This window comes from Mustela lutreola, chromosome 9, assembly GCF_030435805.1.
Source record: "Mustela lutreola isolate mMusLut2 chromosome 9, mMusLut2.pri, whole genome shotgun sequence".
NCBI lineage: Eukaryota > Metazoa > Chordata > Mammalia > Carnivora > Mustelidae > Mustela > Mustela lutreola.
Window position 1 is genome coordinate 59,384,252 of NC_081298.1, and position 143,189 is coordinate 59,527,440.

Consider the following 143,189-nt stretch of genomic DNA (forward strand, 5'->3'; position numbering starts at 1 on the left):
GAGGATCTGTTTCTTTCTTCCTTCCTTGGCCTCTGTCCTTTGCTGACCTCCTCTTCCTTACTTAGCAGACCCTGGTTCTCTGGGAGTTCACCCTGGAGTGGGGGCAGGGAGGAGTGACCTACCCACTGTTTTTCTTGATCCTTGGCAGCTTTGCCTAAGTGGGCAGATCATAGGATGGACTGATTGGAAGTCTGAACTGCTCTGATTTCTCTCCCGTTGGTTGCTAACACAAGTGCAATGCCAAATATACCACCATAAAGCTGAGAACAAGAAAAGAACGGAGGACCACCTTTTCTCTCCAAAACTATTCATGGATTAATGGTGATTTGCATTTTTTTTTTTTTTTTTTACATAGACTTTCACACTATAAGGCCAATGTAAGTCTGGGCAATCCCAATAAATTGGGAAAATAAACATGAACAACAACAACAAAAAAAAGGTAGAAACTTAAAGGGAGCACAGAATCGCTAAATCTTTTCTTATTCTCCAAGTCCCAGGGGATTCAGAATAAGAGATTCTTGAAGAAAAATGTGGATCTCTCCCTAAGGAAAGCATAGTACCTTTCTTTCCTACTGTTAACTATAACCCCTCGCTTCAGATTGAAATTGTCTTTTTGATGTTTCTATATAAAAGAAAGATAACACTCCAAATTTGGAATACCTATAGGAAGGCTGGAATCAATTTATCTTCTTATACTTAGATATATTTGTATCTAAGAAATTTTCACAGCATTAGTTAAAATTGGAGATTTGCAGGAACACATCTTAGTGGAGAGTTTATTGATTTGCGATGTAATCTTGTCCTGACAACGCACACACACCTTAGACACAATAGGGGACACAGGAAGCCATGGTTGATGTTAATATTCTGTCTAGACATAATTTGATTGTGTCTAATGCAGGAACCAGGCACAATATGGAGGATACGGAAATTTACAAACAAGCTTTTAATATCCAATTGTGACTCATTGTCCAAACAAAGACAAGTTACTACTAAAACTTCAGAAGGCCTTAGCAAATAGTAAGGGTCTAATTTCAATCTATAGGAACTATACCAAGATGTAACTATATTTTCTCCTGAGCTAAATCATCTTATGAGACAATTTAGGTAAGAAATATATTTCTTTTTTTTTTTTAGATTTTATTTATTTATTTATTTATTTGACACAGAGAGAGAGAGAGAGAGAGCACAAGTAGGCAGAGAGGCAGGCAGAGAGGGAGGGGGGAAGCAGGCTCTCTGCCGAGCAGAGAGTCCATGTGGGGCTCGATCCCAGGACCCTGAGATCATGACCAGAGCTGAAGGCAGAGGCTTAACCCACTGAGCCACCCAGGCACCCCAAGAAATATATTTATTTAATTCAAAATCACTTAAATTAATACCCCTCAATAAACAGTCTGATGGATTTCCTATATATTTTGGGCAGTTTATCTAATGGAATTCCTAACACAAAATGTGTCAAGTTAAAACAGTTGTTGCCTTATGGAATTGCTTTCCTTTATTCTGTATTACGAAGAGGTTGGTTAATTGGTTGGTTGGTTAATTCTAAGCAAATCTTCAGAAGTCAGTGAAAACACTGTGAAGCATCATGCTTTCCTGCAACAGACATTTAATTACAACAATGAATATATACAGTATCTTTCCTTAAGTAGGTTTCAGTTAATTGTGTGAGTGAACCAGAAAAATGCATGCACACAAAGATGAACATGGTGAGTATTCAGGGGGAGGGAGACAGAAGAAGTAGTACTGCTTGGATATATGATGCTAGCAAGAGATTAATGTTAATATTTTAGGTGTACTGGTAATAATGTAGTGATTTCTAAAGATCTTTACCTTTTAGAGATATTCTGAAATGTTCATAAATGAAATGATACCATATCTGAATTTGCTTTTAAGTGTCTCAGGATGGATAGAGTGGGTGGGATACAAATGAGAAAAAAAATCAGCCATGGGATGATAATTGCTGAAGGTGTTGAGGAACATTTTGCATATGTTTGAAATTTCAACAGTAAAGAGCATTTTTTTTTTTTTAAGTAGGCTCCACACCCAGAGTGTGTGGCACTCTGTGATAGCACACCACTCTGGGTGTGGAGCCCAGCTTGGGGTTTAAACTCACCATCCTGAGATCAACCCTGAGCTGGGATCGAGAGTCAGATGCTTAACCCACTGAGCCACACTAACAATAAAAAGTTGTTTTGTTTTGTTTTTTAAGTCAAAATGGGTGTCTGGGTGGCTCAGTGGGTTAAGCACCTGCCTTCAGCTCTCATGATCCTAGGGTACTGGGATTGAGCCCCAGATGGAGCTTCCCGCTCAGTGGGGAGTCTGCTTCTCCCTCTCCCTCTGCCTCTGTCCCTCTCAGGCTCTCATTCTCTCTCCCTCTCTTGCTATCTCTTTCAAAAAAAATACGTAAAATCTTCAAAAAATTATTTTAAAAAAGCTTAGGAAAATTCAAAATGAAATTAAGAATACAATTCCATTTATAATAACATAAAAAAGAATAACAACCTTAGCAATAAATTTTTTAAAAGAAGTGCCAAACTTACAGCACCCTGAAAACTAAAACCAATTAAGGAAGATCTGAACAGTTGGGAAACCATTCCTTGTTCATGGATCGAAAGACTTGTTGTTAAGATGGCAATATTCCCCAAACTGATAAGCAGATACATGCAAGGCTCATAAAAATCCCAGCTGACTTGTTTGCAGAAATCAATAAGCTGATTCCAAAATTCCCATGGCATGGCCAGGGATACAGAATAGTCAAAATAATCTTCAAAAAGGAGAATGAAAGGGGAAGATTCACACTCCTCAATTTTAAAACCTACTGCAAAGCAACAGGACTTGAACTAGTATGGTTCTGGTACAAGGAGAGACACATATATCGATGGAGTAGAATTGAGAGTCCAGGAATCTGTGGTCCATTCATTTTTGACTAGGTACCAAGACCATCATCCAATGGTGGGAAAGAACAGTATTTCAACAAAAGGTGCTGGGACACCTGGGTAGCTACATGAGAAAGAATGAACCATATACCAACATTATGTCAAAATGGATCAAAGACCTAAATGTAAGAGCTAACACTACAAAACTCTTTTTAGAGAAAATATGGGCATAAACATCATCATCATGGATTTAGCAAAAGATTCTTAGATATGACACCCAGAACACAAGAACAAAAGGAAAAAAAGAGATAAATTAGATTTCATCAAAATTTAAACTTTTATGTCTCAAAGGATATCATTAAAAAAGCAAAAACATAACTAATGGAATGGAAGAAAAATATTTGAAAATCATGTGTCTGATAAGGAACATATATCCAGAATATATACATTAAAAAACCCTTACAACCCAATAATTTTTAAAAACTCAATTAATAAATGGGCAAAGGATCTGAATTGATATTTTTTCAAGGAAGATGTAGAAATGGCCAATAAGTACATAAAAAAATGCACAACATCATTGGTCATCAGAGAACTGCGCATCTAAACGACAATGTGCTACCACTTTGCACCCACTTGGATGGCTAGAATCAAAAAGGGAGTTGATAAATGTTGGCAAGGATGTGAGGAAATTGGAACCCTCATACACTGCTGGTGGACATAAAATGGTATAGCAACTCTGGAAAAGTTTGACATCTCCTCAAAGGATTAAAACATCAAGTTACCATTTGACTCAAAATTCCATTTGTAGGTATATATTCTTAGGTCTGTTCCTTTAAGAAATGCTTGCAGCAGTGTTACAGTAGCCAAAAGGTAGAAACTGCCAAACAGCCATCAACTGACAAATGGATACACAAAACCTGGTATGGCCACATAGTAGAATATTCTCCAACATAACTACAACATGGACAAACCTTGAGAAACATTATGCTAGTCTCAAAAGACTACATAGTGTATTATTTCATTCATATAAAATGTCCATAACAGGGAAATCTACAGAGACGGAAAGTAGATTAGTGCTTGCCTAGGGCTGGGGGGAGGGAAATCGGGGGATGATAGCAAAAGGGTATGTATGAGGCTTCTTTGGGGGGTGATGAAATGTTCTAAAAATTGACTGTGGTGACAGTTGCACGTGTCTATGAATATACTAAAGTCATTGAATGATACACTTTAAGTATATCAATTTATAGTGTACAAATTATAGCTCAATAAAGTTGTTTTTTAAAAGATCATCTGAGGGACGTCTGGGTGGCTCAGTTGGTTAAGCAGCTGCCTTCGGCTCAGGTCATGATCCCAGCCTCCTGGGATCGAGTCCCATATCAGGCTCCTTGCTCCACAGAGAGCCTGCTTCTCCCTCTGACTCTGCCTGCCACTCTGTCTGCCTGTGCTCGCTCTTGCTCTCTCTCTCTCTCTCTGACAAATAAATAAATAAAATCTTTTTTAAAAAAATAAAAGATCATCAGAACACACACACACACACACACACACACACACACACACACACACATTTGGGACAGAGCTGAGAACAGGGCAATGGCATAGTGGAATAATTTTCAGATCTTCCCAAATTGAAAAATTGAAACAAGAAATCTATAGAAAACAACTGCAACAGAACTATGGGACAAGGTATTTTTATGAGCCCCCAAAATGCAAAGGAGTAGGAACAAACCATCGACAGCCAGAAAACATGCTTGGGAGTGTCAGCCTGTGTGCAGAAGAAAGCAGAGAGAAACCCACTGAGCATGCACTTCAGATTCCTCCAGGGAGGTGATGACTTCCTGACTCCAACTGTTTCAAAGTTTTTGATTAAAAGTCTAAAATTATTTGCCTTTGTCCTTACCCTTTAGAATTGCAGGGTATTTTTTAAACAATGATCCTAGGAAAAATAAAACCAACATAGCCCCCACCTCTGCACAACTTTGTGTCACATTCTAATGGTGACTCCACTTTCTTCCATTTATTCTTTTAGCCAGATCATGTCCTGTCATTTTTAAAATTCCAAATCAAACCTCATCTCCTGAAGAAAGATTTTTAGGATTGATCCTTCCAGATTAACTGCTTTTCCAGGATGACTCAGGATGACCCCCTCCGGTTCTCAAACACCTCATTTCCACTGGATTAATTTCCTCTCATTGAGGTTTTGTGCCTTTTCCAATTGAGCCTGTCCAATAAGATGAGGCATTCCTGTAGAGGAGGCTGTTTTGTCTACACCCCCCACTGTGTCTTGGATATTAAGTAGCAAACAACTGCAAAGCAGTTCTAATACCAGTTCCTGAATGATTGTGGGCAACTGGGGACCCTTCATGCAGCACTTTGAACAGCTCACCAACAAATGCATGATTTCTGCTTGCTCATCAAAGTGCTATACTTTGCTTTAAAATGATGAGCTATCTTAAAGAAAATGGCAGTGACCTTCCTAAATAATCCTGAGGAAAATGTTGAAAATATTGCACTATGCACAGTAAAGCTCCCAACAGCTTTTCTGTTTTCTAAAACAGAGCTTTAACTGTTTTTAATTTAAAAAACAAAGTTGTTTCTAGGTGAACCTCAGTTAAGTGCTGAAACACATTTTTGGTAGCCCAGTCTGAACATAATTTGCATTTGGCTAAAGGAAAGAAGAGAGGGGGGTATTATGCAAAGCCACTCGATGCAGCATATTTTAGAAGGCTGTCCTCCCACATGAAGGGTGATAGATAATACTGATTTGTAATTTACACGCCGATTAAAGCAGCTATGTAAGAGACCATCTTTTCCAAACAGTTATAAAGCCTTCCTTTCCATCTCAAACAGGTTTTGCCTCCCTCCTGGGAAAGGAAGAACCAAAGATGGGCTATTAACACTGTTTTTGCAACCTTTTGCATCTGCATTCTTAAAACGGTCTGGTATCACCATGCAACTGTGTAATTAAAGTGCTTAAAATTAATTGGACTTTTAATAATGGACAGATTCATAGTTGATGAAGGTGACCATTTAAAAGGCAAGGAGTCTGCCATTAAACTTGGTAGCAACCATTTTCAAAAAGCAGATTTTGTGAATCGTGTTATTGTGTATCTGACCGCGGCTTTTTTTTCTCCACTGATGGGAAGTTAATTACTCAACACACTCCAGAGAAATCATGTTCTTTAATGGCTAATGCAAACTTCACAAAATAACAAACTGAAAACGTAATTTGCCTGTCTAATGCTCTTCCCATGAGTAGGCTGGTCAATAAGCATTCACTGAGCATTCAGGACCACGGGTGGCCACGCCCTTGAACCACCAGAATCTATTGCAGGCTCATTAGAAACCTCACCCTAGCAGAGACACAATGTTACCAGTCAGATATACAAATGACAGTTCAGCCTTCCCCCATGTAAAATGACAAAGGAGGGAAAGCCTGAAGGAATTAGTGGAGGAAGCTGCTTCTTTCTTTCTACTCCATTCCTCACAAAGAGTTCAGCACCTGAGTCTTTGTATTTTCTTCTTGTAGATCTTCCAAGTTCTACAGAAGCTTGGAATTAAGTACTTCAAAAATTACCAGCCATATCAGAATGATCTTCTTCTGAACTTGGACTTAGCCGACTGCCAGTGAAATCCTCTGTTCTGATGCTCCGTGGCATGCCAGTGAGGGGGGACGAAGGAGGTGAAAAGCTCTTGGTTGCCTTGGAGCCTTGAAGGTCCTTGGCTCCTTCCTGGGTCCCACTCTGTCCACATCCTCCAATGACTTTGCTTGCCTCATAGAAGCAAACCTCAAACACTAGCAGAGAATAGATGCAAGCACCCCAGAACTGGACCCTGGACCCTGTAACACACATACTTAAGGGGCTGGCTGTCTTGGCTGTGTTACCAGCTTCCCACTTACTCCCTGTGGTTGTGACCATCCCTGGATTCCTTGTGCAGCCTCTGGGTGCCCCAGCTATGCCCACTCTCTGCCCCACTCAGTCCCTCAGATATTTTGTACGGCCTCATTGCCTTGAGGGAAAGAGACGGCATCACAGCCAACACTGACTCCTGGAAGCTTCATCCCAGCGCCCAGCATGCCCCTTCAGTAAGGGACATGTAGGCATCAGAGGAGAAGTGGAGTGTGACTGTACCCCTTGAATTGTCACCTCTGTTCTCCAAAGATAATGTACTGATTGTTCACTCCTCCAAAGGCAAGACCACGGTGAGATGATGCTAGGGCAGGACCCATGAATGCCAGGTCCACAAGTGGCCAGATGGGAGTGGCACAGAGAGTCAAGAAGTGGTCCCCCAGGTCCCAGCTTCACTTCTCAGACATTCAACCCCAGCCAGGCCTCTGCTCAGTGGGAAAAGGACCTGGGAAAGAGAGGCAAAATCTCCTCTTCTTTGCTCTTTGGTTTTTTGTTTTCCCTCCAGTTCCTCCTGCAGACATCTGTTGGGAGGCTACCTAGAGGAGGTGATAACGCAGGCATTTAGCTTACTTGTTGATTGTTACAAACCTGACCATTTCCCCATCCTCCCTGAAAACTGTAGCTCAAAGGCGTGGGGCCATTACCCTCAAGAGCAAGACTGCTGCTCAGAGGGCAGCCACAGGCAATGCTGACTCGGAAGGCAAAAATTGGGTGTGGGTGTCCATTCTTTGGGGTTTTTGTTTGTTTGTTTGTTTTGTTTTGTTTTGTTTTTTGAGGCCACGTTGTATGTGGGTCTGATGAAGCAAGATTTCTATTCAAAACCGAGAAAACACTTATTGCCACCTGCTAGGAGCCGGGGCCGTGATCAATGCTTTCAATATCGACCCACAATCTTTTGTTTTGTAGACAACTTGAGTATGGAGGCTTTGATCAGTGTGAATGCAGATTTGATCAAATGTTCACTTGTAATCCTCAATGTACTTAGCTCTAATACATGTTATGAAATATATTTGACAATACATGAATGTAGAAATATTAATTTTTCCATTCTCTTATTTCTTTAGTTTTATTCAAACACTTTATGCAGTGTTGACATAAGTATCTCTCATTACCAGAGCCAATTTGGAGGCTCGAAAACAAGGCTCTAAAGAACACAACTTTTAGTTCTTGACCAAGTTGAGATCTAGAACTTGAGATTTATTGAATTATTTATTTACTTATTCTAGAGCAGTGGAAAGGGAGACAGAGTCACAAGCCAACTCCCTGCTGAGCGTGAGCCTGATGCAGGGCTCCAGCCCACAACTCCGAGATCAGGACCTGAGCCAAAACCAAGAGTCAACCTCTCAACCAACTGTACCACCAAGGTGTCCCAGAGATACAGAACTCTTTGAACAGTGTATTGTGTTTCCAGTGGAAAATTCCACTCCCATCACAAATATCCATTCTCATAATTAACTGAGTGCATGGTATGTGCCGAAGGCTGGTTTGTGCAAGCATACCCTGAATGCCCTGGTAATCGCTATCTTGAGAATGTACAGATCCTATCCTCCCTCTCTCTGTCCGTCAGGCAGAATATGTAGAAGAATGTGTTGTTCAGCATTCAAGGTCAGGGGCTCAGGATGTGACCAACCCAGAGTGTCTCCTCTGTAACAAAGAATGTCTGGGGGGCAGGCCTTGATCTCCTTGGAACACGGCTGTGCAAGGAGGGAAAGGCTACATACAGATAGTTGCGAGGTTAGCTGCTACACAATAAAAGCCTGCTGAATGCACATTCCAGGATTAGAGTCCATCTACTGGGGTCCACCTACACGCTAAGATAGTTGAGTTTTTCATGCATCATGTACATGCTCTCCATAACTTGAATAATCACTCTATTCCTTTCTCAATTGATCTTTTCCTTTTTTTTTTTTTTAAGATTTTATTTATCCATTTGAGAGAGAGAGAGTCAGAGACAGCATGACAGGGGAGAAGGTCAGAGGGAGAAGTGGACTCCCCGTGGAGTTGGGAGCCCAATGCAGGACTCGATCCTGGGACTTGGGGATCATGACCTGAACCAAAGGCAGTCGATTAACCTACTGAGCCACCCAGGTGCCCTCAATTGATCTTTATAAAGCCTGTGTGCTAGGACACTCAATAGTTGAAAGTTAAGGCCATATGCTCAGGCTAATTCTTAAACCTGTGTCAAATGTCTTCCTTTTCTTTTTTTAACAAGTAATTCCTTAGGTGACCTTGCTACAGATATCCCAAACTAGCATTTTTTAAGTTGCCCCTCTCTTTTTTTAAGATTTAATTTATTTGAGAGAGAGAGTTTCCACTGCTCTAGAATAAGTAAATAAATAATTCAATTATTACTTACTCAATCTGGGCTGCTGTACTAAAGTACCATAGCCTGGGTGACTTATGAATGATAGAAATTTCTGTCTCACAGTTCTGGAGACTGGAAGTCCAAGGTCAGGGTGCCACCATGACTCTATTCTGATGAGAGCCCTCTTCTGGGCTGTAGGCTGCCATGTTCTCATTGCATTGTCTCAAGGTGGGTTGGGGGGGAGGGGCAGAACTTCAGCCTCTTCAACCCTTCAGAAGGACACTAGTCCCATCTGCCAGGGCTCCACCCTCATGACTTCATTGCCTCCCAAGGGCCCCATCTCCTAATACCACCACATTAGGGATTAGGCTGCAACATATACATTTGGCGGGGGCGGGGGCAGTAATTTTTTGCCCCTTGCCGAATGCCGCAGTGCTTTACCATCCCAGCTGTCACCAACGTGATAAATTCCCTGTCTAACACAGGCTTTAAAATATCTTGAGTAGTTGTTTTTCTAGTCAGATCCTGACTGAACCAAGTGATCATTTTGGAGGGAAAAAAAAAAATCTCATGGGGTCTTTAAGAACAGGAGGACTGCATGAGAGTGTGGTTTCAAAATAACTCTATCGGTACAGACTTCATGCTTTGAATCCAACCTCTTCTGATGCTTCTTGTCTGACTTAGGTACCAGCCCACGTTGCAGACCACAGTTTCTGCCTTTCTACTCACTTTTCTCTGGGTTTCTGCAATTCAGTTCCCTGCTCTCTCTACTCCTTTCTGTCACTAGCCTTCCATTTTTTCCCCTGTAGTGTGTCTCCCAGAACAAATTACTGTGGGTCGTTGGTTTTGACATCACTCAGTTAAGTTCTTCTGAGCCCTAGGTATAAATGTTGATCATTCTCCTGGACATCTAGCTGGTACACATCTCAACGTGTTCAAAATAAAATCTGTTCTTTCTTCCCAGCCAAACTGTTTATCCCTATTTTTCAACTAGTCTTGGTTGTCCATCTATAACCAGAAAACTCTGTATTTGCATGTTAGAAATGTCTTCATTTCACCTCCCCTCTTGAATGAGAGTTTAAATGTGTACAGACATCACAGTTGACATTACTTTTCCCTTTGTACTTTGAACGTGTCCCATTGTCCTTTAGGTTTTATTTTTGGTAGTTGAGATGTTTACTCATAATGTAATTATTATTCTTTTAAAGTTGATACATCTATTCCCTTTGGTAACTTCTAGAAGTTTCTCTCTGCATTTAATGTTTTGTAGTTTCTCTGGTGGGAGTGCCTTGGTATGGATTTGTTCATTTGTTAATACATGAGGGCTCATTATTTCTTTCCATTCAGAAAAGTTTTAAGGCACGATTTCTTCAAGTACTGCTTCTACCCCTTTCTCTCTATTCCCTTGTTTTGGACTCTTAGTCCTATGTTGGATCTCTTATTCATGATTCCATGTGTTTTATCTCCTATCTGGTATTTTCCATACCTCCATGTTATATTCTTCCTGGTGTCAAACTCTATCTCTCAACAGATCAAAATTCAATGAGCTTTTTAAAAAATTGCAATGTCTAAAATTTTCTTATTTCTAAAATATATGTGTTGGGAAGTGGGCTGTCATGACATCGACACCACTTTCAATGTGGTCCTAGTCTGCTTTTCCATGCCTTTTCAACTAATATACTCCTTTTCAGATCACCCAGCGACAATTTTCCCCAAAGTTTTCTCCTCCTTTTTCATGCCACCCTGTAGTTATACTCAGGTGCTGTGCCCCATCCCTCTGGCTTCAGGGACTGGCCTGTGGTCCAGGCCAATCCACTCATTGATTCTAATCCTGTTGGCCACAGTCATTGGTTCCGGCATAGGATCATGAAGAGAGCTTGGCTAATTCTTCACTTTTCTCAGGGGAATGAGTATTAAAAATTACCTATCTTCTTGGGCAAGTGTTGGCAGGCTTATTTAAAGAACCAGCTAGCAAATATTTTAGACTTTGCAGAACAAGAGGCAAAATAAGGATATGGTGTAGGTACCTCGATGGCAAGAGAGAAAACACATTTCTACAAGAATTTGGTGGACAAAAACTCAAAAAATAATAACTGAGCACTATTTTTCATAATAGAAGTCTATTAATAAGAATAAAAAACTCCTTCTTGTGAGATACCATCTTGCTAATGTGGTGTTCGATGTAGAATTCTTATTAAAATCAATTGCAAATGGGCGCCTAGGTGGCTCAGTGGGTTAAGCCTCTGTTTTCAGCTCAGGTCATGATCTCAGGGTCCTGAGATCAAGCCCCCCCACATCATCTGCTCAGCAGGGAGCCTGCTTTCCCCTCTCTCTCTTCCTGCCTCTCTGCCTACTTATGATCTCTCTTTCTCTGTCAAATAAATAAATAAAATCTCTAAAAAAATAAAATCAATTGCAAATGTTCACATGCTAATGCTGAGACAGCATGTATTTCATTACTGAAAATGTCTTTCCATGCAGAAAAGTGCTGTCAAATACTGATATAAATCTGTGATTTTATTGAGAATATTCATGCCTTGGAAAGCAGTGCTACAATTCTATGATTCTTGTGATACTTGCATTTAGCATGCCATTGCATTTAAAATGAACCCCATTCCAGTGGAAGGTTGGGGAAGCTCAATTGCATAGTTCAATAGATTCTGCAATATGGAAATTTGGTTTTCGCTTGCAACAAGATTTGACAAACACTGCTAGAACTGCGGGTTGAGCTAAATCTATTTCTATATCTATATCTATCTATCATCTATCTATATCTTCTGCAAATTTGTGTGGGAATGGAGATAACATTTCTTAACTTTTGACAGCATGAGAAGTATATAAAGCTGCTTGACACTATGTGTGATTTAAACCTTAGTTGTTGCTGAAATGGTTTTACCACAGTTTAAGTTTTGGCATGTAAGTGTTGTTTTGCCTTCTAGTTTTTGGATGAATTCATTAAGAAACATTATCAAGTCTGTAGCAGAAGTGAAATTCTAAAGCTATTTGGTGTGTGTGAAGGGAGTAAATGCCGTACTTTTTGCTCAGAAATTCCACCTAAGCCCTGGGCTGAAACAAGTGCAGCACAACTTGGCCACTGCCAAGCCCTTGAATGCCGCGTGGCCAGACCATATTCAGCTTCCACCTGACATAACATTCATGAAACTGACACTGGCGAAGCCCATTAGCGTAAATAGAGTCCACTGTTGATGCTCTTTATTCAATAGCATATGAGATCTTTAAATATTTTCCACCAAGTACCTACTGATGAATCCTACAAGTAGCTATAGGCTTTAAATTTGTACATTTATAAATTTGTCCAACTACACCCTTCTTCTACTTCACACGTTTTGATCACCATCAGAGTAATACTTCTTAGTAGATTTCACTTCAAGTTGTACTGAAGTAGTGTTTTCTCAGTCTCTTTGGAAATATTCTTACCTACAGCTCTTACCTATAGTCTTTCTACAGGCTATAGGAACCAATTTTTTGGTTACTTCCAGCCATTCATTTCTTAAATAAACAACAGCTGAGCAATATTTGGTCAAGAGCAAAGGAAAGCCACTTGAAATCACTTTTATTTTTTGAGAGAGAGAGAGTGGAGGGAGAAGGAAAGAATCTTAAGCAGGTTCCATGCTCAGTCGACTTGGGGCTCAATCCCATGACCCTGAGATCATGACCTGAGTCAAAAATCAAGAGTCAGATGCTTAACCAACTGAGCCACCGAGGTACTCCCAAATTACTTATCTTTTTTTTAAAAAAGTCTTCAACTCAGCAAGGACCTGTTTCTCACCAAATGGCAATAGATTTAGATAGGTTTATGTTCTCTGAACTCATTTCCTGGCTAGTGCTGTAAAATATGGTTTAATTAAATCACCACTGGGGGCTCCTGTGTGGCTTAGTCATTAAGCATCTGCCTTGGGCTCAGGTCATGATCTCAGGGTCCTGGGTGGGATCTAGCCCCACATCAGACTGTCTACTTAACAGTGAGTCTGCTTCTCCCTCTCTGTATTTTTTCTCTCTCAAACAAATAAATAAAACCTTAAAAAAAATTAATTCACTGTTGGTAAACAGTTGTCCTTGCTTAGTAAATAATGTCCTTGTCCATTAGGAAATTTACTTTGCAGCTTTACTTTCATGTTTCACTTTTGTGCAGGAATTCTGCTTGATGAGACTTTCTTTTTCAAATGTTCTAATTTTTCTGACTGCCACTTTCCTGTGAATTGGGTGCTAAGTCTGGTAATGCCAACCTAGGTCATATTCACTTAGCACACTGCAGTGTTATCATGTGATAAAAAAAAATGCTTTGCCATTTAATCTAGTAAAGTCATCTGCATTCTCCCATGCCTTAAAAGGAGACATTCAAAGCCCATTTTTCTCTTCCTTTTTGTATTTTAGCATCATGCACTGGTAATAAAACTTAAGATGCTGGGATCTACTGGGATCCATGGCAATTGAATGCTATCTATTCGCAACCAAGTCACAGTTGTGTGTGGCATGCTGGGCAATGTTTTAAGTGACAGGTGTCACAGAAGGTCTCTGTCCTGACTATTCCACTCTGTCCTGGCGGTGCTGGTGCAATCAGTGAGTGTGTTTATGCTCCCACAGAACTTGATAGACAGGGAAATGTACATTTCCTATCATTTTTCAGAAAATAGTATTCTCTTTCTGATCGCTTTTAACCATTTGACTTATAAAACCATTCTTGACCTGTAGGCTATACAGAAGCAGGTCAGCAGGCTGTAGCTCGTTGACCCTGTATAGTAATCTTAGGACTCCCTGGGACCATGTTTCCTTTCTTTAGGGGCAATGCTATCCAGTATAAGAGAATCTGAGGGTGTGTACCTACGTGTGGGTGCCCGTGTGAGTGTGGTAGATAACTATCTACCACATAGCTCCATAACTATCGAGCTCCTAATTCGAGGCCCAAAGGCCCTAGTTTTTCTTGTCCTCCCTTAATTTTGTAATTATTCCAGGCTTCCTCTTTTGAGGACATACAAGGTTAAATTTTGTCATTTGCAACTGTAACTATTCTAACAGTACTACTCAGTTTATCAATTGCCAGCAACCTTGGACTGGGTGAATACATTAGCTTTTCAAATACTAAGAGAGACACTGCTGTAAGAGTAATAACACCATGCCTGCAGGCTCCCCTATCCTAATCAGATGAAGAACTGCTTCTGGGATGAGGAGGGTTAGTGGGACCCTTCTCTTGGTGACCAACTCCCTTGTGGCACCTATTGTTAAGTCACGACCTGCATTCTTGCAACATCTGCTGTGTGCGATCATCTTTATAAGGTGATATAACACATGTAAAAATAGATATTTCCTTTTTCCTCCCTTAGTGAAGGCAATTGTCAGCATGCCCTCAGGCCACATTTTCCGCATGCCATTTCTGTTCCTGAGAATGTGAAACATAGGAGGAAATGATCAGAAAAGTTGAAAGCGTTAACAAGTCCAGATGTGAAGGATTTTATTGAAATCAACCAATAATTCTACTGTTAATTAGTGATGCTCTCCATCTGGCATTAGCTTGAAAGTTTGGGGAAGCACACTTCTTGCCAATGCATATTTAGTGTTGTAAGGGACAGCTCTTCTCAGCAAACACTCTAAAACAGACAGCACTGAGAGAAGCGAGACTGACTGGTGTTAATGGAGTGTCTTCTCCATGACAGGCACTGTGTGGTCTTACCCATAATATCTCCAACCCTCCCAGCAACCCTGAAATATACATACCGGTCAACACATTTTACAGATGGAAGTGAAGTACCGTGTCCAGAGCCACATCAGCTGTGGGGTCAGAACTGGAATCTTTCATATTTAAAGTCAAATCCTTTTGGATTTGGATTTTTGGAATCCTTTTGGAAAAAGGATTTGGATTTGGATCCTTTTGGAAAAATCCTTTTGGATTTTTAAAGTCAAAAGGATTTGACTTTAAATATGAAATACCATACCCTCTTGTATGGGTGTAGAGTGGTGGCTGCCAGAAACTGAGGCAGAGGAGAACGGGGAGTCCTATTTAATGGGTCATTAGGACAGATGAACTGTCCTAAAGTCAAATCAATTTGACTTTATAGATGAAATACCATACCCTCTTGTCCTCACCCACGGTGTGTTTGCTAGCCATCCTTTGGGAGGGTTACAGGAAACGTTAGTCTAAATTGTTAAAGAAGACTTATCGCGCATTCTCATGCATTCTCTCTTCTCAGCAGAAGGGGACATAAGAGTATGGGCATCGGAAAAATCCTTCAGGGCTCCAAGCTGTCACCAATGTCTATGACTCATTTTATTTTGGGACAATATGCACAAGTCATATAATAATACAATAATACAATACAATAATACAATACAATAATACAATAATACAATAATACATCCTATCCAACTCTCCCCCACCCTTTTCCCCCAAGAAAGGATGTTGCCATGAGGATAAAGAAGGGTCAGATGCTAACTGGTTCACAACAGCACCCACAATGTAATCAGACACACATACTTTAAGTTCTATAAAGCTTCAGGAAGCTTCTCAAGCCAACGAAATGGAACTTCTAAGAAAAAGCTCACACCAATTGTGTATGGAATGTTATAGGCCACTCTACAAGGCCTATGCTTCTCTGTGGTTATGACATGGCTTTAATTTCAGCAAATCACAAAGTAAATAACCACCTCTATTTGACAGAATAATTCAGAAGGATTTCCTTAAGGAGATTTTTACAGACATTTTTGAGAAGGCTCTGATGGGTATTTTAGTGTTTTTTTTTTTTTTTTTAATAGTAAGAATACATTTATTGTACCAGGTAAAAATAACCAAACCAGAAAAGCCACATTTTTGTTACATAATCACAAGGTCATGACATCAAGATTCTTATCACCAGTGAGGATAGAAAGTGGAGTGTTCCTTGGGGTGCCTGGGTGGCTCAGTGGGTTAAGCCTCTGTCTTTGGCTCGGGTCACGATCTCAGGGTCCTGGGATGGAGTCCCTGCATCGGGCTCTCTGCTCAGTGGGGAGCCTGCTTCCTCCTCTCTCTCTGCTTCCTGGTGATCTCTCTCTCTGTCAAATAAGTTAAAAAAAAAAAAATAAAGTAGGAGTGATCCTCTTTTTTTGTTGTTATGGTAAAATATACATAACATGAAATTTACCCTTTTAGCCATTTTTAAGCATATAGTTTGGAGTCATTAAGGGGTTTCCTATTGTGTGACCACTGTCAACATCCGTTCTCGGAACTTTTCATCTGTCCTAATGACCCGTTAAATAGGACTCCCCATTCTTCTCTGCCTCAGTTTCTGGCAGCCACCACTCTACTTTCTGTCTCTATGACTATGTTGCCTCTAGGTTCCTCGTTCTATTGGAATCGCACAGTGTTTGTCCTCCTGTGACTGGCGTATTTCACTTAGCACAATGTCCTCAAACTTCCTCTAAGTTGTAGCCTGTGTCAGGATTTCCTCCCTGGTCAGGGCTGAATAATGTTCCACAGCATGCATACCTTATTTTGTTTATCCATTCATTCACTATGAATATCTGGGTAGTGTCACTTAATTTTTCTTTTATTTAGCAATTCACCTAGGGATATCTCTTTTGAAGTTCTTTTCCAGGGAACATCTCCCTTAACATCTCCCTTAAGCATTTGGGACCCTCGTATATGAAGACAGGAAGGCCTCTTGGCAAGTTCTTGAGCTGCTATGTTATCCCTGCTTAATGCTTCACCTTGAACCGGTATATGAAACAAGGCTTACCTACCTTTTAAACAAAATACATGGACACCTACTTGTACTGAATCTTCTGCCTGCTCTCCCTCCTTGCTCTGGGTTTTATTCTGCCAAAACACTTTCGTTCCATTAACACTGAAAAATTCCCCGTCTCAACCTGGAGCTCTGACACTACCTTATGATGGAGATCTGCTACCCCCACGAGGTCTCTGCCTTTCCTTGCTGTTGGTAACTGAAAAGCAATCCGACAGCTGCACATGAAGTACGACATAAGGTTAACCGATCTTTTTTTAAACATGTCTCAATGTGTTGTCTTTCAAAATTATCACTTCTTCAAAATGTCTGTAGAACCATCCTCACACCTATGGTATGAGTTCTATTACTTTACCATCACTGGGTGTTATCATGGCCATTTACCTTGTCCCCTACATGACTTAATTCTGTCCCATCCCAACTTCCCGCGCTGCTGTCATTGACTAGGGGGCTAGTCAGTGAAGTACAAGTGGAGAATGTGAGATGCAGACTATTTCATGTATGTTTGTTCATGCATTAGATGATTGCCTGCTTGGAGAGCTTTACTAAGTGATAATTAGTTGTGCACCAGAAAACCCAATCAGAGCAGTCTAACTCCATGGCTTCATATGCTTACAAGGAAGCCATTCTCTTTTTTAAGATTTTATTTATTTATTTGTTTGGGGAGGGGAAGAAAGGAGAGGAGCAGAGGGAGACTTTGCGCTGAGCATAGAGCCCAACACAGGGCTCAATCCCATGACCTTGACATCATGAGTTGGTCATTCAACCAGCTGAGCCACCCAGGCCCCCTGGGAAGTCACCATTTTCTTACTGTCTTCTCCCCTTCTTTCTTGTTGTGTCAGTATATCTCACCCCACTCCTGGCCATATATATCACATACAGTTGTGCAGGTGGTGCACTGATTAAGCTCACAATGTCACAGACAACACAGATTTATATATTTACTGTGACAACTTCCTGCCAGATAGAAGTCAGGTATTTTGGGAAAGAAAAGCCTTTTCCTGCTCCCTATGAGAATGCCATATTTTGCATTCTCTGCTTCTGAAGATCTCATGCCGGTGCTTCCTTACACACATGCACACATATGTACATACACAAACACAATTTTCTTTCCTGACCATTATTTGTGCCTCAAATTCTGATTTTAATCTTTCTTCCCTAATACATAAAGTATCATAAAGTCTGAAAAGCATGGTTTAGTAGCTGATACCCAATCCACTGAAGTAACTGATTAGTTCATGCTGCCTTATAGGACAGTGCTCTAACCAAAGTCCCAGGTCAGTTTTCAGGAATTCTTTATTACTATGCTATCTTCCAGCTCAGTTATCTGAGTTTGGAATAGAAGACTGCTTTACACCAGACAAGGAAGGATGCTGCCTGCAGAACACTATACGAAGCCTTGGCTCAAAATGATCTCCTCCAGTGGTAGTTTTTATTACTTATAATTTGCCAAAAAGTCCCTGAACTAGAAGGAAACTTGCAGATAGAACCAGGACAACCCAAAGAGCCCTGCCCCACTCTTCCCCAGCCACACAGGCAGCACTAACATCACAGCACATCTCCCGCAGGAGGGAGGGACGCAGGAGCCCTTCCTACCTCCTGCTTCAGGCAACCCCTACATTGCTCCTGCAGTTGGCATGCATTTGAAACCTCCTTGCAAATTCTGAATTCTAGACCAGCAGTCTCATTAAAATGCAAACACCTACCAGGAAAAATACTTTCAGGCTTCACCCTAGCATATGACATGAGAATCTTATGTGATTAATTTTCCTCCCCCTTGACCTCTACAATCAACTAGAACTTCCACTCTTCTACTTCTGAGACACCTTCCACTTTATCGCCATGCCCTTTCTACCACGAGTCCTAGCGGGTTCTGGCTCCTGTCCACCGGGCTGTCATGCCCCTCCCGTGACTGTTCCCACTCTGGCCTCTGCTGCCAGGAGACCTGGAGGCCAATGGATGCTGCTGCCCCAGGGTGCGTGTGTATGTGTGTTCACACCCAGTGTCTACTGACTAAAGACCAGCCCCTGAGCCTGATCAGGCTTGGGAAGATATTTTAAGGGTTACACCAGAGTATTTTGTAGAAAGCGAACTTGTATTTGTTTAGAAAGATAGGAAGGGAAAGTCGCTGGGGTATGGGCAAACCAGGGGAAACAAAGTGCACTGCGAAGAGATAAACAGGAATTCCAGGGTTGGGGTGGGATGGGGCAGTCTGGGCATGAGGGGAGGGGAGACGGTATGTGTCTGTGTGTGCGTGTGTCGCAGGGAAGGGACAGAAGACAGCAGAGATGGCCATCCCCAGTGGTGCAGCGGTCAAAGAACTCTTAGTGACCCAGCCATAGTTGAGTGCTATAATCAGATGATGAAGCAAATGGATGTTGGATGGCAGGGGTCAGGTTTCTCGCTGGGAGTAGCAAGGGAAGGAGCTAGAGGGAACCATGTGGCAATGGACCGGAGTTGGAGACATCAGGAGGAATGCATTCTGGGACTGGGGCGGGAAATATACAAGATGAACCTGGAACACTTGCAGCGGCAGAAAGTAAGGATGATGGATTGGATAATTAAATAATTGGATATTTATGAATGGGTTTTGATAAGACAAAACTCCCTTAATGAAGAATTCCTAATAATTTATATAGATACGATCCTTCAGGGAGTTGGTGTGTAACTGTAGGCTGTGCACAGTGGCCTTCCTGTAAAGAGGACAGAATGGGAAGGGGACAAAGAGTAGCTGTGCAGTGGAAGAACCTGACAAACACACCTCAGCCAGGCCATCGAGGCCAACATCAGGCAGTCACAAATCACGATGACAGCATGAAGCCCTGACGTGAAGGGACATAAATCCTAGGTGAGTGCAAGATGTCAATGACAGGGGAAAATGCGGGCCTGGGAATGGTCTGTGCCATCTTCTCAATTTCTTCTGGAAGTCTAAAGCTGTTATTTTTTTGAAGTGTAAAGCTGTTAAATAAAAAGTGTATTTTTTTTTTTTTTAAATGGTAAGTCGGATGAGCTCCCATTATAGTACTAAGGCATTTTTTTTAAAAGATTTTATTTATGTATTTGACAGACAGAAATCACATGTAGGCAGAGAGGCAGGCAGAGAGAGAGAGAGGGAAGCAGGCTCCCCACTGAGCAGAAAGCCCAACGCGGGACTCGATCCCAGGACCCTGGGATCATGACCTGAGCCGAAGGCAGAGGCTCAACCCACTGACCCACCAGGTGCCCCTATTTTTTTTTTTTAAAGACTTCAAGGAATGGGAATCTTAGATATGTAATTTCAAATTGTTCATGCATCTGGCATATTAAACCTTCTTGCATCCCCAAGCCTGATGGAAGGTCTAGAGTATACTCACGCTGGTGCGACAGTGGGGTGGAAAACAAAACAAAAACCTACCTCTCATCTGTCCCTCTCCTGAGACCTATGGCAGTAGTGTCCTCTACAAAAGGACTCTAGGGCAGGCATCAGGGTCAGCACCCAGGAGGAAACAAGCAGTGACCTGTGGCATAGCTGGTGTGGCATGAAGGAGAGAATCACAACAGGCAGCTTCAGAGTAAAGCTGAGACCCACTCTTCTTTCTCAAATACCTTAGCGGAAGATGTGTTGGCCAAGTCTAGTCTGGAAAATCAGTCTAAGTATTTCAAACAGAAGGAATGTAATACAGGAGACAGGTGACAAAGCTGTTGGAAGAGTTAAAAAAGCAAAGAAGAGGGATTTTGGAGGCATAAGAAAGAATGGAGCGATACCCAGAGATGAGAAGCATGGAATGGCCATGTGCCCAGCCCTGGAATCGCCCTGATTCTCTGATGAAATCCTCTAGACTGCTGGGGTCTGGCATCACCCACCTTTGCTAGCAAATGGCTAATGCTAGCAACTTCCAGCAACCACTAGCAATGGCCACTCTCCGGAGCCAGAAGCAGAAAATATCTCTTCCTGCCAGTCTTCTACCAGGACCTCAGAGGGGTAGATCCTGCCAGAGGTTGGACAATGCAGTGCACACATTCCTAATCCCTGCAGAACAGAGCCAAGACCCCAAGTACAGAGGGAGGCTGAGGCGACCAGTAAGTGGCCCCTGACCAGTGCCTGGCGGATTCTTGGTTTGTACTAACTCTCAAGGCCTTCTAGAACCTTTCCTCTCCAACATTTGTACCTTCTCTTCTCAATCCCTGCCCAGACAACCAAACATCTCCACTGTTCCCTCTGGGATCCCTTCCCTTCCCAGTGCCCCTGCCCTTGCTTCCCCGACCACCCCCCCACCCCCCACCCCAAACTGGTCCACCCAAGGAGACCCGTGCTCAACGTGCACAAGTAAAAATCTTACCTGCACTTTCAAATCCTCACGCTGCTCCTATTCTGCCAAACCTTCCTCTCACTGTTTTCAGTGTTCTCAGTGCAGAGGTGTGCTGGCTAAAAGGGAAAAAAAAAAGAAGCCCTGATTTACAGCAACTGCTCATTTCCATGGTTTAAATAAACACTCTAGCTGGAGCTGCTGACACTCAACTTTGGTAAGCATGTACGCACGGACCTGACCCCCCATACTTTCTAAGAGCAGTGTCTCTGGTGAAATTCCTAAGCCATCCGCGGAGCCTGTCCCATAGGATCTGCCACTAGCTACCAGGAATTGTGGTTGTTTCTGCGCATGTCTTCACTCTACTGCCGAAGAGCATCCTGGAGTGGGGGAAAGTCATGGGCTACACCCCATTCCCAGGCTCCCAGCTAGTGCCTAAACTCTCAGGGCTTCTGTTGCTCCTCTATTAAACACTGCAGCAGCAACTAACACACGGGGCTGTTACAAAAATTACAAGAGCCCACGCGTCAAAGCATCTGGGGTTAACAAGTCTCTGGCCTGTGATAGAGGTGGAAGCAGTTTTTTGTGGGCAGCCTGACTGCAGGATGGCGATTCCCGTGGCAAAACAGCTCAGCGTGTTGCCTCCCATTCAGGGATTCTCAATGAATTACAGGGGGAGCCGAGGGATAGGGGGGCTTTAGCACTCTAGGACAGGAGCCATATTATGATTGTTTTTAATTACCCCTTGTAACTAGTAACTGCTCAAAAATATTCTTGTTAACATATCCATATAAAGAATGACGTTGTTGATTGCAAGGGCAAGGTGGGGGTGGGCACAGAAGCCCAGACCTATTCTGGGGAGTGGAGGTGGGCCAACTGGGAAAAGACAAGAGAAAACAGAGAAGAGGGGCAGAAGGAATGACAGAACCAAGCCCACAGTTTCCCTGATGAGTCTGCAAGGCCTCTTTAGCACCTCTTTTCCCTGGTGCCTTCGCATCTCTACTGGACACAATGCATACTGCTGCCTTCTCCGAATTCTGGCTTTGGTTGAGTGGGTAATCAGGATTCCAGGCCACCAACAGCATTCTTGGTGATGACGGCAGCAGCAGCATTTTACCTACAGACACTGATGACATTTCCAAGTACTTAATCCAGTGGCGCAGGAGAATGTGGCAATAGCACATGGTGGCAGAAAAAAAATGCTCCACAAGAAATGCAGTACAGTTAGGTACAGAAATAGCATATATTTCACAATGTGGCCCTGTTTGAATTGGTAGATACCTATCAACTAAATCCTACCTACTAACCAAATAGGCTTGAAATCTGCTTGCAGCTTCAATCTGATTTTCCCAATAGGTCAAGTGTCAACAAAATCTTTTCTCACATCTCTGCTCCTCAGCTTTAATCTAAAACTCACAGGATCATAGAATCAGAGGACAGCCCAGAGTACTGCTTGCTCTAGACGTTTCAGAGCAACAGTTACAGATCAAACCCAAAATGTTAATGATAGGTAAACTAAGATTCACAGGGAAAAAAGCAAGTTATTCCAGGCTCACAAGTAGGCTCTGGAAACCCTGCCTCTGTGGGAACCTAGGCTTCTGGCTCCCACGGGACGGCTCTCTCTGTCTCCAAAGGAAGTAAAGGAAGTGTCACTCAGGAGCTTCTTTTGATACTTCAGACTGGGATCTGGGCTTCTTGAAAGTAGGCCACTCCATGTGTGGGCAGCCTGACAGCAGGATATTCCCTACCATTCGGTGATTCTCAGCCAGTTGGGGGGGGAGGGAGGACGGGGACACCAGGGATGGGGGGAAGGTTACATTTAAATAATGCAATCCCAGCATTTGCTCTGTGTAGTTTCAAGGTTGTAACATATGACTTCTTTGATTTATTGCTAATTGTTTACTATTCTTGGAGGTTTCTAATAAAGCTAACACAAAATGGCCTGGCCTTCCAGGGACACTGCTAGCTCCTCTGATTTCTCCCTGGGGCTGAGGACCAGCACTTCTAGCCAGTAGCTCCCCAACATTTTCTGGGTCTCACTTGACTTGGCATCACAGGTCTGTGCGTATCATCTTTTGTTCTCCGTCGGGACCAGCTTTCTGTGGCTCGGATGACAAGCGTCTGGTAGCTGTGGGCCCTCTGACACACGCTTGTTTGCAGATGGCATTCAATAAATGCTTATGGAATAAATATATTCAGCCACCACACACGCAATCTGTACACCATCGCAGTTCACCTAACTACTTGAGTACATATACACGCAACAAAAAGCTTGGAATGAAACATGTGCTGAGAAGTTTACTGTATTTCTCCAGGCGGAGACAAAACCTTTTCCTGGTTTGTCCTAATTCTATACCACCAGCACTACGTTTTCATAGCAATAACGAACTATTTTTAGAAGGAAGACATCCCAGTCCAATCATAGTAGAGAGAGAAAAACTACGCATCGGGTTTTGACTTTAGCAGTGTTTGGAAGATTAGTAATTTTCGCTGCTACTATTCTAACTGAAGCCAACAGAACAGCCCACGGAACTAGACAACTTTCTGAAAGAGGCATTCAAAGAACTTCAAAGACATGGATAAATTTAGCATAAATATTTTTCATCGCCACATATGACTGCCCACAGCCTGCCACCCTCTGGGCCAGATTCGGAAACCTGGAGACCGCAGGTCCCGCCCTCGGGTAGCGGACGTACCTCTTAGGTACCGAACCCGAGCCGCACCTCCGGGGAAAACAGGCAAGCTCGCGCATGCGCCAACCCCGCCCCTCCCCCGGCTCGCAGCCTCATTCTTCGAAAACTGAGGCGCTAGCCCTGGCAATTGCGCCTGCGGGGAGAGGGAGCGGGGGGGGGGGGGGCGTTGGGAGCGCGAAGGAGGGGGCGGGGAGAGGGCGGAGTCGCGCGTGCGCGATGCCGCCGCCAGCAGGAAACCCGGCGCGCGGGGGCGGGACAGCGCGGGCGGGAGGCAGGGGGCGGGGCTCTCCCGGGCCGCCGCCGCCGCCGCTGCCGCTGCCGCCGCCGCCGCCGCCGCCGCCTCCGTCCCCGCCGCCGCGCATTGTGCAGCAGGCGGCCCCCGCGCGGCAGGGCCCTGGACCCGCGCGCCTCCTGGGGATGGTGAGCAAGGCGCTCCTGCGCCTCGTGTCTGCCGTCAACCGCAGGAGGATGAAGCTGCTGCTGGGCATCGCGCTGCTCGCCTATGTAGCCTGTGAGTTCGCTCCCGGGGCCGGCGGGGAGCCCCATTCATTCCCGGGCGCCGTGGCCACGAGCCGGGGGTCGGCGGGCTGCGTGCGGCCCCTCGGCGGCCCCGCTGCCCGATCTCCCGTCCCGCACCGGGCGGGACCTGCTCGCCCTGCTCTCACTCCTCTTCGGAGGCTGCGGACCAGTCTCCCCCTTTCCGCTCCTGTGGCAAAGCAGCTGGCCAACTTGGGCGCAGACCCTCCAGCGCTTAGGCCCCGGCGCGGAGACCGGGCGGCCGGGAGGAGAGGTCCTTGCCCCGGGGCTCTGGGGCAGCCGGGCCCCGCGCGGCGAGACGCCTCCGGCCTCGGCCGGCCTCGCGCGCTCGGCCCCAGCCTGCTGCCTCAGTCCTCCCCGCCCCGACGCGTGGGACTCCTGTCCACGTCGCCCCCGCAGCCGGCGAGGGTCCAGCCGGCGATTCCCGAGCGTGCCGCGCGAGGATACCCTGGGTACAGCCGTGGCCGTGCCGCCGTGTCGGTTAAGTAGGATAAAAATACTGTTGCCGTTGGCAGAGCCCCCGCTTCAACTGTTTGCTCCGCAGGAAAATTACTCAGCATTTAACTATTGGGGAGCCAAGTGTTGCTGGCCCCCGCCGGCCCGTGAGGCTGACCAGCCTCATCACGGTACCTTGTTTTCGTGTCAGTGGGGCCAGATGTCCCGGGGCGCGGGATCCCCGGGGTGCAGCGGGTCGGCCCAGAGAGGAGGCGCAGCGCAGGGAGACCCAGGGCGGCGCTTTGCTGTGTACCGTGTGTATGGTTCCCCTGTCAGTCATGACTTCCAGCCTCTGCCTGAGACAGGGCAGGAGGGACGGACACTCCGCAGGCAGGTGGTGGTAGACCCTTGTCTTCTCAGAGGCGGAAACTCTTTCCTTGTGTGCTTGCTTGCTTTTTTAAGAAAGATCTATTCGATGGGAGTATATTTTAATTGTGGCTATTAATACTTTACCAACTACCACGGTGGGACTAGAAATAGCTGCCAGTGTGAGCTCCGTTTGGATCCTAGCCACCAGACAGATCTTGAAACAACCTGCTAACTGGTTCGGTTACCAAGATCTGATTCCAGAGGTGACAGGGGACTTGAGAAAGTGACTTCAGTTGAGCTCTAGGAGGACATGTGTTATTCAGACCTAGACTGTCCAGCATAACCCAGCTCTTCCAGGAGGTGGAGTAGAGAAGGCTCAAGCAGGGCTCTCAGATCCTAGACAGTTTCGAGCTGGGGATGGGTGTTAGATGTGAGTGAGTAGTTTGAAAAGGAGAAAGCTACCCTTAAGTGTTTGTGGTCAATCTTGAGTAAGCTGAAACCCACGGGAAAGATCCCTTGAAATTGCATAATTATTGTTATGAAATAATAATACCTAAATTTGTTTGTTTGTGTGTATGTGCAGGCATGAGTCTCATTGGCTTATTTAATTATCTCAACAATCTTGGGAAATACTTTGGTTATTCCCACTTTAAAGGTGAGGAAATTAAGACCAAGAGAAATTAGGAACATTTGTGGATGATTACACATATGACAAACGTTAGAGAACCAAGTTTTGAACCCAAAAAAGGCCAAAGAGCTTGGTGTAGAACCCAGATCTGCAGCAGGCTTAGTGTTGACTTTAGGACTTCTAAAGTTAGACAGAGGTGTTTAGAATTAATAAAAGGGGATCTAGAGAGCCATGGGACGTTTTTCACCATCCATTCCACCGGGAAGTCATTCCAAGTCCTTACCGTTGTCTGTGACTGCTTGGTGCCAGGGGAAACTGAGAAGTGCCATCTTGGCACCTAGAGGAGTGGTTCTCAAACTGGAGTGTGCATCAGAATTGCCCCGAGGGTTTTCAGAACACAGATTTTTGCCTCCCACCTCAGGTTTTTGGTTGAGTAGTCTGGGATGTGCATTTCTATAGCTTCACCTGGGGAGCTGTTGCTATGGTCTGGGGACCACTGATTTAGAAGGTAAAGTGGCCAAGAATGAGATAATCACCCCAATGAGGGTTAATATACAAACTGGTATGAAGGGGAGCATGTATGAGAGCTTATGATAGGGACTCCTGAATTAGAGTGACCAGGGGCATTTGTTTCCATGAGGAGCAGAGGCTCGAGCTGAGAATTGGAGATTGTATAGCATCAGGAGGGCGAGGAGGGAATGTGTTCCAGAAGGAACAGCATGTGCAGAGGTCCTGTGGCAGCCAAGTACAGGGAGTGCTATAGGAATGCAAAGCAGGATAGTGTTTGTAGGGCACGAAAACAAGGTATCCTAATGAGGCTGGTCAGCAGACAGAGGCCAGTGTGGGCCAGCTTGGGAGAGGCCTTGGGCCAGCTTATAAAATCTGTGATTTTAGTTTTGAGGGGCTTAAGAATAGGGTGGACCAGTGTTACTAATGAGCAGGGAAGGCATATCTGAGACAGTATGGGGAAGGCAGGGGGGAAAGTTATTGGGCTCCCGATTGGTAGTGTCCAAGGACACTGAAAATATAAGTCAACAGGGCGCCCATTGACAATCTTGCCCTCCCTATTAGGAATGGCAAGAGGAGAAATCTCTTTGAAAAAACTGTCCACACTCTCACTTAACACACACACACACACCCCCTCACAGCTAGCCAGTCCCTGTTCTGGAAGTGCATTGTCTGTTCCTCTCTCAAGTTCTCCTAGTCTTTCTCCTTCTCCTTGGATCTTTCTGAAAGGTGTGGGGTTTTTGTTTTGTTTTGTTTTGTTTTTGTTGTTGTTGTTTGTTTTGCCTACTTGGGCCAGAGTCTCCCTTCCTGCTCTCAGTGAACATTCTGGACCATGCCTAGGGGAGTGAGCTCGTGCCCCCTTGCACTGCACACATGCCTGTGTTTTCTTCTCCGTAAAATTCCCAATCTGTGAGGACAGGGATTGTCTCTTAAGTGTTTCAGCCTGTGTAGTACTCAGATCAGTGCTATTAGGTCTTTGAAAGAGCTCAGAGGTTTGACTGAAAATCATGCCAATCTTCTAGTCCGAGGCTCCCCAGGTGGACTTATCTTTCCCCATTTTTTTTTCCTTTCCCCGTTTTTTAACATACGAATATTTTGAAAAGTTAGTAGCCTCTGCAGGCTTTGTTTGACAAAACAGGGTCCCTGCCTCTCTTTGCCCCCCACCAGAGGCAAGCCCTTAACTTCCTTTTGCTGATTTTGCTGTTGTCTTTGTGCCATAGGATGATACACTTCTTGATTTGTCATTTGTAGGTATTACCTAGTGACGTTCTTCTTTGGAAGATGATTGTTTATTCTCTTAACCTGCCCTCCTCTCCTTTGTTCACCATCACCTGTGTAGACGTGGTATAATTTTTTTTTTAAAGATTTTATTTCTTTATTTGACAGGCAGAGATCACAAGTAGGGAGAGAGGCTGGCAGAGAGGAGGAAGCAGGCTCCCTGCGGAGCAGAGAGCCCAATGTGGGGCTCAATCCCAAGACTCTGGGATCATGACCTGAGCCGAAGGCCGAGGCTTTAACCCACTGAGCCGCCCGAATGTGGTGTAATTTTGAGATCAACACTTGGTATATATGTGTATGACGAAATGTTGTTCTGATTGTTAGTGAGCCATGCTGTCAGTGACTTTTTGTTTTCCCTGGAGCTAATCACTGACTTTTCTTTTCTTTTCTTTTTTTGTTCTCTATGGACTATTTCTGATTCAACACCAAAGACTTTTGTTGGTTGTTTGCTGTGTCTTACCCCCAAGATGTTCAGGAGCAGCGGACCTCTTGATGGGGTGCCTTCCTGAAGAAGGGCCCCCAGAGCCTTTGGACCTGCCCTGCCCATCATAGACGTCCTGTCTCCCTACTTACCCTTACGTATTTCACACTTCTTTCACTTGGACATGCATTGTGGAGGTGAATCTTGAGACCGTCATAAGTGCCTTTCCTCGCCTTTACCCCATAGATTGTTGATATCGAATTCTAGAAAAAGATTCCCTTCAGAACTTTTCAGGAATTGTTTCATTACTTTCTGGCTTCTAGACAAGTTGTTTCAGGTACATCCCTTTCCACGGGACTTGTGTTTTCCTTTGGGAAGATTGCAGGATCTTCTTTTGGCCCATGATAGTCATCCTTGACCACCCATTTCCAGCTTTCTGCCCCTGGCCTTTTCCTCATTCCCAGGGCCACTGCAGTCCCCATGCCCAGGAGCAGAGCTGCAGAACCCTGCTGCACTTCTGGGCCCAGTGAGTAGTCAAGAACGTGTTTCCAACCCCTCTGGTTTGATAGCTGGCATCATTCAAGGTGATGGTACTCAGTGCGCAGCCCTCCCCCCACCCACCCTTGGAGTGACTTAAACTTGAAGAATGCATCTTTGTTTTTAAGCCTCTTAGGGTTTGGGCCTACTTCCTCTTTGCTGCAGCTCAGCAGAGCCTGCCCTGACCAACCTGTCTCGTGTGGTCCTAGGTGTGCCTGGCCCACCTTGCCTGCCTCCATGCCCCACATCCTGGGTACTGCAGAATCCCCTGGCAACCCAGAAATGCTTGTGGTTTAGTTCCTGGGATTTTCTTAAATTATTCCTTGTTTGTTTCCTCTCCTCCATTCTGTGTTTTCTCTTTCTGGAATATTATTACACTGATGGAGTATTGCCTGCTCTAGTCCTTTTATTTCCTTTATTATTTAAAAGGTCTGCTCTATTTTTTGGAAACTTACGCTTTGTATTTTAAGGCAAATTTAATTTTGCTATCATTTTCCATTTATAAGAGCTCTTTTCCCTCTGGATTAAAAAAAAAGAAACTAAAAAAATGTGTCTTCATTTCATGGTTGTATTCTCTTCTTGGAAGTTTTGTTTGGGCTTTGTCACACTGAAGAGTCTCTTCCCTCCAGGTCCCTTCCCATTTTTCTTGTTTGAGGATTTCCTTAGCTTTCTGGTGGCCCTAGGTTGTCTGCTCCTGTTTGGGAGGAATATGGTAGGTCTGTCCTCCGGGCTCTGAGCTCTGGTGACAAGGCTCTGCCAGGCTTCTGCTGGATGGGGAGGCCCGGCTGCCTGCATCCGGGGAGCCAAGTGGGGACCAGGCTTCGGGTGTGAGCCGTACTTTGATCATTGTCCTAGGTGGACCTGGGGCTCCCCAGTTGGAGAACCCCTTCCCGGAGGTGGGGCTGCTCATCTGCCAGGGCAGGGAGTGGAGCTGCCCCTCGTCCTGTTGTTCAGACAGATTTGAAATCAGACCTTCTGTCTCAGTGGCCTGTCACTCCACTTCCAGATGCACCAAGTGTAAGCATTCCTGACCCCCCTGGGGTGTGGCCTGGCTTTTCCCGCTGCATGCCTCATCCTCCTTTCACCTTCTAGCCTTGTTCTGTTCCCCTTTACCTGTCTACCTAGGCTCAGACCTTTAGAAAGAATGGAAAAGAAGTCTACCTGCTGATGTAATGAGTTTAGGAGCCATTGTTTTCACCTTCAGCTATTGGAAACTAGAGTTGTGAAGTCCGGTAACATTCACTTAATTTTTGGTGTATCGTGGATCTTGTGGTTAGGACACTGCATTCCTGGCACCTTTCTATCCTGTTGCTCTTACTCCACTGCAGAGGAAAGCCACCAGATGAAATGCTGAAAACCATATAAAGGCATGGTATTTGCATTTATGGGAACAGACTTCCACCTTGTCCGAGTTGGGTTTCCCTTAGAATACTTTTGCCCCACGTGGCTAAGGGACTGTTCTGGTCAATTCCCTCAGTAAAATATCCACTGGCCTGCTGCCAGGGAGACACAGGGAGCTGGCATCATGATGCCAGTAGACTCTAGGGAGTAAAGGTAGGGGAGACACAAGCAAACAGTCCAGGAGCTGGTTCCAGACACACCCGAGCATGAAGATCAGCTTTTTCTTGTTAAATGCAGGTTCTCAGGATCCTCTGAGACCCACCAAGCAGGGGCCTGGGACTCTTCCTCCTGTCCCTCCTTGGAGGTTGGAGAGGGGCGCCTTGAAATTGCTTTGAGTCCTCAACATTTTATTTTAAAATTTCCACACATGTTCTATTCAGCAAACACCCAAGTACAACTCTGCCCAGATTTACCAGCTGTTCTTTTTGTTCCACATTTGTTCTTTCTCTCTGTTTTAATGTATACATTTTTTTGTTGTTGAAATAGTTGGAAGTTGCAGACATAATATTGCTTCACCTTCAAATACTTCAATGTAGATCTCCTAAGACTAAAAGCATCCCCTGTGTAATCTCATACCATAAAAATTAACATAAATAATATTGTCTAACATATAGTCCATGTTTGAATTTCCCCACCATCCACATCTGTTTCTTTTGCTTTGTTTTTTTTTGTTTTTTAATTCTAGGATCAGTCAAGGTTTATGCTGCATTTGGCTGTTAGGTCTCTAACTTTCTTTTTTTTTTTTTCCATAACACTTACTTTTTTTTTTTTTTTAAAGATTTTATTTATTTATTTGACAGATGGAGATCACAAGTAGGCAGAGAAGCAGGCAGAGGAGGAAGCAGGCTCCCTGCTGAGCAGAGAGCTGATGTGGGGCTCGATCCCAGGACCCTGGGATCATGACCTGAGCCGAAGGCAGAGGCTTTAACCCACTGAGCCACCCAGGCGCCCCTCATAACACTTATTTAAAAAAAAGCCCTGGCCAGTTGTCTTGTGAACCGTCTCGCATTCTGGATTTATCCGATTTTTCCTTACAGTTAAATTCAGCTGGAAATTTTTTATAATAGTGCTTGTTAATTTGCATTCCATCAGGCTCATAGCACCGTTCCTCATACGTTGGACACCTGGAAGGGCTGGCTGTTACCACATTTCATTTTAAAGGTGCCTTTTCCCTGTGCACAGTCCTGGGGGTGATTCTTGGAGACTCTGAGTATCTTGTCCAGCCACTGCATTTAGCGTCTGTTGGTGGTCCTCTCCTGGATCAATTTTACACTGGGGAATCCCAAGTGGTGCTTTTTTGATTCTGTAAGCCCTTCTGTGTTTATAAACTTGTGTTCTTCTGGAAAGAACTTGCCTCCCTCGTTCATCTTTCACTTTCTGTGGTAGTTTCCTGTGCCTGCTGTAAGAAATCACCACAAACTAGGTGGCTTTCACACGGGAGAGGTTTATCATTTCATAGGAGGCTGGAAGTCTGAAATCAAGGTCCTTAAGGCTGCTCTCCTTCCGAAGGCTCCTTCAAGGCTCTAGATGCTTTGGGCTCTGGCTGCATCCTGCCATCTGCCTCTGTGGGTGGTTACATTGCCTCCTGTCTGTCACATCTCCTCTGTATCCCCTTTGAAGACACTTGGCACTGGATTTAGGGCCCAACTGGATAATCTAGAGTGATCTTTTGGTCTCAAGATCCTTAATGATACCTGCAAGGGCTCCCTTTTCCAAGTAAGATCACATTTGAGGTTCTGGGGATTAGGATGTGGACATATTTTGGGGGGAGGTCACCAATCAATTCACCCTTCCCCACCTTTTAAAAAACTCTGTGTGAACTCCTAGATTCTTTGAGTCTTGGAGCACTTCCTTGATCTCCAGATGTTTCAGGCTCATCTTGTTCTTTCCCTGCCCCAGTCCTGGAATTAGCTATTTCTTGAAGGAGTCCTGCTTCCTTTCATTGGGGAACATTCAGGATTCAGAGCTTGGACCCTAGTTGTATGCATTGTCATCAAGGTGACATTGCTCCCTTTTCTTTCAGGGGACAGAACCAGGAAACATACACACTTTTTCCAATCCTGAGTTTATGCCCATATGCCCAATTTAAATCTTACCAGGTTTCTTCCTTACCTTCCGCAATTCCATATTGCTGTGTCCTTTTTTCCTCCACTGTGAAAATCTCATTTCTAACATCAATAAAAAGTTATTGCCTCTCTGCTACCATACAGACAGAATGGTTTCAGAATTACTACGTTGATACCGTACAAACAACAAACTTACCGTACCAACAACAAACTTAACCAAAAGCAGGATTTCTTTGAAGTTCTTTTGGTCCTCACAATGTGTCCCACTGAGGATGTGCAGTTAGAGAATTGTGTTCCAAAGCTACTTGCGATAAATTTTTTGATACCTGATGCAAATCAGTTTCATTTCTTGGTTTGTGTTCAGTTTTCTTCTTTCTGATAAAGTATTCATGTATATGGTCCAGAAGTCAAAGTATCTAAAAAATTGGCTGCCTCTTGAGGAAATCGCAAACCTTCAGCACCGTCTCTGTTTTAATCCATCTTACGGCACATGTCGGCATGAGTCTGTGTGGATGCGTGCCCCTGCTCTGGGCGTCTACACAGCAGGTAGCATTCTGTGCAGACTCTCTGCCTCCCTTTCCTGGAGAGCGAGCGCTCCGTGTGGATGCCTGTGGTTTGCCTCCACCCCCTACCCTGTACTGTTCTACAGCTGTGTAATACTCTGGCATGCGTGTGCACCTGTCCCCTGCGGAAGGCATTTCAGTGATGTCAGATGCGTTGGTGTCAAAGACTGCTGCCGCGAAGGAACCTGCGCACACGCTCCCACCAAGGCTGCCAGCAGCTGCTTCTCTCAGCCTCCCCAGCAGAGGCTGTCAGCAGATGTTTGCATTTTCACTGGTCTGAAAAATGGTATTTTGTTTTAATTTGCGTTTCTCTTATTGTGAGTGTCATGAAGCATCTCTTTTGAGATGTTTAAGGGCTATTAATATATCTGCCTCTGCGAACTTGTTTTTGGGTTTGCTCATTTCTCTGTTGAGATGTTGGTTCTTTTTTCCACTCATTTCTTTTTTAAGGAGGCTCCACACCCAACTTGGGGCTTGAACTCACAACCCCGAGATCAAGAGTCACATCTTCCTCCCACTGAGCCAGCTAGGTGCCCCTCTTTTCCACTGGCTTTTAAGGATTCTTTATATATGTGTTAACTGTTGTCTTTGAAGTGGATGGCGATTATTTTCTCATGCCTGGTGTGGTGTGGAGAAAAATATATTTGGTCTTTGTGCCCTGTTGGCATAAAGGCCCTAAAACTCTTGGGATTTCCTGAGTGATAGGAGTGTCTTTTGTTGCTTATGAGAACCCCTCTTTGGTCACAACTGAGTTGATGACAATGAAATGATTTAGGTTGGGCTCCTGGGAAGCCAGGATGGAGCTGGTCACGAGAAGGACCCTACCCACCAGCCTCCAGGAGGGGAGAATAGCGTGCTGGAAATTGAGCTCTACAGAAACTTCAACAGTGGGGTTTGTTGAACCCCCCAGTGGAACTCACGGTGGGGGGGTCTGGGAGGGAGAGGGCCAGAGAGGGCATGGTGCTCTAGTCCCCTTCCCATACCTTGCCTAGTGCATCTCTGCCACTTGGCTGTTTCTATGTTGTATCCTTTATAATGAACCAGTACGTGTAAGTAATCTGTTTGCCTGAGTTCTGGGAGCCATTTCAGCAAATTATCAAACCCAAGGGTGGGGGGGGGGTCATGAGAATCCCCAGTTTATAGCCACTTCATCAGAAGTGTAGGGACTTGTGATTAGGTTTTTTGTTTGTTGTGGTTTTTTTTTTTTTTTTTTTTAAAAGATTTATTTATTTATTTATTTGACAGAGAGAAATCACAAGTAGGCAGAGAGGGAGGCAGAGAGGGGGAAGCAGGCTCCCTGCTGAGCAGAGAGTCCAATGTGGGGCTCGATCCCAGGACCCTGAGACCACTTTGGCTCTGAGCCAAAGGCAGAGGCTTAACCCACTGAGCCACCCAGGCGCCCCTTGTGATTGGTGTTTGAAGCCTTGTGGGACTGAGCCCTTCACTTGGGTCTGTCTTAACTCTAGGTTGTTAATGTGAGAATTGAATTGAATTGTTGCACACCCACATAATGAGTGTGCAGAGAGTTGGAGAATTGGTTGTTAGTGTGGAAAAAAACCATGCATTTGGTGTCAGAGGTGTTCTGAGGGTAGAAACAGATTTTAGGATGTGGGAGTTTTATTTTCAACAGTTTTCTGTTTCCCTATGTAGTTCTTCAGACACTGGCCAGGGTGTTTGACGTGAGAAATGAGACTGGGGCCTGGGGAAGAATGAGAATGCCCTTAAGGCCTAGGGTTTGGTACTTCAGTGGATGGATAGGATTTGGACAGTAGGGTTGAAGGCAGTGGTGACAGCATGACCATGAGCATGGAGGCGACTGTGCAACGAGCAGGTCCTTCTGGTCCTTTAAGGCAGCATTTCAAGTCGGCCTCCATATACACTTCATTCTGAGCTGAGCAAACATTCGATCAACATATTTCAGAATATACAATATGCCAGCATTAGGGCAGAGCCATATCAAATCAGCCTGTCTAGCTGGGACACTGTGTATGCTGAGGGCATCCCCCCACCTCATGTAGGTGCACCAGCAGGGTTTAGGCCCGGTGTGTGGTCTTGCTGTGTAGCCAGGAGATTAAGAGCCTGGTTGTTGTGATGTCGAAGCGCTGTTGGTAGATGTTTCTTTAACAGGCAGGCCTGGCTGCCAGATTCTCCATGTTCCCTGAATCCACATTAATGCATACTCCCGCCCTCTCCCCTCCCTTTTTTTTCTTGCTTTATGTTCAGGAATGTTTGGATCTTAGGAGCTCCTGCAGGATACATGTGGGAGGAATGATTCCGGGTTGACGCTTTTTGGAGAAGGGCAGTTTCAGTTGCCCCCGTTCAGCTCCTTCTGTGGCTTAGGGGCAGTCATCTAACAGTGCTGTTTCATTTTGATGCATTTACAACATGGAGGTACTGTGTTCTCTTATACCTTGCAGGTAATAGTACTTTTTAGAAAACACCATGAGGAATTGACAAAATTTCTTTACAGAGATGACAGCTTCACCTGATGAGCCACTTGGGAGAAAAGAGGTTTCCAGGTGCAGGTGTGAGAAAATTGCATGTGGGGAGGGCCTGTCCTCATGTAGGTAGGGCAGTAACAGTGGGCAAGTAGGTGCTCCGCAAAGGATGGGCCAAGGTGGTCTTCCTCTCCCTTTTATTCAGAAGGGCAGGAAGTGAAATTCAAGTTAATCCATGAGCTTCTTTGAGTTTTTGGTTAAACTTTCCGTTTTTCTAACCAAAATAACTAAGTGCCATAAAGCAGCAGCAATAAACACTTGAATTCCCCTTCTTGTTGTCTTTTTCAGAAAGAGTCTGAACATCTTGGAAAATGAAAACAATTTTGTTAGGGAGGTGAGACCTTGGAATTTTATTCTTAGTATCTTTGAACATTTTTATCCTCTTTCTGAAAACAAGCTGTTTCTAAGTTAGAATTCAGTTGACATATGTAATGCAAGTAATCTGAGTTTAGTTTATTTATCTATTTTTAAAGAGTTTATTTATTTCGTTTAGAGGGGGAGAGACTGCCCCACAGAGGGGCAGAGGGAGAGGGGGAGAGAGAGAATCCTGAGTAGACTCCCCACTGAGTGGGGAGCCTGACACGGGTCTAAGATCATGACCTGAGGCAAAACCAAGAGTCAGATGCTTAACCAGCTGAGCCACCCAGGCACTGCTATTTATTTGTTTTTAAAGGTGTGAGCAGACAGCTGTGTTATACCAGCAACAGAAGACTGAAGGGGTAGGATGGCTGTGTTGGAATCAAGGGAAAGAATCACATTAATCTGACGCTTTCAGTGGCCAATGACAGTCCTTGTGGAAATCTGTCACTAGTGAATGGTAAGGGGCCATAAATGGTGGTTCTCCTTGAAACTTGCATATAGCCAAATCAGAATCTTAGTTCTGTTCTTTCTTTTAGTTTTTTTTTTTTTCTTTTATTTTTACAGAATTTCATTCTGATTCCTTGCTCTCCTTACTCCCAATGCATCTTATTTAAAAGACAAAATTTGGGACGCCTGGGTGGCTCAGTTGGTTGGACGACTGCCTTCGGCTCAGGTCATGATCCCGGAGTCCCAGGATCGAGTCCCGCATCAGGCTCCCAGCTCCATGGGGAGTCTGCTTTGCTCTCTGACCTTCTCCTTGCTCATGCTCTCTCTCACTGTTTCTCTCTCAAATAAATAAATAAAATCTTTAAAAAAAAAAAAAATAAATAAAAGACAAAATTTCTATCTTTGGCTCTCAAAGCAATGAAGGCTCCTCCAACCTCCAGCTTCTGCCACTGATGCAGGTGTGGAACTCTAGCATGAGGAGTGACTTACTTTGATAATGCTACTATCTTGAGGCATGGGGGATGATAATCTCCCCTATTTTATAGATGGGGAAACTGAGGCAGAGGGCAGTTACATGACCTGCTCCAGCTTTTAGTCTGGTACTCCATGCTAATGTGGAGGGACCTGGAGGAACTCCAAGGCTGCACCTACCCCATTTCTTAGCTTCAGTGTAGAATTCTAGTGACACTTCTCCTGAAAGAATGTTTCACTTTGAAGCAGCCTTGTTGGGGTGCCTACAAGGTGGAGGGGGCAGGAGGCATTTTAGAGGATCCCTGAGCATTACCTTTGTCTTGCTGGTAGGTGGTCAGCTGGCTTCTGGTTCTCTTGTTTGGCCCTGCCATAGGAGTCCCCCTCTTCTTTCTGACTCTGGCTGATAAGCATGCTTGGCCCAGGTGGCTGCTGGGTAGCTTGTCTCCAGTGAAGCACTTACAGCCCCCATGCCCCAGCTTGGGTGACTGGACAGCCTGTCCCTCTGTTCCAACAGCAGTGTCCTGTCTAGGCTGGGGTGCTGAGTTTGCAAGGCCCGAAGCCCTGCTGAGTCAGAGGAGCCAGCCTTGTACTTGCATCAGTGTGGCTCACCCACCTGGTCCCCCACCACTGAGCACCTGGGACCTTCCAGAGGTCTCCAAGGCACCTGCCACCCACTCTTACCCTTCCTCTTTCCACATTCCAAGCTCCACCTTCTCATACACCCACCTCACCTAGTCCTGGTACTCCCCCCACTGTCCGCTCACTTCCCCCTTCCTCTTTCCCTCTCCCCCTCAATCTCACCCTTTCCTCTAAGGAACACCTTACTCCCTACCTGTCCCCTTATCCTGCTGTCCTCCCCACACCGTCACTGAGTCTATACTTGCATCTCTTTCCCTCCCTCCCTACTCCCTGCTCTCACCGCACCCCCCAACCACCAAACTTGCCTCCTCATCTGGCTTCTCCCATATGCTGCTTTCCTCATATTCTGATGAACCGTGCCATCCCTGACAGGGGCTATAGGCAGAAGGCTGGCATTTTCCAGATCTTTCAGGAGGACCTACAGACCCAGCCATTCCATGTAATTCTGACGCTGTGGATGGCCATGCCCCTAGTGGGAAATCAATGCACTGGTCCCAGAGGCGCACTGGTCCCAGAGGCGCACTGGTTCCAGAGGCACACTGGTCCCAGAGGCGTGGTGTCTTTGGACTCGGTCTAGGTGACACCAGTGCGCATTGTGGTTTGGGATGTCCCTCCTCAGTCCCTCCTGCACCTTCGTTCCCTCTCCACCTTCAAATACAAACTGAAAAGGCTGACTTAAAAGCCTCATCAAGATTTTTTAAGTTCCCATTTATTTTTATTTTTATTTTATTTTTTTTTAAAGATTTTATTTATTTATTTGACAGAGAGAAATCACAAGTAGATGGAGAGGCAGGCAGAGAGAGAGAGAGAGGGAAGCAGGCTCCCTGCCGAGCAGAGAGCCCGATGTGGGACTCGATCCCAGGACCCCGAGATCATGACCTGAGCCGAAGGCAGCGGCTTAACCCACTGAGCCTCTCAGGCGCCCCGTTAAGTTCCCATTTAAAAGTAAATAATTTGTCAACAGAAAATAGTGTACTCTATGTAGAAAAACTAGAGAATGAAGTACAAAGATAAAATCTCAATCCTCACAATTTTAGCATATTAAAATGTCTTTCCATACAGATATAGTGATGTCTTTGTTTTTAATGAAGTCTTTCTTTTTGACCCTCAGTAAAGTTCTGTAATTTTTCATGTAGATTTTATACATTTTTCTGTGGAGTTTATCAAGTTTCTCTTTAGCGTTCTCAGTAAAGATCCAATAACAAATATGTTATTAATACAAAGCAACTTTTAACATCAGACTGCAAAATTACCCCCCCCCAGTTGTATTCTATTTTTAAAATATTTCTCTTTTGTGCTTTGTACTAATCCTCATATACACATACTCTCTTTGTTTCTTGTTCTTAATCATAGTGTTGTTCTTTCTAAAAAAGGTCACTGCTCGTAGACATGTTACATCATACCTTCACATTCTGGGTTTGGTCACACGATGGCTCCTTTCACTGTTTAGAAATTGAGGTGGAGGTGTAAATGTTCCTTTTCTTCTTACCTACTGTAAAAAAAATTTTTTTTTTTCTGATGTTCTTTGCCTTCAGTATTCTAAAAATAGATTCATCAGGATTTACGATCAGACTTATTCTGTGGTGTTCATTAGAGGCTAGTTGAAAAGGAAGTGCTTGTGCGGAGAGCTCTAGCTTCATCACTCTTCAGCAGATTCACCATCCACTTGGCAGCAAATGTTAATTGAGTGGCGGGCTCTCTGCTGGGATCTGGAAGTGCATGCCTTCTCTTGACTTCTGTTTCCACCAGGAAGTGGGAAGTGATTGGTCCAGAGGGAAGAGCACTGGGTCAGTTTCAGAGTGAATCCTTGGGAAGGGAGGTCTGTGATTGTGACTTAAGCTTTATGGGCTGTACCAGGGATGGTAGGGGCCATGCCTTCATCTCTCTGCAGCCCCAAGGCTGGGCTGGGGAGGATTCGCCCTTTGTTGCTCTCCTTTTATTTCAGTGAATCTGCTTCTTTTTGTCAGAGAACGAATGGGATGCCTTTATTTGCTAGCCTCAGGGGACGTCTATTTCGTTTTCTGTTGTTGAAGAGAAGGTATTGCCACACTTCCTTAGGCTAAGCCTACCATCTGTTTAAGTGGAATAAAGCAAAAGAAATGATGTGGTAAGTTTGTATCATGAGATCTGTTGGTATCTGTGAAGCTATAGGAGAGAAGGGAGAGTCCACTTCTTGTTATTTTATATCTGTCCCCGTGATTTGAAGAATCAAAGTGCTTGTTTGCTTTCTGAGGTGGTCTGGCATTTTTCTATCTTTTTTGTGCCCGTTTCTCTAAACTTGATATTACTGTCTGCTAGTTCAGATTAAACATTCAAGCAGCTTTTGAATGTTTAATTAAATAGTACTCTGGGGGCACCTGGGTAACTCAGTCAGTTAGCCTTCTGTCTTTGGTTCAAGTCATGATTCCAGGGTCCTGGGATCAAGCCCCATGCCAGGCTCTCTGCTCAGTGGAGAGGCTGCTTCTGTCTCTTTCTCTGTAGCTCCCCTTTCTTGTGTGCGCTCTCTCTCTCTCTCTCTCTCTCAAATAAAATCTTAAAAGAAATAGTAGCACTGTGTAGAACCTTGAGAATACGAGTGGAATGTGTTTACAAATTTATTGGTGTCCTGTTGTGAAGAGGTAGAAGTGATCTTCTCAGGTGAAGATTTGGGGACAGAATGCAACTTAATTCCAGCTGCAAGAAATAGACACATAGTTGTGATAACATAGGGTAAACATGGTAGCTTTCTGATGATAGACTGTTGCCTAAATAATGACTTGAAGAACCTGGAGGAAACCAAGATATTTTATGGTGCTTAAGAGTAAGTTACAGTTTGGATAGTAAGGTGCAAAGGGCATTGGTATCATATATGTCTTTGGGGCTCAGTTTTAATTCACAGTTTTAACATTCTAACAATGTGGAAACATTTGGAAGATCCCCTTCCCTCTTCTTCCCCCTTCCAGCTAACTCTGTTTCCCTTCCTGTCAGTTCCTGGGTGACATTTAGTATGTATGTATGAATCATCTAGATAGTTTCCTCTGCATTATGTGTTCCTAAAATATATTTAGGTACTTTAAAAAAGTGAATGGTTTTATACCATGGATTTTTCTGTGATTTGCTTTTGTACTTAACATATGGAGAAAATCTTTTGATGCAGAGATCTCATTTGCTAAATGGTTGCTTGTGCTTTGTAAACCATGATGCTGCCCTGCTTGGAGTGGACAGAAGCAACATAGTGCCTTCTCTAGACCTAAAAAATGTATTTCACACTTTATTGCTGCAAGCTGTAGAAATTAATACAGAAGTATATAAAAAGGTCTTACCCCATGTCTCTCAGACTTCTATGAAGACACCTGAATGTAGTTTTAAACATCACTTAATATTGATCTTTTTACATGTAATAAAGACTTTTAAGAGGACCATATGCCCTTTGCAAAAGCCTATGGTTTCTTGCCTTTTTTACCATTTTGGGGGGGGAAAAAAAAAGGAACATCTTGGGGCAAAATGCTTTCCCATGGGAATGTCTGTACAGTTTTATTAGATAAGCCTATGAGACTGTATGAATCACTTAAAATGTTTTATAGTCTAAGGTCAGGACCTGCCAGTTGGGACTTAAGGGATCGCCATTCAGGGAGTGCAGGGCAGGGCCTAAGAAGGTGCTGCTGTTCTGTCTGCTTCTAGCACTTGCCTAATAACTGCAGCCTGGGCCCAGCAGGGGAAGCCTGAGGGAGGCCCCAGGGCGGGGTTGGTGTCACAGGGAGGACACAGAAGCAAGTGCCTTCCCTGAGACTTATGAAGCTCACCAGTTACTGGAGGCCGCTCAGCTACCCCAAGTGGCCTTTTTCTTTGGGATAGTTTTCCTCCTGTCTTAACTGCTCAGGACAGTCAGAGGCCTTGCTGATTGCGCGGGGTTCTGGGTTTGGGGCTTGGCTCCCTCAGGGTAGGCAGGAGGTAAAGATCGCCATTCAGTGACTGCCACTTTTTGAGGTATGATGCTGCCTGACCCTGAACCTCTAATTCTGTTAGTGGGAACTAAAGATAGTGAATCTCCCCCCTTCTGCACAACTGACTCATGGTTTCGGCTCAGGTTGTGATCTTGGGGGTTAAGGGATTGAGCCCCGCATTAGTCTTGGGATTCTCTCTCCCTCTCCTTCTGCCTCTCCTGCTCCTACTCTTGTGTTCTGTCTCTCTCAAATAAATAAATAAGTCTTAAAAAAAAAAAAAAGTAGGGGCGCCTGGGTGGCTCAGTCAGTTGAGCGTCTGCCTTCAGCCCAGGTTATGATCTCAGAGTCCTGGGATTGAGCTCTGCATCGGGCTCTCTGCTCAGCGGCGAGCCTGCTTCCCCCTCTCTCTCTGCCTGCCTCTCTGCCTACTTGTGATCTCTCTTTCTCTCTGTCAAATTAAAAAAAAAAAAAATAATGTATATTCTTACCTTCTTTGAAAAACATTTCAATTGTGCTCCTTCAGCGTTTACCTGAGGGGAGTCCAATATTTGTTGTGTTCTGGTAGGAGAATTGTTGAGGTTCATCAGTGGTGGACAAGAGCGCAGCTTTCCTTGGCCTGTGCTGGTTCTGTTCAGGTGGAGGCAGGCAGCCTGGGTGGCTGGGGAGGGAGGGTTTCCCCAGGACGGCAGCAGCAACCCATGCTTTTTTACCTAGGCGATGAGTTTGTGCCAAGCTATGCTTGGGCATGGGGAAGGTGCACATGCGCTTGGTAGGGAATGCATCAGGTGCGAAGGAATTAAGCCTCGTATCCCTGGTTGACTTCAGGGCTGCCTCATCGCTAGATTAAAGGACTGTTTTGATTCTGCTTATGTTTTTGCTGTTTTTCCAACTACTTCAAAACTTAGGGGTATAAAATAGCAACCATTTTATCAGGTCAGGAATTTGAAATGGGGATGACTCTTCTGTGTCATGATGTCATGGAATTGAGTTGGGATGGCTCAAGACAGCAGGGGCTGGAGAACGTACTTCCTGGGGGCTTCTTCGCAGGCACATCTGGCCCCAGAGGACAGGATCAGTGAGGACTGGCTTTTGGCACCTGCACTGCACCTGGCTGTGAGCCGGCTAGCCGAGGAGTGGTCAGACCTTGTCCACAGTGGCCTAGGGACCCCAGAGACAGTGTGCCAGCCGACTCGAGGGAAGAGCATTCAGTTTATGACCAGCTCCCAAAGCTGCAAAGTGTCACTTCTGGCCATTTCTCCCCTATAGGGGGAAATGGTCCCAAGTCCACCAGATTCAAGGGGTGGATACACCGAACCCACCTCCTGCAGGGAGGCTGTCAGAGATTTTTGGACCGGTTTATAGTGCCACCTGGAAGGCCCTGTGTGTAAAACACAATGACACCACACAGCTCGGCAGTGAGCGCTTGTGTGTAAAACACAATGACACCACACAGCTCGGCAGTGAGCGCTTGGCACAAAGTGAGTCATAGCTGAGACGAGGCGTTCTGTTGTAGTTAACACACTCGGAAAACCTGGAGAGGAACAGTAAACAGAGTCACAGCAGAACGCGTGCGGCCGGGTGCATGTGTTTGAGCAATGCTGCAACTTCCTCCGCCAGTAATACTCATTTCAGATGAGCTCAGGGTGCCCAGTGTTTGTACAGGGTTGCTGATTTGCATGCTTCTCCAAATTAAAGTGTTTTTGACCTGAGCAAACGGATCTGAATTGCCGTTTGCTCTCTCGAAAGTTTGCTCTCTCGAGATACGGGCCTGGTCAGCATGCACAAAGGCTTTGCAGTCCCTGGAAGCATTTCATGACCTCAGGGTTTCTCAGTTTTAGCTGGAGCACCTGCCGCTCGCCCGCAGGGCTCAGAGGGGAGGGGATTAGCTCCGAGGGCAAGTTTAGAAAAAAACAAACTCAAGATGACTTATCACTGGAGATGGTGACTCTGGGGCCGTGAATGAGGCCTCCCACTTGAAAGTGCTGGCAGAGTGTGAGTGGCGACCAGCCGTGTGACCTTGAATAAGTCGCACAAGGCTCCTCTTGGTTCCGGTCTGTGGCTTTGAAGTGGAGGTGACAATATGACCTCGTGACTAGAAACAGGGAGTGGGAAAGGCCAGTGTGGGGTAACTGGCAGCAGTGACATTGGCCTCATTGTGCTTGCTGTTCTCATGCTTTGGCCTTAACGTGAGACTCCCCAGGGCTGTGGTCATCGCCTGGCTGGATGCACACTCAGGGCCACGTTCTGTTGAGCCTTTGACATGTTGTCCTCAAGCAGGTGCCTTACCTGTACCTCTAGTGGGTGCTGGCCTTCCTGGCCCCGGGCCTCTGTGTCTCCTTGCCTGGTAGACATCTTTAGCCTGGATCTACAGGATGCTTCCAGCAGGAGCGTATGCTAATCCCAGGCTGGTATCCTCTCCCCCAGCCTCCTTCCTCCACCACTGGTGTTCCTGCCTCCTGATTACAGCCATTCACCGCCCTCTTCTGTCCTTGGCATTCTCTACCCATCTGTCTCTCACACCCCTGCTTCCTGTTTGGTCAGAGCATGGCCGCGCACTGTGAGTGATTGCTGGTCGCCCTCTCACCAGAGGCCTGCTGTCTTGGAATGCTGGGAAGGGGATCCAGAGGTGTGCATATTTGTTTCATCAACAGAAGGCCCATGGGGGGTTGGCCCATCTGAGTCTTCACCTTCATCTTTCCCTCCCAGGGTACTTCTGCTAGCACTGCCCTCCCCACCCTTCACCCCCGAGGCCATCGTCTTCACAGGGCAGTAGACGTCCCCACCGTGTGCTGCCTGTACCCCCATCTCCACAGGTCAGTGACCTGTTGCCTCCTTTCTGCTCCCCAGGAGTGGGCCAGTGGCAGCCTGGACTTCCCTGATGTGGTCACGTAGAGGTGTTCTCCCTGTAAGGAGAAGACCTCCTGCACTGGGGAAGTACTAGTCATTCTGGGATCCCTTAGAGTGGGGTTTGGTGAGCAGCTATGGCCCATGAGCCACAACCAGCCCACTACTGAGCTACGAAGGTCTTAGCAGTTTTTTCCTGATTGAAACAAAGTAAAAAAAGGAGTGCTAATTCATAACACACGAAATACAGATTTCTGTGTCCTTGAATAAAGTTGTGCAGGAGCAAGATCATGCTTTTATGAATTGTCTTGGACTTTGTCACACTTCAATGGTGATATTGAGTCGTGACCTCAGAGATCATAGAGCCCACAGAGCTTAAAATATTTACTCTCTGCCCCTTTACAGAAAAAGTTTTCTGACTCCTGCCTTAGAGCAGTGATTCCCAGTCATTTGGGAAAGCTTTTCACTCATGCATTCATTCTTTCAGCAAATACTGAGTGAGCACTGAATGTTACATGGAAATATCTCGGTGTCATAGGGAACAACAGTGAATGAAAGAGTCTTCGCGGTCTTGAGGCTTCCATTTTCTTGGCTGGAAACATACAAACACAGAACTTTATAGATAGGTACATGGGTATATTACCTGGTAGTAAGTACTGTGAAGAAAAAGGAAGTGTGGGTAGGGAGGTGGAGTGTGGGTAGGGAGGAAAGAAGGGGTGTGGGGGTGTGAGCTGATACCTAGATGAACAGAGGGAGGCAGATAAAGAGGCATTTGGAAGAAGAGTTAGCACAAAGACTCTGAGGCAAGTTGGAGAGGGTCCAGAGTGGCTTGAGCCTGAACTGTCTGAGCAGATAGGTGGGCAACAGGTAAGGTGTGGCTGTGGCAGGCCACCAGATCCCTTAGCGTGCAGGCTTTCCACCTCCTGTCTCCACTGCCTCTCTCTCCAGGTGACTCTGCCCACCTGGGGCATTTGAAAAAAATGCAACTCCCAGGCTCCTCTGCAGAGATCCTGATTCAGGAGGTCTGAAGTGTAGATCGTGTAGGGCTCCCAGGCTCTGGGAAGCCCAATGTTTATCTCTTGAGGCTGGAGAAGGTAGACCCTCACTCCACTCTCCCCCAGCCCCCTGCCAGTTCCTAGTCATTGTGAGGTCCTGGAGAAACTTTTCAGTCTGAAGGACACCATGGGTTAGGAGCTTTTTGCTGCAAGACCTCATGAAGTGCTTGGCTCCTAGCAGGGGCTCAATATCTAAAAGTTTGAGCTTTTAAAAAGAGGCTTACATTCATGTTGGTGACAGTCCTCTCCCACTGCCCTGTCTTTGAAGGACTGTTTATGAACTGGGTCAGTTCCCCATTGTCTTGTGGGTGGCTGGCGCGCCCCACCTTTTCCTGCATGAGCAGGATCAAGCTGTTTCCCCTACCATGTCTTGTCAGCTGATCCTCATCTCCTCCCCTGGCGCACCTTGCTTGGGTCCTCCCTGACCATCATGTGTATGTCGCCCACCATACAGTTGAAGTCATGCTCAGGGTCTTCGCTCCCTCCTCATCCTCAGGCCCCAGTCTTGTTGGACGGCTGGCTGGTGGCTGAGCGAAAAAAGGATTTTTTGTGAATACTGAAGACAAAGCAAATCCTGCATGGTTCTCCAAACGTGGTCACACTGTCTAATGTCACCAAGCTGAGTCGGTGAGCCCCGGCGTGCTGCTTTCTAAGATGTCTGGTTGTCTGGGCTTGCCTGCAGGCATGCTGGGCATATAATGTCTATTAGAGGTGTGTGCCCGTTAGCCGGGCTGGCGAGTCATTTCCCTAACTCACACTCCTTCCTCTGACTTAGGATAAAAGTCCATGTGCTTTTTTAGGTGAGAATGGTTATCAGAATGCCCAACAAAAACACGCTAAAGCATATGGCAGCCACTTAAAAGGTACAGGTGTGAAGTGGAAATGGTTCTGTTTGATCCAGTGTTGTGACAGTACTTAAAATAGGGTCACAGGATTCCTGGTGAAGAACCCTCGCCTTCTGTGTGGCCTGACATTCAAGGACTCAGAATCTGTCCCCATTCGAAAGCATTCTAAAACCAATGTGCCTTTAAAATTTCAAGCTTTTGTGGGGGATTTTTGAGAGCTCTGTATGCGTGGTTTTGCCTGGACTTCCAAGGATTTTCCACCTGGGCTTCCTGAAATTCATTCAGGAATATGGTGGAGACCCATAGGTTTCAGATTGAGAAATTGTGTTCTAAAAGGATTTGTCTTGAGTGCTATCTGGTTAATATTTAAGAAACCGTGTTAGGCAAATAGGGACTATGAAAGCATTGAATGAGCATTTTAATTTTTTCTTTGTTGGAAAAGGATACTCCCTTTTTTTTTTGGCCCTAAATGAAAATTTCTATGTCAAGGGTTTTCGTGAACTGGGTTTCCCTGCATAGCATGAAGTCTGGATGCAGACAGAGATTTTGGGAAACCAGTGTGCCTCAGATTGCGGGCAAAGTATATTTTTAAAATAAAAATCAGAATAAATTAAAATAGCTTGAAAGCTGTGTAAGGTAATTTGGTTTTTTTTTTTTTTTTTTTTTTTTTAAAGATTTTATTTTATTTTATTTGACAGAGAGAGATCACAAGTAGGCAGAGAGGCAGGCAGAGACAGAGGGGGAAGCAGGCTCCCCGCTGAGCAGAGAGCCCGATGCGGGGCTCGATCCCAGGACTCTGAGATCATGACCTGAGCCGAAGGCAGCGGCTTAATCCACTGAGCCACCCAGGCGCCCCAGGTAATTTGGTTTTAAGCCCTTTGTCGATGATGGTGAATGACTATCTTTTTTCAAATACTTTTCTTAATCCTGAGTCCTTGTATGTTATATAATTGACTTAATTTAGTTCCATTTAGTACAGGTATCTTTAGGGTATAGCTCTTAGTAATTCCCAGCGATCCCTTTGCGACACTGTAAGGGGTCAGATTCACTTAAGCAGATTGCATAATTCTAAAAGCAGCATTAATTTTTAATACTGTGTATCTTTTAAACTCCGTGCCCTGCAAGATTCCAGGCCAGTGTCCGCAGAACACAGGGAGCAAGGCTCGGTAATTGGTGGGAATTGCTTGTGTTTTCCTCCTTGGAATGAGTCTGCGGCAATTTGGCCACTTGGCTGTTGGGAACTTTTCCTGCCTGCTGTTTGTCTTTGTCTGTTCTGGGTGCTGAGTTCTTTTTGTTCTCTAAAACAAAGCAGGCAGAGCTTTTGAGAGTTTAGAAGGAGGCCAGCAACACTTGCCATAAAAACATCATAAAGATTAATTGTTAATAGCAGTTCCGAAGAGAAAAAGTACTAAGCAGGGGATTAATGTAATAAAGTGAAGACATTTTTTCACCTCCTCCTTTCAACTAATTTTGGTGGTTGGCCTGCTTGTGTTTGCTCTTGCAAATGTGAATCAGAAACCCCTCAACTTGCAGGGACAACCATCTGTAAACTGCCAGTTAAGAAGTGTGTTGTGGGTGCTGTGATACCTTAGAGGGCTCCTGATGTCCCCTGGAGCAGGCAGGGAGGTTGGGGAGGTTTTCCCAAGAACATCACGCTCAGGTGAGGTGTGTGCACTTCTGGCCAAGGAGAGCCCTGAAGATGAAGCTGCTTTAGGGAGGGTGGAGGCTACGAGTGGACAGGGGTCCTGGGGGAGAAGCCTTACATGGAGGTCTGATTAGTGAGGAGGGGAGAATGAGGTTCATGAAGCTCTTGGTGGCAGGGGGAGGTGAACTGGAAAGAACAGGGTGAGTTTCTGAGTGCAGGGAGCCAATCCAAAAAGTCTGAGCAACATGAATAGGGTTGGTCGTTAGCCACGTATGGCCATTATTACCTCTTTCATAAAGGGCAGCAAAGATGTGGCCATGAGCAGCGCTCCCTGGGGTGTATCCCAAGGCTCTTACTTGCTTCCCAGGGGAGGGATGCTTGCGCAAAACCAGGAAGAAAGGGAAGAGCGCTCAGAGCTCTGGGGTCTCTACGTCAAGGAGGGAAGAAGGACAGCCTTACTTGGTCTTAGGTGCTGTAAGGGATGACAAAAGGATCGAGAAACATCTTTGAGATAGCCCTTTTAAACTGACTCACGAAAAGGCTAAAAAGAAAATGAGAAACTAGTAACCATGGAATGATTGGAAAAGGTTGTCAGAAGGCATAATCCACTGTAAGGCATCTTGAGGAGTGGTTAATTCCCCTCCTGAGGGTCCACAGCCCGAGAGGGATCGCTTCCTGGTGTATTTTGACAAGCGACAGAATCCTAAAGCCAAAATGTGGCGATGTTTGTTTGAGGAACACAGTGAAGATCAGGGCCCGTGAGGTTGGGCAGCTGTGGGTTTGTCCACAACAGCAGCTGGGTTCCCAGGTCTTCTGTGGGGAGGGGCATGGCACTCACAAGGGTTTGGAAATCTTTTCCCTCCTTTTTAAAAGGCAAGATAAGACACGTATAGGTACAAGGAAAGATAAACAATTATATCACCATTTAAACGGTATTTTGGCATCTTCAGACTGTCTTATTCTAGGTGATTTTTAGTAATGGAAATCATACTGCATATATATTTTCTCATCTGGAATGATCATAACTATATTACCATTTACAGTGTATTTTCATAGCCATATTTTTTTAACCAAGATATAATTGACATGGAACATTTATATAGTATTATATTAGTAACATATGTAATATTATATATTAGTTTATGTTATATAATAGTTATTATCTACTTATATTTTATTATATCTACTTATACATTATTATACATATTCATATACACAGTGTATATTATGTAAGTAGTTACCATCATCACCACACATAGTTACACGTGTGTGTGTGTGTGTGTGTGTGTGTGATGAGATCTTTTAAGATTTACTCTTAGCAACTTTCCAGTAAGCAATACAATATTAATAACTAGTCACTGTGCTGTACATTACATCCCAGGACTTAACTTCTTTTGACCACTTTCACCTGTTTCACCTACACACCCCCTGCTCACTTCTGGCAATCACTAATCTGTTCTCTGTATCTATGAACTTGGGTTATGGTTTCTTTCTGTTTTTGACATTCCACATTTAAGTGAGATCATATAGTATTTGTCTTTTCTCTGTCTGGCTTATCTCATGTAGTGTAATGCCCTCGAGGTCCATCTATGTTACCTCAAGTGGCAGGATTTCCTTCTTTTTACGGCTGAATGATCCATTCATCCATGGATGGAAACTTGGGTTGTTTCTGTGTCTTGGCTGTTGTCAATAAGGCTGCAGTGAACATGGGGGTGCAGATATCTTTTCAAGTTAGTGTTTTTGTTTCCTTCAGGTAAATACTCAGAAACGGAACTGCTGGATCATATGGTGTTTATATTTTTAATTTTTGAGTAGCTTCCTACTATTTTACATAGCGGCTGCCCCAGTGTACATTTTTGCCAGTGGTGCATGACTTTTTTCTCTTCTCTGCATCCTTGCCAACGCTTGTTATTTCTTGCCTGTTTGATAATAGTCATAGTGGTATTTAATGGCTTTCCAATTTCATTGAATGGCGGTATCATAATTTATATAGCAGTTCCCCAGTTGTAGGATTTTAGGTTTATTCCCTCCCTCTTTTTTTTTTTTAATTTTTAATTTTTTATAAACATATATTTTTAACCCCAGGGGTACAGGTCTGTGAATCACCAGGTTTACACACTTCACAGCACTCACCAAAGCACATACCCTCCCCAATGTCCATAATCACACCCCCTTCTCCCAACCCCCCTCCCCCCAGCAACCCTCAGTTTGTTTTGTGAGATTAAGAGTCACTTATGGTTTGTCTCCCTCCCAATTCCATCTGGTTTCATTGATTCTTCTTCTACCCACTTAAGCCCCCATGTTGCATCACCACTTCCTCATATGAGGGAGATCATATGATAGTTGTCTTTCTCTGCTTGACTTATTTCGCTAAGCATGATATGCTCTAGTTCCATCCATGTTGTCGCAAATGGCAAGATTTCATTTCTTTTGATGCTGCATAGTATTCCATTGTGTATATATACCACATCTTCTTGATCCATTCATCTGGTGATGGACATCTAGGTTCTTTCCATAGTTTGGCTATTGTGGACATTGCTGCTATAAACATTCGGGTGCACGTGCCCCTTTGGATCACCACGTTTGTATCTTTAGGGTAAATACCCAGTAGTGCAATTGCTGGGTCATAGGGCAGTTCTATTTTCAACATTTTGAGGAACCTCCATGCTGTTTTCCAGAGTGGCTGCACCAGCTTGCATTCCCACCAACAGTGTAGGAGGGTTCCCCTTTCTCCGCATCCTTGCCAGCATCTGTCATTTCCTGACTTGTTGATTTTAGCCATTCTGACTGGTGTGAGGTGATATCTCATTGTGGTTTTAATTTGTATTTCCCTGATGCCAAGTGATATGGAGCACTTTTTCATGTGTCCATTGGCCATCTGAATGTCTTCTTTGCAGAAATGTCTGTTCATGTCCTCTGCCCATTTCTTGATTGGATTGTTTGTTCTTTGGGTGTTGAGTTTGCTAAGTTCTTTATAGATTTTGGACACTAGTTCTTTTTTTTTTTTTTTAAGGTAAGTAAATCCATGATTTGTGAAAGTGACTTTCCTGTGTATTTGTATATCCTGAGGTTAATACTCAAAAGTAAGCTCACATGGTCCAAAGGTATAAACATTATTTTTTTAATGAATAAGGAATATGGTATGGGTTTATTTTAATTTTCCCATTTCTTGCTTATTTGCCACTTTTATTTAGTTATTTATTGCTCTCTTTTGTATCTGTTCCTTACTACTCTGTTTGGAGAGGAATGTGATTGTATAGAATCAGCAACATGTGATTTTGGAAACTGAATCCTAGTTGGTAAACATTTATTAAACCCCTACTGTATACCAAGCAATGACAATAAGAAGATGGCTGGGAATAGATCCGAACCTGAAGGCATTCCTGAGCTCACAGAATCACTGTCTTCAGGGCTGGGGGTTTGGGTGGGGATGTTTGCATTTGATCACCGTCTTTCTCTAATACCTAAGAGCATCTTGCCTTTAAGAGTTATTCAGTATTTGGGGAATGACTACAGGGAGGCTAAAGAGGAATGAGTACAAATATTAGAGACATTTGTGGGAAAGGTTTCTTTATTAAATAATTCTCTGTTCAGTAATTTCACGTGGTGGCTCATAGTCTATGTTTTTAAAGTCATCCATGGCAAAACTTCACTGGGGCAGCTGGGCTGGTTTATTTACATTTATTGAGCACCAGCTGTGTACACATGAAACCCACCCTCCAGGTATCTGTAATCAAGGAAGCAGGCCAGCAGATGAGAAACTAGACTCCAAGAGAGATGTGGGAAGTGTGAGAGAAAGGATGGGCTTCCAGGTGACGTTAAGCCACAGAGTCAGGCCAGGCGATTTATCTAACCTGTCTTGGTTTTGGTTTCATGGACATTTAAAGGAAAAGGCTAGACTGAGCGCTAGGATCTTGTTTTCAGGCATGCAGTTCTTTGATGCTTGTGACTGGCTCTTCCTCAGACAAAGGTTGGGGGCATACTGTTTATCAAAACACAAATATCGTTGAACTTCAGACCCCAAAAGAGATATTCCAAAATTAAAGAGATGTATTAGGTCCTTTTTTCACTTATTTAGTAGGACTTAATACTTCAAAAGTGTTCATTTTGTTGTCTTCCTGAGCTATAATTTAGATTCCTTAGTGTATTTGAAAATATTGGTTAAACATTAAAATTGTTCTAGTTGGACTCCTTGAATATCACGAAGTTAAATATTGACCTATTTTATTCTTCTTTCCCTTCCAGCTGTGTGGGGCAACTTCGTTAATATGAGGTAACTTTTTAAAATAATTTGGATGTTGTGTTTTGGGTTTATAGACACATTTCAGTTATTACAGAGAGACTGTAGGTGGCATGGGCTAATTGAAGAGTTTAAAAATGAAACTTCTTTTTTGCTATTCACACCTGAGCTTTGTCTTTTTTTCTTGTGGATATTCTCCAGGAATACATCGGATTTTACTATTTACTCAAGGAAAGCCCCTTTTTACTGGCTGGCTCCTCTGCATTGCCCACCTCAGGGTCCCTTCCCTCCTTTTATACACCGGAAAGGGTTGACCCCAGCTTCTGCCCTGCTAAAATGTGATTGTGTTCCTGGGTGGCTTGAACAAAACATATGGTGGGGGTGTGCCTTTTCAAAGCCTTTTGAGGAGGGGGCATCTTTAGGAAACCACGGATGCCCCCAGGCTCTGGAAGCAGACCAGTGGATTCTGAGGCCACCTGTTTATCTCAGGACTCAGCCCTAAGGAGCCTTCCGGCCCCAGGGCGAGTTATTTGTGCTTTGTGATAAACAAAGGAGGGATACTTGGAAGAGTAAAATCCTGTGTTGAGATTCTTAAAAAAAAAAAAAAAAATTAATAAGCACTCATTGTAAAAGCAAGTCTGCTGCTGTTAGTACAGATTTACATTTAAAGAAAAATTTGTTCCACTTTGTATTCCTTGGTAGTAAAAATAAAAGAGCAGTGATCACAATTGCGGTGCTGGCGGTGGGCCTGGCAGTCAGATGCCCCTGCACTGGGCTACTAAGGTAAAGCATAGCTGTGCCCCCACCAGGCCTTTCGTATTGTGTAGATTTTGCAAAGGTCAGTGAGGTGGTGTGGATCTGATTCCTACCACCCGGGCATGAGTATCTCCTGACAAAGACTTTCTGTGTGCGGCTAGGAGGGGTGCTTAGATCTCATTTAAAGGAACTCTTGTTTTTTGACTTGGCAAAGCTCCATTTTGCCTCAAATCCCCAGAAAATCCCAGCAGAGAGACTTGGACTCCTATAGACACACTTCCTGCCTCCAGTTTAAAAATCCCGTGTTGAGCATAACGTGAAAGTGAGATGATGTTAGTGGATTAGAAATAACCCTTACAAGGTAGAAGTGAGCGGGTGAGATGTATTTGAGATTGCCTCTCCTCCATTGTCTTCCATTCCTCGGGTGCACCCCCTTCTGGAAGGAATCTGGAACCAGAGACTGATGTTTTTGGGAAGGGGAGTGGCAAGATGGTCTGCAGCCTTTGGTTTGTGTTGTCATTTGTTCAGAATTAAGTGTTGAGGTCATCAAGCCTCTCAGTGGATCTCAGTTTCGCAGCTTTCTACTCAACAGGTCTATCCAGGAAAATGGCGAACTCAAAATTGAGAGCAAGATCGAAGAGGTTGGTTCCCTTTCCTGTATTTTGCTCCTGTTTTTTTGTTATGTTTGTCAATTTCAGTTCCTTCTCTTGTGCTTGTACCTTTCTTGGGGAAGCCTGATGCTAACCTGTGATTTTGAAAACATCTCCTCAAGAATTACTCCCTTATTTAGAGGAGCCTTTCCTCTGGGTCAGCATTTGTCCATTTGATCAAGGCGTGACATACTGTAAATTCTACCTCAGAGGCAAAATGGATTTACGAGTTTGTCTGACTTTTCAAGTGACCTTCCCAGAATTTCTTAGAGAAAGAGATGTGAGTACCTTCACCAGGAATGGAGGCCAGTGCCAGCATCCACTCACCCCAGCAGGTGCTGTAAGGAGAACCGGCCCAACTCAGATGCTGGGACTCGGGGAGCATAGGGAGTCTCCATGTACACAGATGGGGAAGCCCACACCTGCTCACGGAAAGCTAGCTCCTCTGGTTGATTATCTACCTTCTACTTAAAAATAATTGCTTGTGTTTTTAGTCAGTTAATTGTAGACATAGGTACGCAGCTGTAACGTGGGCTGCAGGAGGAGAAGGGGAGTCTGTCATTTTGATCTGAAGCCAAATGTCACAGTGGCGGGGACGCTCTTGGATTGCTCTTGTCCTTCTGCCCCAGCTCGCAGTGCTAACACACAGGGATGTGGGTCTGCTCACAGCCTGCCCTCCAGGCGCGTGCTGAGCAGATGACGGGGAGATAATGTACAGATACAAGAGATTAAGCTTTGAGGGCAGCATTGAGGGGATTCTTTCTCCTGAAAAGAAGAGGGCGGTGTTGAACTGCCTGAGGTGAGCCTCAACCACCTTCCTTGTTGTAAGGAGATTGAAAAGTTTATTTTCCCAGAGACTTAACTGTCGGTAGAGTAAGAGTTCCAGCGTGCAGTGTATCACCTTGCTTCTTGACTTGTGATTCAAGTGATATAACGTCATTTCAAAGTGGAAGTGGATAGAAGAGGAAGTTAAAATCTGTTTTGCCTGATGTCGTGCCCATGTGGAACATCAGAGACGGGGGAAGTGGTGGAGAACTGTCTTTGCTTCAAAACTGATCTTGGTTATTTTTGTTTTAGATCGTTGAACCACTGAGAGAGAAAATCAGAGATTTGGAAAAAAGGTATGTGCACTTTTGGAGGATTTTTGGAAAATATTTCTTTCTTAGTGACTTTAAGTCAGTATCTGATACAAATTCATCTCAATTGTATAATTAGTTCTTTTTTTTAATCTGTGTTATTCCATAATATGAAAGATACCAAGCACTTTCAACACAAGAACTTTTCTGTGAGAAGGTAGATGTTTACTGTAAAATTTGGATGCAATGTTTTTAAATCTATTTTTTTTTTTTTTTTTTGCTTTTGTCATTATGAACTATTTCTTATGAAAGCTGTGGAAGCTTTTTTGTCTCTAGAAAAAATTATTTATTTTAATAAAGTTATTTTTTCAGGAGTCTTCCTGAAGCCCAGCTACACAGATCCTGCATTAAAAGTCCTTCCTCTGTTACCCTCTGTCAGTTTGATTTCTACAAACTACGATGATGTTAAACTAAAGGCCACAAAAAAAAATTTTTTTTTTTTTAAATTTATTTGACAGATAGGGATTACAAGTAGGCAGAGGGGCAGGCAGAGAGAGAAGGAGAAGCAGGCACCCCGCTGAGCAGAGAGCCTGATGCAGGGCTTGATCCCAGGACCCTGAGACTATGACCTGAGCTGAAGGCAGGCGCTTAACCCTCTGAGCCACCCAGTTGCCCCTTGTTGGGTTTTTTAACCCTGATTTGAATGATACTCAGATAGTCCAAACATTAGAAGAAGAGAGGCTCTAAGGTGTTGTAATCTTCCTTTTCCAAATTCAGTGAATTTGTCAGTTCCTGTAAATTCTTGGCATACAAGTTGAAGCTAAGCCTTACCTTCTTTTAAGTTACACAGGACATTCGTGTGGTTTCTCTCATATATTGATTAATTTGGGAGAATTCCAGAATAAGAAAATAAAGCTGGAGAACCTAAAACCTAGTACTGTGTGTAAGTACTATAAGAAATTAGGGTCAGTTATTTGCTTGTCACCATACATTAGGAAGGTTCCAGAACTGAGTCCAGATAAAGTGGATGGAAGGGAGGAATCATATAATACAGTGGGAACATATTTGAATCAGATGCCAGAGGAAGTTATGCCTCCCTTTTTGTTGTGGTCTTCCATACCCCCCAACTCCCAACCCTCTGCCTGCCATGTGTGTCTCTGCTGCACCCACATTCTGTCTCTAAAACAATTGAGCTCCAGGTGCTAGAACTTTTTCCCTTGAGTTTATTGGGGAAACTGTGTGTCCAGAGTTGGTCTTCAGAAGTTTAAAAAAGAAAAGTAAAAACACTCACCCAGCATTTATGTAATGTTTTGTTTCTTTTCTTGGGATGAGTTGGGATGATCTGCATTGTAGGAACCTTTTGTCAAGGCCAGATTAAAAAGGAGGAAATGGAAAGCTAGTTTTTCTTTGGGTTCAGTATTTTCAATAAATGATCAAAGAGAACTAAGGATGGAGAAGAGTCATCAAACAAAATGTGTTCATTTGTTTTCTTCTTGTCTTCAACTGATAGTTTATATGTGGTCAGGAAACTTAATTTCAGCTCTTAGAGGACAAAAAGTTATAACAGATCATATTAAGTAATACAAATTTGTTATTTGTCCTTTAAATTTTCTTGCCATTATTTGGGCTGAAATTAAATTGTTTTATAACATTGCATTGGGTGGGAGCCAGAAATCCTGCCTTCAGTAAGACTGGAATAATTTGAGAGATTTTAATTAGGAACTAAAAATTGTGTATGGTAAGAATAACCCACTAGGTTTTATGTTGCCCCCCCCCCAAAATTGCTCACTACTGATATCTTTTTTAGAGAGTAATATTTGTGAAAAGTGAATTAATTGGATAACTTCCCTAGGGCAATGGTTTACACACATGATCTTTTGAGAATTTTATAATTCCTTTTGATACTTACGTGATGTTCTTTGCTTTTGTCGAATTCGGGGAAGTAAAGCACAAGTATAAATACAATCTTGAAGAATATACCAGTAACTCATTCTTATCAAACTGAGAGTTACCTTTAAGATAGGTACAGAGGTTAAGTGTTTTCTACTTATTTCTGCTTTACTAGTTACTTATCCTAAAATGGTTCTGGTCTCTGGGTTGGTGAGCAAGTCAGGTGTTAGCTAGAAAGTCAAGTCATGGACATGCCTTTATGGTAGAAATCAATGGAGCTCTGTCTGGTTTTATTTTTCCTGGGTGATTTGTATGATAAGAATGATCAAACACCCACCTTGACACGAGCAAGATAAGAATGTAACTGGACTATGTTGTCTTGATGTGCTTATCATTTGGGGGCAAAGTGACCCCCAGGAAATAAGAATATTTTTGAAAGGTAGGGCTTATATGTATGCAGGAAGAGAAATGGGAACAATGCTATTCTAGAAGCCTGAATAAGTGGGTTATGTGAGTTTTTTCTCTTCTGTACTCTATCCCCCATTTCTTAACAGTTTGATTGCCTGCCATTTAATTTCATCTCAATATCTTTAAGTGTTCTGTGAATAAATAGCAAGTAATGATGAGAAGTTACTTCTAAGTAAAAATGCTTCTTGTTGGCTACCTTCATAAACAGGAAGGTTAGAGTCTGGAATGGCATTAAATAATTGCTAAAAGATTAATATCGGGTGGAAAGAAGAGATCCATTATTCAATTCCTGCTTCATTTACCTCCCTTGCTTATCTCTCTCACACTCAGAAATGCAGAATGCAGGCTTCACGTGGGCAGGGCCTTGCCTCTCTGTGTTGTTTGCTTCTGTGTCCTCAGTGTATGGCACAGAATAGGAGCCTGTAAAGAAAATTCCTGAATAAATGAATGGATGGATGAGCCAGTACACCACTGCATAGGGTTTTAACCTACTTCAAGTCTTTAAAGAAGCATGTGTCTTTCCCTTGGCCATTTTGCCCAGTGCTGGTAAAGTGCAGGAGGGGAAGTCTCAGTGGCGTGCTAAAGGTGTGGCCCCGCTAGCACCACAGCAGAGTCACCTCATACAGTCCCCTCACGCAGTCTCCTCAGGGTCACCTCATACAGTCCCCTCATGCTGTCACCTCAGAGTTACCTCATGCAGTCACCTCACACAGTCCCTTCACACAATCACCTCAGAGTTATCATACAGTCCCCTCACACATTCCCCCCATGCAGTCCCCTCATACAGTCACTTCACACAGTCCCCTTACCCAGTCCCCACATGCAGTCACCTGAGAGTCACTTCACACAGTCCCCTCGAGTCACCTCACTCAGTCCCCTCACGTGAGAGTCACCTCTCACAGTCCCTTCACGCAGTCCCCTTATGCTGTCCCCTCAGAGTCACCTCACACAGCCCCCTTACAGAGTCACCTCATGCAGTCCCCTTAACGCAGTCACCTCAGAGTCACCTCACACAGTCCCCTCACACACTCTTCCAGCTCTGTCATCCATGACTGCAGAAAGGCAAACAGTATAAGTGCAGACTGAGGAGGACCCTGGTGGAGCTTACCCCTGCTTTTATTTCTGTCTTTGTGTGCCTGACTTCTCTAAGGAAGAAATGACAGTTGTAAGAGAGTTCTTCCAACAGTTTAATAACTTGATCATACGTATGAAATCTGAAACTTGGTTGTTACATGTTGAAGAAGAACAAAGCAAGAAGCCCAGCCAGTGTTTTTGTTTATTTTAAAGGTTTTTAGCACACAGTGTTTGAAGTAGGTTTATCAGTCTGTACTCCACATGTCACTGTGTGTCAGGCACTTACATATTTCCTTCAGTTTTGCTGAGCTGTATTTCCTATAAGAAAACTGTTGGCTATTTTCTCTCCGGAATAAATGGGCAACAGTGTGCAGGTGGGGAGAGGGTCGACCTGGAAGGAGAGAGACACCGTAGGTGCACCACATGGCTGGCTGTGGAATTTGGGATTGAGGCCGGATGGTGGATGTGAAGCGCTCAGAGAAGAGAATGGATGTCGGGGCCATGTGATGGGGGCACACAGCCAGTGCTGTGGTTTTCTTGGCCACCCTCCAGCTGACTGATGGAGAAAGTATTTGGAGTGACAAGGAGTGTCACCTCACAAACAAGGCATCTGTCAGGCTCCCAGAAGGTTTCCACTGTTCGAGCAAGAAGAATGTGCCCTGCCCCACAGCTGCTGTGAGAACATTCACTTGGCCATTACCCTGCTGCCTGTGGTGAGGACAGCTCCTGCAGGGCAGCCCTCTGGGGAAGGTGCTGTGATTACCCCTTGACAGCAGGAAGCCCTGAGGTGCACAGAGCTCTTGGGGGTCTGGGTCACAGAACTAGTAAGGGGGGTGGCCAAGGTTCTCACTCACTCCTTCAGATTCACCCACCTGCCTGCCTGGTTTTGTCCTCTGCAAGGGGAACTTGACCTTTGGAGAATCTGGAAGCTCTTAATAAGGGAATTCATCTGCATCGTAAAAGAAAGCCCTCCTGCCCCAAGCTCCAATTTAACCATGTTTCCACTCGTCCAAGAGATGAGAAACACTTGCTTCAAGGTCTTCTGTCTAATGACCTGTCATAGTCTGTTCACTTCAGCGACCATTAAGCAAATGCCTTCTGTATCCCAGCTGGGATGTAGAGGGGATGAGACAGTGCCCCCGGCACCTCTCCAATTAAAATAATGACTGTAAAGTTGATTTCTCTGAATTTACTAAAAGCACTTTTGTGCCTAACTGAACCACTTAACCACTTTAAGAATGGATATTTCAAATCTGCATTTATCAACTCCCATTTGATCTTTAATCTGTCGCTTGTACTGCCCTGCTCCCAAAACATCAGTAGGGGTTGGGGACCCATGGGACCTTTCCTGGGGGGAAGAGGCATTATAAGGTGAGATTTAAGGTGAGTTCAGAGCAGACCATGGGAGATGGAAAGTGCCGCTTGCCCTGCCCTCTTGTCCGGGGGCACCGGTGCAGAAGGAGATCCTGCAGTTGTGAGGTTGCCCAGAATGAGGAAACAGGCCTAGTTAGTTTTTTCTTTTCTTCCCCTTGCAAGGCACGGTGTCCTGCTTTGGGTCTGTAACTTCATGCAGCTGCTTTCTTCCTTCCAGACCTCTCCATACAGCATTGTAAGGAGGCCACCACCTCCCTTATTTTGTGTTAGCTCTGGCTGTTCATAGCCTGTACCTTGGTAAATTTTCCCCTCTCAGAGATGGAATCTCTATCCTCAGCTTAATTCCACACAAGAAGCAGTTGCATATTTCTTGAATTCAAATGAGCCAATAACTGCTTATTCCTACAGCCCTCACTTGGAGTGGATAGAAGTAGCGGACAATAATAATGCCACAATCTGCCTTTGTTTTGATGGTCGTAGAGAAAATCCTCCCAGGAGAGGTTTGACTTTTCTTTTTCACATCTCTTCTTTTTCTACAGCTTCACCCAGAAATACCCGCCAGTAAAATTTTTATCAGAAAAGGACCGTAAAAGAATTTTGGTAAGTTTGTACACCTGATTAATATTTATAATATCAAAAATCTGGCTTTTTAAATAGAGGTATAATTCACATACCATAATTCACCCATACAGAATATACAGTTTACTGGTTTATAGTGTGTTCACAAAGTCCTCCGACAGCACTCCATTCTAATTCCAGAATATTTTCATCACTCCAGGGAGAACCCCCATCCCTGTTGTCAGCCATCCTCCGCCCAGCTCCTGGCAATCACTGAAACTACTTTCTGTCTCAGTGTATTTGCCCATTTTGGACATTTCCGATGAATGGATGAATGAAAGGATACAATATGTGGTCTTTAGGATCTGATTTCTTAAACTTGTAGTAATGTTTCTAAAGTTTATCCATTCTGTAGCATAAAGTTTATCCATTCTGTACTTTATTCCTCTCTGTGGCTGGATAATATTCCATATTATGGAGGTACCACATTTTGTTTATCCATTTCATCATTTGATGGACACTTGGGTTGTTTCTACTTGGAGACCGTCGTGCATAATGGGGCTATGAAACATAGGTGTACAAGTGTTTTGCAGACATAGTTTTTCAGTTCTCTTGGGTATGTATCTAGTGCCACCGGCTGTCGAGATGAATCATGACCCTTTGAATTGTCTTGGCACACTTGTCAAAAATCAGCTGATCATACATGAAAGTATTTTTTTTCTATACATGTAGTTCTGTTCCATTGACCCTGTCTGTCCTTAGGCCAGTACCACTGTCTTGTTTTCTGTAACTTTATAGTAAGTTTTGAAATTGGGAAGTGTGAATCCTCCCACTTTGTCTTCCTTTTCAAGATAGTTTTAACTATTCTGGATCCCTTAGAGTTCCTGGTAAATTTTAGGGTTAGCTCATCTGTTTGTTCAAAGAAGCCACTTGAGTTTTTGATATAGACCACATTGAATCTGTGGATGAATTTGGGCGGTATTTTCATCTTAATATTGTCTTCTGATCCTTGAACACAGGGTGTCTTTCTATTTATTTAGGTTTTCATTAATTTTAACATTCCTTTTGTAGTTTTCAGAGTATAAGTTTTACACTTTTGTTAGATTTATTCTAAAGTGTTTATCCTTTCCGATGTTAGCATAACTGGAATTGTTTTTTAGTTCATTCTTATATTTTGTATTGCAAGGAAATAGAAATACAATAGATTTTTGTATTTTCTTATACCCTGCAACTTTGCTGAAATCATTGGGTTCTAATAGTTTTGAGTAGATTCCTGAGGATTTTTTATGTACTGTTCAAGATTATGTCATCTGAGGTTATGGGAAGTTTAACTTTTGGCTTATCAGGAAGGATGCTTTCTAGTTTACTTCCTTGCCTAATTGTCCTGGCTAGAACCCTAGTGCAGTGTTGGATAAAAGTGGGAAGAGCAGACATCCTTATCCTGTTCCTCGTCTTAGGATCCAGGGTCTCATGCTCCATCACCTGAGCCAGCCAGGCTCCCCTCATGTACTCTTAAAAGGATTGTGTATTGTGCTGTCGTTGAGTGTTCTGTAGACATCTGTTAGGTCTAGCTGGATTGGATGTTTTTCAAGTCCTTCTTTTTCTTGCTAATCTTATAGTTCTGTCCATTATTAGGAGTGAGGTATTGATGCCTCCAACTATTGTCAAAATCTCTAGTTCTTCCTTCAATTCTCAACTTTTGCTTTGTGTATATCTTGGATCTCTTATTAGGTGCCTAAATGTTTAAAACCCTTATATTTGCTTGATGGATTGACTCTTTTATCATTATAAAATGATAACATTTTATATCTCTTAACATTTTTTTGTTTTAAAATTTATTTTGTCTGATATCATCATAGCAACTCCAGCTTTCTCACTGTTTCCAAAAAAGTTCTACTTTTTTACATTCAGCACATTGTACCTTCCAGTCTTGTGTGTTCCCTTAAGATTTAGTATAGCTGAACCTTGTTTTGTTTTGTTATTTTCCAATTTGGGTGCCTTTTGGGTGGTTGGCTTAATCCATTCACATTTAATCCATTCACATCCACATAGTTGGATTTATAACTGCCATTTTATTTTGTGTTTCCCGTATGCCTCATATCTTCTTTGTTCCTCCGGCCTTCCATTTTTCTTTTCTTATGCATTAAGTAAATCTTTTCTTATGTGACATTTGAATTCCTCTAATTGTTTTTTATGTATTTTGAAAATTCATTTTGTTGCTATTTATTCTAGTGCTTACCATCTATATTTTATCTCAGGACACTCTACTTTAGCTTTATACTGAGTTCTAGTGAGATAGAGAAATGCCACTCCCACATAGTTCTGTTTCCCAACCCTTCTTGTGATATCATTTCTCTGCATTCTATGTATCACTTTAGTCCAAGTTACAAACGCCACAGTGCATTATTATAATTATTTTATATTTTATTATTTTTAAATTTTATATCTTGTAAATAATCTGAGAGAATAAAGGAGAGGAAAGATGTATTTACAGAACTTGTTACATCATCCTTTTCATTTCCCTGTCTAGTTTCCTTCATTGTTCCTGTGGGTTTGAGTAAACTTTTGATGTCATTGCCTTACGGCAATATAACTTTGCTCCTACCTACCCTCTTCATGCTGTTGTTGGCAAATGTATTTTTTTTTTAATTTTACAGGGCAAATAGTATAGTAATATGCACATTATTTTATACAGTTGTTTTTGCTGTTGTGGCGATGGTGGAATATACATAACGCGGTTTATCATTGTGTCATTTAAGTATATGGATCTGTGGGCTTTAAGTATGTTCACATTGTGCTATACAATTTGGTCTTCAAATCGATCAAGAGTGGAAAGGAGAGTGTGCCATTATATATTGTCTTTTATAGTTACCTAATTCCTTTATTTGTTCTTGCCCCTTTTGTTTCCTCTGTGGGAAATGCTGCCTGGGATCATTTGGCTGCAGCCTGAAGAACATTGTTTAGTTTTTCTTACTTGCCAGCTATTGGCAATACATCCTCTCATTTTTTGTGTATCTGTTTTTGTTTTTCAGTTTTAGAAGTTTGAGTTCTATATAAAATTCTTGGCTGACAGTTTTCTTTCTTTTCTTTGAATGCGTTACCCCACTGCTTCCTCCGCTAGTTGAGATAGACAGTAGGCTTTTGGTCATGCTGAGGGTCCCTTGTGCCTGAGGAGTCCTTTTCCTTGTCTCCTGTCTACTCTCCGTGGGCCACTGCCACAGTCATGAGTTCATAGCTTAAAACAACAGAAACTGAAATTCTCCCACTACTGGAAGCTAAAATTCTGATGTCAGGGTGTTGGCAGGGCCGTGCTCTCCCTGAAGTTTCTATAAGGAAGTCTGTTTCACGCCTTTCTCTTAGCTTCTGGTTGTTGCCACTGGTTCCTGGATTCCTTGTCTTGTTGTAGCGACACATCCATCCACTCTTTGTGCCATCATCACATGGTGTTCTCTCCTGTGTCTCATACTGGATCCACAGTTTACCCTACTCCGGCATGACCGGATCTCAACTGATTACATCTGCGGCCACCCTATTTCCAGATAAGGTCATGTTCTGAGATTCTAAGAAGGATATAACTCTTGTAGGGCAGTATTTAACCCAGTCCAAATGCTTACAGAATTTCCTCTTTGTCTCTGATTTTAAGCATTTTTAGGATGATCTGACTCCATGCATCTGTGTTTGCATTTATCCTGCTTACACGGAGTTTGTGCAGCTTCTCGAATGTGTACATTCATATGTCTGGGGAACTCTTCAGCCATTATTTCTTTGTTTTTTCTGTTCCTCCCTTTCTTCCTTTCTGGTGCTCCCATTACATGCGTCTTGGTGTGTTTGTTGGTGTCTCATACTGGTCTGAGGCAATCCACTTCCCTTTCTTTTTTCCCTCTGCTCTTCAGGTTGCACAAACACTCGATTTATCCTCAGCTTTGCTTTCTTCCTTCTGCCACATCCAATCAGTTGTTGACTCTCTGTCATGAGTTTTTCTATACTTACCAACCCCCAAATTCCCATTTGTTTCTATTTTGTATTTTTTTCTCTTTTTAGTCTCTGTGTACTTCTGGTTTCCTCCCATTCTCCCGAACTTGTTTATGCTGGCTGACTGGAGGACTGGTGAAGGTGAGAGCTGGGCCCTGGCATAGGCAGTTTTTGTTGCTTGGTGGTTTTCCTGGGTCCAGATCCCTGGGTACTCTTCTCCCCTTTCACCAAGCCTTGTTTTATTTTTTCTTGTTTATGTACTTGTTTAGTGACTGGGCTGTTCTCCTTCAGTGATGTCTGCTCCCCTGGAGTATGGGACTCTGATGGTCTCTGCCCAGAGGCCACAGCCTTAGTGATGGACACTCTCACCCTAGGATCCAGTGGTTCTAACAGGCTCTTGTTGACCATCTCGTAGCCTGATTGCTCTGTTAAGCTGTCTGCCTGTGTGGTATCACACACTAACCAGTAGGCCCCAGTAATTGCTAGTTGAGCAAGCTGTGCTGTAACCAATGCTTTGCATAAATTGCTTCTCAGTTTGATCCCGTTAAATTCTGGCCCCTTTGCAGCGGTAGATTTTTAGGCCAGTCTTTGAGGTTTGCCCTGACCCCAAGAGGACTCTTGGGCCTGTGTTTCCCTGGCTCTCACTACTAAACTGGCTGGCCTGGGGCTAAGCTGGTCCTCCTAGAACTTCCAGGCTCCTTTCTGTTGCTTACCACTTAAATCTCCAGGGTTTTTGAGATAACCTTTAGGCTTGAACTTCTCCACTTTCTCTTTCAAATTAAGTCTCTTTTTCTGGGGAGAACTTTGGAGCTCCTGTGTTTTTATTCACTGCCTCATCCCCCAAGGGGAAACCTCTGAGCCAAGACTTTGGAGAGGAGGGAGTGACTTTCCTGCTCACTAGCAGGGGACTGGCAGGAGCAGTACCCCTGGTCTTCTTGCCTTGCCTTTCTGGGCATGGAATCCACTCTGTGAGTGAGCCCGGGCAAGGGTGACCACGAGCCCATTACTTCAGTTACAGTGTGCCATACCTGGAATAGAGCTTCTGCCATGGAAGCAGGAGCTGGAGGAGGAAGGTCTCTCTTAATCACTTGGCTCAGGCCTCACTAATTGAGCCTGTGTGGCTCAGAGGGGTGGGGGTGGGGGATGAGAAGTGTGGGTGTCCTGCCCCTATCTGGTGAGATACCATTATCTTTTGACCAGGAGCACCATTGTTTTGGCCCTAGCTAACAGCACCCACTCTGAACTATGAGGGTGAAGGGTAGAAGGTGGGAGTGGGCCATGGCTTCAGTGTCACTGATTCTATTCTTAAGGAATTTCAGTAGATTTTCTTGCGTAAATGTTTATTCATTTGCTGTGTACCCTTAGGACAATATAAAAAACGTGTAGGCACTTAAGCGTAAATTGAGAAATACACCTGTGTCTTCAGCAGCAGAGAAAAGTTAATTTTTCCAGTCTCTGCTGCCACATGTCAGAATGATCAGAATATTTGATGTCCCCCATTAACATACGAACCCTGCACAGCCTTGCAAGCGTTATTGTTATATCCCTGTCTGATCATCTTCCCATCAATGCCGAGTATTACTGAATTTATTTCTATTTTCACACCAGCACAATAAATGGGCTGAGCATCCTTCACTCCCTGGCCATCTCCTAGGTTAAGCCACATTTCAGAGTCATCTGGTGCCAGGCTGTTGCTAAAACCCAAAGCCTTTTCAGTGGTTGTAGGTGCCTTGGCACAAAGAAGGGGTTTGTTACAAAGGCATTCTTTTTGCTGATTTACGGAACAGCCTGAGTTTGATTGTCGCCCTTGAACTGGACCAGGTTCTCGGCCTGTGAGCTCCCACAAGAGCGGGAAGTACAGGCAGTTGAGATGAGCTTATAACTGCAGAGCCATGTGAAGCTGCCTAGAGCCCATTCAGTTCCTCTGGAAGAGGTGTCTCCCGTCCTTTCTTCCTACTATCTTTTTGGGGGGTTAGCTCCTTGTTATTCAAAGGGTATTGCCTGGTTTTGGCAATTCGTTTTTCCAGGGGGTGCTTGTAAGTGATGAGATTCTGTCAATTTCGTTTCTGTTTGAACTGCTTGCCTATTGGGCTGAAATTGATTAGTGAGAGACATTGTATAACCACCCAGCTATGTTCCATAAATCTTTAAGTGTTTTCGATAGAAAGCACTTGCTCAAGAAAAACAGTTCAAATGCATTTCAAGCAAGGCTGAGGTGCTTCCAGCACGTTTATGTTACCACTAAAGCTAGCGAAATGTTGGAAGCAATCGTGTATAATTTAGTGTACTGCATTTCTGCTGGCTGTGAGTAGTTGCTCGGTTATTTTAGGTGTGGAAATAAAGTTAGCATGCAACAGAACATCCCAGTTTAAGAAATATTTGCATATAGATATAGAGTTACATTAAAGAAGGTCAAATTTCTTTGAAAAGAGATGTAATTTTTCTGATTTATGAACTGTGGAAGGTTTGGGAAAATGCAAGGAAATGAAGGCCAAATAAAATGAATGTTCACCCCTCAAGTTAAGCAGTCATAGAGCTAGATTTGGAATTCCTGTGTTTTTCCTGAAAGTTCTGTCGTCAGGTCATCATTCAGGTATACAGGTGAGATGTAGGCAGGCTGAGGGTAAAGCATGAACCAGACAAATCTATAGGTAGTGGAGAAAATATGAGATTAGGAAGTCTCTGAGCTTATTTTGTCCTCACTAATGATCTGGGGATTGTGGTCAGAAACTCTCATCCCCTGGTGTCTCGTTTCCTATTTGCGAAGCAGAGGATCTGGGAAATGGGGCTCTCCGTAAACAATAAAAACAGCTGACGGAACTCTGTGGAGCATCAGGACCTTCCAGCCATCCGCATTCTCAACCGTGATACGGCTGACCCTTGAACAACTTGGGGGCTAGAGGCACTGGCCCTCCGTCCCCCACTCTCATGTGCTGTCGAGAATCCGCCTGTACCTCGAGTCTTCGCCGGCTCTTGACTGGCCTGCTTACCATAACACGGATAGGCAGTTCACACGTGTTCTGTGTGTTACGTGCATTACATAGTTTGTTCTCACATGAAAATAAACTGGGGAAAGGAAAATGTTACAAAGAACATCGTGAGGAAGAGGAACTGCAGTCACAGTCGTTTCCTGTGTGTTTCAGCACACAAATCTGCCTAAGAGTGGAGCCATGCAGTCCACACCCACGATGTTCATGGCCCAGCTGTGTTTGTATTGTTGTCAGAGCATATGCGAATGTCCGATTCGTGTGGATGGGTTTTTTTGTGGCTGGCGTGACCCCTCCCTGTCCCCCAGATGGTCCTCCTTTGCCCCGGGCTGTTTTGCTCTCACCTGTGGTAAACATTTGACTTACTCAGATTTTATCTGCGCTTCATGGCAAACTAAATGTTTTAAAACCATACACCTAGGGTTTTATGTGTTTTGTTTGGTTTTTGGTTTTTGGTTTTTCTTTTTCGGTAAGAGCATTGGAAGAATTGGCTTTTTTTTTTTTTTTTCCTGGCATTCTTTCAGTTTGGAACAGGAGGGTGAGGTGAACGCAAGTTTTGATGGCAGAGAAGGTGGCACAGAGGCACAGAGTGCCACAGAGGTGGCACGGAGAACAGAACAAGACAGAGAGGTGGTTTCCCATGGCTGTTCTGCTTTCTGGCTTCGTTCTTCTCACTCCTTCCTCCCTAAAACGTAGTCTGCTTTTTCTGTCCCCCTCCAATTATACCCTGTAATTTGAATAAAACCTTTCTATTAGTTTAAACAGTATCTTTCCGTTGTGATTGCCTCTTCATGTTGGTTGTGGCTCAGGTTTGGGAAGCACAGATTGCCGGCCCCCTGCCCCCTGAAGCGGCATCCTGTCCCCATGGGGCCCGCCAGCGGATCCCATGCTGTGGTCGTGCTTCCACTCAGGCAGTGACCGAATGGTAGACCTTAATCACTTAGAGCTCCGGCTTGCAAACAGTATTTCTTATTCATTTGTTCCCACAAACAGTTGGAAGGATAATCATTTTTTTATGACGTTTTGTATCCAGTTTTTTAAAAACCACCTGTATGATTTGGTACTTCACCGAATCTCTGCATGTTGCTAGTCACTTTTTAAAAGAAAGTCATTCTGCAACTTTGCAGGAGTGGTGCTAGAATTAGACAAATGATGATCAGTGTCTCTCCGTTGTAAAATAAGAACTTTTTGATGTAAAATTCTCTGTCAGAGGAGACATTTGGAAACTTGAAACTATTTTTCTGCACTGTTGACTGGGTGGTAGCTTCAGTGTTTAGGTTGCTTAGAAGTTGGTGGTAGTATGACAACTTGTTCTGGAGGAAGAGCAAAGACGCTGTCTGTAAGCTCTTGGTGTCTTCCTTCCTTGCTGTCCTCCCATGTTTTAAATTGTGGCTACTCCAAAGTCACCCTATCCTCTTGTGCTTTCTCTGGGGACCTGGGGCATGTGCAGATAACCGGAGGAGCGGGCTTCGTGGGCTCCCACCTCACTGACAAGCTCATGATGGACGGCCACGAGGTGACTGTGGTGGACAACTTCTTCACAGGCAGGAAGAGGAACGTAGAACACTGGATCGGCCATGAGAACTTCGAGCTCATTAACCACGACGTGGTGGAGCCGCTCTACATTGAAGGTGAGAGAAAGCAGCCACTGACTGCGCGTTGAGCCAGGTACGTGGGCTCCCCAGAGCTGCTGGCCCCCAGCCGGAGCTTTTTGCCCTGACCACGGTGAGTGTGAGCTGTGGCTCATTTCTGAAATGGTCTTACTGGGTACAAGGCACTATCGTAGTTTCCGTGATAAAGAGCAGTGACGGCAGTGTGGGCGTTTGACTGCACTGTCCCCAGCACTCCTGGCTCTGGGCATCATGGGCTATTCCAGAAGGGCTTGTGCAGTGCACAACCCTCCCCACTGCATAACACATCTGGTGCCTGCCCCACTTGTGTGAAAATAATTACTTCGAGCTTCCTACAGGGTGCTGGCTGGCATGGAATGCTACTTACCAGTGAAATTCCACATCAGGAATTTAAAGCCTCAATAACTTTGCAACTCTCAAGGAGTCAGGGATTGGGGGCTGTAGTGGGTTAGACAGTGTTCCCCAAAAAGATATTTCCGTGTCTTAATCCCCGGAATCTGCGAATGTGAGCTTATGTGGGGGGAAACGTCTTTGTGGATGTGACGAAATTAAGGATCTTAAGACGAGATCAGCCTGGATGCCCCAAGTGAGCCATATTTCCAGTTGCAAGTGTCTCTATAAGGGACAGAATGGAGAAGCCACAGATGCCTGGGGAGAAGTGCAGGTCTCACGAACACCAGGGCCGAGATTGAGGCCATGCAGTCCCAGGTCAAGGACTGCCTACAAGGCAAGGAGGGATTCTCCCCTAGAGCCTTTGAGGGAAGCGTGGTCTTGCCAACACCTTGTTTTCTAGAACTGTGAGAAAAGAAGTTTCTGGTGTTGTAGTTCACCTTGTGTGTGGTCCTTAGCTACAACAGCCTCAGGAGGCTGGGGGGGTTGTCTGAGGTGTGCTGATGAGGACCTCTACCAGGTGCTTGCTCAGCAGGCCTCTTGGGGTCACCAGCCTTCTCGTTCATTCTCACTGAAATCTGACCGGAGTCCCGAGAGGTAAATGGTATCATCCTCCCTTGCGTATTTACAGAAAACTGGTATTGGGTTGTGGTCTTCCCAAAGCTGTAGGGCTCTTAAGTGGTCAGGCCAGAACTCAGCCTCAGGTTTCAGGCTCCAGAATGATCACCTGGCCCTCCCGCTCCTGCATGGATGGTGTGGTGTTCTGCTCCTCTGTGTGGCCCAGTCATGGACATTTTCCCATGTCAGTACAAGGAGGTTGTACTTGGAGGTTCCGTTTTCCCACCACCTACATCAATGCGGAAAACTTTTTTTACCCATAGATTCAGACTGACACCTTAGAGTTGCTGAGCAGTGTTTATCGTATGGGTATGCTGTGCTTTATTTACTCCTATCCTTAAATGTTCTCCAGTGTTTTATTATAACTTGTCTTCCTCTGAATTTTATTTCCTTAATAAAAGACTTTGAATGTGAATTTTGCCAAATGCCATGTCCTCATTGTTCCGTGTTGTCTGTTTCACAAACACAGGAGTAGCACTGAGCATTATCTCCAAAAACTAACAAAATAGTTTGCTAATTTGATAGAAAACACATGGTTCTTTGACTAAAAAAGTTAGATTTTTTTCCCTAACATTAAAATTCGCAAAAGAAATCTAGTTCTTTTACCTTTTTAAAAATATTTGCTTTTCGTGGGAGTTCTTAGTAAGAGGGATATTAATTACTTGGTATATATTTAACAAATGTTAAAGGCTTTAGCCTTCTAATTCTATTGAAATTTTTTTATTATAGTCTCACCTGTATATTTTCCCCATTTGTCCAATTTCTTTTATGCTCTCAGTGTCCCAAGAATAGAGAAATATTGAGCCACGGTGTTTTTGTTAATGTGATTTTTTTAAAAACATGTGATTATTTAATCTATCAGGGATTTATTTCAGGGTTAGGCTGTCGTTTGTGAGGTGACCCAGATGATCTTGGTAGTAGATATATTGGTTCACGTTCCCCCAGACTTGATCCTTGATCGTGGGTTTGCTGTGAGGGTAAATTGAGGTAACACACATGATAGGGCACCCACAGGCAGAATTGCATAGTGTGGGAGTCTACGTGCTGCAGTGAAAGTCCTCTCTAGTGGAATTAAGGTCATGAATCAGCCGGCAGCCGTAGGACACCGAGATTACCTGGGATTATGTGGGTGGGCCCACATAATCACGAGTATTGAAAAGTGGCAGCATTGAAAAGTGGCAGCGGCAGCGGGTGGAGGAGCTACTGGGAGAGATCTGGTAGCGGGGACGCCTGCAAGGCCACAGGTGCTAGGGAGGACAGGGGGATTCAAAGTGTGAGGAGGACTTGACCCATGGCCTTTGGCTCTGAAGGTGACCTTGAGCCAGAGCCTCTAGGCGGCCTCTGGGAGCTCCCAGCCCACAGCCAACAGCAGGGAGATGGGGACCTCCGTGCTGCAGCCTCATGGACCTCAATTTTGCCAACAGCTTGACTCACCCACCAATGGCAGGAATGCAGCCTTGCTGACACCTGATTTCAGCCTGTGAGGGCAGAGAGAGAACCAGCTGGGCCACACCACGCTGGCTTCTGATCTGCAGACCTGCTAGATTGTAAATGGGCCCTTTTTTTTTTTTAGACTCTAAGTTTGTTAGGGCATCAGTAGATGGATTAGCATACAGTAAAATCCTAGCCTAGAGATATTCCTATTTATACATGTTCTTTCCCCACAGTCCAGACCAGAGCCCTAGCATAAACACTGGACAAGATGTCCCTCTGTGCCACGTGGAATGTGCAGCCCGAGCCCTTGTCAAGGACTTAACACAGGGGCTGGGACCTCCCAAGTGCTCCCCAAATTATTATTCCTCTTTCCCCTTTCTTTGCACAAGGCAGTAAACGTTTGTGAAACAAAACTATTGATCACATAATTTTAGTAATCCCGAGAAATCAAAACTGGGGAAAAATGGTATGTTGCTAAATAAGTTATCTGCTTTGACGCCGAGCTTTGACACCAGCACTACTGGAGACCGTTTCTCCCGCTTCTGGCAGTAGACTCCTTGTGGAGACACACATGAACCCAGCGAATGGGCTTACACAAGAAAGGGTTCACACTTCTGCCCTTTGCTGGTGGGGGGAGTGGCCCCCGTGTGGGGGAGCAGTAGACATAGACTATGGAGTCTAAAGCCTGTTTTTCACTTTGTCCGACCTTAGCAGAAGATTCTTAAACATGCCCGGGACCGTCTCCCTACCCCCTCCCCGAGTCGTTGCTCTTCTTCCCCCGACAGTGCCCTCCTGACTCAGCCCCAGACGGGGAGAAGAGCACCCATCACTAGATCCCACTCGTGGGTACAGCTGTGCATCTCAGGTCGTGGTCCTCCTCTCCTCACCAAAGCCAGGCACAGCATGAGTTTAACCGGATGAACTCAGTTTGGTTTTCCCCCTGCCCTTGGTGTTGTCACACAAAGGATGACATGACTTAGGGCACCCTTGAATTGACCTTTCCTTGCCTTGTGCTGACAGCAGCTGCCGTAGCTCACCTCCCCATCAGTTTCTCCTCTGATCAAGTGTCACAGCCTGTGCTCATCCTAAGGGGCATTACCATTTAGTGTAGTGTGCACACCAGGCTTTCAGCCGCGGCAAACGAGACGTCTGGCTTATGTGACAGAATCACTCTCCTCTGTGAGGGACAGTGTATCACAAGTATGTACACCGCATGTTCGGTACATACCTCTCCTTTTGAGCCCCTTCTTCCTAGTGAGGGAACCCCCGCTTGATGTGGTATTGACACCATAGCAGGAACGTTCTTCAGCTCTCAGAAGCATTTTATGGGATTTGGTTTGGTTTCGTTGTTTTTCCAGGGCTGGCAAGTTGTCTGGTTGTAATGGGGTAACAGTGATGTCCCTTAATTTGGCATGTCTGTAGCAGAGCTTCATTCATTTTCCTTCCAGAGTTCCTCCTCTTGTTATTTTCCAAGTGTAACCATTAAGTTTCAGAAGCAGAGGCATTGGCGATGTAACTGCTGGGGGAAATTAACTGTTGTCTGCCCTTGGGACGTGGTGGTGGCATTGGGAAGGGAGAAAGTGAATGCCCCCCCCCCCGGGGGTCAGGGCTGAGAGTGGGGTACCGGGGAATTCAGGGATGGCCACGTGGTCACGAATTGTAAGACTGATGAAGACCAGCAGTGCTGGTGGCATTGGGGTTCTGTTAGAGGCTTCTGTGTCCCCCTGCTGCACCGTGTGGAAGGACTGTCATTGCTTTGGAGGGAATTACAATACTAAAATAACAGTATCTGGTTTTATATTGCTTTAAAAGAACTCTGGATTTTACCAAATGAGACATTGAATTCAGATGGTGAATCTCTGGAAGGAGCCAAGTTAATCCTTCCTCTCCATCTACTAAGGGTGCGGGGAAGTTTCAGACCAGCCAGGGTTGGGGATAGCAGGGTGTGTTCTGGTTTTGTGGGGGAGATGCCAGGCCACAGAGATGGAAGAAAGGAGGCTCAGCATTGGGGCAGCCCCTCGTTCCAGCCTGGAGGGCTGACCAGCGGATGTCGGCGGCAAGCCGGCTCCCTGAGAAGGAAGCATGTCTAGAGAAAGAGCTGTGTGTTCCTGGAGGCAAGGATTAGGGATGCAGGACACTGAGCACTGACCCTGGAAGCTTTTTCAGAACAGAGCTGACTCTGCTGGGGGAGGATGGAGGTCTAGCCAATCCTTGACTTACAATGGTCAACTTAAACATCTTCTGACTTTATAGTGGTGTAATAATAGTACTCATTCAGTGGAAACCATACTCTGAATTTTTTTTTTTTTTTTTTTTTTACAGATTTTATTTTTTTGAGAGGGGCGTGAGAGAGAGAGAGCATGTGTGTTTGCATGAGTTGGGGAGGGGTAAGGAGCACAGGACCAGGGAGAAGCAGACTCCCTGGTGAGCAGGGAGCTGATATGCGACTCCCTCCCAGGCCTGGAGATCATGACCTGAGCCGAAGGCAGACACCCAGCCTACTGAGCTACCTGGGGTCCCATACTTCAGATTTTTAATCTGGATCTTATTCTGGGCTAGGGACATGCAGTCCTGTCCTCTTTTGATGCTGGGCAGTGGCAGGGGCCGCAGCTCCCGATTGGCCAGCGATCACAGGGGTTAGCACCCTCTACATTTACAACCATTCCATACCCAGACCACCCTTCTGCTTTCCGTTTCAGTACAGTACTCGAAGAGTACATGGGATATTCAGCACCGTATCACAAAGTAAGCTTTGTATTAGAGAATTTTTGCACAACTGGAGGCTAATGGAATGCATTAGCCTTGTTCTAAGCACATGTAACACATGTGCACATGTAACACATGTAATACATGTTCTGAGCACATGTAACACAGGCTAGGCTAAGCTATATGTTCAGGAGGTTATTTTATTAGCACTTGACCCTATGAATATAGTATAGTTTTATACTGGGGAGTTTGCACGTATGGGCCATAATGACCCCTCCTTGAGAAAGCTGCCCCAAAATACATATCAAAGTCATTTTTGTTGTTGCCTTTGACTCATGTCCAGGCTCCTGGTGTAGACAGCCTGGGCCCCTCCCATCTGCCTTAGCAGGAATCTTGAAACCAGCATTTCTATAGAGGACAGAAAAAGACAGAGCACCCCTCACATCATGGGGAGTCCATTCCTGGAACATGCAGTACCTGTGAGTACAAGGTGTCCAGGGCAATGAAAGCAGAAAATGGCAATCGTAAACAAACACTTCATGAATACTCACTGTGTTCCAGGCACAGTTCTAATCACTGTGTATAATTAAGAGTTTGAATTCTTTCAGCGTCCGTAAGGTAGGCAGTTATTATCTTCGCATCACAGGTGAGGGAACTCGTGCGTGGAGTCCTGTAACCCACCTTTTCTCAGGCACAGGGATCCTGTGCAAGGCCAGGAGGGGTAGGCCCCAAGTCAGGGAAGACAGGAAAGCCTGGACTATCACAACCAGATGCCCCGGAGTTGACCGTGAATGGTGGCTAGTAACTGTGTTTGCCAAAGCATTGGGTCCGTGTTGATGTAGGTATTTGAGGAGTGCTATTCTGATTCAGAGGTTTTTATTGGATTATAATTTAGAATTCTTTTCCTCCTGTTCAGTTTTTTTTTGCAAATGTAAACATAAAATGCAGAGGCTGCAGATCTGATGTTCCTACCCACCTCCCCATTGAACTTGGAGCCATGGGGAACCCCTGCAGTGAGGCTCTGGCCCATAGGTACTTTTTCACCACGGTGTTATCATGGTGACCCCTGAGCACTTGGGGGGGGTTCGAGGCAGATGAGGGTGGCTGCCAGCTGCAGGAAATTGACCAGCAGCTGTGCTGACCAGAACTTTTGGTCCTGGGGCTGAGCCAGACCTCTGGCATGTAGTCTTCCCTTTGCATTAAGTCAGTATTATTTGATATGAAATCAAGGCAAAAATCCCACTCTTTTAGTTCTTCATACTAAGAGAAATTGGGTCTTTACACTGAGAAGTCCTCTATCTTCTTAGATATTGTTTTGCATCATAAATACTGGTGTTGGGGGACAAGGGCTTGGGCTGCACATTCCATGTGGCACAGAGGGACACCTTGTCCAGTGTTTATGCCAGGGCTCTGGTCTGGACTGTGGGGAAAGAACATGTATAAATAGGAGTATCATTAGGCTAGGATTTTACTGTATGTTAAATAATCACACATACTCACAGCAAGAACCAGCCTTTTATTTTATGTATTTTCAAAGCTTCAGGGTACACTCCTTGATGGGTATCTTATCAGTTTAGCAAGGTGTCGCTCTGGCACAGGGAAGCAATCAGACCAGGCTATACTAGGAACTTATATTTAAAAAGAAGAAAGAAAGAAAAATCACAGGGAGATGCGAAGATTCAGTTGGCTTTTATGTGGATTTCCCCTTTGATAGAGATTGCACTTGATTTCTTAAAATTTTTTATTTATATCTTTTTTAAGATGTCCTTTATGGGGTGGGGTGGAGCATGAGCAGGGGGAGCGGCAGGCAAAGGGAGAAGCAGACTGCCCTCGATCCCAGGACCCCGAGATCATGACCCAAGCCAAAGGCAGACGTTTAACCCTCTGACCCATCTAGGCACCCCTACACTTGATTTTTTTGATGGAGTCTGAACAAGGATTTTGAGTGGTCTCAAGTTGTCCAATTTTGACACCTTTGTCCTTCTGTATTTAGGTATCATCGGTATGTTTTCCAGGCACAGTGAAATTCCTCCTGAACACCTGTGGGAATTTGGTGTGTGGTTAGTGTAGCTGCAGGACCGATGTTTTCAAGATTCACGGTGGGGCTGAGCACGCCTCAGTTGTACCCCACCCCTTGCCCATCCTCTTCCCGGCATAAAAATAACGCCCTGTGTTCTGGCAGGAAGGCTGTTTTGGACCTACTTAAGGAAATTCTGTGTGAAAGGAAAACACTAGTTTGCTTTACTGTTTCCCTTCCTTTATCATTAATTTGAGCTCTTTTAGGGCTCATTGCTTAGGTTCTGTTTTTCTGGCAATGATTACGGCATATGGGCCTTGTAAATGTTTCGGGGTCCTAGGAGGGTCACCTGGTGGACACAGCAGCAAATGAATAGCTCTGCCTTTCTTTCTCCTGTTTTCAACCTCTCCCTCCCTTCAATTTTGTCATGCTCATTTTTGGTGTATGTTTCTTATGATGAAATTGACATCTTTTGAGGGCTTTATTCCCCCTCCACTGTGAGGGTTAGCTTTGCTGCTATATTATTATTAATATCGTTCAGTATTTTTGTAGCACTTGTCATTCTGATTATTTACACTCCTCCGAAATCCCTCTACCACCCCCCCCCCCCTCTCCTCTTCACAATTACTAACCCAAATAATTACTCAACAGCCTCTGTTGTTTGGTCCTTTTTAGGACAGGAACTGGAGTTAGAGGCATTAATTCTCCTGGCAAAACACATTCTTGTGGGAAAGAGGAGCTGTTCGAAATACTAATTTTCATAAGACTTCAGATTCTTCCTTTTTTGTTTTTAAGATTTTATTTGTCGGAGCAAGAGAGAGAGAGAGAGAGAGGGCACAACAGGGAGAGCAGCAGGCAGAGGGAGAAGCAGGCTCCCTGCTGATCACGCACTCGATTCCAGGACCCTGGGGTCGTGACCTGAGCCGAAGGTGGACACTTAACAGACTGAGCCACCCAGGCGTCCCAGACTTCAGGTTCTTCTTAAACACAATGCATCGGTGTTGCTACTTAGACCGTGTGACATAGTTTTTACGGTACACCTTAGCCTTTCCGGGTGGGATGACCAGGAAGCTGCAGTCAGGCTGAACCACAGATGTGAAAGCAACAACAAACCAGATGCAATAGCCTTTTGGATGAACAAGCCCAGTCTCTGGGTGCCTCTTCATCCAGCTCACTTTCAGTGAGCACAGTTCCAAAACCGGCCGTGGCTGCAGCGGGGTATTGGTTTTCCATCACAGACCCCCAACCCTGTCTAGCCCTTCTGATGCATGAGATCTGCCCAGGAGTCTGCATTTATGTGTGTGCATGGGTGACAAGGTGGGGGCACCCTCCTGCAGAGAGCAAAGCTATGTGGAGAGCCTAAGGAAGAAGGATCACTTGTTCTCAGTGACTATCATCTGGTGAGGAGGGCATGCCGGCAGCTCTAGTGGGACAAGGCAGAATGTGGGAATTAGCCAGCAGTGGGGCAGCGAATGGGGAGGGTGATTATCCAGATCAGGGCGTACAAGAGCCCTCCCCCCCCACAGGCCGACTTCTGAATTGAGCCTTGAGGGAGAAAGTGTGGACTCTGGTATAGGCAAAGGAGACAGTGAGGAGGTTGGAAATGTTCGTGCCTTTTGCTTGGTGTTGGACTTGTGAGGGACGAGCTCTTGGGTCCCCTTTTTCTCTAGTCTCTGAGGCACTGACTTTCTTTGCTGCAGGTCTTATCACCTCCAGAGTAAAAACAGTGCTAAGTGATTTGTGCTGTGAGATCACAACCCATACCCTGATTTAAATGGTCTTTGGGAAGGAGGGAGCCAGCTCCAGGGGCCAGGCACACCGGCCATGTGCTCTTCAGGGTGGCGCTCAGCTCTAAAGGCCTGGCCAGGTTTAGTCCGTGGTGGGTCTGGCCCCCTCCTGCTTCGGAGCAGCACTGGGGTGCAATGAGGGGTTTTCCAGAGAGAAGTTGCAACATGTGTGCATGGAGTTGGTGGGCTTCTGCATACACCTGTTGTCCTTGAACTCAGAAGTAGGTGAGCAGGGACAGACCCATGCTCTTACCGGTCCTGTCTGTAAGCTGCACAGAGGGTAACACAGCCTAAGAAGGGTGGCTTTCTGTGACACCTGGCTTGTTAACTCACAGCTCACACAATAAATTTTTTGTTTGCTTTTTATTTTTAGCAGTGGTTCAATTCAGAATGACTTGGGCGGAGGGCGGTCAGAAAGCATTCACAGGATTTTCCTCTCATTAAGATAGAGACTCTTAATGAATTTCCATGCTAAAGACTATAAATGATGTCAAAAGGTTTGAGGTTTTCTTAGTTTTCTTGAAGAAAGATTAGCCTTTCAAAAGTATGGGTTCTGTTTTTAGATTAGTAGTTTTCAAATGTGGCTTTAAAATGTGTGTGTGTGTGTGTGTGTGTGTGTGTACATACACACAAATCTATATAGAGTCTCCCCACCGGGAGTGTCTGCATCTGGATGCCAGGGGTCCAGGTAACCCCCCTTCGGAAGCCTCGTGGTGTAACTGCTATATACCAGGGTCTGACTGAGGACCTTGAATGACTGGCTCAGGAGCCTGATGTTAGCTCTTAGATTCCCCAGGTAGAGAAAGGGAGGAGAACAGATACATAAACCCAGACCATTCATTTTGACTTCAGCCTTAGTAAAAGTCACACCCTTTTCCCACTAATACTCTTTTCATCTGCTTTTACTGCTCATGAGTATCTTATTTTGTGTTTTGCTGTCCTAACCATTTTCAGTTGTACTAGCCAGTCCTGTTAAACATGCTGTGTTAGAACCGATATCCAGAACTTTCTCACCTACAAAACTGAAACTCTGTACCCATTGAACAATAATGCTCTTCCCCCAGACCCTGGGACCAGTGATCTATCGTCTGTCTCTGAGTTTGATGACTCTAGGTAGCTCATACAAGTGGAATCCTACAGGATTTGTCTTTTTGTAACTGGCTTATTTCACTTAGTGTCATGTAATCAAAGTACATCCCTGTTGTAGTATGTGACAGAATTTTTTTCATTTTAAGGTTGAATAACATTTCACTCTGTGTGTGTGTGTACACACACATTGTATTTTGTTTATCTGTTAATCTGTCTGTCCATGGACACCTGGGTTGCTTCCACCAGGTGGCTATTGTGGATAGTGCTGCTATGAACATGGCTATGCCAATATCTCTTAGAGACCCTGCTTTCAGTTCTTGGGGATTATGTATCCACAAGTGGGATTCCTGCTCTTATGTTAATTCTATTTTTAGTATTTTGGGGAATCATTATACTGTTTTCCATAGTGACTGCACCATTTTATGTCACCACCAAAGTGCACCAAAGTTCCACTTTCTCCATTTCCTCAACAGCACCTGCTATTTTGGGTTTTCTTTTCTTTTCTTTTCTTTTCTTTTCTTTTTTCTTTTTTTTCTTGGTAGTAGCCATCCCAGTGGGTGTGAAGTGATACCTCGTTATAGTTTTGGTTTGCCTTTCTCTGATGATTAGTGATGTTGAGCTTCTTTTCATGTGCTTGTTGGCTATTTGTATTTCATCTTTGGAGAAATTACTCCTTCGAGTGCTGTGCCATTTTTTGAGTTCCTTGATTATGTTGTTGATTTGTAGGAGCTCTTTATATTCTCTGGATATTAACACCTTCTCGTATATATGACTTGTAAATATTTTCTCCCATTGTGTACTTTGCCTTCTTACTGTTGATTATATCCTTTGATACTGTCAGAAAAGTTTTTAAACTTGACAGAGTTCCATTTTTCTATTTTTACTTTTGTTGTCTTTGCTCTCGGTGTCACATCCAAGAAAACTTTGCCAAATCCAATGTCCTGCAGCTTTTTCCCTGTTTCCTTCTTAGAGTTTTATTGTTTTGGGTGTTACATTTAGGTCTTTTGTCTATTTTAAGTTAATTTTTGTATGTAGTGTAAGATAAGGATGTAACTTTTTTTCTTTTGCATATAGTCAGTTTTCCCAGCACTGTTTGTTAGACTGTTACTTTTCTTCACTGAGTGGCTTGGTATCCTTGTAGAAGATCATTGACCCGTGTACACAGAATCTATTTCTAGACTCCGTATCCTTTCCATTGGTCTTTGTGTCTGTCTTTATGCCAGTAACACTGCTTTGATTACTGTAGCTTTGTACTGTTTTGAAATCAGGAAATGTAAGTCTTCCTACTTTGTTCTTTTTCAAAATTGTTTTGACTAGTCAGGGTCCCTTGAAATTCCATATAGATTTCAGGATGATTTCTTTTTTTTTCTGTTTCTGCAAAAATCTCTGTTGAGGATTTGGTAGAAGAAGACTTTTTAAAACAATCACTTCAGGAGTTGGCCTGAATAGTCTTAGCCAAAAATCCTCATAAATATCTAGAAGATGAGACCTACAGTCTTCTACAGATTGTTCTTGCCTCCCTTGAGGAATGGTCACCGTATAGGAAAAACCATTACTGGGTTGTTCCATGAGCCTGTTGCACTACCTAGAATCTCTTCCCAAAGATGCTATCTGCTAGATAGAACCATCTGGCTTGCCCCTTGTCCTCATCTTTGTGACTCGTGTGTACTGAGCCTCCCAGTTGTGTTGGGCTTGAAAGACTGAAATAATTAGGATGAATTAAGTGCAGACCAAGCTCACAGCCCAGAATATCGTGCTCCTGTGTTGAGTGACCACTTCTATCCCTCATCTGAGGATAAGAACCTGCCATCCAGCCCTCACCCCTGGGTGGGAGAGTGTGTCCAGAAGCCACTTCACCACCCCAGAAGGTACTGCGGTGATTACCATGCCATCCTGGGCATGACAGGAGATTTTCAGTGGGGGAGATGTGGTGAGTGGATGTGGTTGGGGAGGTTAGGCATTTTTGAAAGGGAGGGGATGTTCTGAGAAAGTTCTGTTGGAGAATTCACCATGGGGACTGTTTTTCCCCGTTGGCCTATTTTGCCTGTTGTTTCTGAAACCCAACCCCTAACATGCCATTACCTAAAAGCAGTGGTGCCTGGCTGGGAAGATGGTGGGAGGCGAGGGAGATCCCTGTGGGCCCTCTTGCATGGGGGCTGAGGCCGTGTACAGGAGGGTTCATTTTGGCAGCAGCGTCTCTCTCGGATCCCCCATCCTTTGGCTCGCTGTGATGGTGATGATGTTTTTGCTCACCCAGAGCTGAAGTGGAATGTTGTGTATGGCACAGAATCATTTGTCTGCAGGGATGGCCTTCTGATAAGTGCTTCTTCATCCCTGCTATTTCAGAGGGAGACATTGCTTCCCAGGAGCCTCTCTCCTCTGTGGCCAGTGCTGTCTGACCCTGGAGAACAAGGGTTAGGGATGGCTCACAGTGAACTCCTGTGCAGGAGGAGAGACTCGAGAATCCAGTCCTTTTGCCATCCACACCCTTAAAAACCACTCTCCTGATCTAGCTCTACTGATGGCAGTACCGTATAATGCTCGAAAAGCTCTGGGTTTGGATGCCTGTTGAACTGGGTTCAAATCCAGGCATCGTCATTATACAGCTACTGTACCTGCAAGCTTCTTAATCTCTTGTGTAGAACAGGAATAATGGCACTTTACCCTCAAAGTCATGATAATAATTATGATGCATTATCTGCTGCTTGGTGTTGGTTGTCAAAACCTGTGTCTTCGAAATGTCTCCTGCTTGGAACTCCACAGTCTCATTATCGGCACAAGTCTGTACTCTACCCTGGTACTTAAAGTCTCATACGCAATTGCCATACCAAACTTGTCACTTAGACCTTTCAGAGCCTCTGCAGAAATTCTTGTCCTTTCCCATCCCTGGTGCACAGCACCCTCATTCCCAAGTCGCTTGAGCGTGAATGAGCTCCTTGCTCATCTCTCCCCACAGCTGGGTCCACCTAGAGGCCAGACCCCTCGCCCAGGCACCTTCATCAGACCAGGATCCTCCAGAGCTGGCAGTTTGTCATTGTATCTCCGCCTGTGTCCTTCCTGAGATAGGCGTTTGGTGCCTGAAGTCTTGTTCTCAGCCTTGGTCTTCAGGGTGTCTCTTTGCTCATGAGCCACTGAGCAGATCCTCGATAAATAATGTCAGTGAAAACAAACAAAAACAACCCTCCAACTGTCATCTCAGGGTCCGGTTTTATGGACACAAAATATGTGAGAACCAAGCAACTAAAGCATATTTATGTCAGATTGGCTTCACATTAAAAACCTTGTTTCCTTTAGATAGTCGTGCTTCATTCAGTGTCTAGAAAATCGGTCTTCTTTCCTATTTTCATGCTGTGCCTGGGTCAGATCTCAGAAACAGTCAACTCTGTAATCAGATCGCCTCTGATCAGAAGAGAATAGGCCCAGACAGACTTTCTGTCTTTGTTTAAAATTCTTCTAATTACAAACGCAGATTCGTTTTTATGAAGAATGAAAGAGTAACAATGACAACTTAAGTGAAAAATATAGAAATGCCTCTGTTGTATAGCCCGATTCTTCAGAGTCAGAATGTTTTTAGTGTTTTCCTTGGAAATCACAGACTTCTGGTCTTGTCTCCTTTAGTTGACCAGATATACCACCTGGCCTCTCCAGCTTCCCCTCCAAACTACATGTATAACCCCATCAAGACCCTGAAGACCAATACCATCGGGACACTAAACATGCTAGGTAAGTTGTCCTTTCCTCATTTTGCAGCGCTTGCTAGGGATGTTCTAGACAATTCCACGCATAGGACATTGACATTCTGTCAGTTTGATCTTGGTCTGTAGACCCCTTCCTCATCCCCTGTCCATGCTCTTTCAGAGTGCCTTATGAGCCAGGGGACACAGTCATCCTAGTACCTGGTCAGCATGGCCTCAGTTAAATCCCCTGGGAGTGACCACCGGTCACTGTGACCACACATCCTTCTTCTCTTTCCCCTGTGACATGGTATGTGGGCCTCTGGGCTGGAAGAGGCACTGGCGACTCTGACCCAGGGTTGGGCCACTGTGGACTGCACACACCGGGGTGTCAGGAGCGCTCCTGGAGGAGCAGAAGACGAGCCGACGTGATGGGGCTGGCCAAGCTGAGTCCCCGCGTCTAGACTGAACTGTGGGGTTCACTTTGAAGGCGAAAGGTGACCGCATGAACACCGTAAAGGTGGCCGCCCGTGCGCGCTCACAAACACCACACCTCAGATTTATAGCTGTGGTGACCCATACCTATTAATATTTAAATCAGAGACATATGAAGTTTGACACGGGTCTCAAAAGCTAGGGGTCTGATGAGTTGCAAAGGAGAATAAAGGAACCACTTTTTAAAATGTCAAGTGGAGATGGATTTAATTATGGGAACATTTAAAAGAGCTTCTATAAATGGATTTTGGAAAATACAGCACTAAATTTTAAGCCTGGAGACAAGGGATTGTAAGGGCAGTCGGAGATTGGTTTTTTGATCTCTCAGACTAAACATTCTGGGGGGTCAGGCTCTGCATGAAGTAAAATGATTCATTCCCCTAGTCTAGAAAGGGCATTTGTTCTCCTCTTTGTTGCGACCTGCCCTGGCCACCAGAGGAAACAGGGTCCCACTTCTGCTCAGAGCTAAGATGTCAGGAAAGCTGCTTGCTGCCCATTCTTGCCTCCGCCGGCTCCTGCTCCTGCCCACATTCTCTGGCTCCCCCAACTGCCTCCTTCTTACCTGAACTAGATGCCATGGGGGAGAGGCCATGAAGCCCTGGCTGTTTAAGAAGATGGTATTCATGGAACAATCCCCGTGCCCGAGGCACTGTCCTGTCTTCAGATAAGGATCATCCTCAGGCTCTTCTGCCAGGGAACTTGGCCTTGGCATTTCCTGGAGGAGGTGGTATAGGGTCCAGGCACCAGTGGCATGGAGGAGGAAGGGACTTTCCAGGGAACGCTGTTAGAGTTCCAGGCAGAAGAGCCCCTTGAGCCATGGCTGAGATTGGACTCGGAAGTCTGGAAGGAAGGGTAAACTCCTTTCAGGAACAACAGGGACAGAAGCCGAGGTCGCGGAGGCGGTTGCTAGGCCGCAGAGACCCAAGCAGAACTTCATATCCTGAATGGGGAGAGACGCTGTGATTAATCATTTCGCACTTGAGACAAGATGTAGTGAACCCCACTCGGCCCCTTCCTGGTGAGCCCCTTCCCCTTCTGCAGCTCCCTAGGCCTTCCCTGGGCCTGCGCTCAGCTTCTTCAGGTTGAGACTTCTTTGGTCTCCGCATAAACATCTGGGCACTCCAGCAGCGCACATGGGCTCCCCTGGCTCCCCCACCAAGGCGTCCTCGTGGTGATGGAGATGTCTCTGTCCTGAGTGTATCTGCGTCACTGTCATGCTTGTGATACCATACGCTAGTTCTGCAGGTTTTTACTGTTGGGGGAGCGGTTCACAGTAAAGGGTATGCGGTAAAGGGTCCTCTGTATTGCTTTGTATGACTGCATATGAATCTGTAGTTATCTAAGAAGTTTATTACCGAAAAAAAAAAAAACCCAGCTCGGGCCCCTTCCTTTTGAAATTCCTGTCATCATGGTATAAATTATAAAGCCTATAAATTGCATATTGTTCTCCATTCCTCTAACATTTTTTATTCCACTGCACTGTGGCATTTGCACAGATGATCTCCAGATCCTTACTGCTCGGCAGCCCAATTCTCTTGTTCCTGTTGCTGGTCTTCTGTCTTCACAGCTCCTTACTTCCCTCACCCGGTGCTCCCACACCCACCACCCTGGGCCCTGCACGGTGGGGCCTTTCTAGGTCGCCGACCACCCCTCGCAGTGTCTGCAGGGGGCGCATGCGTGCCCAGCTTTACACGAGCAGCTCCGTGTGCAGCGCAGCTGGCCCCTCGGTCTGGTGATGTCTGTGCACACACGCTCCCTGGGGGAGTACATTCGAGAGGCCCCGGGTTAAGCAAAGGGCAGTGAGTGGGTTTCTTTGACTCAGGGCAGCTGTGAGCCTCTGAGGAACTGCTTAACATTGGGAGTTTGTGTCTGGAGGACTTTCTATACTTACAAGACCACCATAGAGCACGATGTTCTAGCCTATTCTCCCTGCAGGGGTCTCATACAGGACACAGTTCAAAGCTGGACACGGGAACATGGAGACTTGCTTTGGAGAAGGAGCTACTGACGCTGAGCCTCGAAGGAGGCAGGAGGACAGTCTAGAGGGGCCAGGGAGTAAGGAGACTGGCTCGGGCACCCTCGGGTGCCTGGTGACCTGTGGAGGAAGTGGCAGGTAGACCAACTTGCAGGGGGGCAGTAGAAGTGAGGGTGCAAAAGGCCTTGCCTTCTGCCTATCAGTGGTAACCCTGAATCCACACCTTCCCAAACTAACAGACTGATTTTTGGCCCTGCCTCCACTTAACGCTATCCGACTAAATACTGTGCTTCTCAGGGTTCATTTGTGTTTTTCTTACTGTTTTTGTTTTTATTTTGGTGCCAATGTAGGTGCAATACGAGGGGATGGTTCACAGTGCCCAAATGATTAGATACGATTCCTACTAAAAAATTGCATAAATTGGCTGCAAAAATGAGCAGGCCCGTGTCATCCCCTCGTTTCCACGAAGCTGACAGCCTCTCTGACTGTATCTTTGCTTTCTGTAGGACTGGCCAAACGAGTCGGTGCTCGTCTGCTGCTGGCCTCTACCTCGGAGGTGTATGGAGGTGAGTCGGGGGGCCCTACAGGGGCACTGGCTCTGGGTGAAGAAGGAAGCAAAAATGAGTCCAGGCTTCCACTGTAAGAAGGCCCTGTCTGCTCTCCCTGTATGTGCACAAGGCAGTGGAGAGACTTCCGAGCTCAGCCATCCATGTCTGCTCTCAGTGGACTGAACCCCTTTTCCTCCTGCGGAAGAACACTCTCAGAGGACCCCATCCTGTCCCCCGGCCATTAAGGCCCCACCATGGATGAACCCACCGAAGTATTTTTCCCAGTCTGCTCTGAAAGGACCCCAGAGATCATTGGTCAGGGATTTCTTTTGCCAGTGGGTGTAGCTGATCCCTGTTCTTCGATGTGAGGAGTGGGTGTGGTGAGCCTGCCCCACCGAGATCTCCGAGGTTGGCCTTCGCTCGCTTGGCACACAGAGAGGTGCTGATTGCCTGTTGTATAGTGATTTCTGGAACAGTCTTAAGTAGGTAGTGCCAGAAAACACCTGAGTGTGTTTTGCCAACCTGTAGCCCCTCCCCAGCCGTGAGGCCTGTGAAGGTGCCCAGCATTCGGACCGGGCGAGGGCTGCGGTGCAGTTCACGTTGATTTCTATTCGGCTCCAGACCAGCTACTGCAGCATCATGGAGATCTGCTCAGTTGACGCAGGGAAAGCTGGACTCTGACGTGGTGTAATTCGTCTGCTACGCATCATTATTCTGGGTGGAGAAGTGAGGAAGTCGGGACAAAATAGCAAGAGATGTGTGGTGGTGTTTTTTTAAATAAGGAAATCAAGTGAAAAAAAATTATAGCAACAGAAATTCTGCTAAGTGCAGGTCTAGTCTTTGTAATCCCCGTGAAAAGCGGCAGCATCATCCACTTTGAAATCTGGGCAGTTAAAAGCAGCCGCCGCCAACCTGTTCGCCTTGTTGCTTTTGGAACAGGCATTGAGTGGACTTGCCTTCCCCCTTCCTGTCCTTCCCAGAGCCAGCCTTCCCAAGGGATTGGTGTGTTTCCCTTTATAGAGCATGGGAGGTTTCCCCTTTGCTTCCTGTGTCACAAGAGGAGTGGTGTTGATAGAGTTCAAAGGACTGAAGCTTTTTAAATGTCTGAAATATGAAGGTACTCCTCTTATTGGTCCAAGAGGACACAGTCACGTGTTTTTCCATGCCCAGCTTTCTTCCTTATTTATTATCTGCGTATTTGATGACACTTTGTGTTCCTTAAGGTTCTTAAATGACCCCAGGGTGTAACTGGCCGACTCTGGGGTTTGATCAGTGCAGTAAACGGACGCATCGTGGAATGGGGGCTTGGTGGGTTAGCCTCACAACATGCTGAGAAATTGGAAGTCAATTTTGACTCCAGATCTTTTATAATGACAATGTGGGGACTTTATAAAACCATCTCTTGAACTTGAGCATCTGGACACCTCAGCCTGGGCGTGCCCATTGAGGGGCAGAGGCAGGGGTGTGGCTGATCTTCTGTTTCTTGCCATTTGCTAAATTTAGGATGGTCTCTTTGGAGTCTAGAAGGCCCAGTTCTTGTCAGAAATCCCCAGAAAAGGTCTGCTCTTCATCATCTGTTATATCTGTGTGAAATTAAGTCACTGGTTTTCTTCTCTTGGGAAATATTCCCCATGGATCCTCCCCCTGATCCTGCAGAAAAACTATGCCTCCTTCTTAAGAGAATTCTAAACCATAGCAGCCGCTCAAGAGGTCAGAATCTGTGCCTTGATGTTGTCACACTGCAGAGGGCTGCCAGCCTCCTGAAGGGGGCCGGCTGGCTCAGGCACCTGTGTGTTCACTTCTCTGTCCTGCGTGGGTCCTGTTGTCCCCATGAGCTGTAGTCAGATTTTGGCTTTAAGATAAGTAAGAACTGAATGTATCATATAGAGTCCCTGTACATTGTCCAGATTTCTTGGCAAAGATTTATACATTTTAAGTGTGGCCGTATGTACCATATACGTTAGGTTTTAATTCACATTCCAAAAATATACTTGCGTTACAAAAGAATTTGTTACTCGGTTTCTTTAAATAGTCTGTTCCCTTGGCACATTGTAAAATGGGATTGATTTACACACCCGAAAGACAGGAATTGGGAAATATAAAATGTATGCTAAAGAAACAAGCAGCCCTCACGGCACTCTGTCCTTCTACCTACATTGACCAAGACACTAATCATCTCACTGAGGTTCTTAGTGAGCCTCTCAAGTTTGTTCTTGGGTTGTTGGCACATGGGAAAGTTCTTGTGTTCTGCAGAGATGCTCGTAAAATCATTTCAGTAAGTACAATGCTTTACTATAATTATGTATTTTATAAATATAAAGTGGAACCATATATCTCTTCACATATATTACATTTAATTATAGTCTTGTTAAGTGTTAACAAGAGGAGAAGCTGGAATTTGAGAAACCTTGGTCTTTTAAATTTTTTTTTTTAATTTTATTTATTTATTTGACCAGAGGGAGATAGAGATCACAAGCAGAGAGAGAGGAGGAAGCAGGCTCCCCACTGAGCAGAGAGCCCGATGCGGGGCTCGATCCCAGGACCCTGGGATCATGACCTGAGCCGAAGGCAGAGGATTAACCCACTGAGCCACCCAGGCACCCCGAGACCTTGGTCTTTTAATTTTTTTTTTTTTTTCCATGTAAAACACCATCCTTAGTTAATATGAGAGGTAAGAGCAGCATGTCACTCTGGAACTTGGGAGAATGGACTGTCCCACACTGATAGGTAAATGTTTACCTTGGTCTTTCTGGAACAATCTTGAGCATCATAAGTATTCATCGTTGAGAATGCATATGAACCTGATGAACACAGACTTTTCCATACTCCTAGATCCTGAAGTCCACCCTCAGAGTGAAGATTACTGGGGCCACGTGAATCCAATAGGACCCCGAGCCTGCTACGATGAAGGGAAGCGCGTTGCTGAGACCATGTGCTATGCCTACATGAAGCAGGTATTGCACTGGGTTCTGGGGGTTTGGGGTGTAGATGCGCAGAACACCTGTTCCATCAAACTCAGAGCGGCGATATGGCAATGAAATGCCGTGATTAAGTCCGCCTGACAGTGGTGACTGGGGAAGCTTAGTTTCCCACTTTTGTAAATGAGTAGTGTTGTCAACAGCTTTTCCTGTGTATGTCCTTTTTAAAAAACAATCTCCCGTGGAGATAAATGTTTCAGTTAGGAGTGCTGTTGCATGGCTCTGAAGGTACATTTCTCTATTGCCTGCTTGCCCACCAGCAGTTAATGCTTCTGTTTTCCTGAAGCCTCCAAATCAGTGAACTTTATTATTGTTATTATTATTTTTTACTTTTTTTTGGACTTATTTAATAGATATAAAAATGAATTTGTGATTTCTTTAATTTGAATCTTTCTAGGGATTATTTATAGTTATTTACTACTGTTTCCTGATTTCTTAATTGTATATTCCCACACCGGGGGGGCTTCTCCCATGGATGATGTCATGTTGCGGATCTGCTCACCCACATGCTGTAGCAGAAGGAGCCCACAAGACTGAGAAGAGGTGGAGTGTCAGGCACCCTGGCTCTGCCTCCATGTGCCTTGGACCTGTGACCCTTCTGTCACAGCACTGTGACTGCAGGCGAAGGCCCAGACTAGCCTGTCTTTTTTTTTCGGTCACCGTCCCTGAGCTTGGACCAGCTTTTGGACGTGCCCTCTGGTTGGGGGAGGGAGGGGCATGGGGTCAAATCATTGCGGACTGGAGTCAGCTGGTGTGGCCTGTGCTCCTAGAACCTGGAGATTTGGATGTCTGTCCCTGGGAGCAGCATTCTGAGGCCGAGGGTCCTGCGTGCAGGTGAGCTCAGATTCAGACAGCCCTGTGTTTTGCATGACGGAAGAGGCATGTCAATGTGCCTGCCACTGAGAGTCCCTGAACGTCTTTTTTTTTTTCTCAGAAGAGAGTTGTTGGGAGCTTTTTTCCTCATATTTTTAATGAAATACCAACATTAGAGACACAGGATACTGTGCCAGTGGAGGTGTTTATTTATTCTGTCTTCTCTCTTAGCCAGAGGAAACACTAATTGCTTTCTAAGCTACTTTGGGCCACCGGCTTGTTATTATCTATTTATTTTAAGAGGCATAAATGAGCTCTGGAAGGACATTGCTTTATCAGTCTTGAGCCCAGAATACTTGATGCCACAGTTTGAGAAGGTCTCTGAGATGTGGAGATCAGCCTTTGGATATGTTGGTGCTTGAGAAAACTAACCTGAAGGCTTGAAGGGGGCACGTGTTGCATTTTACTACAGAATAGGTTTGAAGACTGTTGTGCTTCTCAACTGTGTACTTGTGCTTTCAGTCTTGTGGTATTTCTTAGTTTTTATATAGGGTAAAGCTGGTGGGCAAATAGGACATTTTAATTGATCTCTTAGGGGTTTTTTTTGGTTTGTTTTTTGTTTTTTTAAGATTTTATTTATTTATTTGACAGAGAGAGATCACAAGTAGACAGAGAGGCAGGCAGAGAGAGAGAGAGGGAAGCAGGTTCCCTGCTGAGCAGAGAGCCCGATGCGGGACTCGATCCCAGGACCCCGAGATCATGACCTGAGCCGAAGGCAACGGCTTAACCCACTGAGCCATCCAGGTGCCCGATCTCTTAGTTTTTATTTAGTGAGTCTCTGGAGAACACCTCCTTCCTCAGGGTAGGTGCTCACAGTAATCGTAGTATTTAGTAATAGTAGAGCCAACATTTATTGAGCACTGACTGTATGCCAAGAACTGTGCTACACACCCGGGCACTAGCCAGGGTGCTTTTTTCAAACACAGACCAGCGCTGCATCTGCACACGTCAGCTGGCTCATGAGCTCAGGAATATAGCATCTCGAAAAATCTGGATCTGTCGGCATTTACCTTTCTGCCCACAGAGGTCTTGGGAGGTTAATGGCAGAGGCAGCATTGGCCGGAAAACTATAAAGTCATGTTCCCATTAGAAGCTCCTGTGTATACAGTTGGTGTGTGCCTATGTGTCCCTGATAAGAGTGCCGACACAAGGGTGTCCCTGCATAGCAGGGGCTGTCCTTGGGAAGGACAGTCACTCCCCGGACTACTGCCTCTGCTGTGGAATGTCTGGCATGTGCTTCACATACAGGAGGCCCGAACAGACGACTGTTGCGTGGATGGGAGAGTCAGAGGGTGGTCAAGTCAGTATTGGGTTCTTCCTGGGACACTGAGGGCTCTGAATGTGGGAGAAGTGTATGGATGGTCCTAGGTCTGAGAAAGCCTTGGGGAAGCAGGGCTCTGTGCTTTTTGAGGAGCTTGGGGTCTAGGCTGATAGCACCTGCTATCTGTAGATCCATCCAGTCTCATCACACTGCTCAGCACACCTGCCCAGGGACTCGTGTCTGCCTGGGGGAGTGTTCTGGTCACTGCTGTCCGGAAATGCCACCTGCCCCTCATGGTGAGTTGGTACTTCTGACCTGATGTGATGCAGTAGCACTGCTCCTGCTCCTTCGACATGGCCATTAGGTCAGGGAGGGACCAGATCATTTCTAGTTCTGGTGGTGGCCCAGCAGACAGGTGGAGGTTATGTCTCTGTGGGGACAACATGGTCAAGGGTGGTGGGCTGGGACAGAGGTCACTGGGACCTTGCCTGAATCACAGCTCTAAAGAGGTCTGTGAGGAAGGCGCAGCACGGGCTTCCCACTGTCCCTCCCCTAGTATTTGTGTTACAAGTACTATGCTCCCTTATAGGGAAAGCCCTGGGTCCAAGACCAGGCCCCTTTGGGATCCTCTCTCTGTCTTAGGCTGGATCCTTGGTGAGGAGGTGGAAAAAAACATGGCTGCATTTCCTGTGGTTGAGAGGTGTTTGCGTTCCTGCTCTGTGGCAGGAACAGACAGTAAGAAAACACACATGCGTAGGAAGGAAGAGAAGTTGTTACCCATAATCCTATCTGGAGATGAAAATAAGGACAAAACAAAGGAAAATAAACACCACCCTGTGAAGATTGTGAGAATGTAAACATTTACATCATTAAAACAAATCTTTTACTCAGGATTTTGTCTTAGCTGTCAGAAAGAGTGGGTCGAGCACCTCCTGCCCACATGGGGTTGGCCCTCTGGGAGTGACCTAGCCTTAGGGTGATTAAGGGTTGGCCTTCTGGGTGTGGCCTGGTCTTGGGGGGTCAGGGTTGGCCCTTTGGGTGTGGCTTGGTCTTGGGGAGTCTGTGTTGGCCTTTGAGTGTGGCTTGGTGTTGGGGAGTCAATGTCGGCCCTTTGGGTGTGGCCTGGTTGGGGGGTGGTCAGGGTTGGCCTCTTTGGGAATGGCCTGGTATGTGGCAAATCAGACCCTCTTTGGGGTTCCCACCGGAAAGTGCCTGATTTTCAGAACTCTAACCTTGCTTCTCTCATTTTAGTGGATGTAGCTCTTCTGGACTCTGAGCGCTCAGCAGGGTGCCCTGCAGTCTGGAGGCTGTGCCGTGCTGGGCTGCAGTAGGTGCTGCAGAGGACCCGGACCCTGTGGGCAAGGAGTGCCCATGGGGTACTGGCCTCTGTTAGGGCTCAGCCTATAGGGCAAATCTGTTGAACCTCACCTCATTCTCATGACCCCTTTAAGGTGGTGGGAAAGTAGCTGCAAAACTTGTGTTGAGCTCCTCAGCTAGTAAGTGCAGTTTGAACCCCCACCTGGCTGCCTAGCTGCCAGTGGCCCTGGTGGGGCATTGCAGGTGAGGAAGCTTGGTTCAGCTAGAGAAGATGCAGCTGCAAGTCCAAGGACATTGGTGCTCCTCTGAAGGACTGTGGGCAGTGAGGACACCCAGAGCCAGTAGTCCACACAGGTTTACTCGGAAATTGCCAGCTGCTTCTTAGAACAGTGTGGGTAGCTAGCGGGGAGCGGTGTTGTGACATGCTCTGTTCATAATTAGAATATTCAGCCTTTAGGGATAGCAGGATAGATTCAAGGCTTTGGGTGTACAATTTAGGCTGTGTGTCTGGAAGCAAATGAAAAAAAAAAAAAAAAAGAATGACCAGCGAGAATGGGAAACCATCAACCTTTGCATATTTTTAATTAGTTATTTTAATAACTTTAGCTCTTTTTTATACATGACACATCTTTCGTAAGTGTAAGTTGTCACTTCATTGTGAAGACTGCATATGGTATGCGGTTTTTATCTTACTCTGAATAAATGCAGTGTATAAGGTTTGAGAATGTAGTCAAGAAAAGAGGTATGAACGATCTTTTTCTAAAGATTTTAAAGATCTGTTTCTAAAAAACTTTTCTGAAGATCTAAAGGAAGATTTTCCCTTTTCCAAAGGATTCTCGGAATTCTGAGTTCATTTTCATGTATGGAAATACCCTAACGTATTTGAAATAGAACTGGATTTCCCAGAAAAATCTGTCCCACATACACGTTTCCAAACACGTCCTTCACAGAAAGAGAAGGTCCCGTGAGTCTTCCAGGGAATGGAATGCGACGGAACCAAAGAGGATTGTCACCTTTACAAAAATATGTGTTCAAAGTTTGTTTTGCAGTGAGCCGTTACCAAGGTGGTGACACCCTGTGCCGCATCCCTGGGAGCCCCACTCAGCATCGTGCCTGGTGTCAGAGCTCTGACCTGCGTGTCTGTGAGCATCTGAGCATAATCTGGACTGATGCTGTTCATGTTAGCAAGATGTGTCTGTAGTATCAGAAAAGCCCTAAGAGAGGCTATTCTGGGGGTCTGGGAAAGCTCAAAATTTTTTCCATAGAAGCTGATGGTGATTGCTTCTTTATATATCATTCCTGCTTCTGAAGGGTTTCATAGGAACGTGTGACTTTCGGATACCAGGAGAAACCTGTCCTTTGAACTTTCCAGGGAGCAATTAAAGTGCACTTTCTCTGTGCCCTTGGATGCAGCACTTGTATAAATGTAGGGACTTGTCTGCATGCTGTGTTCGGTGGTTGGTGTGCATGTGAGCTCCTGGCCCTGCATGAGTAGGACTGTCTGGGATCTGTGGCCCACCCACGGGGATGGGTCTGCAAAACAAGCCACCCTTCATAAAACCGTAGACTAGCAGAGCAGAAAGCCAGAAAACTCAGAAATCATCTACTTTGGGGGTCTCAAGGGTTTTGTTTTATCTTCCAGCATCAGAATACTTTTTTAAAAAAAATTTTATTTATTTGACAGAGTGAGATCACAAGTGGGCAGAGAGGCAGGCAGAGAGAGAGAGGGGGAAGCAGGCTCCCTACTGAGCCGAGAGCCCAATGCTGGGCTCGATCCCAGGACCTTGAGATTATGACCTGAGCTGAAGGCAGTAACTTAACCTACTGAGATACCCAGGTGCTCCTGGCATCAGAATACTTTGAAAAATTAAATAATTGGTATGCTTATTTTAGTTCAAAAAATAGATATTCAACAAGCAGCTCTCCAGTCAAATGTTTGAAGGTTGGGGTGACGTCCCAGAGTCGCCTTGTTTGCCAGTTCTGCCGCTTGCTCACTGAGCACCTGCCCTCCACGCCTAGAAACTGGTAGAGTAGTACTTGACCTCTCTTGGCCCTGGTGTGAGTGTTGGCCTAGCCTGCCATGTGGCGAACACTCTGGACTGATTGTTAAGACCAAACCAGGGTTGTTGAGGGAGATTGCCAGATGGACACATAACTGCTGTCCCCTGACCTGGTATGGCCTTGTCCCTGTGCCACCACCGAGAGTGGATTACAGCTTTTTAGCACCTTGGAGAATCATGCTCAGCAAGATTGCTCTGTGTTCTGTAGTGGCCTCTGACCTTTCCCCAGGGAGGGAGCAGATCCCATTAGGATGCATTTAGGAGAGGCCATGTGGGAATTACATGGTTCGGTGTTCACGGTCTCATTTGCGATGTGTGCCCTTGTCCCAGTGCGTGGGGAAGATTATGGAAGCATCACCAAGTTAGTCCTGTTGGACCTGGGAGTGCTTTTGGTTATTTCTCTGACCCCATCCCTGCCTTAGGTATCCCCTTCAGGGCAGGCTGCCCACACCACAGAGGGGGTGACAGTCAGCACTTGCTCCCTCCCGACGCGAGGCCCCTGTGTTCCATTTTCCTGCACCTGCCATAGTGAAGACAGGGACTGGGATCATTCTATGTTGTCCAGTGGCTTGAGACAGTGCTGGCCAAGGAGTGATTGCACTTGAAAGCGAGCTTTTGAGGGTAGCCCATTGGATCCTTGCTGGCGACATTTCTGTCCTCTGGAGAGGTCTGCGGAGGGAGGAGTCTTTGTTCCAAACATCACTGTGTCTCTTGGGTTACTGTCGGCTGATCAGTCAGGCCTGCCTACCGAACCCCTCCCCGTTTCTGGGCACTAGAAATAGGGAAGGAGACCTTCCGATGGCAGCTCACCCAGCTTCAGTTGTATAATATTGTAGCCTGGCCACCATTTCTGAAGCCCAGTTATCAGGCAAGCCATGTGCTCTTTACCCATGTGTGCTGACATACACTCACTGGAGTGGCACCCTGAGCATCGTTTTCTCTGAAGTTGCTTCTGGTTGTATGTTCTATGTTGCTGTGCCTCAAACTTGGAGGAGTCATCCTGATGCTTCATAAAAACTTCTTGGTGCTTGGAATCATAAGTGAATGACTCCTGATTCCCACCCGGGACAGAACCATGGACACAGTCAAACCCAGCCATTCTTTTTTTTTTTTTTTTTTTTAAAAACCAGCCATTCTTAATGACCAGCAGTTCCTTTCTTGAATCAGTGTTGTGTGTGCAGAGACCTGGTCTTGTGCCATGGTGGAAACTCAGATGCACCAGCCCGGTAGTTGGCAGGACCCTTCCCCCAGCAGATGGAACGTTGACTGTGAGATAAAGAGTTGGCGCATGTGTTTGCTCATTGGTCCTGCAGAGGAGGGTCTCCCTGAGGAGACATCACCGCCTATTGGGCACCTACTGGGTTTTTGTTCAGGTAAGCAGGCTTTGGTCAGACATTGACCCTTTCTTCAGGCCTGAGATGGGGAGTCATTATACTTTCCTCCAAAGTGTGGATGTGAACACCCACTGGGCTGCCACCATAAGCGTCCGTGCCAGTATCTGCTGACGGGTCTGTCCTCCTACTTGGGGCCCCTGCAGGATCCCAGGGGATGAGGGCTGCTGAACTGTGCATGCTGAATGGGGGTGGCCTTTGTGTCCTGATGAAGCAGTACACAAACTCTAGGAGATGCCAGAGTGTGAGAGGAGAGCAGGTCTTAAGTTGAGGGAGCCTTGGGTTTATGTTTATTTCATTTGAGTTTGAGAGCTGGAGTGGTCAGAAAAGCGTGGCAGCTATCCCAGCAGCTGTGCTGGTCCTGAGACGTTGTCCTATAACACCTAGTTCACAGTTCAAATGGGAAAACCAAAACAAACTTAAGTCCATGTATGCTGGCCAGTTTATGTCTGCAGAATGCAACTTCTATGAGGCCATGTTCTGGAAGGCGGTTCTGGAGGACAGACAAGTCCAGAGGAGGAAAGCATTTGATTGGTTGCAAACCTTGCATAGCTCGTTGAGCTTCCTCCTGCTGGGCATGTTGGTTTGACGCTTGTAACTTTGTTGAGGTTTCCAGTCTTTTTCTGGAGTAACACCCTATTCATCTACTTCTAATTCTTTCTTCATCTTAACAATGAAATGCAAGTGGATACTTTTTGAGTTCTTTTCTGTTGGGATCAGTATCTCTGCTTTCGCCTCCACCCCCCATTTTGGAAATACTCTCTGAGTAGTCCGGCAGAGAAACAAATTGACTTAATCTTGGACCTAGGATTATAGTTCATTTCTTAATCCTAAAACTCTGAATAGCTCTCAGGAGCATTATAATGCAGTGCTGGGAGGCATCAGCAAAAATATAGCCGTCTGGTTTCTAGAAGTGAGCTAACTGTATGCTAGATCCATGCTTCCCGACCGTTTCAGATCTCGGTGCCCGTAAAAACTGCTCGTGTTTGTCTAGTAACTGGGGCAGAGGTGAGGCTTCTGGGGGCAGAGGTGGCCAGCGGGTGCCTCCAACCACACGGAGGCCGCATGGGTCCTTGAGACACGTACCTTGTCACCTCTCACTCATTACACCGGTGGAAGAGTCTGTGCTAAGTCAGCCCTGTTCATTGAGAGTCCTTCAGACCCCAGCCTGTGCCAGACCTGAAGCGGTAGAATTAGAAAAGAAAACTTTCTGGATGAGTAGAGACAACAGTAGCAACCACTGCTTCTCACTACAAGCCCCGTGCCAAGGGTTATGCAGGGACTGGCTTTTTGTGAGCCCCTGTGATGGGAGTACCACTCCTTTCCCAAGTGCAGTACGGCGGAGCTAGGGGAAGTGGGGCTGGAGAGCACACGAGCCCCTGGGCCTCACCCTGCCATCCTGCCTGCCCTCGACACCTGGAAAATGCACATCCGTAGTCTGATGGGTGAAACAGATCAGACACATGGACGCTGTGAAAGTCTACCAGTTTGGAGTGTGATAAAAACTTGAGTGTGTAAACTTTTGGTTCATAAAGAAGCAGACTGTGAAATTAACAATTGCATGAGAGAATTTCAAGAAGGCTTTGGGGGTTTAAAAAGCCTACTTTTTTATTACATATTTTGAAATATACTTTTCCTGATACGAAAGTAATGCATATTTATTGTAACAAAAAAAGATATAAAAAACACGTAGAAGAAAATAAATACCTATAATCCAACCACGTAGAGACAGCTGCTCTCAATGTTGGCACCCATCTCTCCGGGCCTCGTAGCCAGTAGCCTGTAGGGGGCGCTGCATTGTCTTTAGTTTTTCACTAAAACAAGTCTGTTTCCCATTGGAACAGATTGGGGGTGTAGGGCAGTGTTCCTCTTTAAGAATGCGTGTATGTCCCTCCTTTTCCAGGACGAAGACCTTGCTTGTTTTTCTTTGCATCAGCTACTAAACATTCATTGCCATTTAAAATCACTGTTGACTGGTAAACTTGGGCAAAATACCACGTGAAGAAGATTATAAAAGAGTATGCAAGGCATGGTCCTATTTGGGAAATAGATATTTATTTACTGGGGAAAAAGTGTTCAGCAAACATTTCTTTCCTTTGTACTGTTTGCTGCCTCTCAGGTTCTCTGCTGGTGGCTGGATGGGCGTGGAATCGGGGACACATTCGAGTTTGGTATAACTCTGTGCCATACTCAGATTTGTTAGTGAACGTGTTGTATAGACACAGCCAGAGAGCCTCTCTCATCTGGGAGTGAAAAGCAGGGCATTTTCAGACTTATTTACGGTCCAGGTGCTGGAAACATGAGGTGAAATGAATGCATCCCACACCCTCCTCTCCTGTTCCAGGAAGGCGTTGAAGTGCGTGTGGCCAGGATCTTCAACACCTTTGGGCCACGCATGCACATGAACGATGGCCGGGTCGTCAGCAACTTCATCCTGCAGGCGCTGCAGGGAGAGCCGCTTACGGTAGGTGCCAGCCTCAGAGTACAGGTAGAGGGGTGTGGGGTCGGTGGGGTAGAGAAAGAGTTGGCTGTCTGCCAGCAAGCGACAAAGGAGCAGTGCCTCTTGGTTTGGGCAGTTACTTTCCTGAGGTTGCCCATTTGCCTTGGGTCCATCCCACTTCCCTTAGTGACAAGGAGGAAGGCACAGGGCTGGAATCCAGAAGAGGAGCAACGGAGCCCTGGTGGCCTTGCTAGTGCGTGGGCTGCAGCCTGGTGCATGCAGACCAGGCCTCATCGTGCGTCTGCTCACACCAGCCTGCTGGCAAAGACCTTTCCAGATGTTCTCCTGGCCCATGAGCTGCAGCCAGGGCCAGGTGTATCCTCGGTAACCCCTCAGGTTGCTGAGAAATGCCGTGTCAGGGGCAGGGTTTGGTGGTTTTCTTGGTGATGCCCAGAAGCATGCCCTCTGCTGGTCACAGTCAACCTCGGAGCCTTCTGGAGCCCAGGTTCTGGACCTTGATAGTCTAGGGTCAGTGGTTCAGGTACATTGGGGTAGGCAGCCCATTCCACACACGTCCCCACCATCCCCTGTCCCCTCCTCGGGGAGGAGTGGCCCCCTCCTGCTGTACGAAGGATTTGCTGATTCAGTTTGGTTGGTTTTCTGTGGTTTTGCGCATTCTGGCTGCTCTCTTCCTCTCCTCCTCCAGCTCCTCTGTTCTCTTGCTTTTCTCGTTCCTCCTCCTCCCGTCTGCCTCCGCGTCCTCTTGCAGCCCTCTGGGCTCTGTGTCCTCTTGGGCTTAGTGTTGGGCTGGCATCCATATACTTGTTCCCATCTTGTTACTCTAAAAACCGCAGGAGGGTTTGCTCATCAGCTGAGGGGATTCCTAAGGCGAAAGTTAGAGCTCTGCGTCCATATGCATCCGCCTGTCTGTCTCTCTGTAGAGTAAGTTTACTCTTTTCTGTTCAGTGATGTTCACGTCCATTAATTCACTTCGATTAGTGTGCACAGCAGATGTGTGGGGCCCGGGTTCTGTTATTAGCCCATTGTTTAGATGGGGAGACTGAAGCGCAGAGGCTGGAGGAGTCACCCAAGCTCATGTGGCCAGACGGTGGCCGCCGGTGGCCGCTTTTGATCACAGTTCTCCGTGGTGCTCCTTTCTTCTTGGGTGGGTTAGCTACCCCGAGGCCAATTCAGAACCAAAAGCTTAGCCTGTTACCATATGGTCTGCCCCCTGCCACACCCCAGGGTAAGACACACGCTCTAGGCGACCTTTGCCAAACACGTTGCAGGGGAGAGGTGAATCCGAACCCCACCGCACTGTGCCAGTGCCGTGCCCCTCTCTCCACTCCCCCTACCAGCTGCTAGCCTCAGGGCCTGCAGATGGCCATGCCATGGTCACCCTGACTTCTCTCCTTCTCACACCACATACTGCTGCAGTGGTATATAGCCTGGTAGTCTTGCCCTAAGAAGATCCAGGATCCGGCCCTGTCCACCTCTTCTCCCATTTCCTCCAAGCCTCACTGCCATGAGCCCCCAGTTTATTGCCCCAGCCTCCTAGCCACTCATTCCCCCTGTCGGGGGCTCTCCACCCAGCAGCCAGGGGAGCCTCTGAAGAAAAGTACCAGCTCTGGGGGGTTTTCCCCTTTGCTGGAGCATGATTCACGGGCCTCCCTGTGCACCCCAGACTCGCCCCTGCTGCTCTGTAAGCTCAGCACCCTGCTCCCACTGTCCCAGGAGCATGCGTTTTCCAGGCATCCCCCTGTTCAGTCATCCTCTCATTAGGGGAGCACTGGCCATTCTGTACGTGATGATGTCTAGTCACCACTCTACCCCTCCTAACCATGCCTTCTGTTGTTTTCCACTTCTCAGTGCCTGAAATACTATTTTCCCAGCCCCCAATCCCTCTCTTTGAAATCACGAACTGGTTTCATTCATGGCTGTGTCCCCAGCTGCCAGGAGGGTCCCTGGCACCCAGGCAGCATGTGATAAATGCTGGTCAAGCTGAGGATTGGGTCTATAGTGGCCGCTGGCCTTTTTGAGGAGCACAAGTGCTCTGGGGCTTCTTCTGGAAGCAGTGGTCATAGTGTGACTGCAAGGCAAAACTGCCCCCCTCATCCATGTCCCCTTCTGCCTGCTGTTTGGGTCCCAAGCGTTTCTGCAGCCCAGCTGCTTGGTGGAGAATTCCTCACCCTCAGGGACGCTCCCGGAGCTTTCTTAGCCACTGCCCTCACTAACTCTCCTCGATCAGAGCTGCTTTGTTTGCAGGGCAAACTGGTAAAAGCCTTCTGAGGCTTCTTGACTGACTGCCTCCTGGGCAGCAGCCAGGGCCCCGGGGTCAGGTGGGCCCGCCCAAGAAAGCACCCATTGTGGGCAGCAGGTGATAACTCATGTGTTGTCGCCTCGTTGCTGGGGACCAAGGAGCCGGGTGGCTGGTACTGTGCAGGGCCGCAGCTAGTCCAAAACATGCCGCATTTCATCTTCTCTAGGCGCCTCTGGTGGCAGGAGTCCTCAGGGAGGCCTTTCAGAAATGTGTGGTCCCTCTTGTCACACAGAATTCCCTGTCCCCTCAGTGTTTTGATGAAGCCGCTCACCCTTCATCCTTTGCTGTCCCATTGAGATGGCATCACTTTCTGTCAGACGGCTCTGTGGAGAAGTTCTGAAGGAGGGGGCCATGTGTCGTGACTCTCAGTCCAGCCCCACTTCGGGAACACTTGGTTTAATTTAGCAAGGAAGGAGAATAGGGAGGTCCATCCATCCTTTCCTGCTCTGTTTCCAGCATGTTCTTTCCAAGCCTAAAGACCTCTATCATGGCCCCTCAGTGTCGTACCTTCCCTTTTCCAAGGGGGGTTACTGTCATCACTCGCCTTCCAGCTGCTTTTTCCTGAAGCCCTTTGTTATCTTACCTCAGGGAAGATTTCATTCTTTGGGCCTGTCCCCGCATCTTGAGTCACAGAGGTCTGTCAGGGTCGCTCCGGAAGGATTTTGCTGAGTTCTGCAAGTCAAGCACAGAAGCTATATACTTGAGCTTGAGCACACAGAAGCTCAGAAAATACTGTGTTCTCATTTACAAGGTCTAGAAAATAGATGATACGGTTCAGGGCGAACTAGCTCATTAAGTATATTTTGAAGAGACGGGAGTTCACCATTCAGTCAAAGCCCTCGTGCATGGGTACCCGTGTGAGCATTATGGTTTAATTCTGTCTCATCACCGTATCGTGACTTATTCCAGTTTGCAGATGAGAGAGAACAACTTGATTGAGGTGAATTTTTCCAGATGTGATAGAATTGGGGTTTGAGTCATGGTCTGTATCTTTTAAAAAAGCCTTGCTGTATTTTCTAGAGGGAGATTTTGGAGAAACCATACTTTTTAGACCAAAGTCTACATCTTATTTACCCTTTGTATCTGCATTGTGGTATTGGAAGTGATCCCTAACTTTGGGCCGTCATTCATGGAGGCACTTGAGGCCCAGCTGTGGGGATGGGGTTGGCATAGTGCTCCCCATGCTGACCTACAGTACTCCCCATGCTTCCCCGCCCCTTCCTCCCTCCATGTTCCCTATGCTCCCGGGGAAGCTCCCTGTGATGCTCTCTGTGCTCCCCTGTGGTGCTCCCCTGCAGTTCTCCTTGTGCTGCCTCCTGTGCAGGATATCTGCAAAAGGTGCTCCTAAGGGCCTTTAGTCCCTGGACCTGCAGGGAGCAGCCTGAGCTTCCCCTGTCGATGGCTGCCTGCAGTTCAGCTCTAGGTCCCTCAAGCCTTGTGACCATGTTGTCAGGTAGTGAGGGGTGCCTGAACACAGCCTGGCCCTCTGGGCATCACTCCCCACCCGCCCCGCCGCCTCCCACCCAGAAGGATGCTTGGAACAAGGCAGCTATGTGAAACCCTCCACAAAGGCCAATTAATTCAGTCTTCAGGAGTTTTTTGGGGCTTCCCAGTATAAGACTAACCCTCTGGGTCTCTGACAGTTTGTGACATTCAAGCCACTGAATGTCACCAGCATGATTCTCTTGTTCCTTTCATTGAGAAGGTGATTCTTCAGAGTCCTAACCCTGGCAGCCCTCTCACTTCCCCCTGGCTGTGGGCTCAGCCAGCACACAGCACTGAGTCATGTTCCTTCTGACACATCCGATGGGACGGAGCGCTGCCCCCGCATGTTTGTGGGCTCAGCTCCCGGGCATCATAGCTTGGAGGCCTGATGGGAGCTAATACCAAGCCTTCATTGTTGCTCTGCAAGGGCAGTGGGCTCTCTGTGAATGCTGGCAGCCCACAGTCGCAGACCCCCTGGCCAGGCATGGTGGGAAGGTGCAAAGAAAGGAGACAGAGGAGTCTGTCTTAGGAGTCCTCAGGGACCCTAAGCACACCCAGGAACGGCAGGTCCATGCAGGGAGCCAGAAGCATAGCTCCACACCCACACACCTGTGGGTTAAGGATGATGTACACCAGGCTGCTGATGGGTATCGCCCAAATCTGATGCTTTATAATGAGATGGGAGAATGGCTCAGTGCCAGCTTGCCATGGGCCACAGTTGACAGCTGAGCTACAGGCGGTTCTGAAGTTATTGATGCAGGGGGTGAGGAAGAGATTCCTGAACTTGAAGTCATGGTAGGTTTTCTCTCCTGGACACTGGGTGCTGCAGTGCTCAGAGCTCTCGTGACCTTATCTGTAACGAAGTTGTACAGAAAATAACACAGGTATCCCATCTGCAGGGCTCCTCAGGTGCAGGTGGATTTCCAGGATGATGCAGTGGTGGGCAGACCTCCCCCACCCCAATCCTCCTTCCTACTTACTGGGTCTGTGGTTTCCTTTCTGACTTGCCCAAAGGTATCAGAAGGGTTAGCAAGACCAGGCAGTGGGCTTCTGGCAGAACTGCCAAGGAAGGATGAGTGTGCTTCTGAGAGGCTTGTTCACCTTTCTTCAGTGTTCCTGTGCGGAGTTTGGCTGTTGCACTTGTGTCTTGCAGACAGAAGCCTCTGTAAGTCAGTTCCCCAGCCTCTTCTTGCGGGGGGGCCTCTGCCTAAGTAGGTCAGGCTGATGCCCCTATGACATTGGTGTATATGTGAATGCTTATTAAGATAACAAAAGCAGCCTGGACTCCTGGGTGGCTCAGTCGGTTGGGCATCTCTCTTTGGTTCAGGTCATGATCCCAGGGTCCTGGGATCAAGTCCTGCATTGGGCTCCTGCTCAGTGGGGAGCCTGCTTCTCCCTCTGCTTGTGCTTGCTCTCAACCCCCAACCCCTGTGTCAAATAAATAAAATCTTAAAAAAAAAAAAAAAATAACAAAAGTAGCCTTCCAAACCTGCTTTTAAAAAAATGAAAAAGGCAGCGGGTACCTATGAGGCATTTTTTTCTTCCCTTTCCTGTTCCTTCCCATTTGCTTCTCCGGTCTGGTGACCTGAGCTCCTAGGGAGCCTTTTTGGAGAGCAAGGCCACTGGGGACTGGTATGTGCTTTAGAGCTGTTGGCATCTGGCTCCTCTTTGGCATCAGGTGGCCAGTGACAGGAGGCACCAGTGTTGTTCTGTTCTAGGCGTGGATTTCAGGATATTCTAGAAGGCAGTCCTTCCTCCCTGCTGCTCCCTTTCCACCAGTGCAAGCCAGCAAACAAAAATCCCCTGGTTCCTTCCTTCTCTGTAAGGGTGAAGGAGCGCCTCAAAGACCCTCTGCCTCAGTCTCTCCATTCTAAGCAAGTGGCATACACTGCAGACCCCACAAAATTGTTGTTCAGTACGTGTTTGTGGAGCGTTGGTGGTATGCAGGGTGCCTGGGGTGCAGAAGAATTGGACACCGTGCCTGTCCCCGGAGTTCACCGTGGGAAGCGAGTATGAGTGACAGAGTCTGGAGGAGGGGAGGATGGCTGAGCACAGAGGACAGAGCCCTTCATTCTGGCTGGCGGAATGAGCCAGAGAAGTGCCACCAGGAGAGAACATTTAGACAAGAGGTCTGTGGAGGAAAGGACCTGAGTACAGGCGTGGAGACGTGGCAACATACAGGGGACATAAGTGGAGCACAAGGGCCTCCCCCTTCCTTCTTTCCCTCACCTCGTTTCCTGTCCAGAGTTTCCTGGTCGTCTCAGACTTGGCTGCATGTTAGACTCATCCAGGGCTGTCCAAGTACCAAGATGCCCACCACCTCCTCCCTAGAGATTCTGGGCTAGTCTGAGCGCCCAGCTGTTCTGATGGGCAGTCAGGGTATAGGACTCAGGTTCTAGGTACTGCCTCCTGCTTGCATGTGCGTCTGTCACCCTTCTGGGCTAACGTGATCCCCGCCACGTCCTAAGACTGTAACAGATGCCAACTCCTTCCACTACTGACTTGGAAGACAGATCGGAACGTGGATGCACGCACTGTCCCACTCTCAGGGCATAACTCAGAAGTATTGAGTGAATTGTGGCATCACTGGCCCTTCAGCCTCAGTTCTGAGGTCAGTCTGTGCCCCTGGAGTTTTAAGGAACCTCATTTTCCCATGACAGTGTGGCTTTCTCTGGAGGCTTAACTGTTGCTCTCCTCCTAGGTGTATGGGTCCGGGTCGCAGACGAGGGCGTTCCAGTACGTCAGGTAAGGCAGCTGGCCTCCACACTGCTTCCGGCAGGTGGTGCAGACCAGACGGCCCACATCTGTTGGATATGTGCATTATTTTCGCATCTCTACCATGGCATGGTTAAAAGTCCATTTTAATTTTCAGGTGGGAAAGCCCTTAGGGTTCTCTGTTTAAAAGGTAAAATTTTACGGGCTCCTGCCTGACTCAGCTGCTGGAGCATGCAATTCTGGGTTGTGAGTCCAAGCCCCAGGTTGGGTGTAGAGATTACCTAAAATCTTTAAAAAAAAAAAATAATAATAAGGTGTACATGTAAGTCTGTGCCATTTATGACTCATGTGCTGATCTTTTACTGCCCCCTAGTGTTTCTTAGGGAAACTTGCCCAGTTTCTGAGGGCGACTTGATTCCAGATCACACCAGTTGGACAGCTGTCCTTAATCTAAACCCAGCAAACCTACAGGTGCTGAAGTCAGACCCACTTTAAAAGTGGCTTTCTGGGGCGGGGGAGATTGTCCTCATTAAGGGAAAGATAATGTAGACCGTCCTCATGTCAGATTTTATGTGGATGAGATTTTACGCGGATAAAAATAGAGTTGAGAACCTCTTCTCATAGTCACGGTGATAATTATTATCCTTTTCTCATTAACCCTCCTAAATCTCGTGTGCTTGTTGGTCAGTTCAGTTGGTGACATTTTATTTTATTTATTTATTTTTTAAAGATTTTATTTATTTATTTGACAGAGAGAGATCACAAGTAGGCAGAGAGGCAGGCAGAGAGAGAGAGGAGGAAGCAGGCTCCCTGCTGAGCAGAGAGCCCAATGCGGGACTTGATCCCAGGACCCTGAGATCATGACCTGAGCCGAAGGCAGCAGCTTAACCCACTGAGCCACCCAGGCGCCCCAGTTGGTGACATTTTAAAATGCAGTTTGAGTTCTGGGAAAAGAGTTTATATAAACTATATCACTATAATCACTTGCATAGAACAAAATATTTCCCCCCATGACACTGTTACTATGAATTCTGTACAGGTTTCTGATAACCTGAATCATTGTAAAATCCAGTTCTGTGTTTTCACCTTGTAACATAAATACCCAGGAATGCCTGTCAGTTGGAAAATGCTGCTCCTGCTGTGTCCTGAGGCCACCCCAGGATCCTGTAACCATGAAGTGGTGCAGTGGCGGTGCACATCTGGGCCACCTCAGCCACAGCGACCACGTAGACTTCTGTCGAATTATGTGAGAATCCAGGGGAGAAGTCTCTTTGAGAAAAAGAACTGCTAGCAAATAATAATAATAATTAATTAATTAATTAAAATTTAAAGCAGCCACTGTGGATTTTTCCCCCCAAAGTGTCATTCGTCACATTTAGTCTGAAAGAAAGCTATGAATAAACATATATCACAGTCAGTGTTTTTTCCTCCCCAGCTGTGAGTGTCTTGCCAAGCAGGACGCAAAACCCCAGGGGTAAAATAAAACTGGCACACTTTGGTGTCTGAATATCTCAAGAAGAGACTTAACCAGAAAATACCAGGATCCCTCTAGGGCTGTTTTCATTTCAAGGCACTTACCCCGGGAACCATGTGCTCCAAACAAGGCATCAAGTCACGTTTCTGTACAGCCCCGCTCAGGGGCGAGCATGCCTGCAGTGCGCGCCCTGCCGTTGGGTGCTTCTAGGACGGACCAGGCTCGCACAGCTTTCCCGACTTCCTGGTTTTGCTATTCAGGACTCACTGAGATAATGTACAGTTTTGCTAGTTTTAAGAAGCTGGGGTTTTTTAAGAAACAATTAATTTTGTAGTTAAAAGTGCACAATGTCTGAGTCTCCAGTTCCCTCACTAAGTTAACTGCTTCCAGAATCCACAGTTGCCTTGAAGCGGCATTTCCCGGCTCCTGAGGTCCGGGTGACCATACCATACGCATTCACATCTTGGCATGACTGTGTCTGATGTTTTCCCGGGCAGGTTACAGCCTCATCCCCATAACAAAGGCATGCTGTCCTTTTTTTTTTTTTTTTTTTAAAAAGTCACTTTGTCAAAATGACACTTTTAAAGAGCTTCAGGTTAAATGGGTGTGATCTATGCAATTTTGACCTTAAAAGTTGCCATTTTGATTATATAAAAGCTGTACCCGCCCCACCCTCATTTCCATATTAAAATGGATTGTGGATGCTGGTGAATGGCAGCTTTTAATGTCTTCTGACGAATATGCAGAGACTTGTGCTATGTGAGACATGTTGTACTAATTACTAATTACTAATACTAATTACTGCCATCGTGATGAAGTGACTTTTTTTGCCGGTTTCTAGAAAAGTCCTCTGGAGTCAGCAATTACTCGAATCTGTGCTTGACCTATGAGACTGGAACAGACTTTAGGGATGTTCACTTAAAACACCCAATCATCAGAAACAAAAATTCAGAAAACAATTTGTTTGCCAAATATCCCATCCCACCCCACCCCCAAATTTTTTTTCTCGGACAAAAAGGAAAGCAAAAACAGGTTCTGTTTTGAAGTTGACCGTAGCAACCTGCTCCTTGCTGGTAATGGAGGAGGAGGGGAAGGTTTCAGCACAGACTGCGTTTGGATCAGCAGAACAGAGCTTTCAGAGCCTTCTGAGAAGTACAGCTGACGGAAAGCAGACGTAGAGAACAAGCTCGTGAGCAGCAGTGAGGTGTCATTTTTACGAAGTAACTTTTTTTTGACAGAGCCACACTTTAAAAGCCTCTGAAAATAAGAACCAAACCTTGGTAAGCGAACGTTTGCTTACTTCTCTTCACCTCCATGGCCCCGTCGGTCACGATTCATCTGAAACACCCAGATCGCCGTCCGTCCCGTGCGAGGAGTCTCGGGGGGCGGCAGGGGGCTCAGGGGGGAATTGAAGGTGAGGGCGTAGGGAGCAGCGGTCCGGTTGATTTCAACACTGTGTTGTTTGGCTTTATCTGTGATTTACCAGTATGAGAATTACATACTGGAGTGCACTCATTTCAGTGGGTCGGAACTGTTGTTGTTTTTTTTTAATCATTGCTTTTTCATATGGACCAGCTACGTGGGCTCACGTTTAAACATCAGAAGCTGTATTAACACCATCTTTTGGGGGCGTTTGTCTCTTTTATTTCTATTATTCGGTCGTTAAAGGGTTTCAGAAATAGACGGAAGTAAAGAACTTGCCCATTTCGCTTCCATTCCCGTTTCCCGTTTAGCCATCTACACCCCACATGCTGCGAGCGAATCCCAGACCTCATATCATCACCCATGAATACCTGAGCATTCCCAACCCCGCTTATTTGCAGGATTTTGTTTTGGCATCGGCTTTCCATGTGGGGTTTGGTTCTCTTCCGGGAGGTGGTGCGGGTCTGCGGCAGGCGGTGCCTGACCCAGCCTTCCCTTCTCTTCCAGCGATCTGGTGAACGGCCTCGTGGCTCTCATGAACAGCAACGTCAGCAGCCCGGTCAACCTGGTGAGTATGGCCGCGCCTCCCACCACGACCCCCCCGCCGGAACAGGCCGGAGTTTCGTGCTTTTATGAAACCATGAAGAGCTGCAGCCTTTGCTTTATTTGCATGCCTGTGTTTGCTTGCTGAATGGTAGAGGGGGAGAAACCCCAGATCCGTGTGTGCCAAGGAGTAGCACGTCTGCACAGCATGCGTGAGTGTTTATCACCATCATCCTGAAGGGCCTGGGTCTAAGCATTTGTGAAAGCCTTTGATGACAGTCTATAGACGGTTTTTGTGTGCATTCCTTTCTCTGTTGTTCGGTGTCATCTGATCTCCCTGAGAATTAAGTGAGCTTTAGATCGAGGAGGTTAAGAACGTTTCCCAGGTTCTGATCATGTCTGTAGTTCAGCCGCCTGTTCAGGGCTCCTTTGTTGCTTCTTCCTTCATGGCTTCCTAGGGCCCCAGAGTCTCCCTGTTGGAGGGATCGTAAGGTTCTTTTGCTCCATGTTTCTATGCGTTTGTATTGCTTGGTGAACGTGTGTCTCTTCAAAGGACTTTATTCTGTCTCTGGCCAGTTCTCACAGGCAGGAAGCATTTCCTTACATTTAGAACTAAAATCTCGTTCTCTGTGAGCTACCCACTGGCCTTACTTCTCAGGGTGGGGGCCATTCAAGCTAGTCCAGTGCAGCCACAGTTGGGTAACTTCCCAAGGATTGGGAAGGCAGGGTCATGCCCTCTGAGTCTCCTCCTCCCCAGCTCTCAGCCAGAGTTCGTGTTCTTGTCTGGAGTCCTCTTACCCTCTCACTCCCTGTCCTCTGAAGAGCTTCACTCCATCTGATTGAGAACGTGAAGTGTCCAGTGCAGACTACCCATCATTCTAGATGTTCTGCTCCTGCCAGTGGCCCTGACATTAGCGTATCAGGAGCCATCCCCTCCCTTTGGCAAACCTGGGATTCAGCTTCAGGTTCTCCCAAAAACCACATCTCCGGCTTCCTACAAGGTTTTAAGGTCCACAGGGGTGGCCATGCTTGCTGATTCCTCAAAACCACTTTACTCAAAAACCTCTGTCTGTAACCAGCAATTGGAAACATGTTCTGTTGCATCTGTTTTCACTGAGTTGGGAGGGAGTTCTTAAGAAATAGGAAAGTGGAGGTGTAACTCCCTTGTCGGGCTGTTGACCACTTCTTTGTGCACTTCTCCAGAAACATGAAATTAGAAATAGAATGAGACATGTCTTGGGCTCAGTTTCTTCCGAGCATTTACCTGGCTGTCACTGTCAAGGCCATGCCACCTTCACCTGGCTGTTGCTCCAGGCCCTTTAAAATGTGGGTGTTATCAGTGATGTCCCCCACTCCCCAAGGAGCCACAGTCTTTTCTTTAGATACTGGGTTCCTTCTTTCTTTCCAAGGGGGCCTTGACACAGGGCCCTACCAGGAAGTTGGAAGTGCAGCGTATGTGGGACACCTGTTTGTCACACTTGATGGTGGTCTCTTACGAGGGGGGAGGGGGTGGCAAGTAAGAATAGCAGGATTGGGAAGGGAAGAGGGCAAGTGGCCGCTGTCTTGTGTGATGCAAGAAAGGAGAAAAATGGCTTTTTTTGATGTCCCCTAAGGGCATGCTCACACTATAAACCACATGGAGGCTTTCTCTCTGGCTATCTGGAGCCCTCATCTGCCGAGTGCATTTCAGTTCCTTTACTGCTCCCACGTGCAAGTTTGCAAGTCTGTTACTGCTTAAGTTGTTGACACAGTGCACCCGGAGGGAATTATATTGTCTTAGGAGGGCTCATGTTGCAGACCTAAACTTGAATGCAGTTACAGTAACGTTAGATCTGGAAATTGACCTGCCTCTTGGTACACACATGTACCGTACATGTACCGTGTGTCCATATTAGAAGCACCTGACCTAGCCGAGGGGCATTCTTGTCAACAGACACTTCGTCTAGAGGGCAAAAGCAGGACCAGACACAGTTTAGCCCTTCACTGGGTGGATCAGTCATCATCCCGATCAGGAAGTGCCCAAGGAAATACGAAGAGGCAGGAGCCTCCTGATTTTTCCAAGATGCCGGAGTCAGCCCGTGGGTGCTTGGAAGAAATGCATGTGGTTTGCGTGGCGGTCTCTGCTGTTGTGATTACACTTATAACCAGCAACCATTTCTTCCTTAGGGGAACCCGGAAGAACACACAATCCTCGAGTTTGCTCAGTTAATTAAAAGCCTTGTTGGTAAGTAAGACCAAATGAATGAAATTGGCTGCACTCACCCTATCAGCTAATAACAACCTGATTAGAAAATGTGTAATTAATACGAGCTAATTGAATTGGATAAAAAGCAGAACTTTGTCAGGAACACTTAATTGTCTTCTGATTCTTTAATTAAGTAATGGAAAGATAACGATGCAGGGGTTGGGTTGTGTTCACAAGCACCTCAGCAGGTGGGGGTGGAGTGGGAGTAGATTTGTTCTGGGTGTTTGAGGTGGGACTGTGTAGATCGCACCACACAGGTGACAAGTGTTTGATTTCCAAACATCGGCAGTGATGACAATGAGATTTCGAAGAGCTAAGCGGGAGTGGTACCCAGTACCAGCTTGTGTGTTTCTGATGGAATCTGTTGGCAACTTACAAGTTCTTGGCAGTGCCAGCCAACATGGCCGTGACATGTTGGCAGCAGTGTAGACACTGGAGTAACCCCAGGGGCGGGCTCTGAAAGTCGTAAGAAGTTTGTGTGTTTCAGACAGCCCTCGTGTTGCACTACATGCGGGGTGAGCCCTTCGTCACGTCAGCATGCTTACTAGAGCTCTGGGAAGTCTGGCTCTTGGGGAGGGTGCTTTGTTTTCCATGGTTGATCAAGACGTTTGATACAGGACACAACCAGATTGGAGTGTGGCTCCCTAGACTAGACTGGGGTAAGCCTGATGGAGGACGTTCTGCTTGCCCACACCCCTGCTCAGCTGAGTTGATTCTTCGGGGCTGTCCTTCCTGACTCAGAGCTGTCATCTACCAGCATGTTCTTATCAGCTCTGGACACTTGGACAGGAAGGGGGCTGGTCTTCCTCAGTCATAAATTGTGTCACCCCAGCAGCCTTCCCAAGACTGCTTCCCCAGCTTTCCCACTCTGGGTCTACCGGTCTCATCCCAGGTAAGGCAGGGATGTGCTCAGATAACAGTTTGTCCAGGAACTAGGCTATCTAAAACCTCTACCCCTAGTGGGGAGCCGGGGCTAGCATCTTTGGCATCACCCAGACGCTTGTTAGAAATGCAGAATCACACACCCCACCCGTGTCTTCCAGATCAGAATCTGCATCTTGATAAGATCCTCAGGCATTAATAATCACTGTGCTTCTATGAAAGGCTAAGTAGCATGCCACCCTGAACTGCAGAGGCTTACAATAGCAACTGCTGTGTTTTCTGTGGTTCTGTGCTGAGGGCTGGCCCCCGCTGGGGGGTTTCTCCTTCAGGTCTTTGCTGGTGGTCCCTCGCGTGGCTTCCTTCTGCTGGCCAGCAGGGTCTGGGCCCCGCTAGGATGCTGGACAAGCCAGGCTCTGTGTCCTGCTGCACGTGGTCTCTGCAGCAGGTTAGCTGGACACCTTACATGTTGGCTCAGAGCTCCCACCTGCAGGTGCAGAAAGGGTTAAGTCTTCCATAAGGCATAAGCCAGGAACTGGCCCACGGTCATTTCCTCCTGCTCTCTACTTGGTTAAACAAGATGACAGGCCACTTCCAGACCAGGGGCTCCTGCAGTGCATGACTGCCTCAGGTGTGGCTCCCTCGGGCCATCGTCATCACAGGTGACTGCACACGACATTTGCCACTTTTACTGACTTGGAGTCTGGCTCTGTGCGCATGCCTGCTGTGTTAGCTGATGATGGGTGATCTGCCCGGGAGCCGGCAGCTAGGGAGCCCTGCCCTTTTCCTCGGGAGTGACTGCCTCTCAACCAGTTCTCTTGGGGCCAGAGGTCCAGTCCCCCATGTGACTCAGTGGCTACGTGGGAAATGCATTCTGTCCCCTCCAGGCAGTGAACAAGGCAGCCTTGTTCACTGCCTGGAGGGGGTTTCACTTTGAGGATTACAGTGAAAGTCCCCACCTGGAGTGGTTTGTGCTTCACTTACCTTTCTTTTCTCTTAATGCAGGTAGTGGAAGTGAGATTCAGTTTCTCTCAGAAGCCCAGGATGACCCACAGAAAAGAAAACCAGACATCAGAAAAGCGAAGATGATGCTGGCGTGGGAGCCGGTGGTGAGTGCAGGGCCCCGTGCTGCTCCATCGACAAAGGCCCACAACAGGTCCTTGCAGACACTAGCGTGCTTGGGCGGACAGGATGCAGGGTTTTCTCCAGCCTGTTCTGTGGCTTCTCATTTTGTGTGTGGAGACACACATTCACTCATTCTGTGATGGAGACATGGGAGCCCACTGTGGAGTCTGCTTTTGTAAACTTGCACACGCACATGGCTTACTCCATGAAAGAAGTGTCCCGGGCAATGGCCGTGTGCTCTCTGGGTCACCTTGACTGACCTGCCGGTCTCCACTTGGCCCAGGATGTCCTTGGACATGCAGGGCTGGGCGAGGTTGCTGTGGGAACTGGGGCAAGCAGGGTCACCCCAGTTCCCAGGAAGGCGGAACTCCAGGTTGGAAGGGTGAGACACCATAGGCCAGGGAGCAGTGACCCTCCATACCTTTCTGTTGCTCCTAGACTAAATTAGACTCCTTGTGGCCTGCGGGGAAATGCACCAAGAGTAGTGTGCATCCCGCAGGTAGATAACAGGAGATACCCAGGGAAGCATAAGTTACTCAAGAGGTGGCATAAGAATTAGGCTTAAATACCATCTTAATAGGGATGAGGGGTATGTAGTCCTTTTAAAGGAGAGTAGATGATTTTTAAGAATGGTGAATGGGCCCTTAGAAGAACAGATGGGAGATGAGAGAGCCAGTGACAGTGTACCTGGTGTCTGTGTCTAGTGCCCTCCCCTGCTATGAGAGTCAGTGCTCCCTGGTCGTTGACCCCTCTGGGAAGGGACTCAGGACAGCTGAGTGTCTGTTGGGATAGCCTGTCTCTGGACTTGACGGGTCAGAGGAGTGCAGAGAGAGCCTCACCCTGCACTTGTTCAAGACCCTGGCCCCAGCGTGGTCCGTATACCAAAAAGCTCCCACAGTCGTGTTTTGAGATGTTCTCTTCTGCTGCCCTCCAGAGAGCTAAATGAATGGACTCCCACAGTGTTGAGTCTTAAAGGGACTCGAGAGTTCCAGTCCGATCTTTTTTTAACCTGGAACTACAGCTCTGAAGGATCTGAGGGCTACAGGGATTTGTCAAATGCACTAAAAATATGGTCACGCCCAGACCATACCCAAGAACTCCCGCCACACAAAGCAGCAGCAAGTACATGTGTTCATTTTGAGAAGGCATTTGCCATGGGTCCTTTTATAAGTAGAGCCCCCGTGTTTCAAACAAAATATTTTTTGAAAAGCTAAATGCACACTCGCTATGTAGTAACTGTTGCTTTTGTCTTAGTGAAGTATGTAGGTTTTTTATTGTTCTGGAGTTTCAATGTGGAACATTCTAACACATTTAGAAGATGAGGCCTCTACCACTAGTTCTCTTCCTGCTAGTTCCAGCTCATTAGTAATTTCTGAGGGATCTTGTCCAAAGAAGCACTTAGTCATATATCCATCCTGATTCTCTTCTATTTGTGTCTTTTTGATGGTGCTGTTGAGGCCAATTCATATAGCAAACTGCCTATATTTAAAATGTACAACTTGGGTAAATTTTGATGTATTTCTCTACCCATGAAACCATCACCACCATCAAGGTAACAGATAGAGCCTTCTCCCCCATCAGTTTCTGGGTGGCCCTTGGCAGTGCTCCGCTCCCGACTTTTCCCCTTGTTCTCATGGGCAGCTGTTGGGATTTCCTGTGGGCTTCCATGGTGTCGTCATAGCTTCTTCTCAGACTTGGTCTGTTAGGTCCCTGGGAGTGAATGTCCCGTGGGAGAGTGAGGTGTGTGGGTCACACAGGTGCTTCCTAAGGACCCTCCCTCCATCATACACTTCCTTCCGAAAGAAAAGCACACACTCGCAGGCATTCTTTTCAGGCGTTCTTTGTGGTTGATTCAAACTGGATAGACCCCAAATCAGCAAGAGGTAGTTCATGGTCTTTGGGAACGAGAGCCTGTCTTCTGTCCGTCAGGGGTGTCATTTGTCAAATTGCCCAGTGCGTTCTGAAAGCAGCTTTGGCAGGACCTTCTCCTGGCAAGCCGCGATGCCGTGTGAGCCTCCCGCGTTGCTGTGAGTGCCTCTGCTGAGGGCAGAGCACTCGTCAGCACTTCTTCCTGCGAAGCCCCGGGGATGTCTGGCGTTTCCTGCATCAGTGACCTTGTCTCCCCTTCCCCCCCTTCTCTTTAAACAGGTCCCGCTGGAAGAAGGTTTAAACAAAGCCATCCACTACTTCCGTAAAGAACTCGAGTACCAGGCAAATAATCAATACATCCCCAAACCAAAGCCCGCAAGGATAAAAAAAGGACGGACACGCCATAACTGAAAACCTCACCTATTGGGACGGGAGATCCCGTTTCACACTTGATGGGATGTATTTTTTTTTCTTTTTTCTTTTCCTTTTTTTTTTTTTTTTTTTTTTGGTTAAAGAAAGACTTAAACAGGTGTCATGAAGAACAAACTGGAATTTCATTCAGAAGCTTGCTTTAAAGAAATGGATGTGCCTAAAAACTCCCCTCAGAAAACTGCAAATTTTGCCTTGCACTTTTTAAAATCTGTCTTTTTATGTAAAATAGGGTAGATGCATCTTTGCGTATTTTCACGTTTTTTATCTTGCTATGAGAGCATATGTCGTGACTGTCATTGACAGTTTTATTTACTGGTTTCTTTGTGAAGCTGAAAAGGAACATTAAATGGGGTGAAAAATGCCAATTTTATTTATAAAAGTGGGTACTTATAAATGAGACATTATACTATGCATAAAGACAAAAACAAACAAACAAAAAATTTAGGATTGTCAGGTGGGTGACACACCGGCATTTATTCTTCAGGCAGATTAAAGAATTCTGTTTGAGAGCTTTATGTTTCTTTTAATTCAGAATTTTTCCAAGATCTAGGTTTTAGTTGCAAACTTGACTTTGAAATACTTCCGTTGGTTATCACGATCAAGGATATTTGAAATCACTACTGTGTTGTGCTGCGTATTTGGGGCGGGGGTGGGAGGACAAAGTTAACGTATTCTTGGTTAAAAGTGGTTAAATATGCTATTTTAATAAAATATTGGAACACACTGGTAGTTTTAAAGGTTGGCTCTCTGCTTTGCACAGTGTATTGTTGGATTGCTGAAAAAAATACTGTAGAATTTAAAGGAAAACTCCGAAAACATCCAGGCTGGTATAGGTAACTTGATGAGTGGGTGTTAAAAGCACTGCTCTGCTCCTGAGACTGAATCTGCGTATCATCTTCACTGCTGCGTGGAGAGACTTTTCCAGTCCCACCCAGGGTTTGAATCGCTGCATGTCCTTCCCTGGCAGCACAGAGCAGATGGAGAAAAAGAAGGGCCATTTGTTATAAAATCTGTAAACGAGGCACATTGAGAGAAAACTTTGAGAGCTTTTGCTTTCATTAAGAATTCTTTCAAGCTCTTGCATTAGGATTTTCATACTCATTTTGGAATAAATGGGAGAACAATGCAGGGAGTTCAAGCCACTGCATTTTCCAAGCCAGCTGGCTCTGCATGGCAGCAACAGAGCCTGACCTGGCACCAGGAGAACCTGAGCAGTTAAACAGAATGCCTGTTTGCATAACCAGCCAGGGTAAGCCAGACTCGCCTGCCCTTCGTAATCACTTGGGGATTTTTTTTTTTTTTTTAATTGGACATGTTTTTCCTGTCAGAATTGCTGAGTCCAGGCCAAGGAAGCTGTGGTTTTGTTTTATTTGTCATGCTAAATTCCCCAGAAGATTCTGGAGCTTGGGATTGTTGCTCGATCAGACATTGTGTGAAAGAGGATTCACAGAAGGTTTCTTATTTTAATTGTCATTATTGTGTCCCCAACTGTGCGATACACCATTTCCTGGGCAGAGGTGAACAGAGCTGAGAAGTTTGGGAGCGTCCAGACATCGCAGAATGAGCAGAGACCTGGAGGGAACTTTTCTAATCTTAACCTGGGCGGAGCAGTTTGGGGGTACCCAAAAGCCCTGGGGTTCAGAATTCTCTTATCTTGTTATTTGCTCATGTCTAGAATGCTGGAGTCCTTTTGACTTTCGTCCCCATGATTTTCATAAAAGTTTTCAGGGAACAAGGAAGAAGGGGAAGGGGGGTGCGTAGGGTGTAATTCCCCCTAAGGAAAAGGGCAATACATCCAGGGAAATAACATGAGCTTTGGATTGAGTGCATGACTGTCCCAGGGAGAGAGGAGAGTGGTACTGAGGGAGCCTGGGGAGGGACAGGTGGCTGGTTAGATGACGGTGCCCCCTGCATTTCAGGACTGGCTCCTGATCTGGCCGTCACCGCTGGGGTACATCACCTCTTCTTTCAGTGACAGTGAGCTCAAGCAAGGTGCACATCACAGAGTCAGAACCTGCTGGATTTCACCTGCCTGCTCTTCAGCAGTGAGCCTGGCTCTAAGGCTGCTCCATGAGCTGTGGTGTGTCTTCGGTTCTGGCGCTGGCACTGGGTGGGCTGTCCCTCTGATAATTCTGAGTAGGATTGGGGGCTTGACTTTGTTCTCAGTTTTGAAGTTGTATTAAGTGAAAGGCTGGTCTGGGCGCGACAATGAGTTACAATTTGGCCTCATAAGAGACTGTGGGAAATCTGGGAAGTCTTCTGTGATTTCCTGGGACAGAGGAACTGGGAGTTTTAATGTTTCAATTTGCATATGAAAGTGATCTGTGTGTATTACCTAGACTTTCTCTGTGGTCGATTGTTATATTTGATAGGGAATTGAAGAGTTGCATTGCCTTGAGAACGATTTACTACATACGGTATCCGGAGGTGGGGATAAACACTGCTTCAAAGACTCCGGAAGGGCTTTGTCCTAATTACCAAGATGAACCCACCTGTTCTCTCTGTATTAAAAACTCTTGACTGTGTCCTATTTGTACCCTAGGCATATTGGGGAACAAGGGTCATTGTCCTCTACAGCTGTGCTGTGGGGAAGGAAAAGTAGGGATTTTATGATCAAAAATCTCAAAATTTTTTTTCTTCTTTGAAGTGGGACAGTGTCTAGCAGAGCTGGCATGATTTCCCTCTTTTCCTCAGGCCAGGCTCTGATATAACCCCAGCAGGCTAGACTGAGGAACTAGGGCCTCCCAAGGGCAGGTGTTGTTAGGGAGAAAAGAGTCCTCTGCTGTCCTTCAAAACAGTTCCTTTTCGTCTCCTGAGCAGGAAATTCTACTCTTTACCTGTGAACACCAGGTTGAGATCCTAGAGATAATACTCACCAAATTGCAGCGTCCCCCTATGATAGGCTCCACCTGTTTTTTTTTTTTTTTTTTTTTTTTTAAACTCATACTTGTCCACATCTTGCCTCCAGCATTTTGTCAGTTACAGTTCAGATGGTTCTGCCCTCATTCACTCAGAACCTGCTCTTCCGGTAAGTCGCAATTCTGTACGTTTGCCAGTTAGTCTTCGGTTTGGGGGACAGCAAGTTGCCCTGGGACCTCACTACCCTATTGCCTCTAAGAAGGGATGTTGGGGTTTTTGCAGTTCTGGTTTTTAGCAGTTAGGGCAGAAAGATGACTTGTAAGCTCCTTCCATGTTGGTAAAAAGGTTTGTTTAAGAACTTTAATGCTTGTCAAAAGTCTTGCTATTTGGGTACATTTTGAATTTTGTGTTTCTATATTGTTTACACATTTTATTTGAAGTGAAACTAATGTGACGTGGTATAAAGACCCAGGATGCAGCGTCAGAACAGCTGACCCTACCACTTACCAACCGTGGAAGGCCAGTTCTTAAAGAAGCAAACATAAAGAAAAATGTAAGGAGGAGACTTCTGTTTCCAAGAAGATGGAGTAGGCAGACTTTGCCTTTTCTTCCTGCTAAAGTACAATTTAAAATTGTGGACACGATGTATAAGACATATAGGAGGATTTTGTTAATGCATAGAATAAAGCAGACAACTAGGTCTCAGGACCTGAGGAGGGATACGGTAATGTCAGAATGGGTGGGCTTGTGTCCCATCTAAAATCCACATGTTGAATTCCTAATCCCCCAGACTTCAAAATGCAGGCTATATTGGGAGATAAGGTCTTTAAAGAGGTTATTAAGTTAAAGGGGGGTCTTTAGGATGGACCCAAATCCTTCCTGACTGGCATCTTTATAAGGAGGAAATCCAGATAATATATGTGCGCATGTGCACAGGAAAGACCGAGGGCAGGCAAGCAGGCGGTCCTCTGAAAGCCGAGAGAGACCTCATGAGAAACCAGATCTGCTGACACTTTGAACTTGGACTTTCAGCCTCTGAGACTGAGAAAATAAGTTTTTGTTGTTTAAGCCTCCCAGTCTCCAGTATTTTGTTAGGGTAGCCGAGGAAATACAAGTGGTGAGTTCCCTAGATTTTCTTTTTGCATCCTATATCCCAGATTTGAGAAGCCAGCAATCTAGAATGCCAGTTCACACAGTCAAACCTCCTGAAACCTGTTCATTGTAGCAAACGTGCCAGAAAAAAGGAAGCCTGGTAAGGCAGAACTTTCAAACCATAATGGTTCTACTCCAGCCAAATACTATGTGAGAAAATTGCAGCCCATCCCCTGTTCCTGCCAGCAAAGGCCAAGTGGGACCTGAAGTTCCCCTTGCCTGGCTGGAACAAGATGCCTCGAACTCCTCCCCACCCCTCTTCCCGGTAGTTTCAGGGAAGGCCTCCTGGGAAGTAGGAACTAGATGGCCAGATCCAGGACTTGCCTCTCCAATGAATGGTAATGACCCCATCTCCCTTTCGCATCCTGAGGCAGGTGGTGTCCAAGGAGCCCTAGCAGAGAGTCAGAACTTTCAGCCCTTTGATCAGTTGTTACAAAGCAACGCCAGCAGGGGCCACTTGGGCGGCAGTAATGGGGTGCCTCTTTCCCTTACAGCCTGATTGTCACCTGTGAAGAGCCTGGACTCCTACCCCCACCAGACAATAAAGAGCAGTGCTCCCTCTCACTCATAGGAGTGGGGTCAGAGAAGGCCTGCCACGGCCCAGAGTTTTTATCTTAGAACATTCAACCAGGTTCATGTCACTTCAAGTCATGAAAAATCACATCACACCAAGAACCAAGAAGATTTCAAACAATTAAGAGACAATAACGGGTGTTAGAATTATCGAACAAATACTTAATTTATTTTTAATTTTTTGTATTGGATTGTAGTTGAAACACAGTGTTAACATTGTTTGAGGTATAGAGCACAATGATCTGGCAATTCTGTACATTACACTGTGCTCACAAGTGTAACTACCATCTGTCACCATTCATTAGATGCTACTTCAATATCATTGACTATTACTGATGTTGTACATTTCTCAATTTCTCATCCCCACCTGACAAATATTTTAAAGCATTTTATTAAAGTATTTTAAAGAAATACTTCAGTGAGCAATTATAAATGTGCTTGAAACAAGAAAAATAGAAAATCTCAGAAAAAAAGTATAAAGACTTAAATGGAATTTTTAGAAGTGAAACATAATGAGAATAAGGAGCTCTGTGGGTGAATTCAACAGCGCAGTGGGGAGGCTAAAGGGAAGACTCCATGAACTAAAAGATGGAACAGTAGAAATTCCCCAGGCTGAACAAGTAGACTAAAAAAGAGATGTGTGGAACTATAATGAAAAAATCAGTCATGCCATTGGAATACCAGGAGAAGAGAGAGAGTGGGACTGAAAAATATATTCCAAGAAAAAGAATGGACTAATTCCTCAAGTTGCCAAAGTGACATAAACCAACAGATTCAAAATGCAAAGTGAACCCCAAATAAGATAGAGCCAAAGAAATCCATGCCAAGATCCATAATAATAAAACCAAAAACTAAAGCCAAAGGTAAGCAGTCTCAAAGGCAATGAAAGGGAAATGACACATTGCCTCCAGGGGCAAAACAATTAGAATGGCCATGAGTTTCTCATCAAAAACTTTGGAGTCCACAAATAAGTGGCACATTTTCCAAGTGCTGGAAGAAAAGAACTGTTAACCTAGAATTCTATACCCAATGAAAATATTCTTCAGAAATGGAGGGGGAAACCTTCCTTCCCCTAATATGAAGGAAAACTATAAGAAGTTTTCAAAGCAGACCCATCCTAAAAGCATGACTAAAGTAAAATTAAACAAGGAAATGATAAAAGATGGAACCTGGAGATATCAGGAAGGAAGAAAGGACATGAAAAGAGCAAAAACATGGATAAATGTAATAGGTTATCTAGAACAATCACTGAAAGACTTATACAGAGAGACATATCCCAGTGAGCCAACAGGATTGTAAAAATGAAAAGTGTGACCCATAGGAAGGTGGGCAAAGAAAACAAACACACAATAAACAGAAAACAAAAAGTAAAAAGGCAGATTCAAGTCCTAACATGATAATTACATTAAATATAAGTAGCCAATGACCTCAATTTGGAGACATCAAGAGAATATAAGGGAATAGGAGGTACAACTTTGTACATAAATTTGACAACTTAGATGAAATAGACCAATTTCTGGAAAAACACAAACAACACAACTTTCCCAATATGAAATGCACAATTTGAATAGTCTTATAAGATAGAATTCCTGGTAGCCTCCTGAAAAGCCTCCAGGCCCAGAAGGATTCCCTGGAGAATTCTACCAAATATTTAAAGAGGATTGCACATCAATTCTATAATCTCTTCCAGAAACTAGAAGAGGAAAGAACACTTCCTAATTTATTTTATGAAGCAGTATTACCCTAACATCAGAACTAGGCAAACACATACAAAAAAAGAAATATAGAATAATATACCTCATGAATAATATACCTCATGAATTTTTTATTTTATTTAATTGTTAGGTGCAAAATTTTTAAACAAAATATTAGAAAATTGAATTTAACAATATATAAAAAGAATTCTGTACCACGACCAAGTGGAACTTGTTCAGGGATACCAGTCTGATACAGTATTTGAAAACCCTGATCAATATATTCCACCATAAAAGGAAAAAAAAAATCACATGATGCTAAAAATCCAATCATGTAAGTATTATAGCTATATCACAGTTGTGCTTGCTACCCTGTGCTATCTTTCTGACAAAACTTGAATTTAAAAGATTACTTTTAAATCAAGAAAAGTTTGGTAGGCATTGAAAAGGATCAAATAAGAATCAGGAGCTAAAAATTGAATTTCATTAATCAAGTACTAATGAAATAAGACTTGTTAAAGATACACAAAAAAGATACAGGTGCCTGTGATAACACCTGATTTTTCCTACTTTAAAGGTGCTAATGAGGTTGCAGTGATACAATACACAGATGTGAAGAAAAAAATGACGATAATTGTGTTTCAACGTCCGGCAACAGAACTGTGTCTGAGTCAGCTGGCCAGCTGGAAAGATCATGGGTGGACAATGAATCAAAATCACCATTCCCATTTTCACAGATCAAATGGCAGGAGGTGAAATTCATCTGTTGTCAGTGCAATAAGGACCCTCTGTCAGCGTTCCTACCAGTATTGGGCTTCTTTGATATTGGATGCTTATTTACCATGTTCTCATTCCCATTTCCTGGTTTATTTTCACAAAATTTGTTTCTCAGCAAAAAGAGAAAAGGAACTGGAAAACAGAAAAGAATAGGATGACAGAGCTCAATTAAAAACAACAAACAACCAGACGTGAATTACATCCAACGCACATACCTCCTTTGTTAATGGAGTCTAGTCCACACATTTTGCTCAGAACTACTGCATCTGCCTTTTCTGCTGCTTCTCAGAGTCTGTTTATGCTGATGGTCGCAGCTGTAGCGCCTCTTGGTGTTTTTCTCTGCTCTCTTCCCAAGCTGTTTTATGTCAGGTAGACTAGGTAATTACTTACTAGCAAAGAAGTGAACTTTCAAGGAAAAGACACAACTCTTATAAATCCAGATTTGGGGGATATATTTACCTTTTCCCCCTGATTGCTCCAATATGATGTAGAAACAGGATAGATCACAAACTACTAGGAAAGTAGTAACAAGACTGCTTGAACATTTATTCAGTGGTCTGTAGCCTGAATAGGGTGTATATCTTTTGGCTCTAACATTTCCACCATTATCTAGTCTTGCCTATGCTCCTTATGTATATATATTATTCGTTTTATGAGAGAAAAAAGTTTAACCAGAGTTTCCAGGGAATAAGGTGCTACATTTCTTCACAAGGGCTCAGCAGAAATGGAGAAATGAGTCGCTGTTGCCCAAGAATCACCACTGGGTATCTCATGATATCAAACTTTAAGAAACTTTAATCTTCAAATGCAGAATTTTCAATAAACAGCCTTCACAAAATGTTCACTCACCCTGCTGGAAATACTTTATGAAGGAAACCATTGCATATTTGGAAGTTTGAGCTAAAATTGGGCTCTGGTTGTGCCCTTGGGGCTCTCCAAGAACAAGACAAAGACTTTTTTCTCTTAACAGCCCTTCAGATGTTTGAAAATGAGCTGTCTGGTCCCTCCAGGCATCCCATGCCAGCATAGATTCCTAGCTCCCCCCAGATGCTGTCCACTCAGTCTTTAAGAAGATGGGGCAGAGGAAGATGCCGAGAGCAATGTCTAGGCATGTCCCCTCCTTCCATTTCCATTCTTTTCATCTTTTTTGCACTTTGTTGAAGCTTTATAGGAAAATAGTTAGTCTATAAAGTCCTGGAGAGAAATTCTGATCCATTTTAAAACAAAACAAAACAAAACAAAAAACAGTACTTCTTTATTTAAAAGGGACACTCAGAGAATTAGGTGGGATGATGTGAAAAGCACTTAGCCAAGGGCCTCTGACCAAGCTTGGGAAAGCTTCCCATCCAGGCTGGCCTTAAGTCCTCACCCTTGTTCATAGGAGCTCCTACTCAGAAGGCTGTCAGTGCAGTAGTTAGGTGAGGAAAAATTCAATATTTCCAGTCTGAGTGCAGATTCAGGAAACTATAGGCCCATGAGGCACACTTTGTTGGGGGGCGGGTGGACACTGTCATGGGGGAAATAGGGATGGGGACATGAATAAGCTGAGGTAGGTGGTACTTGTCCTAGGAAGGAGAGAGGTCATCTGGTATAAGAAGGACCACCAGTTCTGGGTTATAGTTCTTGTTCTGTTCCTAACTCCCTTTGTATCTTAGGAGGTATCTGTCATCCCATGCTTCCAGTCATTTGCCTCAAAAATGACTCTAGATCTTTTCCCTTCCTGCATGCAGTCAGGCTCCAACCAACCGACACCAAAGAGTATTTACTCCGATGGGCTCTGTACTAGGTTCTGGGTGAACTAGGTTCACTAGGTGTACTAGGTTCAGTGGTGAACAAGAGATGGTCATGCTCTCTGTCCTGGACTTTACAGTGCAGGAGAGAGAAAGAGGTTTGTCAGATAATGGCCCAAGTGATAATTTTCTCTAGGGAAGTGCTGCATCCCAGAACTGTAGCAAAGCCTGTGGGAGGAAGCTGACCTGGAAAAACCAAGGAGGGAGAACACTGAATACTGGAGGAAGTCTGGGAGTTACCCAGGCAAAGAGGGAAACAGAACGTTCCAAGAGGAGGGAGTAGATAAACCCATCACACTGAAGAGGGCAAGGAGAATGCTTTCTTTCAAACAGCTGGGTAGGGGTGGATGGGTGGGTATGGAGTGAGCACCCATGAGAACGTTAACTGCAAGATGTCTGTATGTGGCCTATAAACCCACAAGTGGAGAATGTAATCTATAGTGGTCCCAGTTTTGTAAGACTCCCATTCCCCCTGCACCCAAGGGCACTGATAAAGGGAGATACAAGTGACATCCAGAAGACTTCAGCTTAAATCAGGCATCAAATATTTCTCAACCAAATAAAGCTCTAAAGAAAATGAACAGGAGGGGTGCCTGGGTGGCTCAGTGGATTAAGCCTCTGCCTTCAGCTTGGGTCATGATCTCAGGGTCCTGGGATCGAGCCTCACATTGGGCTCTCTGCTTGGTGGGGAGCCTGCTTTCCCCTCCCTCTCTGCCTGCCTCTCTGCCTACTTGTGATCTCTGTCTGTCAAATAAATAAGTAAAATCTTTAAAAAAAGAAAATGAACAGGAATTAGACATTACATGGAATCAAGGAGACGACATCATGAGTGAAAAACAATGAATGGAAGGCAGGTGGTAACAGATCCACACAGACTTCTTCAAATACTGGAGAGGAAAACACAAACAAACAAACAAAAAACCAACAACCAATTAAAAAAAAAAAGAAGTGCCATGCATTTAAAGAAATAAAAGAGGAAATCAAAAATCTGAGCAGATAACAGGAGATGTAAGATATATTTGGAAAAGGGAAAATATAACTGAAGTTTATATACTTGAATAACATTTTGGGAAGAGCTAATAGAATGGGGAGGAAGAAACATTCAAAGAAGCAATGAGGAAAATTTACCAGATTTGTTGAAAGACACTGACTCTCAGATGAAAAAGCCCAACAAACCCCAAACAACACATATACCTAGCTGTAGGAGACAGCAGGCATGTAGGTTATAAAAGATAGTTGGAGGGACAGTGTCATGCACAGAGAAGTAATAGAAAAGTGATAGAAAATTCTTAACGTCAACAGTGGAAACCATAAGCTAGAATCATATCATCAAAGTGCTGAATAAATAACTAAAATTCTGTACCAAGTGAAACAGGGCCATAAGCTAGAATCATATCATCAAAGTGCTGAATAAATAACTAAAATTCTGTACCAAGTGAAACAAGGGAAAGTGACAAACTTGAGAGTTTGCCACCAAATGACCCTCACAAAATGGATTCTGAGGGAAATAATTCCAGTTGAAGGAAAATGAATGCAGGTGTATGATCTGAGCTGCAAGGAGAAACAGTGAACCAAGATAACTATGTGACAATCTAGACAAACTAGTGCCTATACATGAAACAAAGATAATCTTTGGGGAAAATAAAGCAGGCTAGATTTAAAATGCCAAGTTACAATCACTAAGAAGTTGGGTGAGGAGACTGGAGAATGAAGTTTTGCGAGGTCTTTGTATTGTCCAGAAGACCATGGCTACCGAGTGCCTGTCATGTTGTCAAATAGGCATTAAAAAGAGCAAACACTAATAGAATAGACCCAGTGTATACCTTCAAAAGAAATATAGGGGGAAAAATAAACAAAGGAAAGCAAAGCAGTCCAAAGGAAGGCAAGAAAAGAGGAAGAGATGGACAGGAACAGGTGAAATGGAACGAATGAGTCAAAAGTTCAAAATATGGGGCAGCTGGGTGGCTCAGTCAGTTAAGACTCTATCTCTTGATTTTGGCTTAGGTCAGGATCTCAGAGACATGAGATGGAGCCTCCCATCAGGCTCTGCACTCAGCAAGGAGTCTGCTTGAGATTTTCTCTCTCTCTCTCTCTTCACTCTGCCTCTTCCCCTGCTTGTGCTATAAATAAATTATCAAATATATTTTTTTTAAGTTCTAAAATATGATGTTAGAACTAAAATGAATTCCTAATCACAATAAGTATAAGTGGACTAAATTCTCCCATTAAGGCCTTAATAGTTACACCATGTTTAAAAAACAAAATAAATTTCAGCTATATACTCTTTACAAAAGACACATAAAGCACCCAGAAAAAAAAGGCCAAACTATGGAAAAGATATACCAGGCAGTTAGTAACCAAAGGGAGAGGGCAAATACAGTTCTATTAATATCAAAGGGGAATTCAGGCAAAACACATTATTAGAAATTAGAAATTTGCTGCATAATGATCAATGATTCCCTTCACCAGGAAGATACATTGATTCTAAATTTGTGTATACTATGTAAACTTGTGTATAGCCTCATGTGAAGCCAGACTGAAAGAATCAAAGGAAAAATTTGTCAAATCCATCATCATCGTAGATTTTAACATATTTGGGAGTAATTTATAGATCAAACAGACAAAGAAAACAGTAAGAAATTAGAAAAGTCAAGCTTGAACTAACAAATGGACTTGACAGCATCTGATGTCTAGAAAAGACACAGTCCTTTCAAGCATGCTTGGAATATTCGGTGGACCTGATGCACTGGCACATAGAGCTGACCTCAGTGTAGTTCGAAGGACCAGGGTCTGACTGTAGTTTTTTGGGTTTTTTAAATTATTTATTTTAAAAAAATGTTTTTACCACAATGCAATTAAGTTAGAAAACAAAGCCAATACGATAATTAGAAAAATCCATTCACTTGGAAATTTAATAACACTTGTAATCAACTTTATGGGTCAGAGGAGAAAATATAATTGAGATGATTTCATTTCATCTTAACTTTTCACATCAGACTCATGGGATACAGTTCTTGGAAGGAAACAATACTAAATGCCTCCCCAAAAAAATATTAAGACTCAAAATAGAGCTAAGATCTAATATAAATCAAAGACCTACAGACATAGAAGGAAGGAAATCAAGAGAAAAGAAACTCAGAAAATAGAGAAACATACAAGAGAACAGATCAACAAAACAAAATCTTTATGTTCGAAAAGATGATTCATTTTTTTTAAAGGGCAAATGGAATGGAAAGAAAAAGTAAATAAAACCTCAGATGCTAGAGAAAAGCAGTAAGAGGATATTAAGAACAACTCTTAATACTTTAAGACTTTGATATCATGGATGACTACCTAGAAAGATTGAATTTAGCAAAACAGCTCTAAGGAGAAACACAAAGTCAGAGCAATCCTTTATCTGTAAAAGAAATGCAGCCGATAGGAAACAAGTTTACCACAAAGAAAACACCGCATTCAAATGGCCTTATCTGAATGCTAGGAAACATTCAGGAAGCAGATCATTCCATTCCTACAAAGAATGGAAAAAAAAACAGCTCATTTTAAGAAGGCAAAATAACCTTGATATCAAAACTGACAAAACAACCAGAAAAAAAACACTAAAGTCAACTTTCTCAGGAACATGTATACAAGAATTGAGAACACACATCCAACCAGATTCAACAATAAATAAGAAGAAATCACGATCAGGTTAGGTTTCATTCCAGGGATTCAATTCATTAACATTAGAATTTTATTAATAGAACTCATGTTAATTAACAGATTAACAAGGAAAAGTTGTATCATCTCAACAGTAAGGAAAATAGAATTTGACATCCAGACATGACACTCAAAAATTATCTTAGCATATTTTTAAAGCCAGCACGATGAATAGAAAAATCCATTTCTTAACTTGATAAATTTCCCTAATTTGATAAAAGATGTCTATAAAAATCATCCAGCAAACATATATGGCAAGATTGGGAAAGAAGCTATGATGTCCTCTCTGTCACCCCTCCCTCCCACCTCTTTGATTATGCTGGGGTTTAAGCCAGCCTTAGAATAGACAAGAAAAAGAAACACATTTAAAGGGTGAGAATGTAAAATAGGACAGCCGCTGTGAAAAACATGTATGGCAGTTCCTCAAAAAATTAAACAATCACCATATGATCCAATATTTCCACTTCTGGCCATATACCCAAAGAATTGAAAGCAGGGACATGAAAGGCTATGTGCACACGCATGACCGTAGTGTTACACACAATAGAAAAAAGGGGGAAGCACCCTAAGTGTCCCTTGACAGATGAATGGATGAATAAAATGGGGGTAGAAACATACATTGGAAAACCATTCATCCTTAAGTAGGAGGGAGATCCAGACACAGGCTATGACATGGGTGAATCTTGACAGTATGCTAAGTGAAACAAGCCAGACACGAAAAAACACTATGATTCCACTTAAATGAGGTACCAGAGTAATCCTGTTCATAGAGACTGAAAGAAGAAAGGGGACCATCAGGATCTGGGGGAGGGAGATGGGGAGGTCACGTTTCATGGGGACAGAATTTCAGTTAAGGAAGGTGAGAAAGGTCTGGAGAGGTGAGTGATGGTGATTATTGCAAAATAACATGAAAGTAGTCAATGCCACTGAACTATACACCTAAAAATGGCAAAAATGGTAGATTTTACGGTATGAATATTTTATGAGAATTTTCAAAAATTGCAAAGATTCCAAAGGAAGTAACAGAATTACTCTCAAATGCAAATGGTATGAGTGTCCATAAACACCACTCTCCCAAAGTCAGTAGTTCTTACTAAGCTGGCATTTTTTTTTTTTAATTACTCATGATTTGTGAATGGAGATGTGTTTCAGGGACTATATACAAAATTATCATCTTTTTGAGAAGGAAGAAAAAGCTTCCATTAGACTTTCAGAGGGGTTTGCGACCCACAAAAGTGTAAGAATCATTTTGAGTGCCCCCCGCCTTCCCCACAAGCTCTGTGGGCTTCACACAGGCTGAGACCAGACTCCCTCCATCAGTAATGACTTAGGAGCCCACTTCGCCTCCCTTCCCCCAACCCCTCCCTCCCTCCCTCCCTCTCCCCACCCCCCACACCACTTTTCTATTTCATCCACCTGGGTTGTTTAAATACTACATGAAGTATATTCTTTTTTTATTATGTTATGTTAGTCACCATATAGTACATCAGTAGTTTTTGACGTAGTGTTCTTGTTTGGGTATGACACCCGGTGCTCCATGCAATCTGTGCCCTCCTAGTACCCATCACCAGGCTCACCCATTTCCCCTACCCTCTCCCTTCTAAAACCCTCCGTTTGTTTCCCTGGAGTCCATAGTGTCTCATGGTTCATCTCCCAATCCCGATTTCTCCCCCTTCATTTTTCCCTGCCTTCTCCAAATGTCCTCCATGCTATTCCTTATGTTCCACAAATAAGAGAAACCATATGATGATTGTATTTCTTTGCTTGACTTCTTTCACTCAGCATAATCTCCAGTTCCAACCATGTCGATGCAAATGGTGGGTATTTATCCTTTCAGATGGCTGAGTAAGATCCCTTTGTATATAAGGACCACATCTTCTTTATCCATTCATCTGTTGAAGGGCATCTCAGCTCCTTTTACAGTCTGCCTATTGTGGCCATTGCTTCTATGAACATTGGGGTACAGATGTCCCTTCTTTTCACTACATCTATATCTTTGGGGTAAATTCCCAGTAGTGCAATTGCTGGGTCTTAGGGCAGCTCTATTTTTAACATTTTGAGGAACATCTGTACTGTTTTCCAAAGTAGCTGCACCAACTTGCATTCCCACATGAAGTATATTCTTAAATATTCCTTGAATTCATTGGCGAAGCTTTACTTTTTTTAAGGGACGTGAGGCCTTGAATTCACCCAAACTTTAGCTTTTTTCCTATTACCTTTCTTTCCCTGCATGATCATATTGAACAGGCTCCGCTCTAGCTCAGGGCCTGGGGCCCAGAAGGTGTCAAATACCTATGCAGTGATTAGAATACTCCAAAACGTGTTCTGTAACCTTACATAATTTTTGGCCAGATTACCTTGCTGGTTTCCTATCTTGCATTTCGTGTGGGCAAAATTTTCACAAGCCAAAGACCCCCGCTCAATCCCTTGGTCTTTCCCTGGTGGTGGGGAGGATTCCTGGCAGGGTAAGCACGACAGAGAGCTGCCTCTCAAAGGAGGCTTCAACTTTGAGAAAATCCAGGGAATGAAAACTGGGGCCAACTTACTTTCCATCCAAGTAAATTCTGAGACTTTTGTCTTTAACAAAATGCTTTTATTTCTATTTTTTAATGGAATGCATTGTTAGGTTCTTGCGTGAACTATCAAAAGGCACTGATAGTGTTTGCTTTATCTCTTCCTTCCTGGTCGCAGAAAGGGGGTACAAAAGATCTGCTGAAGTCAAGCCCAGCAGAAGCCACATGGCGCGAGGCAGTGAAGGGGTCAACTGTGGCGCTGGTGCACGGAGTGTGGAGCGATGGTCAATAGTCATCGTAGTTGACGTCGGCTCCGTGCCTGAAGCTGTCTAGGCTCTGGGGACCAATCGCTGCATCCTCGTCATAGTGACGTTGGTAGTAATCATAATAGTCGTGCCCATTCCGACCTCTGTTAAGCCAATAAGTGACATCATCTTCAAATTTCTGGGGAAAAAGAGGAAAGAGAGAGAATGGATTTTAGTACACATACTCCCCCTAGAACACATCTTATGTCTGGCTTTTCTGTGATGGCTTTTCTTTGGTGATTAACAGCTCTAATCAAGAATCACTGGTCATGATGGTATTCTGAGCTCAAAGGCCAACAAAGCCAGCTAAAGAGTATGGATAAAAGCCATGATTGGGAGGGAGACAAACCATAAGACTCTCACAAAACAAGCTGAGGGTTGCTGTGGGTAGGGAGGTAGGGAGAGGGTGGTTGGGTTATGGGCATTGGGGACAGTATGTGCTGTGGTGAGTGCAATGAGTGTGTAAGCCTGATGATTCACAGACCTGTACCCGTGGGGCTAATAATACATTATATGCTAATAAAAAAAAATTTTTTTTTAAACCACTGTCTCCAAAGGAGTGCACACCCAAGCCCTTGAAAACTTCTACCCTGTGAGTTCTAAATATCCTCAACAAACATTTTTCTCTTTTTTGGGACATAAAATGGACAACTCCCAAGGATAGTGATAGCTTGGCCTGACCTCCAGGTGCTGCACACATCTTAGAGACATTGCCTTGCCTTCTCTCCCTGTCCTGTCCTGGGCTTGGCCCACTCCAGTGCATGGAGTAGATGCTTGATAAATTAAATCAGCCACCACCCTGGCGTGGTAGAGCCATGCGTCCGTGCAGTGGTTAGAACCTGCACGGCTGCACTTACTCATTCCATAATTGTTGATTACATGGACCCAGCATGTCAGCACTGTGCTGGGCACTGAATGACCACCCAGAGCAAGCAAGACAGATTCCCTTGCCTTCACGAAGCCTACAGCAGCTGAGAGACACACGAAAAGAGAAGGTTGCAGTTAGCAGGAATAGAAGGGAAGGGGAAGAACTGAAGAGAGTGAGAAGCACAGAAGGACTGGCAGGTTTCCAGCTGGGGAAGCTTTGCTATCGATGCCTCTCCTAAAGGGAAGACTAATTCTCTGTCGGTAGTGAAAGTGCAAGACGAATGCAGATGGCTGCTCGCATGGGTTGATGCTCACGACTTGGCGAGAGGTTTGGTGTGAAACCACAAAGGTGGGGACAAGAGAAGGATGACCTACGGAGGTTGCAGGGTACCTAAAAGTTTGGGTCCAATTTTTCTCGAAATGTAGCCAGTGCACCCCTGCGTCCAAAATCTAAGGTTGCTATAAAGTGTGAATTCACAGGCACCCTTCCACGCTGTCCGGATGGAATTTTCCGGTGGTTGGGTCGCAGGCATCTGAAGCTGGAAGGCCTGGCCTCGCCCGTGATGGTGTTCTCTGTCGCCAGCCACTTTGGGTGAGGAGTAGGTCAGCCTGTGCCATGCTAGTGAGCACCGCCCTGCCCCTCCTCTGTTTGCTGAGCCCCAGGGGCTTTGGCTTCTGCTCAGTTCTTCCCCGTACTACCACCTCTGCCATGAAAGCCAGAATGTTTGCTTTCCTCACAATGCCGCAGCTTTTCCCACAGTGAAATCATCTTCCCCCTTGGTTTCTTGCATTTTATAATCGTGTTTGAAATTTTGGCAAACCTCAAACCTTGAAACATCAAGGTTTTCAACAAATTAAAGAAATGTTTTGCGGGTACAGAAATAGCACAGACTCATACTTTACAGATCGATACGTGGGGGTGGCACAGAGGAAAAGGGGGTCATAACTCCACTGCCAAAGACAACTGTAACTGACATTCTGATATAGCTCCTTCCAGTCTCTTCTGTGAATATTTTTTTGAAAGATTTATTTATTTATTTGACAGAGAGAGCACAAGCAGGGGGAGTGGCAGGCAAAGGGAGAAGCAGACTCGCTGCTGAGCAGGGAGCCTGATGTGGGGCTTGATCCCAGGACCCTGGGATCATGACCGTAAGCCAAAGGCAGCCACTTCATTGACTGAGCCACTCAGGTGCCCTGGTTGTGAGTTATTTTAAAGACTCCCAGGCAGAATGGTGCAGCAAAGTTACATGGGATTCTGGGATGAATTTAAGCCCCAGCCGTTTTGGACGATGACTTCTCTGGAATGCCACTTCCCACTCATGGTGGGAGAGATTCCCATTTGCATGTTGGCTGATGAACAATTCCAGCTAATATCCCTGTATCCCGACGGAAATGTTACCCAACGCCTGGGTGGCAATTGGCCTATCATGGGGACTCATCCTTTTTGAAGTGAATTCTGAAGGCTAATTTTCTGTGCCCTGTTTCCCGGAGCCATGCCTCTGCCCCCAGCACGCTGCCCTGAGGGGAGCCAGGCCTCCAGCAGGCGGAAGTACCCACCGCTTCATCGAAGCCCCTGTAGAGGAACTGCTGGTACCACTGCTGGACCTCCGGCCGGGTCCGGTCCCACAGCTGCCGCTTCTGGCGCCTCGGGCTGTTCAAGAATTCCTTGGCCTTGCTCTCATCCATTGCCACTTTAGTCTTAGCCGGAGCAGGTGCTGAAAAGATCAATTCCCCACCCCCCAAAGTACAAAGAATGAGTTCTTTTCTGATTGGGGCAAATCACTAGTATACATATTCCGTACCCCCAGCCCATCCTGCCTAAGATGGCTTTGACTTTCACTCTTACACCATAAGTGATAAAATACAGCCGCCTGTCATCATTCTCCATGTCCCCGGGTCGTAAGCTCTCCATTTGGATGCAGCCATACCCAGGGGCACAAACTAGCCCCCAACTTCTAGGGCACGGGGGAGAGACAAGATGTCTTGTCCTCTGCAGTGACTCACCAGGCCTAGACCCCAGGCCTCAGGCAGGGGCTGATGGCGTACCCCTTAAGCGTTTAGGAAACAGCTGGATGCTTAAGACCATACAAGTGTATGTTCCTTGCACAGGCAAACCGGTGAGCACCGTGCTTGCTTAGGAGATCTCGGGGGAAAATGAAACAATGAGCCCAAGTGCGGCCCGGCAGCACAGCAAGCTCTCACCCTGGAGAGACCGGGCCACCTTGGGACACGCTCTGCAGACCTCACAGCTCACCAAGGATTCAACCGAGTCTTGACAGGTACTGGCCCTTGCTTTAACATCTGGCTTCTCCCAACGTCTTCCCACTGTGGTCTCAGCTGTTTAAAAGGCACCAATTGTGTGGGCTGGGCTCAGGGGAATCAGCTGTGTCCCCACGTCTGCCCCTGCTCTTGGCGCCCTCATCTATACAGCTGGACTGGCAGTCCCCATCTTGGTGTTGTTGTGAAGGCCGCATAGGATGATGGGAGTGAAGTGCCCAGTGTGTTCCTTGAGTCATATGGATAAGGATCCACGGATGTGTTCCTTCACTTCCTGTTCATCTGTGTCCCTCTCTCGGGGCCTGTACATAGTAGGTGCTCAATCTGTATTTCTAGGCTTGACTTGAATAAGGGCTGAGGGTGTACACCAGGACTTGTGATTATCTTGGTGATCTGCTCTCTCCCACCTCTTACAGGCTGGCCGTTCGAGAACGTCCATCACCCCAGGTGCCTGGGAGGAGCAGGCTGCCCAGCACAGACATCAGGGACAGGCCAGAGCCTGGTGGGCGGCTGGAAATGCTGAGAAAGATTCTGGGAGCTTCCTCGGGAGCGCCCCACCCCTGCGAGGGGCCACAAGTACTCAGCCCCTGGAGGTTCTGGGGGGCTGACTGGGAAGCATGTGAATAGCACTAAGGAGCCCCACATGGTCAGGGAGCAGACTTGAACCTGTCAGAACCCCCTTCCAGGTGGATGAGGTCCGGGGAGGGAAGAATAAAGGATCAAAGGTTCACATTAGAAATGTTGCCACACGCCTAACTTCCAAAAGATAGAAAACTTCTTCATTTTATGGCAAAGATGACAGTTTCAAGGGAAGACATCCTTCATAAGACCACACGATTGGTCCAACTGATCTACCAGATCATGGTGGGCCCAGAATATGCGTGGCTCCCAGCCTGTTCCATTTCTACAGTGTTTTGCCACTGGCTACCACGTTCATCAGAGGAGTATTTTCTCACAACAGGTGTTAGTCACAAAACAGTTGTTTCTGTTCCGCCTTGCCCCCAAGGGCTAACTGGATAGAGTACCAGGATAGTACTCTTCCAAGTCTACTTCACTAACCAAAGTCTTATGTGCTCTAAAGGATATGCTCTAACTTTAGATATGTGCTCCAAAGTGTTTCATGTTTCCAAAATACACAACATGCAATGAACACAGTAACACTGTTTCTTTTACTTTGGGGTCTGCACTGACGGCTTTCACAAAAGCATATGCAAACTTTGACTGGCAGTATTATTTACCTAATAAAATGCCTCACATACACACAGAGTAAGCCCTTCAGATCTGCCAGCCTTTCAAGAAGTAAACACTTTGGTGTTCCAAGCACAGGACCCCAGTGAGCACATGCAGCATTGCCTTTCGTCGCGACCCGCTGAGAATGCCGCCCTTCATGCCAGGTGTCCTTACCTTCCCGCTTTTGAAGCAGCAGCTTGAGTTTATTCCCACTTACGCCACCTAATGGAATGGACATAGAATTCATGTCAGAGTCGCACTGTACCCTTTAATTTCTCAAGTGCAAGAATCAGAGTTGGAAAAAGTCCCTGTGTGCCCTGGTTTCCATCCAGTAACTTGGCAGTTTCACAGTTTTGCTGTTTGTTTCATTCCCCATCATACAGGAAGAGCAATTCAGGCTGCTCCTGGCTCAGACCAATGACAATGACCGTGGCTGACCAGGGGCATGATGATTTGAGCTATTCCCAGGAGAAATGACATTGTTCTTTGAGCACCTTATGTCTTATATTATATGGCCCGGGCACCTGGCATGTGTAAGAAAACTTCAGACTTTCCCTTTTTGTGGTATAGCGAATGGAATAGTGCCCCCCCCCAAATTCATATCCATCCAGAACCTCTGAATGTGAACTTGTTTGGCAAGAGGACATTTGCAGATGTAATCACCGATCTCGGTTAACTGTGAAGGAGTAGTACCCCGCTGGATGCGAGACGGACTCTGAATCCGATGGCTGGGATTGCTGGAGGAGAGGGAGCGGGTACAGAGAAGTTCGCCACGGGAGACAAAGATGGGCAGGCCCTGAGAAGTAACGCTGCCACAAACCCAGGAACGCACCTTAGCTCTTCGTAAATCCAGCTCAGTTTTGTAACTCGTCTGGCTTGTCTTCCAACGAGGCAATATTGGTACCATTTGCTCTGATTTTGACTTGGTTATGATAGTATTCCTAAGCAGCCTAAACATCTGAATAGGAAATAACGTGGATACACTTCTCTTGCTGGTGAGTAGATGTGAGGAGCTGCAGACACCTCTAATCTAAGTTCTGTGTGAAGGTACAAGGCTTGTCCCGTGAAGGGAGAAAAGCCTCAGAAGTCAGGGGCAGAGCGTGTTCAGGTGTAAGGAGCTGGTCTGGCCCCAAGAGGGAAGGGGTGGTGTCCACCTTTTCAGGCAGGTCCTTAACCTCCCACCCTTGGACAGACCCTAAAACCTGTGCTCGCATCTGCAAAGAGGTACAGTTTTCTGGGAACGGGAGCCATAGTTCTGGCCAGACTTTCACCAAAAGTGTCTGGGACCAAGATAAGATTAAGAACCGTTGCTTAAAGAATTTACTTAATTCTTAAGGGATTTAAGAATTCTTAAAAGAATTCTGCTTAAAGAATTTACTATGTAACGGGGGTGGGGGGGGAAGCACGCTTGTGGCCATAGGTCACAAATTGGCTGCCCACAGCTGAGCTTTACCTGTGTTTGATGAGCGCACCAGTGTTTACAAAGTTTGAATTTGAATGGCTCTGGGCCCAAGTTCCTCAGCACAAGACGGGGTCCGTAAAGCACCACTTCACCTACTGGCTCTCTGTAGGCATCTGAATTTGAGCGCTACCCAACCCCCTTCAGTGTAGGTATGCCAGCCACGAAGCATGGTTGGGAAAAATCTCTAGGAACCAGGAATTTTTTGCGGGGAGAGTAACAGCATACATTTATTACCAATAACACTCTCAACTCCAAAACTGGGCACAGAGATTAAAAATAAAACTACATCACACTTCTCAGTAAAGCATTACTAGTAACTTTCACTAAAAATGTATAAACGTTGCCAAAAATTTACCAAGCCTTCAAATGATTTGATTACAGATATTTATAATACAAACATTTTAAACTACATTAACTGATACAATTGGAAAAGATGAGTCAGCAAATAGTTTCCAGAAACACCCCTGGCCCATAGATTAGGGCAAAAACTAAGGTTTCCAATACCTGGACAACCACTCCAAAGATGGGATGAGTCACCCCAAGAGGTTCCCCATCATGAGTAAATAAGTAGAAATAGGCATTTGATGGGGCTCCTATAGAGGGGATTATTTAATTAGAGTGGAGTACGACTGTACTTAAAGACTGTACTTCCCATCAAATGTTAAGAGTCAATAAAGAAATTTATGAACACATTTGCCAAAGCAGACAGATACGTTCCTTGGCACAAATATTAGCATTCGTTAATATCTTAACCCTGGTCCATCTCTAATAGCAGCGCAGCACACACAGAATTAAGTGTCATCCTTCCACCTGTTTGCCTTCTGTAAAAGCACTGGAAAATGAATGAAATGTGGCCTAATGTTGAAACAGACATCGGAGTTATGCATTTGTGATCTCGTTGCAATTTCTAGCAGCAAATGTGTCACCACTGTTCTAGAAATGAAAGCCTCACCAACTCAACAGAAAGGCACAGAAAAATTAGGAATTTTTGATATTGCCACTGTGCCAATTGCTACACACTGAAGTATAAGTAAATATTAATACTTGTGATCAGACACCAAACTAAATTTGTTTGAAGAAAAAAAATGAAAAAATGAATAGCTGTGACTTTTTCCCTACAGTACGGATTTGTTTTTTACGCTGATATCATCAGTCACTACTTCTAGGCTGATTATAGACACTCCTGGATTTATTAAGCCTGACATTATATCTCTCAGCAAATACAGAATTTCAGGATGCCCCCTTTGAATGTGCTAACTATTAATAAATCACTCAAGAAGGAGCGATGATCATTTTCTCCATTAAATATATTTGGGTGTTGTAAGGAGCCACCTGTGGGACTTGATACATCAAGATTTTCATTTTATGTCCTAAGAACTTTCACACTCCAGCTTCAACGACGATAATATTTTAATCAATTCCTTCGCTGCATTCTTGGTACAAATAAAATAAAATACAAATCTGAAAGGCAATGGTTTACAGCAGGTGCTCCCTGCTTTTATTCAGATGTGTTTCTGAAAATGGGAGGGACAAAGTAGGAGAGGCAGATCAATCATGTAATTGACTAGCCTCCCCTGTGTTTGTAACTTAGAAGGAGAGCAAGTCTCCCCACTTGAACAGGTCCCCCACTGCTCTGGAGACCTGGAGTTTTGGCCTCAGGGCTCCTAGGGCAGATTAACTCCCTCCCTTCCACCTGGAGTTTGCTTTTCCATACCTGTTTTGAATAATCAAAGTACAGAAGTAAAGCAATCGAGTGTCTTTCATTGTCGTTAGCCAGCTACTCTGTAGGGTGAAGAGCAGCCGTCTCACGGGCAAGCCTTTCATGCCTTCTGGTCCATGGACCCCTAGCAGGAGACCTGGGGGTCACCATATGCCTCCCAGAGTTGTGAGGCTCAAAGGCGCTTATGCAGGCATGAGGCCACTAGTGAACCGTAAAGGAGGCTACAAGTGGACGGTAGCATGGTCAGGACTCCCAGGGTTCAGATGCCTGCACCCCCACCAAACTACTCCATTTGGAAGATGTGCATGAATATGCTCATTTTATGCGGAATGAACCTGGAATTTTCAACCGATTCATGGAAGGCTCCGTGAAGCACAGAAGGTTAAGCATTTATCCTTTAAGAGCATTTCCCATCTGGGATGTGAGGCCTGTGCACAGTCTGACACACCTTGAAATGGACTTATTGGGAAGTGCCTGGTAAGGAACTGCCTGGAAGGGTATCTCCTAATGCTGCTTTGGGACGGCCCTCCATCCTAGAGGCTCCCCGTTAAGCCCCTTACATTAGGTCCCAAACACTTCCTGCCCCTCCTCTGGACCTTGGCCCTCATTCTTTCCCAAGGTGTCCAAGCCATTGCGCTTGACCCTGGTACTCCGTCTGCTGGCCCAAGCGTGCCACTCCCACTTGTACAAGTGCAAAACCCAAGACTCCTGCCACCCTTTTGGTATTTGCCCGGGCTCAGGTTGGGTCTCTCCGCCCTCACGCCATCACCGATCACCCTCGCCAGCGCCCTGTCGTCGCCCCACTTACCTGGGCCCAGGCAGAGCAGCAGGAGCAGTGCCAGTGCCATCAGAGCTAGGACGGTGGGCCGCGGGGATGCGGCGGCCATGGCTGCAACGGGAGGGCTGGAGGGGAGACGCGCGCACTTCGAGCCGCTGCACGAGAGGACTGAGCTAGGTGGGACAGGGGTGCAGGCAAGAGGGCGCTCCCTACATTCCAGCTGGGGCGGGACCTGCTGGCCGGGCGCTGAGCCAACCGGCCGCGGGCCAAGCTGCCGCTCGGAACCCCACCGAGTCCCGCACCGCCCGCACCCGGGTCACGCTGGCTGTCCCTCCACGGGGGCGCCACCGCTCGGCTCCAAGGCCACGGACGCGCGCCATGCCGGGGCCACTGAGGGCGGCCGGGATCAGGGGAAAGGATGGGGAGACGGACCACCAGGTCCCAGCTCAGGTTTCTCTCCCTCGTCCCCCTCGGCGGCTGCCTATTGGATGGCCCGCTCTCCCGCTTTCGCCTCTGCGCTGGTGCTTCCCTTCCACCCCATCTCGCTCCCTCCCGGGCTTCGGGCCCTGCTTGGCCTTGGCTTCTAAAGTGGCCTTTGGAATTTCCTTCATTCCGGGAGTGGCGCTTAAAGATGCTTTTGGCTGTGCTGTGTTTTGTGAGACTTTGAAAGACTCCACAGTCTGGGTTCAGAGCTGCAGTTCAGGAAGACGTCGCCGCCCAAACTACTCTAATAGAAAAGCCTTTCAGAAACCAGGAACCTGGTGAACTCCTGGGCGTTCGCAGGACAAATGGGTCCTTCTGTGGGCCCCATAATCTGTGCACACTTAGAAGACATTAAAGGGAGGCCCAGGGACACCATAGAAGTGCCCCCCCACCCCAAACCAAACACAGAGACACTAACAGGCAGTTGTCCCAGCTGACCTTGAGCTGGTCACCTGCATTTACAAAAATGGCCATGTGGCTACATTCCCTTTATGGACCCTTCCCACTTAAAATCTGCTTTGGACTTGCTAGATTGCTTTTCTGAAGCTGGTTTATCACTTTTTATATCTTCCCATAGTCCGTGATGACCATCCTGCCGTAGGGTTCACTCTCCATGCCATACATCTGGCTGTCCCGAGCAGGCAGGGAGAAAGGAGCACCATCATCCTGAGCTCCAGGAGGCAGACGGCAGCCCCGGGAAAGAAAGTGTGAACTGTGTCACAGAATCACAAAGACCTGAGCCAGAGAGAGCCTGAAAGGGAGGGTCACACACCTAACGGTAATAGGGAAATATTCACTAACCCCTGGGGGACCTGAGGAGTCAGAGAGAAGGAGAAAACCTATACTAACAAAACGTGGTGGCTTTCCTTTAGTTCAAGGATGAGACATTTGTTAGCAGGAAGAAAACCAAAGCAAATATAAAGCCACTGTCCTGTTTGGATTGATTTAGGACATACATTAAAGATGTTAATTGTAATGTCTCATCTTGTGGTCATCATCCTGTCCACGCTCCAAATCTCCGGCAGGATATGCTTCGAATATAACATTTAGCTTCTCTTGTAATTAGGGTCTGGTGAGAACTGAGTTCATGAAACCATAGTAAGGACAGTAGCCACCTCCCTGGACAGTGTCCTTTTTCTGTCTTTTGGATGGAGACCTACATTTTCTCCCCTCACCTATCCCTTCCCATTTTCAGCTGAAAATGCAGAGCATTGATATTTTTTTTTTCTCTTAATCCAAAGATTCCAAGGGGAAAAAAAGGTCTGCTTTAATCAGCTCATACAGTTGTAGCTTTTGAAGACAAAGTGAATATTGAATCCTAATATTTTATGAGCTCGTATTTTTTTTAAAAAAAAGAACTTGAATTTAAAAACAAATAAGCACTGATGTCACATTCGTAAGATCAATCAAGTATCCTACAGAAAATATTTTAAAGTAATTGCCATAGGCAGGAAGAACATTTCCTGAGATGAGGTTCAGATTCCTTTCCCCAGGGAGCTCATTCAGGTGCCACCTCCAGACCGATCCAGCCAACACCCTGGGGCACTGGGGACCAAGCGGCATCTTTCACAGGGAGGACGGTGGTGAGAAAACATTGCCAGAATGGTAGACGGAAGCTCAGCTGACACTTTCTAACTGAGCAGATACACAAGATCATGTTTACTTGCAAAACTTGAAAAAAAGAAAGTGGTTACCAGAAAATTTTATGATTCCCAGATAGGTGGGACATTATACAGCCCAAATTATGACTGAGTCTCCATCGCTGCCAATCAGGGAGACAGCCTCTTTGGGTAAAATGTCTATTGAAATATAACATAATCCAGGAAAGTGTGCAGATACATGACATCGTGATCAGGAAATAACTTTAACAACCCTCCAGGGCCCATCTCCATCACTCTCACCCCAGAGGCAATATACCTTGATGGTCTGATGCAGTCATCCTTTAAAGAAAACTTTAGGGGTGCCCGGTGGCTTAGTAGGCTAGGTGCCTGACTCTCCATTTCCGGTGGGGTCATAGTCTCTGGATCCAGCCCCTCATCGGGCTACATGCTCAGTGAGGAGTCCACTTGAGGATTCTCTCCTTCCCTCTCCTCTCCACGCCTCCCAACTCATGCTCTCCCGTTTAAAAAAAAAAAAAATTCATTGATGTTTCATTTTCATTTCCTTAAAAAGAAAAAAAAACCTCAAAATAAAGACTTATGGTTACCAACAGGAAGATATTAATTACTAGAAAGAGCCATTAAAAGCATCAGATTTGTGGGGCACCTGGGTGGCTCAGTGGGTTAAAGCCTCTGCCTTCAGCTCAGGTCATGATCCCAGGATCCTGGGATTGAGCCCCGCATCAGGCTCTCTGCTCAGCGGAGAGCCTGCTTCCCTTCCTCTCTCTGTGCCTACTTGTGATCTCTGTCTGTCAAAAAAATAAATAAAGCATCGGATTTGTGACTGTGTCAATTGAATCCAGTTCAATTCTGTCTCAATGTGTATTTCTCAAAATGCTCACCGGGCATCATTTGCCTCAACCATATTGCAGAGGGATGTGTCTTTGTCCCACTCGTCTTGTCTGCCTTCCGCTCACTGCTAGTAACATCTTACCACCACTGATAAAACAGCCCACAGCTCTCGCCACTATGCATCCCACCGAGCCCTTTGTTCACATTCATTCCTGCCTTGTCCAGGAGTACTTGGGTTCTGCTCGGTGGGATTTCTGTGTCTCTCTCACACAATCATGGGATAATCCAGCTGCCATGGGGGGTGGCGGCTGGGCAGGATTGGGCCCCCGTGGCGGTTGCTGCAGCTTCCCATGTGTGATGGAAGTCTCCGTGTTCCCCATGAGGTCAAAAGCCCCTTTCATACACCGTGTTTGGTGGCCAACTCTCCTTTCCTCTGGGACTGATGAACTCGGGTGCTTCCGCTGGAGACTCTGTCAGTTCGTGATACCAAAGTTCCTTTTCACTTGCTTATTTGACAGTATATATGAATACTAATTAGGTATGAGGCACTGGGAAAAGTCCTTTTCTTCCTGTGTACTTAAATTTCTCCTCCCGCTCAAGTGCATGCCTCTCCTTTCTCCCTCTGCTCAAGCTGATCGCATTCTTTATTTCAGTGTTTTTCAAACTAGGTCAAAAAATCCTGGGGTGCCAGTTACTGCATGGTCAGACTCTAGGGAATTCTAATCCAGTCCATCTCGGGTGGTCCCAGGGGTCTGCATGTGTTGTAAGAAGCGGCTCTTCGAGAGTGCTGATGGCCACAGTGCTCTCGAGTACCATCTGAGACTCTCAAGCCCCGGGAGTCTCCACAAAACTTGCCTGCTCCCCTCAGTCTGTGCCTGGCCTCCCTGCCCCTACACTTTCTGCCCCCATTTACCAGACCAGTCCCAGGGGCTTAATTTCTGCTATTTGGCACAGCAGCGAAGAACACAAGCTTTGGGTTTCAGTTCTTTCCCTGTTGTGTACTAACTATGCCCATAAATCGCATGTCCTCTGTGGTTCTGCGGAATTTGAGAAATACCATCTAGCATGCTGATACCAGAAGTCACATGTAGAGAGCCTGGTATTCAGTAGGCACCCAAGAAATGTTTAGAAATGTTATCTTTGCCAGAACTTCCCTGTGACCTCTCTGCTCAGGGTCTCTGTGGGTCCTCTGCTCACCCTGCAGCCTGGGCCAGGGGCTGAGGAGACATTGTTAGGGCTGGGTCCCCATCTCCCCTACACCTCATTGTTGTATGTTATCAGAGCCCTGCTGTGACAACCTCCATCTCAAAATGCAACACTAACCAACTTCCTCCCTCTCTTTCTCCTAGTTCACAAGAAACAAGGTTCTACTAGAGCATGTTGAATGATATCACAGGGTGGGGAATTCTACAGAATTCTGCAGAACATGGGAAAGAGGGCATGTTTATTACAAGAGACCTCAGAGACAAATCAACCAAATACAGTGTAGGACCCAACTTGACTCTGAGTCCAAACAAACCAGGACACAATAGGGGAAATTTGATACAAGAGACTTGATAATGGAATGGGTGTCTTTTTACTCTTGTTACTTTTTTAGGCATGAAAATGGTTTTACAGTTATTTTTGAAAGCACTTATGTGTTATAACTGCCTACTGGAATATTTATGGGTAAAGTGATCTGATGTATGGGATTTGCCTAAGTATTTCAGGAAAAAAGACTGGCAAACGTTGATAATACTTTTGCTAGGAAACCACTTAGACATGGCTTGAACCCCACTGGTGATGTCTACAGAGGATCAGGATACTATTTTCTGTGTGTATATGTATATATACATTTTCATAATCACACATTTTTTAAAAAAGAGAATCTTAGTGGCATCCCATTGACTATAGAATATATAATACAACACATGTCCTTCAGTCTCTCTATTTAGCCTTAAAATATGGCTAATAGTTATTTTCATCCCTTATACATCCTGTAAGTTTTCTGAGTTCCCCAAAACTCAAATTCTTGAGTATATTCTTTTCACCTTCAGATCTTCATGGCTCCACCCACAACATTCCCATTCTCTGGGATGCCATGAGGCCTACTGCACTGGTCACCTGTCCCTGCAGGGCTCAGCTGGGTGGTTCTTCTGTTCCACACGGTGTTGATGGAGCTCACTCAACAGTGCTCAGTTGGCAGATGGGTTTCCCTGGACAGTCCTGTAAAGCTCTGCTCCCATGTCTGGTGCCTTAGTGGGCTTATCTGCTTAGTGGGGTAGATTCAGCTGAGATTGTCACTTGAAGGGCTTCCATGTGGCTTCCGTGCTGATCTCTCCAGCGTGAGGATCTCAGGATGGTTCCTAAAGGGAGACCCAGAGTGCCAGAGACACTATTCCAAGATCAATTGTTCCAAATGAAAAGAAGACAGAACTGCCAGTATCTCAATGTCTTGGCCTAGAAAGTGACGTGAATCTGTGCCACCATCTTCCATGGATCAAAATAGTCATAGGACCCATCAGTTTTCAGGGCTAAGAGGGACAAAGATGTCATTTCTCAATGGGAGAATGTCTAAGAATTTGTGACCATCTCTAACCCACCATAACCACCCATCCTTCAAGGCCAAAAGGTCTCTCCTACTTCTTCCTTTTGGGCCAGTAGTATGTTTTCTTTTGAAATTTCTGTAACCTTTAGGTCCCTCTGAATGTTTCCCCATTCCACCTTGGATTTATGTGTGTACTTTTTCTTTTCTTCAACGGATTTTCAGATTTGAGTCCTCAATCTGTTTGCCCTCATTTTTTATGACCCCATAAAACAGAACACTCAAAAATATTTGAAGAATGAATAAATGTTGCCTTCTAAAAGTGAATCTGTGGTCACACAGGTAGTGTATAAACAAGATCAGCTTGTATGTTTCTGTTTTTTATTTTAAGTGTGATATCAGAAAAATAGATGTTCCACATAACAAAAGCTCACAGCAGCCCCTCGCTGATAGTGATAAGGAAGGTCCATCGCATAGAGACCCCTGCCAAATGCCAGCCATAGACACTGTCTACACCTAGAGGGTGGCAAC

The 143,189-nt window shown here is 45.4% G+C and overlaps 2 protein-coding genes and 1 long non-coding RNA gene across 6 annotated transcripts; 1 reads left to right on the forward strand and 2 right to left on the reverse strand.

Annotated features, from left to right (window-relative positions):
* Window positions 1-20,056: 20,056 nt before the first annotated feature.
* LOC131808318 (uncharacterized) lies at window positions 20,057-24,016 on the reverse strand. Its single transcript, XR_009344775.1, has 3 exons — window positions 23,805-24,016; window positions 21,142-21,227; window positions 20,057-20,831 (listed from the first exon to the last, which is right to left on the reverse strand). It is a non-coding gene; the product is annotated as an uncharacterized LOC131808318 (long non-coding RNA).
* An 87-nt stretch (window positions 24,017-24,103) lies between these two features.
* Window positions 24,104-113,583, forward strand: UXS1 (UDP-glucuronate decarboxylase 1). 4 transcript variants are annotated; one of them, XM_059134312.1, is made up of 16 exons: window positions 24,104-24,312; window positions 51,516-51,543; window positions 52,844-52,907; window positions 53,994-54,037; window positions 59,338-59,398; window positions 63,398-63,469; window positions 67,766-67,946; window positions 81,606-81,710; window positions 84,638-84,697; window positions 87,512-87,633; window positions 96,904-97,023; window positions 103,506-103,549; window positions 106,923-106,983; window positions 109,125-109,182; window positions 111,088-111,191; window positions 113,356-113,583. In XM_059134312.1, the coding sequence occupies exons 1-16, from the start codon at window positions 24,219-24,221 to the stop codon at window positions 113,485-113,487; spliced, it is 1,350 nt and encodes a 449-aa protein (XP_058990295.1). In that variant the 5' UTR covers window positions 24,104-24,218; the 3' UTR covers window positions 113,488-113,583. The 4 variants fall into 4 exon arrangements, with proteins under 4 accessions (XP_058990295.1, XP_058990296.1, XP_058990298.1 ...); XM_059134313.1 differs by having other exon boundaries at window positions 52,859-52,907; XM_059134315.1 differs by lacking the exon at window positions 63,398-63,469 and having other exon boundaries at window positions 24,106-24,312.
* Window positions 113,584-128,620: 15,037 nt separating this feature from the next.
* On the reverse strand, window positions 128,621-137,531 carry ECRG4 (ECRG4 augurin precursor). The gene is made up of 4 exons (XM_059134317.1): window positions 137,232-137,531; window positions 133,416-133,463; window positions 131,292-131,449; window positions 128,621-129,006 (listed from the first exon to the last, which is right to left on the reverse strand). Exons 1-4 carry the CDS (start codon window positions 137,308-137,310, stop codon window positions 128,848-128,850), a joined length of 444 nt encoding a protein of 147 aa, XP_058990300.1. The 5' UTR covers window positions 137,311-137,531; the 3' UTR covers window positions 128,621-128,847.
* Window positions 137,532-143,189: the final 5,658 nt, after the last annotated feature.

Bases quoted from the DNA above. Each gene is read 5' to 3' on its own strand.
- UXS1 (XM_059134312.1), top strand. From the start codon at position 24,219: ATGGTGAGCAAGGCGCTCCTGCGCCTCGTGTCTGCCGTCAACCGCAGG. The intron at 24,313-51,515 runs GTGAGTTCGCTC...TTTCCCTTCCAG, and splicing joins GCTGCTCGCCTATGTAGCCT to CTGTGTGGGGCAACTTCGTT. The intron at 81,711-84,637 runs GTAAGTTGTCCT...TGCTTTCTGTAG, and splicing joins CGGGACACTAAACATGCTAG to GACTGGCCAAACGAGTCGGT.
- ECRG4 (XM_059134317.1), bottom strand. From the start codon at position 137,310: ATGGCCGCCGCATCCCCGCGGCCCACCGTCCTAGCTCTGATGGCACTG. The intron at 133,464-137,231 runs GTAAGTGGGGCG...CCATTCCATTAG, and splicing joins GCTGCTCTGCCTGGGCCCAG to GTGGCGTAAGTGGGAATAAA. The intron at 129,007-131,291 runs GTGGGTACTTCC...CTTTTTCCCCAG, and splicing joins ACAGGGGCTTCGATGAAGCG to AAATTTGAAGATGATGTCAC.